Here is a 144179-nt window from a genome sequence, read left to right as displayed (position 1 = left end):
TTCACTGACAAACGAAGCAAACGACCATTCCAATGCGAATTGGATTCGGATATAGCACTGCCAGCTATCTACTTAAAAACCACTGAAATAATCTTGCACTCGGTCTCTAGAGGTAATTCTCAATTGCCGAAGGTCGAACTCTTGGGTAGGGTAAAGCTGTTCCAGACTGTTGAAGTACAAGGTTTTCCAATAAGATGTTTCATTTTGAATAGCCCGGTCTCTGAGTTGCTGTCACTTTGGGAGCTGTCATCTTTTGATATTTGACAAGTGAAAACTACGCCATTACTAACAATAGAACTATACATACTAAAATAACGCATTGAAAATTTTAAAATATAATACAAAATAGTGAGGTTGGTAAAACTAAAACACTTTTGGGCTTCCTGAAGCACCTTATCGGCCGGCAGTAGTGACTGGAAAATTTTGAGCTGTTAGGAAAAGTTAGTGATGTGAAGAATCGAAACTGTGTCTCAATTACTCGTCAATCTTGAGGATTAGGTATTTCACTCCACAAATGATATTACACCGTATGAAAACTTAGGTCATAAGGCTTCTGAAGTTCAGTTAAAATTAAAATTTAATTAAGGGGGTTCCGTTCCACTGCGCCCTAATGGTCTACTATGACCACCACCAGAGCTATTCTCGCCATAGCGTGATCTACTCGTATAGCTATAGCTCGCCTTCCAGTTCTAGAATTCCAGTATATGGCATGGCTTCAAGGAGGCTACTTCCCCACTTCTTTAAGTTTCTTGTCCAAAGCAGATTTTGCGTTGGCTAGTGATGGCGAGGCCTTCCGTCACCAGGTGATCCGGAGTTTCTTCCTCCTTCCCACAGAATCTGCATTCGTCATTTTCTGCTAGACCCATTCTCACCCCTCATGAGGTGTTTCCCTGTGAGAAATGCAGTGAGGAGATGTAGTTTATTCTTGCTAAGATCCAGATACAGTTAACACAGGAACTCAAGCCGGGTCCTTGAAATGCATCAAAATGATTCGAAAAACCAACTTCTGTGATGAAGCCCATTTTTACCTTGGAGGCTATATCAATAAGCAGAATTATCACATTTTGGGCTCGGAAATTGAATGATTGTTGAAAAGCCTATTCATCCTCAAAGTTTCACAGTTTCGTACAGTTTTTGGGCAGGTGTTGTGATTAGACGTTTCTTATTCGAAAATGAGGCTGATGCAACTTTTACTATGAATGGACTGCGCTACCGATTTGGTTAATAATCTTTGAAGCCCGGAAGTGAAATAAATTGATGTGCATGACGTTTATTTTCAATAAGACGGTACACAACAACTATGAAACAATTGCAATTTTTCAATAAAAGTTTCTTGGGCCTGTTATTTCTCGAAGAGGTGATCACAATTGGCCACCGAGATCTTATGATTTGATACCTCAAGATTGTTTTGTTTGAAGCAACGTGAATGATAAAGTCTATGCCAATGCCCCACAAACGATTCATGATCTTAAAGATGGAAGTCGTGGACATAAAATCTCAAATATGCGAAATCTTGGAAAATATCATGAAAAGGATATAGGGCTGCAATTTTCCATCGTTAATGGCATAACTCTCTCTCTACAATGAAATAAAATGATTTCCCTATTATTATCATTATTATGTGTAAGTCAATTGTAGGTGATTGTTCCAAGATCTATTGACGGAGTAAGTATTCATCTCCCACATTCACTTGCACCAATGCAGAAATCTCTCCAAATGAAAATGTAATTGCCAGTTTCGTTAGTGTTGCTGATGGGAGAAATTTGAAACCTGAAAGAAATCCAAATCGTAAAAATCAAAAGGATTCATGAAAAACCAAAAGTGCAAGTACCCTAGCACAACTTCGCTAAAAATGTTCAAGATGCCGCCTCACGAAACACATTGCAAGACTTTCAATTTAATGACAATTACAAATGATCAAAAAGGAACAAAGTTACCAATATCAACTTTGTAGCCGATACTGGCTGAATCTCCCTTCAGAGCAGAGGAGATTTGCTGGATAGTGTGATAGTGATTTTGTTGCCTTCAATATTCCATAGAAAAATAGAACTAATAATAAAAATAAAACATTATATGAGCAAAACAGCAAGGTGGATACTACGCTTTTCTCCTAGTAATGTAACTCATTAATAATAATAAATAACTTTTAAAAATTAAAAAAAAACAAACCTTAACTTTCAATGGTGGAATGAAGAATAGCACTTTTAGCTTCAATGTAGCGAAAACATTATTGAATAGTTATTTATAATACAAGTGCAGAAGGCATTGATATTCTTCCACGAGTTCAAAATTTGAAAACGAGCCACGAAGTGGCGAGTTTTCGAATGAACGAGTGGTAGAATGAGCCTTCTGTACGAGTATTATACATTATTTTCTCTAATTCGTTGCATTTTTATTGAAATTAATGAATTATTTCCATAAATATCATTTAGTAATTTTTGCATTGAAAACTGTTGGTTGGCAGAACTGATTTATTTAAGGCCAATTGATGAATTGACAGATAAAGCCGTGGCGGAAAGTTCGGAGTACCAACATATAATAATGAAATATAACCATGAAAACTGTGCGCTTCTGATATATTCTCGCACGATTTTGTTCTACAAGATGTGGAAGAATGAACGGAATAACCACAGAATTAGAGAAATATGTTTCTTGGTTCAGAAGCTATTGCCCGCCACTCACTAGGCATTTTCTCGAGCATCTGGAACCCAGGCACCGAAGAGATTCCAGTCGGGCAATGAAATTCATTCTCTGATTCACATTTGTGCGGCCGTGTCCCGAGCTGCCCGACTGTAAAATGATCTGAACGCTCGAACATGGGTGCCTCGTGAGTGGCCGCCTTATGATTTTGTAGCTTTTATCGCTATGTCTACTTTGAACACCTTGTAACTTGGGAACTAGCGTTGGCCAAAGTCTTGTGATCAGTTTTTCTTATTGATGCCATAAAGGTCTTAAAAAACAATACTAACATTTGAAATTATCCGGTGACCCCTTTTCATCCAATGAGTTACCTATTCCTTTGCATTTAACCCCTGTACAATATAAGAGCAAGTAGTTTATATCCCCCGATATCCTTCTCCATATACAATAAACATGTAACGTGCTGCACCAACCACGATGCCATTTATTGGCGAAATGAACTATCTCTCGTATGCAGCTTCTGCAGCCCCGTTTTCCAATTGCCGTAAAAGCAGGAAAACAGAACAAAACACTGCCCGTGACAGACCAACTCACTTGCGCGGTTTCCACCGCTTGGTTAACTGGTATTTATCGGGACGCAAATTTAATAAACGTGAAACACTGCACAAATGCAGCGCCAAGTTTCAAGTGTGGGGCCACTACGGAAAAATTCGGATTTATGAGGTGTTTCCCAAATTGATACATTATCGTGTGTCAGGACCAAAATGTGGCGTGGAGTGGCGTGAAGAGAGACTGTTTTGGGCATATTCATATCAAGGATTCGGACTGTGACACCGGAAAAAAAAAATAACGGCCGCTTTAACGGGCGCAGAATGAATTGATCCGGCTATTAGGCTATGAGCTCGTGTTCGTTCCCAGTTCCGAATGCTTTGAATTTGATTAAAACTAGCTTTTAGCCTCGGCTCTGACCATCTGCTTATTATTGCTTGTGTTGAATCAAATCAATCGGTATAGTGTTGGTCGATGTTGTCTATGTCTGATACGTCTGTTAGTTGCTTTGTTCTGGTTCATTATGAATACGTTTAGCTACAAAAACTATTAGCTTTTCTTTTAGAAGTTATCACCACCTTGAATTGAGTAGGTACCTGCTATTTAAATAAAAACAGTTCAAATAAACCATTAGTTCATAGAAATTTTTCGTAAGCAATAACTTAGGGACATCTAATTCTTCCGGAATAAATTGGAAAAACACATTGCTAAGTAAGAACGTGGGTGGCAACACCTGCACGAATGCCTTTTGTTGAAAGAATATTACTTTGCATTGTGGTTTTAGAATTTTTTTCACAGGAAAAAATAGATGCCCGAATGTTATTTGAGGAGACTATTCAATAAATAACAGATTATTCTGCATACACATAGCTGAAATTCACTTCAAAATCATTGTCAATTTCATGTCCGATTTCTTGAAGGTGGTTGGCATAGGTAGAATTTGATTTATTTTTAACAAATGTTCTACCGAACAGGTAAAACATTCAAAAATAGGATTGAAGTGAAAATACGTAGTCCTATTTTCTGAGGGTTGGGACCGTGGAATAACTTGTACCTTTTACTTTAACTATACTATTTGATATAACACTTTATATACAATAATAGACAATATACACTTGTACTCATTGACATTGACTTGTCTTCAATTGATCAATATGAGTCAAATTAGATGATTATGCATTACAGATGATTCCCTCACTATAAAACGCCTTATGATTCCTCATTTTGTGACGTCACTCGTCCTCTGTTGTCGTTCCTCACTGTGTCTCTTGTCTTTGTGTTTTTTCTATGTTTTTAACCTTTGACATTATTCGTTCATATGTCTTTTAAGATTTGACTAGTTGTTTGATTCTGTTGTTAAGATTGAGAAAAGTATAGTTATTCCTTACAAGTTACATATTATATTTGAAATAATTTTAACATTTAAGACTCACATTGATGTTAGTTCTGTTGTATTGATTTCTGTGTGTTTTTTACAACTTTATGTAATTTTCAGTAGCCCTGAAGAAGGACAAGTTATTGTACGAAAGCTTGGCTGAAGCAATAAAGAGCTAAAATTGTTCAAGTTTGACTACATACCCGATAACCTTTCTGTTTCAAATTATAAACTGTTAGTCGAGATTTACAAGTAATTGACTTCTCTTACTAACTACGCATTATTCCTATATATTGCATCTGCGCGGCGGGCACGAGACAGAGACGAATTCCAGTTGATGGTCGCCAACCTCCGTTGAGGAGACGGCACTTGAAGAAGAAGAAGCGGCGGGCATGCGCTGTTACCATTAATTCTAAATATAAATTGACTATAATCCAACAAAAACACCATCCAAATTCATTTGTTAAAAATAAATCAAATTCTAACTATGCCAACCACTTTCAAAAAACTGGACATGATTTTGACAATAAGTGCTTCATATAGAAATTAAAGGCAATAGACTGAACCTTCTAGAAGCACTAGAAATAAACCGAAATCATAAAAAACACAATTTGCTTAACGACCAGACAGACTAAACAGATCGCCGTTGTCCAACCTTTTTTAGTAAATTTAGGGAATTTCCAAAACAAACCTTCTTTTGGTCATGTTACTTTTTTTATTTTTTGTTGTTCAATTTGTATTTAGCGAGACCGATATTGTAAGAGTAGTTAGTTACCATACTCACCTGAAGGAGTCAAATTGTAACTTGACGAAACAGTTATTGTGTAATCAATAAATATAAGCGGAAATAAAGTGTTTTACCTTTTAATCATATTAAGATAAATTTCCGTCAACCGAAAACAATCAAGTATAAAGAAAGTTCCGACGGAATTTAGATTTCGCAAGTGAAATTGAAATAATTTTGTCAAGCTTCATTTTGTGCTATTTGTGTTATCCAATGTTTTTGTGAAAACAGATCAGTTGTAATTTTTCTTTAATATGTAAGATAACAATTTCAAGTTCGATGCAATATTTATAATAATCCAAGTAGGTACCAAAACTACCAGCATTGAAAATTCCAATTGAAATTTCCGCAATCACAGATCTGACAAAGTAGAAATTGAAGTGAATTATCAATTTTCAACACTTTCTTCAAATAATGTACTTTTCCTACTGATAATGGTGCTTATCTTTCTATCCTTTAAAATCCTAATAGGCGGGATCTTTTCTACAGCTACAGCATATCTCAAGGTTTTTCTTACGGAATAAGAAAAAATTCAGTTCAACGGCTAGTCGTGCATTAGAATTCAATTTCTGTTCCCGACATAGATACCTCCAATGTGTCCAGTCATCAAGCCGGAACAAAATATTCCATTGCATCAACCTGCGGCATTAATAAGAATAATAACTTTAACTGTACCAACAATCGATGTTAATTTATCCTTAAATGAATTTCTATTGTATAATAACGTTCGTATAGAAATGAATTAATTCATCTTTGTTAAAATGTCTTAAATTGGTGGCCGTTGCTAGTCGCATGTAATATGCTCCTTACAGTAAAACTTAAAAAAAAATGTTTTATAACATTGTTGTAGAATATAGGTTTCTGAGAGAGTGTTTCTGTTACAAGTTACAAGAGGTGCAGGTTAACAACACTTATCTCAACAATTGAAACGAAAAACCTAAATAGGGGAACCCGGTGCAACATAGGCCCCTCAGGTAACGACTGTACAAAATTTGGCAGAAAAATCATAACTTACATTATAACTTCAATTCTGCAAATCAAAAGACAGACGAATACTGGCTCAACTGGCTGAAACTTTTTCATATCTTTTTACTTCTCAGCAAACTCGGCAAAATGGGCAGAATGCAAATTTTTGCAAGTATAACAGTATCTCATTTTCGTGTTATATTTTTGGTCTTTTTCTCTATAATTTTCGTTAAATAAATAATTTCTCAATTACAACGTATGATTATTTCAATATTAATCACATTTGTCCTATTCAAATTTCAATCTTCTCTTAGGGTGTCATTATGCCCCGGGTTACAAAACTGGTGTAAGTTTTTCAATGAAAGTTCAATAAACTTGCATCGAAATTCGTTGAAACACTGTTTTGTATGAGCAAAAGAATTTCAAATTCTGAGAGTTAATTAAAAATACTTAGGCGTACAACTTCGCTTCCGCTGTTTTTTCCGAAGTTCGAGGTTTTATTGTGAAAAATTGGTAACACATTTATGATTCAGAGTATTATCGATCGCTGGCCACTACTTTCTTCCATCTTTCGGGCAGCGTAGGAATCCTGCGTTGAAAAAACTAGTCATCTTTTGAAAAGATCCACAAATCGATCCAATTTTTTAATTCTTGATAAGACCGCAAGTGCTGGTTAGTCAGGATGTGTGGCATTGATCGAAACAAGTGATAGTCCGGGGGAGCAACGTTTGGAGAATACGGCGGGTCGGGTAGAACTCCCCATATCAACGTTTTCAAGTATGTCTCGATCACTTTCCCAACATGGAGTCGAGAATTGTCATGCTTCAAAATCAAACTAATTGCGTTCGGGAACGACCGCCTTTGATTGTTTCAGTCGGCTTTAACAACTCATAATACACTACGCCGAACTGGCCCTACCAAATACTGAGCATGACCTTGGAACCGTGAATATTCGGTTTGGCCGTCGACGTGGAAGCATGACCGGGATATCTCCATGATTTTTTGCGCTTGAAATAATCGTAATGAATCCATTTTTCGTCTGCAGTCTCAATGCAACTTTCCTTCAAGTCTTTGCCTTGCTGTTCACAAGCAAACAAACGCTGATCAACATCTTTCGGGTTCATCCCTTACAGCACCTAATTTACTTGTTTCTGAATCATTCCCATGACTTGAGGCGTTTTGAAATGGCTTGTTGCGTCACTTCGAATGAACCTGCCAATTCTTGTTGGGTTTGACCAATTCTTCATCAACTAATGCCTCCAATTCTGCATCTTCGAAAATCTTATCTTTTCAGCTTTTCAGCTATTGTGAAGTTAACAAAAAGGATTCCTGATAAAGCATTCAACAATTTTCGAGAGGGGTAATTTGAGAATTCGTTATATGGAGGACACCATTGTTCCAAGTGAATGTACCAAATTCCTGGGTGTCTACATAGACCGAAATCTAAGTTGGACTACCCATGTTGATTATCTCTGCAAAAAACTCAACACCACTTTTTTGCAATACAATGAGTTAAAAATGTACTACCTGTTGGTTCACTATTAGACATTTATTATAGCCTGGTTTATTGCCATTTAACGTACAATATTATTTTGTGGGGCAGCTGTGTGGATATCTCAAGAATCTTCATCGCACAGAAAAGAATAATAAGAAAAATATTTAATTTGAGTTCTCGAACAAGTTGTCGGCCAGTTTTTAATGCAAATAGGTTATTGCCCTTACCTTGCATTTATATTTTGAAATGTCTTGTGTATGCAAAGGAAAATGAAAAAAACTGGACTATCCAGCAACCATGAATACAAGACCAGGAATTCACAGATTCTTTTAGTGCCTAAGCACCGAACTCACAAATTTGAATGCTCTCCACTTTATCAGAGCATTAAGTTATTCAATCATTTACCATCTTCTGTGAAATCACTGGACTTACGTAAATTCAAACTTGAAGTAAAGGAAATTTTGTTGAAGAAATGTTATTATTCAGTTGGGGAATATTGTATTGATATTTTGTCTTAGATTTAAGCTTCTATGTAAATATAAATTTTTTTTTTCATGTGGACTTATCCTATACACCTTTTGTATGGTGTCTTAATGGATGAATAAACTTATTATTATTATTATAAATCAAATCAGGATTCTCCACGCCCATGCAATCGGCTAGCTCGATTGTGATTGGTGACACTAAACTTCCATCTCTCTTGTATTCGGGATCGAGCACAAATGTTTACTTTCCGTTCCTTCTATTTATATTCTGAGGGTAAGACGCTTATTACGATGGGATGTCTGATGTCATTTCCAAACATCAAAATGGTATAAAACAAATTGATACCGCTACATTCCTTAACCAGGCAGCATAAGCTTTCATCGATCACGCTGAGCGCCAACACATTACTTTCTAACCGCAACGGAATCAATTGCCTCTATCGATCCATTTGGAATAATGGCATTTTGGTCTGATTATAGCATACGAACAATCTGCCATGTCCTTCTGAAATTCCGCCGAATTCCAGAAACTGCAAGTTCGACTGCCAGGCCGTTAATCGATGAACATTTCAACTTTGATTCCTTGTGTGCCTCGAAGATTTTCATTTAAATCGACTGGCATCCAGTGCGCTCTGAAAACCTTCCACCAGCATATTCCATTTCTCGTTCGAAAGCAATATTTGGGGCGAATTTCATTTCGGCGATGGCTTCGGTTGGTGGGGAAACGATTTTACCAGGTTCGGGAAGAGCAGGAACCGAATGCAGGACTGCCTTTGCGGAAAATTACTGAAAGGGTGATGTAAGTAGAACAGGTTGGGATTGAACTGAGCAAGTGAGGTTAGGGAGCTACTTGCTCGATTCAAGTTTCGAAGCGATTTGAATAGCTATCTTAATTTATAATTATAATATAATTAAAATGCACACGATTGTTACTCGTCATTTTTCGAAGTCTTCCATCCTTGCATAACTTTCAATATCACTAGACTGAACTGAAACAAATGATGATACCTACCGCCTTTACCTAAAATGAAAATATTATATACACAGTAACACACTTGATCACTATAGAAGTCTGAAAAGTTTTTATATTTATTGTAAAATTAAATTTTAATAACATTTTAAAACGTTCAAATGAAATAAAATTGTCAAAAAAACATATTTTCAAAAATTGGTTTAGTTTAGTTTGGTTCAGCTGGGGGCCCCCTTGGGCCGGGGCCCTCGGCGATCGCAGACCTGCCGACCTGGCCAGACCGGGCCTGAATATAATCCCATAGAGTAAACATAGATAGCGGGAGTATATGCAATTTTTATATGTCGGTGCTTCTTTGAAATGTTATTTTGTGATAATTCACCATTTCAAATGATTTTATATTATACAGGTAAGTAAAATACATTCGGAAATATGGATATTCAAAGTTATTCCAGACAAAACTCATGATCCAGAGGAAAAGTGCAACAATCAAATCATCTGCGTGATACGAGTGTTCTCTTTCAAAGGCGAAGTGGGGATAGGCACACTTGCGGCCCAGTTGCCGGAAAAGGACGTAAGTATCTAAAGCCCGCCACTCACGAAGCGTTTTTTCGAGACTTTGAACGTCAGGCGTCCAAGAGATTCCAGTCGGGCAGTCAAATTCATTCTCTGATTCACAGTCGTGCGGCCGTGTCCCGAGCTGCCCGACTGTAAAATTATCCGAACGCTCGAACATGGGTGCCTCGTGAGTGGCCGCTTTAAGTTTTAGTAGGGACTGCTGACGATTCAATAATAATAAAAGCTTCGTTATTTGCGAGAAATATTATACATAAAATAGATCCGATTTAACCCTCAAATAATAAAATTTCGTTGAATTAAAAAAAAACAAAAACAATAGCAATAACCATAAATCAACAAGGATAAAATAGTGAACAAATCATCTGTTCCTTCAATAACCTTTTCTTCAAAGTTTTTCTCAATGACTCAACGCTAAAGACCACCCAACATCAAATAAAATGAACATTATAAGTGAAGGAGCGCTGAAACATAGTTGAACCGAATCTAGGCAACATAAGCCTATGAAAACCTCATTCAAATCGATGGTCTCTAGCGTAAAACATTACTTACTAACTTATTTTTGAACTGACGTCTGAAATGGGGTATAGACCCCTCTTAAATAAACTTTTCCTCCACATTGCTCTTTTCACATTATTTCTTTGAACAATAATCTACATTGTAGCATTTCGATATTTTTGATATGCGGATGAAAAAAATATAAAATTTTGGTAACTGTTTGTTTTTTGCAAAAGAATGGATGATATTTCTACCAAGCACTGATGTATTTTGAAAATATTCGTTATTAAAATTATATAAAAAATTATCACAAAGGAGAACAAACTCTTATTTTGTCAAAATTTATAGCATGGCTGGTAAAGTATTTTCTTTCGACAAAAATTGGAATTATTGTAATATTCCTTACTTCTTCTGATCATTCAATCCTTCTGGCAACACCAGACATTATTGTTGTCCCTATTTCTCTGGGAAAATATTGACAGATCACGAGAATATCACGTGGTGGTGTTCCCTCTTGAGTTCTTCAATTGGGAAAATCTAACTGCGGCTAACCGTTTGAAATTTTGTTTTTCTATTCATTTCAAAACTGCAGATCCGGTGAATAGAATAAAATTCCGTTTTTAGATATAGAATAATACTTTGAATCTTTATGCAACATTTCATATCAGTCGCATAACCAGACCCGGAGAAAATGCTAGAAAATATGGAAAAAAATACCCAATATTTTTGTGGCCCCGAAACAGACGGTTGAAAATGTTCTATGAAATAACAATTCCAAGTTTCAATTGCGCCCTTAGTGCCGGTTTACCAACTACCAAATTCCTCAATAGAAATACGGAATTTGGAAGTTGATGCACAGTTCAACCGTCGGTTATCCTTCATAATACCGGCCCTTAGTACCCAAAAAAATTCTAGAAGAATATCGAAAAAAATACCCAATATTTTCGTAATTTCCAAACAGACGGAGTTGAAATGTTTCTATGAAGTAACAACTCCAAGCTTCAATTGCGCCTTTAGGGCCGGTATTATGAAGGATAACCGAAGGTTGAACCCTCGGTTCAACCTTTGCGTCAACTACCAAATTCCTCACTAGAAATACGGAATTTGGTAGTTGTCAAAAGGTTTAACCGTCGGTTATCTTTCATGATACCGACCCTTAGTGACATACCTATTACAGATCTGCGGCGCATGAGTAAACAAGCGCTCAAAAGCTCCTGACTTTCCTCGGTTTTTTTTTCGTCTCAACATTTCTGAACAAAAGTTATTGCTAATATAATATGCTATTCATTCAAGTGATGAATAGTGATGAAAAATATTTTCCGAACAAGCATATATTCGACATAAAAATAACTTTGGCGTCGACAGGCAACCCGTATATTCAAATTTTAAATGGAGCCACTCCGACACTGTTTCCATCTATTCCGATGCAGTCCCCAGTTCGGTGGCACGTCTTTCTCAGCTTCCCGATCCCGCAGCCTCCACCGGTCCAAAACGACAAGGTCTTAAGGACCATAATCGCCCGATGGCGGGTTCTTTATCGCACGCTAGGCCAATAATTTGTAACGTCAGATCTGTTGTTAGGTGGCTCGTTCCAGTTTATCAGGGAATCCACGGGCCCACAAGATAAATAGGACTTGCTCATATTGAAAATCATCTGTTGATGAAGGATGGACGCTCACGATCTGAACCGGACGATTAGGTTCCATTGAATTAGCCTTGTCGGATTAATTCGTGAAACTCGGATGGGCATATTATACACATAAATGATGAATGGATATGAATCTGCGAATGTCTGTGGTGTAGAGGAATGAATACGTTATGTTCGTAGGTCTATTCTGACGCACAATCGCAAAAACTTCTCGGAGTTATGGTTGATTATTAGAGCTCTGTGGTTGTGATCATTCACACCTCAACTTCCGGATTATGGCCCCACCTAGATTATCTGCAGTAAAGATCAACTTTTATATACACACCGGCATAATTAGGTAAACGGACAAAATCTCAACGAAGTTTGTACTTCATTTTCTCTCGAATCCTTTTGCCGATTTTAGCAATATTTTTTTGCAATAAAACTTGATTCCTTGGGAAAATAACTTTTCAGTGATGGGATCCTACTAATTTACTATCAATCGATACGTAAACGATCGGTATCCCTACCCCTCACCATAGTTACTCTGGTGAGGGACAGGGAGGAATACCGATCGTTAACGTATCGATTGATAATACATTTTTAGGATCCAGGCTATGTAGTAGGATTCTATTAATTTATTATCGATTGATACGTTAACGATCCGTACTTCACCTCCCTTCCCCTCACCAGAGTAACTATGGGGAGGGGTAGGGAGGAATACCGATCGTTAACGTATCGATTGATAATACATTTTTAGGATCCAGGCTTTGTAGTAGGATTCTACTAATTTATTATCGATTGATACGTTAACGATCCGTACTTCACCTCCTTTCCCCTCACTAGAGTAACTATGGAGAAGGGTAGGGAGGAATACCGATCGTTAACGTATCGATTGATAATACATTTTTGGGATCCAGGCCATGTAGTAGGATTCTACTAATTTATTATCGATTGATACGTTAACGATCTGTACTTCACCTCCCTTCCCCTCACCAGAGTAACTATGGAGAGGGGTAGGGAGGAATACCGATCGTTAACGTATCGATTGATAATACATTTTTAGAATCCAGGCTATGTAGTAGGATTCTACTAATTTATTATCGATTGATACGTTAATGATCCGTACTTCACCTCCCTTCCCCTCACCAAAGTAACTATGGAGAGGGGTAGGGAGGAATACCGATCGTTAACGTATCGATTGATAATACATTTTTAGGATCCAGGCCATGTAGTAGGATTTTACTAGTTTTTTATCGATTGATACGTTGACGATCCGTTCCCCTCACCAGAGGAACTATGGTGAGAGGTAGGGAGGGATACCGCTTGTTAACATACCACTCGATAATAAATAAGTAGGATTATCGATTGATAACTTAATAATCGGTACCCCTCCCTACCACTCAATTCTTCTTCTTCTCAATATTTACGTATCAATCGATAATAAATTATGTTAGTAGGATCCCACCACTGAATTTATGTTCCCAAGGAATCAAGTTTCATTGCGAAAATATAATTGCTAGAATCAGCGAAAGGATCAATAGAAAATTAACTACAAACTTCGTTATGATTTCATCCGTTTCCCTTATTTTGCTGGTGTGTATATAAAAGACCACCCTGTGGACTGTGGAGTGAATCTTTGACAGTCGAGAATGATTATGAACGCTCAGATGTTGCCTTATATTTTCTGGACATTTCCTCCTTTATGTTGCGATATCTTAATTTCCAGAGAAATTACAGTATTATAGAACTGTTTTTGACGGGAAATTAATGTTTTGAATCGCAAAGCTCTCAAAGTTAATTTCAACTGATACATTGAAGCAAAAGTCTACATAAATGGCAATAATAGTAATCAATACATTATTTTTGCTTCAGTATAATAATACTGAATCAAAATTGTACATAAATTCCATGAAAAATTTAATTGTATTGATGAATTCATTCACTTTCCAAAAGATTTACAGATATATTAATACAATGAATTCATCATACCGATCAATTGTTTCCATTGCATCAAGGAAGAACAACGTTCATTAAACCAATGAAATGTTCATTAATTCATTATAACTATGTTCGGTTCATTATTCGATCGGTTGTCCCAATCAGTTGATGTAAGACTTTATACATCTAATGAATAAAGTTCTGCAATCCAATGAATATTTCATCGAAAGAATCGAAACAACGACTTCAGAATTGTGATATGTATTTATGAACGAGGATTCATAATATCAGTGAGTAGGGGTATACGTTAAGGGATTAAATTTCATTATATTGATGAAATCAAGTGGATGATTTCCATTTTTTAATACAATCAATGATTTTTTTCAATGTACCGAAACAATTCGATCATCATTTGAGATACATAAAATTATAAATTGAACTTAAGAAAAGAGAAAAAAAAAAAATAGGGGATAAACGATGAAGAATGGTAAATTCCTACGATTTTGCATTCGAAACTAGTTAGTGTTATGCCAAATGTTTTCAGTGGAACACATATTTGTAATCCTAATTAGTTTTCAAAGCAATACTGAAACTTTACATGCCCTACCGCCCTTTGTATTTTACGGTGTGATAAGTAATCATTCTTAGATCGCACGCAGTGTCATGTGGATGGAAAAATCAGATATAGAACGCATTATTCATAGTAGGGCTGGGACTTTTTCGCCTTTTGTATTCGAATATTCATCCATAAATTTATTCGATTATTCGAATAATTCATTCAAACAAATATTCATGCTTGATTATTCATGAGTAGTCATGAATATTCAACTAATCGTTGATTATTCAGTGATTATTCAATGATTATTCAATGAATATTCAGTCAATATTCAGTGATTAAACTCATGTTTTAATGAGCCAATGAAATCCGAGCGTTTGGATGAGTGAATATACCCTTTGCGACGTGGTATAATCGTTTTGGTGTTTTGCCACTCGCCATATACACTCTATTAGTGTGACGTCATACACCGCCATTTTTGGTTCTCCTGTCAGTGTTCGGAATCCAAACAAATAAATTGTCATTCAATTTAGTATGGTCTCGTTGAAGGAATTGGCTTATTTTCATAAATAAGAGTATTTGAGGAACGATTTCAGTATTAATTGATAGACAGAAGGAAAGAGGTTAATACCAGTAACTTTGAATCCTGTATCATTCCCCAGATTTTGTAAAAAGCCGTGTTTATTAGTTGAACCTCGAGTTCGAACTTATGGCATTAATCTCGTTCCTTCTATAAATTTATAGTACAATCGTTCCTCAAATAATATAATTTATCAAAATAAGCCAATTTCTTCAACGACAACGTACTAATTTAAATGACAATTTGTTTGTTTGGATTCCGAACACTGACAGGAGTTTATTTATAATTTTAATTCAATTGTATCTATCAATTTCAATATTATGTAATTTCCAGTAATTTTAATATTAATAAAACGATTTGTCCGTAGTGAATCACAAAACCTTGTTTTGATCATTCCTGAATAGTGAATCAAGTGATCATTCAAACTTTCATTCGTAACTTCAAAAATATCCAACTACTCACTGAATAGAAAACAATTCACTGAATAATCAGTGAATACTCAACTATTCACTGATTATTCATGAATAGAAAAGTAGTCATTGATTATTCAACTATTCAGTGAATATTCATGATTATTCGACTAATGCAAAATGCAATTATTCGAATAATTATTCAATGATTATTCAAATATTCAAATCATTCATTCATGATTCCCAGCCCTAATTCATAGGCAGCATTAGGGGCGCCTAAAAATCCTTTGCTGTTTATAACAAAAAATGTACCTGAATCAGAATCATCTGAATAGTTATAGGCTGAAGGAAACTTATTATATTTACAAAAATTGCTTAAATCAGCCCAATGAACTAGAAAATTTCTTTCAGATTATGTCCGTTTCCCTAATTTTGCCGGTGTGTGAATTTTTATTTCTCAATTGTGTCAGGGGTTGAATTGTTCAGAAATTTCACACAATATCTTCCTTTCCACGTAATACGTCCAATTCATTAATAAAAGTCATAGAACTTGGACCAGAAAGGCTTTGGCCTTCAAATTCAAAATTTTCAACTAGCAAAACGTATTTTAGAGTATTTCGATTATTATGGACTTCGTATATGTTGATATGTGTTTAACTCCTAATGTCGATATAATAATAAATGTGAAAATACCAATATTCCGAACAAATTTTTTATTTTTAATATTTTCTATAGAAAATAATGAGTGTCGATTTCAAATCGAAAATTTCTATACACCTAATAGAACGAACCGTGTATAAAAACATGGAAACTGGGAAGCAACAAAAACAACAACAGATGAAAACTCTTCAAAGTCGTCAGACCTTTGGAACTTAGTAGAGCACGGTGTAGAGTAGGGCAACAAATAACAAAATAAGAGGAGATCTTTATAGGCTCAGGAATTTATTTCGGTCATCAATAAAAGGCGGCCACAATAGATCATCAGGTCGTAACGTACTAGGAACCTCTAATTTTTAATAAAATAATGATAATGTCATTGGTTGGATATGTATACGAAATGTCGTGAAAGATTAATGGTTCTTTCATGAGGTAAGAGGTTTCTGATAAAATTCGAGAAAAGCTCTGCCTTGGCGTCAGGAGCTTTTGAATGCTCGTCATCACATACACAATGATGTCATTGTTGTCGGTTAGTTTATATAGATGAAGGGTTCTGATGATACAATCCTCCTGGAATTAGGCTTAAACATCCGAGAAATTATCACATTGAATCTGACTATCAACCTAGTTGGATATGTTTTTACGGAATTATTTTATAATTTTTTTCGATAGGTATTGATTGAATTTTCTATAGTTCTGGTGACGCGATTCATACGTTTTGCACGTCAATTTAAATTGTTACTTCATATATCATACAATTTAAATTAACGTTCAAAATTTCATGTGAATCGCGTCACCAGTACCATAGAAAATTCAATCATATACATTGCAAGAGCACACATAAAACATAGCATTTTGTACATCTTATAATATTGACCTTATCCAGTTATTCAAATCGTCCTCTTTTCAATAGGCCCTTATCACCGACCGAGGCTATTCCTTTAAGCAAGCCTCTGGGCTTAGAAATCCCTGAGAATGTATAGTAATTTAGGTAACAATAAGTTCCAGCTACGGGGGTTTATATAGGTAACAATAGATTTTTCTGCCGCAGAAAACATCTGGTTAGGTGCACAAGGGAGAGTTGTGCGAAATTACGATTCTCTCTCAGAGTTCGCCCTCATATCTGATGTAAGAATTCATCATTTTACCATTATGATACAGTGAGAGAAATCCTACCTCCATCAACATCAATCCGAATATTCACTGTTACATTTATGAATCTAGATCTGTAATAAAATAGCAGAATCCGTTTTCTGACATTTCAAAATTCTTGAAAAAATTAGAGTGGGTAGTAAGAAAAGAGTAATACAACACAACCATATATTTTTAGAATTTGTGTCTGTCTTTCTGTATGCTCATTCTAATCACCGAAACTAATGAACTGATTCTAATGCGGTTTTCACAGTTGGTTTGAGATAAGCTGATGAAAGTGAAGAAAGATAATCTTCTACACGTCTTCAAACTATAGTTGCTAAATATAAGCTCGCACAATGAATCAATGTACACCCATGTTTCACTCACAAATTTCAATGACTGGAAAATCGGTATATTTGAATGCATGAACACAATATAATTATAATTGTGATTCATGGATCATTTCAATGTTGATCAACATCAAGTTTCTTTTATTATGATAAATAATAGAAGAAATAAAGAATAAATTTCTCTTCTTATGTTGAAGAGTACTCGTTCCCCAATTAGAGCATTATTCATTTTGTCCCAATTTCTGTGAGTTTCAAATTTTGAATCTGGAATGATCTCAAACGGTATGGTTCGACTCACTGATGACTTGGAATTCATCAAGTCGAATAGCTTTGAAATTTTCCAACTATCTACTTGACTCGAAAATCAAGCTCGTGACAAATTACATACTTGACCTTGACTTGATTTGAGATATTTTTTTATTGATTGACTTGATATCAAGCTATGTAATTGATATTATCTGAGCTTGATGCGCACGAGTCGCAAGGTATATATTTCTGCAAGCTCATGAGCACTTTGACAAAATAATCTTCTTCAAAGGATAAATACAGGTATTTGGACGTCGATCTCCTATGTTTATTTAAGAAATCTCCTGTGAATTGAGCAAATGAAATTGCTTTAAATGAAATGGACAAATTCCTGACTGAACCACCTGCTGACAGTTATGAAGTTATTTTAAATTATTCGAAGAAGCACGAAAACGTTGTTCTAAATTTGGCCAAAGATTTTTGTACGTCACCATCTTCAGCTCCTGTCGAAAGTCAATTTTCCAGAGCTACTCTGACTGTTAGAAAATCCCGTAATAGATTAAGTGAAAAATCCATTAGATGCCTTATGTGTCATGATGATCAAACAAAGGTTTCTCAATATTAAGAAATTATTTTTTTTTATATTTTCATTTTATTATGTTTTATAGTTAATTAAATTGATTCCAATAAAAAAATTGGTATTTTTTTTCTTTTATAGAATAGGTTTCATAAATGAAAGCAAGGTTCAATCTGATTCAAAATTTTTTTATTGATGTGCACAATACGCAATAAAACAATCAAAATTCAAGTAGCTTGATAGAATGTACTTGATAAATAAAATTGGAAAACTACTAGATACTTGGCTTGATTTCAAGTCAAGCAATGTCATTTTCAGTAAGCAAATTTTGTCCCAACATGAACTATCAAATTTGACAAGAAGCGCGCGGAAATGAAAACATATCAGTGATACGATATTTCAGTCAATTCGCGAGTTTCTCCACGAAGAAAGCACTTCTTATGTCCCATAGTGAATCAACGTTTCATATTAACTCAAAATATATTGAAATAAATACCTAAATATATCAGAAATACAGAAAACAAACTTCAAGCGCGCCAAACGACGTAAAACAACCGATGACACTAGGAGAGCAAAAGTTGCCAAACCTTGGATTTCAGCAGGTAGATACAGAAAGTAATAAATATTCTGTTTATTTTAAATTCGGCAATTAGGAAAAATATCGGATTCCAAATATTCAAATTTGCATATTTAATCGGAAATCACTCAAATAAATATATTTCATTCAATATAATATACATTCATAACGATATAGTGAAATTGTGGATTTGAAAATATATCACAATCCGACAACGTAATCTAACCATGTTGGGGACATGTAAAAATTGCGTATAGGGGATATGCAGACAAAACGACATATGCAGACAAAATGAACTTTTAATTTTTTTCAAAAGTGGTGCCGTATAGCTCGGGGTTTCACAGTGATTCAGTTTCTGCTAGTGATGATGACAATCCTGCGAAGAAATTGACATCGTACTGTCTGTTTCACTGGTGCAATAGCTACAAATGTGTTTACGTCGGTTGAATTTTTTTTGTTCACTTGGTTTCTGAATTGCTTCTGGAGAGTGTCATTACGATATTCGTTGTTTTTTAATGTATTCTTGTTGGTAATGTTATGACGTAAGTATATGCATAAGTTTTAAGATGGATATTAGTTTTGTTTTGAAATTATGCTTCAATATCATAAAAAGTATGTATCGGACAAAAGGATATACTATCCTGATGGACAAAACGACATTGTTTGTCATTTTGTCCGATACATGTCAAGAAAATATATTTTTGGAAATAATATGGAATTTGATTGGATTGACTTTCTCGTGGAACTAATGCGCTCATTTTCATGTTGTTTTGAACTCATTTTGCACGTACCATACGAGATATAACGTGAAATTCTGTATCTGTATCTTGTAAAAAATACGATATCCTTTCCTAATGAAATTCTTCCACCATTTCCTCAGTGACAAGGCATAAGAAATCCAGAAGCTCGCAAATGCACGTTAACGCCTTATTTTGACAAAACCAAGGCTAAATCTGTTGCGACCATTCCACCCAAGAAGAAGAAACAAGAAATTACTGAAACATTATTCAATGATAAAAAAAACACTGTGTTTAAAGAAACAAGGCCGTTGAAAAATAAAAAAGTAGTTGACGATGAAGAATTCGACACTGAACCGTTTCAAATTAACAATAATATGCCCCTGCATTTATTGCAATGACGTTTTTTTCGTTTCATACCTGGTGAGCAGTGGCTGCGTTGCATGCAGTGTTTTCATTGGACTTATACATCGTATGCTACTGTCTCGAGAACCAAAATCATCATATTATCGAACTTTGCATTCAAATATGATGTTTGTCTATTACTAGTATGTCATTTTGTCCTTAGTATACGGACAAAATGGATTTTGTTAGAAGCCAATATAATTTCTTATATCTTTTATTTCTGTAGTTTAATTCAATTAAGCTTATAATTTTTAAAAACATTCAGCCAAAGTATTCAGCACCAAAATGGGAGTTTTTTTGCAATAACTAAAAATATATGATTGAAAAACAAAAGAGTATGTCATTTTGTCCGCATTTCCCCTACTTCTATCTATCTTTGTTTATTACTCTATGTTTGGAAAACGAACATACTCAGTCATTGGGGATCAATAAAGTAATGAGTATGTCACAAATTAAACCATTGAAGTGTGGAAATATGTGAACCAATATCTAATTACGAATCAGCAACATCATTAGGTGCTCAATCAATTGGTTTCAAATAATCCCATGTCTTCTATTAAGCACTCATAGGACTTCGCTAAGATTAAGTATGCAATCCAGACTCGCTGAACGGTCCAGATGACAACCCTCAAGTTAATTTGAACCCCTTACAGAACCCTGAAACATTACACCGCAGTGGCGAAGACCGAGTCGAGGATATATGTGAGCTTCCTACCCCAAGTTAAGGGTGACTTTCATTGGACAATCAACAAAACCTACGGGTATATAAGCGTAATCAATACTTTGTGGCATGTGTGCGAAATAAACAGTGATTGGGAACTCTCCAGAATGGAGAAATTGGATCGTGAAAGGGCTTATGGGTTTCCAGGCGCTTGATAAAAATTGAATTCGTTCAATTAACCGAAATGAACTGTTTGCCTCTTTTTCATTCACTGTTTTTATTGATTAGCAGATATTTATTCACTATGTTTACCGATTATGTTTCTTCAGAATCATTCATAGAAAATAATTGAAAATATGTTTTCATTTCATTATCGTAACAAATTTTATATCTTAATTTGATGATAATAATAAAGTTTTATTAATCCATCATTCACAAATTACATTGTATTTGGACATGTCAAACGTAAAAGGATATTACAAACTGAAACAATAATCCATTTGAAGAGAAATATAAGTACAAAAAGAAAAACTCATACAAATCCCAAAAGCCTTCAAAATTTAATTAATTATATCAAATAAATTCATTATAATATGTCTGTGAAAAAAAAATTTGAATTTTGAAAAGAGATCATAAAAAACCTCTGACCTAAGTATATTGATCAGTTTTCTTCTAAAAACACAGAAATTAGTGGAATTTCTTAATTCAAGAGGCACTAAATTAAGAAAATAACAACCTGCATATTCAGGATTAATTTTTATATGTTTGGTAAGTGAATCTACTCCATTTCAGTTGATTGCCCGCTGTGGTGTTATATTCATGTCTATCACCAACTTTTTTGAACTCATTCTTATTTTTATGGAGGTTCAATGAGTCTGCTTACATATTCAATATAAATATTAAAGAATTGACAACTTTGTGTCATGGTGTCTATTCCTCCACAATAATATATCTTTATGATATATTTGGTTTATTTTTGTCTTGGAATATAATTCCAATTCGAAAAATGACAAAATTAATAACAAAACAAAAGAATATTCAAAATAACTGAAACTGTACAAATTGAAACGGTTAACAAATTAAATAACTAAATTACCATAAATACAGACGTACGTTTCGGAATTTTTGAATTTAATAATACAATTTTACCTCATCAGTGCCTTATAGTTCAACAAAATTACTGAATTTACTAACTCACCATTTATATATCAACTTCACAAAAATTGCAATAGAGGAACTTCAAACTAACTAAACGTACCCGTTTCTTTTGTAAGGATTCACAGATAAAACACAGATATAGTAAGATTAGATTTAGATTATACATTCTTATTTTTGTACGTACTGACAAATATGAATCTTTTAGATATTTATATGATCTCCTGAAATTATGGATTTATATTTTATTTTTTAAGTTGAATCAGTCAAAAATCTCGTAAAGAAAGCATATTATGGAAACATGTTACCACTAAAAGGTTGGTGGTTTTGGGGGTGAAGTCCACTCATACCAGAACCTCTTCGATATAATTGCCCCCAGTTCAAATTTGGAAATTCAAATGGGAAGTAATCGAATTTAAATTTTTATTTGGTTTTTCTAAAGACCTTCAATTTATGAAAAATCTAAATATCCCAAAAACGGTAAGTTTTAAGCATATGAACGAACTTTGATTCTTTTATTTCATGCAAACTGAAAATTCTATAAGGAAAAATAAAGTTTGTTCATTCAGGTTTGTTCATTCACACTTTTTTGGTAAACCATGTGTATATCCAAATAATTTGAGAATGTAGTTCTGATGGCGCTTCATGATACTCGTAGTATATCGAAAGAAAAGACGAAAATTTCAGCGCTCAACTATAAAATAGAGCGTAGCGTCAATAGTGGAACATTCTATATGTATATGGGAAATGAATAAAAAAATTTAATTAGCGGCCACTGAGTAATGTGTCCTAACGATGTGTTTATTCTGAGAGCGTTTATTGAATGATATGGATGTTATAGAGGTTTATTAATAGAAATAGACCTTTATTCAAAATCACCCTTTATCTCAGAAACAAAATAACGTAGCGATATACGACTTACAGTTATTTTTGTTGTTAAAAAACGGAGTATATGACATGTATTCTTTTACTTTTTTTATGTAATAAAGATAAGATAATAATAAGAAGGTATTTATTTATTTATTCAACATGAACTGGAATCCTTGCTAGAATAACTCAATTACAAGAAATTTAGAGTTGATAATGAATATAAACTCTTAGATATCAATAAAAAAATATATATCAACAATATCAAAAAAATAAAATTATTTAGTAATTTCTACAAAGGTACAAGTGTGTACATTTTTTTCCTGAAAACAACTTGGGTTATGTTGAAAATATTAATAAGAAAGATTTTCCAGTTATAAAACCGTGTGATTTGAAAAAAAAATGAATTTATAGTACAATGATGTGCGTGCTCTTGGGATATAAAAAAGTTCTCTTCGACGAGCAGTAAATGAACGAGTGTTTGAATAAATTTCACTGATGAGGGGAAAATCGAAGTGACCATTCATTATTCGATAGAAGAAAGTTTGATCGAATATAACCCTTCTTTGATATAAATATGAATAATTGAAACCTGACCGCTCTGTATAAACCAACAATCAGTAATCACCAATTTGGATACCGCAGTATGAAGGATTTTTATTACCGACGTCTGTCGGTGCCTTTTCGCATGCAAACAGGAGTTACTCGTGAGGGAGTAAGAGGGGTCCTTAATTAATTTAAATTTATTTCGAACTGCAAAAGCCGGCGGAGAGTATTTCCAAATTAGCTGGAAAATTGTATGTGGAAACATGATTCATCGTTATACAGCAGTTCGGTGGATGGAAAAACGTTCAACAAATGGTCACTCTTTCTTAGATTGGGCATCCAGCGACGGACACTGGGTGGTTTGTCTTTGACGTATCCTATTCTCGGAAGTATCCCGAGCCATTTGTCTGTTTATGCGGAGATATATGGGATTAAAAAAAAAGGTTGAGCGAGTTGAATCCCAGATCCGAATGAATCACTAGTAGTGGGTTTCATAAAACTTTTATCGTGGTGATTTGCTCGATCAAATCATTTCTATGTTAAATTTCAGTTCATTTTTGGTACTTCCATAGATCATTTCGTCAAAATGTCTGAAATTTTTTTATTCTGAGTCTGGATTAGTCTCAAATATAAGGTTGAAGTCACTGATGATCGTAAACACCATATTTTTCGAACGAATAGACCTAAAATTTTCAGTATCACGAATGAAGCGATTAAATTTTTTAAAAGGCATAATCTGTCCAAGTGTTCCGTAAATACAATTTCAATACCCTCAATCTCAATAACAAGTATCTCCATATGAACCATATGTACCTACTTATCTCCATATGAAATATGCTGAAATACTGTACTGTATCTATTCCTTATGTAATCATATACAGGTTGATTCATCGGGATGGCCTATTAGACGTTATAACTCTCAAAGTATTCATTTTAGGTATAGGGTTGGCTTATGTAACCCCCACTATTTTTGTACGTAGAATCAACTGAAATAATAAAAAATATAGGTTCTAATATGAAAATCTTGAGTTTTGATGAATTTGAGTTGTCCACGTTCATGATCTTCTTATAAACTCCCCGTACATTTTTGGCCCAAACCGCAAACAGTCTTTTAATACAACGTATTTGCAGAATCAAAAAAGAAAAAAGTTTTCTCAAAAATAATAATTTACGTAACAAGTCCGGAAAATAGGGTTTTTTGGACGAATGGACAAAAGTCTGTGAGTCCAAAAAACCATTTTCGGGCGTGTGCGTTTTTCGGCACTTCCATAGATTTAAAACTAACCTGCGTTGATTCAAATTCGTAGTAAAAAGTGCTGTGGAGAAATAAGAGTTGATTTTCTATGATTACAAGTAGCGCATAGCTTGTACCATATCACTAACATTTATTTACTTCGAATCTGGGAACTGTACAGGGTGTTTCCTAATTGAATGTCAATATTTATTGGGTTGATTTTTTAAGAAAAAACTTCATATGAACATATGTCCTAAACGTCTTACCTGTTGAGATACAGGGTGGTAAAGTTTTCAAAAATTAAAAAAAGAATGAAATCTATATTCAGTTATGAGCAAATTTGATCTCTAGAATTTTTTCAGTCCAATGTACGGGTTTCATCTAAAAAAATTAAATCTACGTATGTCTCTGCATGGTGATATTGTCATATGTATGAATTAACGATATTGTTATGATCATGCAGAGAAACGGTTTTTATTTTCTCAAGCGAAAACCTTGCATCGGATTGAAAAAAGTCAAGTGATCAACTTTGGTAAAAAATGATTGGGAATTTCAAAAATGATTTTTATTTCAGGAAAAATCTGTGGCGTACCATCAATGTCTGCCAAAATAGGCATGTCAAATCACGTACGAACGCCACTAGTGGAAATTAAAAATAAAGTGATACATTAAAAATGCCTCTTGATTCATAGTTTATGTATGACAAATTTCATTAAAATATCTGTGCTATTGTAGATATTGATTATAAATGATTTATTTTTGAAAACTTTACCATCCTGTATCTCAAAAGATAAGACGTTTAGGACTTATGTTCATATGAAGTTTTTTTCTTTTAATGGGCCCAAAAATCACCCCCATAAATATTGACTTTCAATTAGGAAACATTCTGTGTATGGTACAAGCTAAGCGCTACTTGTAATCACAGAAAATCAACTCTTATTTCTTCAAAGCACTCTTGATCACGAATTTTACAATCGTTACAATCAACGCTCGTTACAATCAACGAGTTGAGCTGTTGAGCAGTCAATCAAATTTTTTTGAAACCCGACTCAAATGTTTTATTTTTCTCAATAGTTCCATCACAAGAAAATTGACGGAGTTGAAATTTTTATTCGAATAAAACAACAAATTTCAAAGCAATTTCAAGCTGATCGTATCAAAAGAACCATAGAATATTCAAGAAAAATATTGGAAAAGAAATACAAAGTATTGAATATTTCCGTGATTTCAGATTCTATTGAGTTTAGATTTGAAGTTGAAATAAATTCCAATCGAGTTTAGCACTTAACTTCAGGTATCATCATATTCACTCTATTTTTATTTGGATTAGAGAAAAAATAATCTAAAAGAACAATCGACATCACTCCGGTTGCAGAGAAAGTTCCATAATCTCTCTTCAATTCAACTATCAGATAAACTAAACTTCAAACTGAATGGACTGACGTTGAGGTATCGTATCAGTAACTTGTAAATGAAACTCTTTATTACAAAGCAAATGTTTGTCTAATGGTTTAAGTTTAACAACCTTTCACGGTCATGCATTAGATTTCCGGCCACCAAATAAAAACAATTAATTTTGTTACAGAACGTACTGAAGAAGAGAAGACAATTGTTGTTTTAACTATCATGCACTATGCATCATTGGAAATGTTTCAAAATGAATCATTCTATCGTTTTAAATTAATGTTGACCTTCTTTCAAGAAGTGATAATTGCAAGAGTTTTGGTTCTAATGGTAGGTATACAAATAATGATTTTTTCAAAATTTGAATCGGTTTGAAAACCGATATCATTAATTCCTGATTATTTCAAAGGTCTGAATTCGTTAGAGATGAGATTTTGAAACAAGATGTAAAATAACAGTATCAAGCCTCATGCATAATTTCATGTTCATGTTGTCAGAACAGTGATAATAGATAAGTTTAAATAAACAATAATTTTAGCTTTAGATTGAATTTCATAGAAAAAATCAAATTAAATAAATGCCATCCCAATTTGAAATTTATTATTACCAATTTGAATGAGTTTAGTGTTTAGTCCCAATTTGAGTTTGATTATTTCCAATTTGAATTTGCTAATTCCCAATTTGATTTTGTTAAGTCTCAATTTGAAGTTGAAAAGGTATAGATAAACTAACCAACAACAATGTAATCAGTTCTGTCGTTCTGTTCTCTTCAACTGTGCATGAATGAACGAGTGCTAAAAGCTCATGATGCCAAATCAGAGCTTTTTTCTAGTTATTCATACCAACTGCGATATCCTTTCAGCGGAATGCTAAAATTCTAAACCGAAAATATTAATTTTTTTTAATCCGAAACGAAAAGTGAGTTGTCTGTTAAAACAGCCAGATCATTTCGTCGTTCGTTCTATCCCAGGCGAGTTGTAATTTCCTGACCGGCATCAGCTGATGTGCCGGACAACTCCGCCAACGGGACGGCATCCTGGTGTTTCAGTAACAGGTATTGTTAGTGTGGGTTGTTCCAGTTGGGGCAACTGCCAGCGATCTTTACATTTTACCTGTTTAACAATGTCGGATTGAATGCAACGTACCTGGATCGCTTTTATGTTGATAATTCGCTTGATATGGGAATTGAACGAGTTGCACCAGAGATAGTCGATAATTGTTCATGTCGGAAGTTTAATCGATTCGTTTCTGGTTTGACAAAAAATCTAATGCGCATTATGTCCAAAACATAGAGTAATAAACATAGATAGAGGGAGTATACACAATTTTTACATGTCCCCAACATGGTTAGGTTAGGTTGTCGGATTGTGATATATTTTCAAATTTTACTATATCATTATGAATGTATAATATATTGAATATTTGGAATCCAATATTTTTCCTAATTGTCGAATTTATAATAAGCAGAATATTTTTATTTTCTGTATCTACCTGCTGAAATCCAAGGTTTGGCAACTTTTGCTCTCCTAGTGTCATCCGTTCTTTAACGTCGTTTGACGCGCTTGAAGCTTGTTTTCTGAATTTCTGATATATTGAGGTATTTATTTCAATATATTTTGAGTAAATATGAAACTTTGATACACTATGGGACATAAGAAGTGCGATATTTGTGAAGAAACTCGCGAATTGAGTGAAATATTACCACTGATTTCTTTTCGTTTCCGCTCGCTCTATGTCAAATATTATAGTTCATGTTGGGGACAAAATCAGCTTACTGAAAATGGCATATACTCCCTCTATCTATGTTTATTACTGTGAGGTCCAAAACATTGCATGATTGAATGTTGGCCTAATCTTTCAATTTTGATATTGAAGGACTTTAAGTTCAGCTTTATTTATTCAAAAATGAGTTGACTGTTATATGAATTTTGAAATGTTATTCTGGGTGATTTTCTCAAGTTAAATCAGTCAAAAACCTCGAAAAAGAAATATCTCACTGAAAAATATCCCAAGTAAAAGGTTAACGCTTTTGAAGTTATCTGAAGGAGAAATTGAAGAATTTATCATAACATTGAAAAATAGAAAAGCACCCGGAATAGACAGAATACAAAATCAAGCAATTAAAAGCTTACCAGGAGAAAATCATGATGAAATAGTTGAAATAGTCAGATTCATAGTAAAAACAGGATATTATGCAAACAAATGGAAAACAGCAGATACAATCTCAATTTGGAAGTAAGGAAAAGATAAAAAAGACTCCACGAACTATCGACCCATAAGCCTATTATAGGCAATTAGTAAAGCAATAAAGAAATCAATTCACAGAAGATTAACAGATTTCGTAGAAGAATGGTATATTCTAAAACAAGTTGCAGAATGGGCTCTTATTAACTCTCTTGCGTTCGAAAACGAGTATTAGACGATATTTTCTCTATTTCAGTCGAGTTTGGTGAAATATTGTCAAAATTCAACGAAAACTTCAGATTATACATTCTAATGACTTTTGTATTGTCTCTTAGCAGTTGGTGTGACTGTTACGAAAATTAAAAGAATTCGGAATTTGAATCGTACGTTTCGAATTTTGAAATAATTTATACCATTATCAAGAAAAATTGCGAATAACGTTGCAAATGTTTCCACTTTATCCAAATTATATCATATTGACAATTGACAATTAATGAATATAATAATACATGTGTATTCATTTTTGATACTGTTTTCTGTTTCAAAAGTTTTGGTATAAATTTTTTTTTTGACTATTAATTCTTACCTTTGGCTTTGTAACTATTTGTGAAATTTGATTTGATTTGAAATGTCTTGAAATTAAATAGGATCGGAAGTCAGTTCAGACAACCACAAAACGAGAAAAATAACTGAAAATAATGCTTTAATGAGTTCATTACAGCACTGTTTTTAGTACTGTAATAGAGAAATTATTTTTATTCCAAAACAGTACTCAACAAGCTTCCATTAGCTTCGGTAGACTCGGAAGCAGTAAAAAGACCTTGGTCTTTTCTCCTTTTCATTAGAAGAGGTTCGACACGGCCGCCCCAAGAGTTCGGAGACCCGTTTATGGCAGTTGAACAGTCGATGTCAAGTTGCATATAATAATATAGGTTGATGTCAGTTTGGCAGACTTTATCTTGACTGTCCATCATATCATTACTTATGGTTGGACCTAAAATGTTATTGTGTATTCGAAAAGAATAAGTTCTATAATTTTTGATATGCAATTCTGTGATTTAATAAAGGCAATTTATTATTTTTATATTTGAAAGATTCAGAGGTCAAATGCTTCAGAATTTAATATGAGTTTGAAATATCATGTGTAAGCACGTGTGTTTGTTCAAAAATATAAATGTACCTAATTGTGGCAGTGGCGTACCCAAAGGGGGATATATCTCCCCCAGAAGGGATATCCATTATATGTAACAACCTTATATATCACAATCATATTATGAGTAAGCAAACTTCTTTGGAAAACTTCTTCAAAAGAAGGAAAATTTGAACATTTTTTTCTTTATCCCCCCCACAAGGCTTATGTCTGGGTACGCCACTGAATTGTGGTAATCTATTGAAATTAAATTTGTGTCCTAATGAAGACATGAATTATACAGGAACATTCTGAATAATAACAGGCTGTTACCCAAAGAAATGCTAATATATCGGCAAATATTTAATTTTATATTGATAATTAATTTAATATTCCCCTCATTTTAAGAAAAAAAGTCTATACACGAATTTCCGTTATAAGTACCACCCCCATGAAGATGGCATGATGATTTTTTTTCAACAAACTCATGATGGAAATTCGCCCCCCTCTCACAACAAAAGTTGATCTGTTTCTTTAAAATCTTCGTTTGGGGTTTGGGCCAAATTTTCGTTGGGACACTCTGTATGGAGAATGTTGTGAATCTCCAAACTTTTAAGATACAGAGTGATAATGTTTCCAGAATAATTTTTCTTATAACCATTGAGCTACTATGGTTGATACCACTATGACATAATTTTTTTCACATCTTCAATACAGGGTGATATTTTTTTTTCAAGTCTCTGTATCTTAAAAATTATTTTTTTTTGAGGAATTCTTCTCGATAAAGGAGATGATTTTCACCATTGTGTGAAATATGTCACTTTTGTTGACTTCATTTTTCTATGAGAATAAATAATTTTAATTGTATGTATATTTTTGATGTGTTCTTCATATATAAATAGTTCTTCGAGTATATATTGGAATGAATATAAGGTAAAGTATCATCAACTTTTTTTTTAACCAGCTTCTTCCCAAAAAAATGCTCCACCATGTGGCTTTTCGCGTATCAGTAACTTTGGTATACCCATTCCTTTTTCCTCTGACGCCCCTGCGATAACCAAATTTTGTACGATGTACGAAATTGTACATTCACTTCAGCTTCTTTCTTTTTTCGAAGCGAACAAGTAGAAGGCAGAACTGTACGATGGTCGATTATTTTTTTCACGAAATTATGATTTTACCTCTTTTATAATCATTTTTGGTAGGGTGTTTTTCACGAATATTTTAAAAATTATTCAGTGCTCTATACAAAGTACATATCAAATTTTTTTTTGCGGAAAATGAAAAAAATTGTTTCATTCTCGAATTAAAAATGTTTACATTCTTCCGTGTAGATTATTGTTTAAGGAAATTATGTTTAAACGCTATAAAACTCTGTGATTTGTAGGTAGAAATATCTCTAATTCCGTTTTGAACTGATCAGCAACGTGATGGTGTTCCCTCTTATGGGTTTCTACAATATTCCACTTTGAATAAATGTAATATTGAATAAAACTTTTCAACAATAACACACCTGTTGCAGTAATAACCATCATCTGTAAAATACCACGCGCAGGTGATTGTTTTTATGGCCAATTGTAATTCAAACCCCAAATCTGCTATAATAACTTAAAAAATCCAATCACCGACACACAAATATATGTTCATTAATTCCGTGCTATAAAAATAGCATATCAGATATGTGAAAAATGAAAGTGGAGAAAGCTGAGCATGAGCGTGTAGTTCAACGAATATTCGATTCGATAAAACAGAGAATTGATGAGAATCTAGGTTGAAGAACATACGAGATATTCCTCAAGGGTTTTATCGCTTGCAAAAGGGATCCTGGAGGCTGCAAAGAATCCTTGTATAAAAGGGGAAAATGAAAATTGTTGAAAATGAAACAACGTTGATTAGGCGCGGTTTATCTTTCGGTTTCTTTCAATATAAGAGAAAAATAACCTTTATAAGTAACACTGTCTAGTTTAGGTATTACTCGAATGGAAAAAGAAATTGTACAGTTTTATTCCTCAGCATAGATATTTCAAATGATGAAAATGCTGTTCTCCAAAATAAAAAATAGTGAGAAATCAATCCTCTCAAATTCTTAGTATAATTTTATTATTTCCACCTTTGCATATATTGAGTTGGAGCTGATGAAGCAATTTTTGAAAGTTTCGAACGAGATAGAAATCGTTTTGGGTCCTTGTCAGGTAAATTGCCTGGGATTTGCATGGAAAAACTGACAGCCTACATATTTGATGGTCTTCAAACAGGACAACTTGGTAAAGAGATTTACAATTCGCCACGCTTGGTGTTTATTTGTTGAAGTAGTACAAACCTATTGAAGATCGATACCAAGGACGATGGGATATCCACATGATGCTTGCAACTTATATTAGGTGTACAAATTTGCTTCCGCCGTTTTGCAATAGATGGCTGTAGCGATAAGTGCTAGTCGAAATAAATAGATCCTACTTAGATGGCATTAGCTTAGGTATTTGTTAACATAACGCCATAGAAATGTTAGTAGATTTGTGTCTGCATCATGAAGTTATTCTCGATTAAACATGTCAGATTACGAGGCAAATTCTCGTCATTTGCAGGAGGTTTTAATTTTCTGCTTTAATATGATTAAATATGCAGCTGAGGCTCATTGACTGCTCTCAAATACCTAAGGTGAGGCCGCTATTAGTGAATTATTAGTGACTATTTATTATTATATTTAATGATGTTTTCACATTCATTTGACAAACAATGTATTTTTTGATGGTAATAATTTGTTCAATTTTTATATTTACTGTATCATGTACAAATAAAATGTAAATGTAATGTAAAAACGTGCCGAGAGGGGTTTCAACGCTAAAATAACGGTATTTTTGACGTCGAAGGTCAGCATGTTGGAAGAGAGAAAGTTTTCGAAGATGCAGAGTTGGAGGCTTTACTTGATCAAGACTGGTGTCAGACGCAACAACAACTGACAGGATTATTGGTAGTGACGCAAAAAGCCATTTCAAAACGCCTGGAAGTCATGGAAATGACTTTTGAAATTGGGTGCCGTACGACTTGAAGCCAGAGATGTTGAAAGGCATTTGTTTGCTTGTGAACAGCTGCTTGCAAGGCAAAGATGGAAGAGATTTATGCATCGCAATCTGACTGAAGAAGAAAAATGGGATCATTACGATAATCCAAAGCGCAGAAAATCATGGGGTTATCTCGGCCTTGCTTCCACGTCGACGACCAAACCGAATGCTCAGTATTTGGTGGGACCGGATTGCATAACGAGTTGTTGAATTGAAACCGACGTTCGTTATAGAACGAAATTAATGCGTTTGAGCCGAGCATTGAAAGACAAACGGTCGCAATACAACGAGAGACATGGTGAAGTGATTTTACAGCATGACAATGCTCGACCCCATGTCGCGAAGTGGTCAAGTAATACTTGGAAACGTTGAGATGGGAAGTCCTACCCTATCTGCCGTATTCTCCAGACGTTGGTCCTTCGGATTATCACTTGTTACTATCAATGGCACACGGCCTGGCTGACCAGCACTTTCAGTCTTATAAAAAAATAAACAATTGGATCGATTCGTGGATCGTTTCAAAAGATGACCAGTTTTTTCAACGCAGGATTCGTACACAGCCCGAAAGGTGGGAGAAAGTAGTGGCCAGCGATGGACAATACTTTGCATGATAAATGTATAACCAGTTTTTTCGCAATAAAGCCAGAAATTTCGGAAAAAACGGCGGAAGCAAAATTGTCCGGCTGTGTATAAAAGGAAATTTTTGAATGATAAGTGACTAATGTATGCAAACTTTGAAATAAATACTTGATTCCTTTTGTTTTTTTTTAAAAAAGCAATGGTAATACTTACAATGAAATGAGTATATACAAAATTATGATAAAAAAGAAAATGCTAAATGTAGGATATCTGAGAATATCTGATAGATAAAATTGATGGCAATTCCGGACTCTGTAACAGAATTATTGGAAATAATAGAACACATTTTTCATTAGAATATGTTCCATTCTTAGAGAAATTTAAAAATGAGTATTTTCACGCTAGTTTCAAAAACGAGAAACATAGTCGTTAGTTTTTTCGAAGCTGCAAAATTGTTGTTGGAGAATATCAAAAATGTGTAATTATATGGTATGCCTGAAGATATTTTTTCTGATTGAGTTCCCTGATTTTAAAGTAGCTATTTAGTGCGGTACAGCAAATGGTTCTTTGTGAAAAATCAAATACATTGACTCTCAGCAGTTCACAGTAACTCCCTCATATCACACTCTTTATCACATCTTCGAAAACACCCACTCTTTATTTAAAGCGACTTGAATATACCACCCGAAAAATCATCCAACCCATAAATCAAAAAATGACAATCGCATCTCGAACGAAACTGACGTCGAAGTTCGCAGGCATTACAAATAAAATTCACCATAAACATGATAATCTGCACAAAAATCTCTCTCAAATGGAGTTTTCCACTTAATACTGTTGAAGCGGATGTAAAGATTGGCTTAGCCCCCGTTCACACTTGGGCCAGAGCTTGCACTCCTTCGAATTAGTGCTCAATCTTTATTTCCACGATGCGGGAAGAAAGTTTCGACAAACCCTACCTCAAAAGCTCCATGTTTCGCAGCTGGAGGGATCCAACCTTATCTCCATTTAAAGCTATACTGGAATGGAACGCGCAGCTCTCGTAGACCATAGAGAATAAACCGAATACGGTACATCATGGGACACCGATGGACAGTACCAAATTTGATTCCAGCGCGTGAGGTTGATAAACGGCCACCGTATTATTTTGCGCGCTGTATATACATCTAGTTGGACGGCAGTTCAAATTCATACAGCTATTTAACCTACATGTAGTGCTTAATCTGTCGCCTTTTTTATTTTTGTTTACTTGACTAGGACTTTTTACGAGTTTGTGCTACTTTTTCGTAGTTTTAGAAAGTGATTACACCTTAACTGGATTAAATGGTGAAATGATAAAAATTAATTGCAGTGTTGGATAATTGAAAGCGACCATTTGTAAATTATCGCCTTAATTGGAGGTGGACACTTTTAAGGATTAACGAGGTCGAGTCGGAAAAAGGTAGACATTCCTTGATATATGTAATCTAGTGATTAGCCGTTAATATTTTCTTTAATCTTTTTTGTCTCATTTACTTCTTAATCCACGAAATCGCTACCTCAATTGAAATGTATCTAGATTCTTCATTTCAACATATTTTTTAACTCAAATTTGAATATATTCAAATATGATTGTTTCTAACCGATTTCAAATTTTGTAAGTTTCCGTTTTCATACGATATTCGCTGTTTTTCACAATTTCACCTCGAGCGACGGAAGTGAATTCTAATCTAGATAAATTATATTATCCGCTGATGAAATATGGAAAACTAGGTTTTAATCTTGGAAAACGCCGTAATCGACGCCATCCTAATTTATTCATGTCAATCGAGTTTCCATCATTTTCAATCTACTTAACTTGATTGCAAAACGGAAGGGAGGACATTACTGCCTATCCGCATTACCGTTAATTTCTTAAAACTTTTTTTTCTCGACCCGTCATCTTGCCACAAATCATATAATCACTAAACAGTTGTATCTGTTGGAGAGAATCTTGATGGTTAGTTCGATACCTTAATTAATGGAGTCCATTAAACGAAGATTAAAATAAAATTGCTCGGCTGGGTAATAGAGCCTGTGCATTTTACTATGGAACGTCGCTGGCTCTTTCAGATCTTCACTACTGCAAGTGCACAGCCATTCCGTGATTTAATTGTCGGTTCAACCTTCTCTCAGCGACGTTTGAATCGATCCGCATCGGAATATCGCAAAATCGGAGGTAATTACAGCAGAGGTACATAGGTGGCCGTTTGACGATGACCGCGAAACAGCTGGATCGATTACATGGAATTCATTAGCTGAATTATTCACATCTCTGTTTTAATTCCTTCCATTCGTTCCACGGCAATGGAATCTGAAGTATTTCGAAAATTTTCACAGTTTAACTGTTAAATTGTACGCGATTAGGACGTGAACGTGTGAAATAGTTTTGGGTTGCTAATTACCGCTCAATGTTCATTTTGGTCCATTGTTTTCAATGGTGCTGCTTCTGATATTGATCCGGGGATAAACATTTCAGACCCCACAAAGATTTATGATGTATCATTATTCTCTCAATTTGATTTTGCACCATTGCCTTATAAAGAGTGTGGTCCGACGGGAGTCGAACCTGTTATAATCGATTTTGACTAACTAACTTATTGTTATTAATTAGTTTATGTTACAGTCAATAACAATTAATTATGAAATTGTTTATACAAATTTAAACCATACTGGAAATTGTTAATTAGAGTATTGTCGTTTGACATGTTCTTTGTGATCAAAGTGATGCATTAGAACGATTATTGAACCATTCAAAAACAAACACTTACTATACAAACATGGTGGAAATATGTGAGTGCAAAGTTTGCAATAATTTGCACCTAAATGATTTGAGACATACAATATCATTTCAGGTTTTTAGAATTTGAAAGTTATCACCTACTTGTTTTCAATCTTGCTGCTTTTTAAATTAATCAAGAAGAAGAAAAAAACCAATGAAAATTGATGATTGACTTATTTTTGACTTTGCACTCTTTCCCTTAAAAAGATTCAGATCCGTCGGCAATCGAACCTGCTTTATCTGCTCAGCTATTCTCCTATATCTTAATTTGAAAAACTAACGTATTGTAATTAATTATTTTATGTTACAATTAATTAATTAATTGTTCACCTGCACTAGGCGATAATTAAAATAGTTAATTACAATCGGACCGTTTAATACGAGGTTCAATATGTCCCTAATAATCAAATATCTACTGATCTGCTTCTAAAAAAAAAAGCTGAGATAATAATAGGTAATTAAAACAAAATAAGGTATTATAATTATTCAACAATTCAAAAAGGGATAATCTGGAAACATGGTAGCCATATTTTAAAGCAAAATTTACAATAAATTGTACCTAGTTCATATGGGACATAGGTACATATAATATCATTTCAACCTTAAGAAATAAAACCTGAATTCAAAAGTAATCACCTATTTGTTTTCAATCTTCTGCCTCCTAAATTGATCAAGAAGAAGAAGAAACACCAACGAAAATTCAGGATATATCTACATTGTCTTATTTTTGATTTTGCACTCTTTGCTTTAAAAAAATTCCGATCCGACGGGAAATGAACCTATTTCATCTACTCAACTATTCTACCTATATCTTAATTTCAAAATCTAACGTACTGATATATTAATTATTCTATGTTGCAACTGATTAATTATGTAATTGTTTACCCCTTCTTAGGCGCTAATTAAAGTAGTTAATTACAATCGGACCGTTCAATATGTATCGAATAATTAAAATTCTTGTGATCTGCTTCTACAAGATGAGATAATAATTGAAATCGAAATGAGGTATTATCGAGGGTATTATTATTATTAAACAATTCGAAAATATATAATCTGGGAACACGATAGCCATATTTGAATTCAAAATTCTCAATGAATTGTAAATAATACAGAATTCACGAAATTATTTCAGCTTCAGGAATTAAAACACAGAATTCAAAAGTAATGGTTCCGGAGAATTTCAATATCTGAATAATTTATTAACAGCTTGAAGGTTCACTTGTGTTGTTCAAGGTTTATAATATGGGAATACTGAGAAGTTAACCTTTATTGAAATCAACATATAATGTGTTCACCTAAATAATATATGTTTTTTATGATTTTCATTATTTACATACGTTGCTAAAAGCTTAAAAAAGTACAAAAAATCTTCAGGAATTGCATGAAATTGAGAATGTTCGAGGTTATATTATATGAACAGTGAAAATAAGTTCGATTAACGGCAATGCAATGAACCAATAAGGCTAAAAACATCAAACTGAATAACATTCGCATTATTTACAGTTACAGCATATTCAAAGTCTTTACTCTTGAAATATTGATAGATAACACACGAAGTTCTCGATTATTCGTGAAATTTTATATTCTGGTTCCAACGATGTTTGAGTTGATAACAGATTATCTCTGAATAATTACCAACCACTTGAACGGTTGATTTGAATTTTAAATGAGAGAGCTATTCGTTCTCTGAAATGAAATTAACTGAAAGAAGTCATTGTTAGATTTATATTGCAATTGTGTTGAGTTTTTATTGAAGTCAAGTTTCATCGTTCGAAGTCAAAACTGACTTTGTCTATTTATTAGTAGAACATACTGCATTTCATTCTGTGTTTTTATTGCAAGATCCTATTTTCAGAACATGAATTTCCACATCTAAAATTTGTATTTTTATTGTGTTTTCAAAATGGCCTTTAATTTTTCATTTTCACCATTCTTAAAATATAACATTCTGAATATTGTAATATCTCATTAAAAAAAGGACGCAGTTATGGGTTCTTTCTTGAAAAGTGCAGTCGAAACGCTAATATTTGTTGATTCGATTGATTTCGATCAATTAACTCAAAAAATGTTCTTATTTTCAACCGAATCCATTGTTGAGCCAGAGCAACCTGAAACTCGATCTAACCTATTTCAATTCATTATCTACATTTCAAGCAACTGAATAATTTCGGGCTATAATAGAACCAACACAAGGCTGTTTACAGTGAATCAGTTGCTTATCTTTCATTTCTATGAGCAAATGTTTATTCAGTTCGAATATCTTTCACTTCATTATGATTTAACTGCCATAGCCATAAATACCAGACATAAAGTTCTTAAGTTGTTACAAAATAAAGTGAGCAGGTAGTAAGATCGAAATGTCACGCCTTGTGCTTGGCTTTGCAACAAAATATTTGTGGTCGATTGACATGGATGTTTGTTTGTATTGGAATCTGGTCTGTCAACGAATTTTTTCGGAAGAATGCTTGGTTTTCAAAATTATTGAGAATTATTACAATGCTAAGCACAGAGTAATAAACATAGATAGAGGGATCATATGTCATTTGCAGTATGCAAATTTTGTCCCCAACATGAACTATCAAATTTGACATGAAGCGCGCGGAAAAAAAACATGTCAGTGATATGATATTTCACTCAATTCGCGAGTTTCCCCAAAAAGAACGCACTTCTTATGTCCCATAGTGAATCAATGTTTCATATCAGAATATATTGAAATAAATACCTAAATATATCTGAAATTCAGAAAACAAACTTCGAGCGCGCCGAACGACGTGAAACAACCGATGACACTAGGAGAGCAAAAGTTGTCAAACCTTGGATTTCAGCAGATAGATACAGAAAACAATAAATTTTCTGCTTATTATAAAATCGAAAATTCCGAATATTCAAATTTGCATATTTAAACAGGAATCACTGAAATAAATATATTTCGTTCAATATACATTAATAACAATATCGTAAAATTGTGGATTTGAAAATATATCACAATTCGACAACGTAATCTAACAATGTTGGGGACATGTGAAAATTGCGTATACTCCCTCTATCTTTGTTTATCCCAGGGAAAATTGAGGTCGCCTAGATTCGATTGCGGTGCTTTACTCCACGATAAAAAAAATCCACATTTTCACAATTAACTATCATTTTATTATTTTCCTTGATAACATATTTTCATCAATGAATTGTTTGAGGAATTTCTTCTGGTTAATATTTTCTCAAAATGTTCAAATTCAAATGCCTTTGAATTGTACCCTCGGGAAAAATTTTTTGAAAGAACCTGTAATTATTGAAGTTAATCCTCCGAGTCCCTATTTCTTTTTTTAAAGAAGTGTTATTGTTGAAATTGCTCATCATTTTCAATGATTGTTGTTTAACTACCTTGAAATATTCAATTAAATAGCAGAATAACAAAAATCCAGACGTCGGAAGAATAACCACAGAATTAAACTATGCCGTTAGATTTTTGAATTTTTTATATTGATTAATATCAATATTTATGATAATGCACCTACTACATATAATTTTTTAACGACGTCATTTCGGTTTCAGATATTTTGTGATGATATAAAGATCAATGAACCGTAGCATACAGTTTGCAGTTTTTTGTAATTATTTCATTAAGACGTGCATCTTTCAAAAAAAAATATGCAAATTTCATTCAATCCGTTTCTTCTTAGCTAAGTTCACTTAAAACTCACAATGCTCCATAATTTACGATAATTCAACAGACATCAAAATTGAAATATAGTCTGTAAAAAGTCACAGAATATCAAGAATATGCGTTAGGTCCACAGATAAACACATAGAGGTCTTCAATTTTCTGTTTTATAATAATTGGTTTGCAGGTATAAAACGGAATGTCAGAATGGCCGTAATGTCGGCTTTCTGGTTCTAAATAATACAGATGGAGATTTGTGTGAGTTGAACGGATTCTATATAAGTTTAGTCACGCAAATCTTCTGACCCACTTTATTTATAACACTGAAGAGATAAAACCTCGCACTGTAGAAATTCGCTCAACCGTCAACTGCCATTTCTGTTCACTTCATTCTCATTTCGTGATCATTTTTCGTTGAGGAAGAAACCACGAAATTTATACTATCTAATTACTTATTGAGCTGAACTTGAGTAATCCAATGATGAAAAATTGTATCCCAGACAGAATTGGTATTTCTTCTCTTCCTTTAGTAATTTATTCATCCTTGAATGCAAATTCCACGAACAGTGATTAATTATTATCAGGGTATGTTCTCCTTGAATCTGTGGTGCACTAAAACATATCTGGCAAGTTACTGAACCCAATTTCCTGCTTTTATATACAGCAACTCTCAGAGGACCCTTTCAAATTAGAAACCTATTTAATACTCTGAACTTAGGGTCAGTATAATTCAATTAGTATTCCAAATTAGAGCTCTATTCCAAGGATTCCGAAGGAATCATACATGAATACAATTAAAGGAGGATTCTCTGATATGTTTAGCAGTATCCATATTTTGCAAAAATCCTAATTGACCCTAAATTTTCACATTTTCATAAAATACAAACTCAACACTTGAAAAGTACATTCATATGTGACTAGAAGAATTCAACATATGCATTTTGAGAGATGAAATAGGGAAATCAAGCATTTAAAAAATCTTTCATCGGAAAATATAGCTGTAACAATCAAATTCAAAGCCAAATTCAAAGCAAGTACGAAGGTACGAGAATGTTTGAACGAACAACTCATATTTCAAATTCTATAACCATTAGAATTGACCTAGGAATAGATTCAGTAGTAACAAATGTCCGGCATGGCTTTCTTTATAATGGGTGTTTTTTTAGAGCTATAGAACTTTAAATTGCAATAAAACAACGATGGATTATTCGATTGACATGAATTTTATTTATCCGCAAGATAATCTTGTGACATTACATTTTAAATATGATTTCTGGCATATGACCGCCAAGGCTGGCTCGGATGTAGTCCAATCTGGACGTCCAATTTTCGATGACTTTTTCCAACATTTGTGGCCGAATATCGGCAATAACACGGCGAATGTTGTCTTCCAAATGGTCAAGGGTTTGTGGCTTATCCGCATAGACCAATGACTTTACATAGACCCACAGAAAGTAGTCTAGCGGTGTTAAATCACAAGATCTTGGAGGCCAATTCACAGGTCAAAACGTGAAATTAGGCGGTCACCAAACGTGTCTTTCAATAAATCGATTGTGGCACGAGCGGTGTGACATGTTGCACCGTCTTGTTGAAACCACAGCTCCTGGACATCATGGTTGTTCTATTCAGGAATGAAAAAGTTAGTAATCATGGCTCTATACCGATCACCATTGACTGTAACGTTCTGGCCATCATCGTTTTTGAAGAAGTACGGACCAATGATTCCACCAGCCCATAAAGCGCACCAAACAGTCAGTTTTTCTGGATGTAACGGTGTTTCGACATACACTTGAGGATTAGCTTCACTCCAAATGCGGCAGTTTTGTTTGTTGACGTAGCCATTCAACCAGAAGTGCGCTTCATCGCTAAACAAAATAAAATGGACGTAGTGCGCGATACGTATTCCGCACAGAACCATTATTTTCGAGATGAAATTACACTATTTGCAAGCGTTGTTCAGGCGTGAGTCTATTCATGATGAATGAACCCAAACTGAGAACAAATCACTTGACAGCTGTTAAATCGGTCCCCATCTTGAACAGTAATGCCAACTTAAAGTTATATACCTCGAAAAAAAACACCCGTTAGTTCCCAAGATTTTTTTTGGAATTTGATTATTTTTTTTAACCTTGTAATTTCATTGATCGGATTTCCGAGATGCTCAGTAAAAGTGAATGATTTTTGTACCAAATTAAGTTTATCAATCAAATCGAAACGTTCATTATTCAAAACAATAAACCAGATCGAGATCCTTCCGATACCTACTCCAAATACGTTCAAATTATACTATAATCCAACAATCTCCTGACTCTCACCTAAAGCCTCCAAAGTTTTGAATCAGTTAATTCCGAATTGGGAGCATCAAACAGATCCCGTCAGTTCCATTGTCTCTTTCCTCCGGACATTCATCGAAGTTTTCAGTGGAATTTCTTTGAACGTTTTCCACGTCGTCATCGCTGTGAAGTGGGTAGGGTTCTCTCCTCGGTTATTTTGTTGCGATTCACGCGCATACGGTTAAAGCGGGGCAAAAACATTCCAGAAGTTTTGAAATTTAATTACATTTAATCAATGCCACTGACAGAGATGTCGGGGTGGTTTATTAAACGCCCTATTTTGTAGCATAAAATGAAAGAAGAATTTTGAACGACGTAATTTCATTTCAAGGGATCCGATTGAAAAGTTTCTGCGTGAAATTTTGTACAGTTTAAGGAGAAATTGAATTGATGAAACAGTGCCCGAAGAAGAACGATTAAAACCATTTAGTTTGAGCATAAAACATTCATCATAACGAAATAATTTGCATGAAACCGACAATGAGAATTGAGTACTGGAGTAATTTAGATTTAAATTGAGTGTATCTACATAGTTCTTTTGTTACTCCATCTGTAGAAATTCACCATTTACTATATGAAAACGCTTTTTTCACTGAATTATTGTTGATCCGATGATAATACAATCTTCTCTATTTCACTATCGTTATGAATTCATACAGTACTAAAAACAGTGCTGTAATGAACTCATTACAGCATTGTCTTCAGTTATATTTTTCCTTTTGTGGTTGTCTACACTGACTTCCAATCCTATCAAGATTCAACAAACGTCAATTGTCAATATAAAATAATTTGGATATAGTGAAATGATTCGTAACATTATTCGCAATTTCTCTTAATTCTGGTGGTGTTAAATCCTTTTCGTCAGACGCAATTCACGAATTCAAAGCGTAATTATAAATTATTTCAGAATTTGAAACGTACGATTCAAATTCAAATTCCGTAATCTGTCAATTTTCGTAATAGTCAAACCAACTGTCCAGATACACTAAAGTCACTAGGATATAAAATCTGAATATTTCATTGAATTTCGATAATATTTCACGAAACTTGACTGAAATACAGAAAATATCGTCTAATACTCGTTGCAGAAGACAGTTTAAAACAAGTTGCAGAATGGGCTCCTATGAAAATGAAAAAATCAGATTATATATCCTAGTGAATTTTGTATTGTATATTGGGCAGTTGGTGTGACTGTTACGAAAATTGACATATTACGGAATTTGAATTTGAATCGTCGCGTCGTTTAGAATCTTGAAATAATTTATAATAACGCATTAAATTCGTGAATTATGTCTGACGAAATTGATTTAACACCATCAGAATGAAGAGATATTGCGAATAATGTTGCAAATCACATTTCACTATATCCAAATTATATTATATTGACAATTGACGTGTGATGAAATTTGATAGGATCGGAAGTCAGTGTAGACAACCACAAAACGAAAAATATAACTGTTTTTAGTTCTGTAATGAACTCATTACGATACTGAAATACTGAAAGAAAAGCTGTTATTATTATATATATTTGTCGATCAATTGCTACTACGTGAAAACTTGGAAACATCGCACATAAAGGAATCATGATAAAAACCTACGCGTCAGGATTGTTTCCAAGCTGTGAGTCCAGGCAAAGCAAAATGGCAGTCCATTTATTCAAGTCCGTAAATTGGTCGAGGAAACAGCTCTTACATTAATGTAAATCTGAAGACCCAGGTTATACAGCCAGCGCATAGGTATACATTTTGCACGGTTGAACGTGGTCTCATGCATGTGACAGTGGCGTCCTTTTTGTGCGAGTTTTATGGCTTGCGATATGAGTTAATTCGATTTTTTCGAGGGTTTTGGGTTTGATCTCAAAACATACAAGCCTTCGAGGGTAACGGAGAGGGTTAATCTAAATGGATTTACTCATTAAAAATGTGTTCTCGGGCTATAATTTGCAGCCAGAGAGATTTAAGCGCTGAAAGGAAAACTCTTCGATCGAAATAAGTCGAATTGAGAGGGGCTTATACCACGCGGCATTCTCATGATCTGCCAAAGTTTAACTATTCCTCTCCGCTCAGACTTTGAGATCCCATAACTTTTCAGGATGAGTGAACCAATCTCAATCGTTCCTCTGATTCACAGTTATATCATGCAATTATTTATTCGTCAATGAAAAATTCCAAATAAAATTAATGAATAAGGACTTTCCGCGCAATAAAAAACTCTAAAATGAATAATAGTGAAAACTTCAAATGGATCGATGATATTTAGCGTAAAATATAGCGTTCTCATTTTTGAACTGACCGTTAAAATATCAGTTGAAGAATTGGCAGTACCTACCCCGGAAATTTTTACACCTAAAGAAAAAGTTCTCAACAGACTCAAAATCCTGTGAAATAACAGGTATAACTTCCAAATAGGTCTCACAAACAAACAGATGTGAACATATCTTTCTTGTTCAACATTTTAAGTTAGTTTGTAAATGCCAGCGGCAAACTCAAATAAACCTGGTTACTCTTTTATTACGCCCTTTTTCTTCTTCTCTCTGACAAAATAAATGTATACCTACGTCCTCCAAGAAATTTCCACAGTGACAAAGCTATTATTGAGTATTTTCTGAAATTGAAGTTCATCATTATCATATTCAAATTTGAATAGTATTGATCAGTTATGTTTATCATTATTTTCTACAAAATTCATAAATGTTTCAAAAATATTAATTTTGTTAATATTAGTATTGATAGTTGAGTTATGGTATTATTAATCAAATAGTGATCATTTTTTTTTGCGAGATCTCAGATGATTTTTATGTGTATTGCATAAATAGTAAATTGATGAATTTTATGATGAGGTATTTGTTATAAAAAATTGTTTCATCGTTTATTTTCAATTTGGATCATTCGATCATTGATATTCACTTGAACGCTGAACTGAGCACAATCTTGTCCACGAAGTGTGGTTACTTCAGCTTTCAAGTAGGTATAGTACCTACTTACAGAACTCGAATTATTTTATAATGATATTCACATATGTTGAATCATTTAAGTGAATAACCTTTTTATTGAGCTGAAATAGTCCAGATATTGAAAATGTTAAAATTTGTTCAAATTTCACACAAATTTAATTTCCAAGTATTTTAACCACCAAATTCCAACTATCGTATTTTCTTAAACGTGTAGAATGAAAATTTTAGGGGTTGTAATTTTTCTATTGATGATTTTTGAAAATAATAATTTTCAACTTAATTTCTTTCGAAAAAGGTCATCTACAGCCGTCCGTCTGAAGATCTTGGACATCATATGAGCCTGAATTAATACCTTCAAACTTAGTCGGATTCATAAAAGTTAAAGGTTACACCTAAGGTGAAAGAAAAATTCAAATTATAATTAATATAAACATGAGGATATAAAAAATGAAAATTAAGTCAGTTTTCGTTAAAGATCCTAACTTCCTGATGAATTAGCAGCTGGGATGGATAATCTACGCCCATGTTCGACCAATATTCTCCAACGACATGCTGCACCGTAGCACTATCCAGCTATTAATTGACATAGTCATATGGTGTGTATAATTCATCGATTTGAATTCTAAATTCGCACCAAATGGGGTTGATGAAGCTAATATGAGGAAGCGTATTTAGAGTTTGTTCTGTTGATGATATGTGAATAAGTTCACATTAGATAATTATAGGTTGTCTGATAAATTTACTAAACGTAGATCTTTGAAAGAGGTTTCTCTTTCAATATTGCAAGATTCTTCAATAGTCACCCTGAATCTTTGATGAAACTATCTAGAGCAGCTTTCAGGAAATGTTATAAGGAAATTATTGTCAATGCAAACATAACTTAATTGCGATGAATGCCTCTCTATCCCGGATACAGAAGGAATGTTTTGGTTGTACATGGATAAGAATGTGATATTAATTTTTTTTTTTTTTTCTCTTTATCCTTCTCTTTTTGTTAATTTTTTCCTATTATTCAGAATGAAGCACTGTCGATTCAATGGTTGAGTGGATCAGGGAGTCTCCTAGGGGACTCATCTGGACTTCGCCATATTTCTTGCTCAACACGTATATCAATTGTATTTTTGTTTGTTTTTCTCTAATTGATGTAAGTTTAGTTGGAAATAAAGACAATATACATACATACATACATATGACGGAGAAACAATAGTTATATTCACTGAATGACCCTTATTCAGATTACGATAAAGCTTGTTTGCTTCTTTTGATACTTTTTGAGGAGTGCTTAGTAGGCAATTACACATTTTTTTTTCATTTATGATTACAATTTTTTGCAATATTGAAAAACTGTTGACGCCTGAGTTGTACCTAAGTTTCTGGGTAGCTGATTCTCGAATGGATTTGAATATTCCTGAAATTAAATGGATAATCATGCCATACAATTTTTTTAGGCATGTTACCATGTATATTTTATTCCTCTCTCATTTTATATCTTAATTTCTCACATTGGGGGTGCTAGTATTAAATCCATGAGATTTTTAGTTAGTACCAACCTTCAAACGATACTTTGTCAAAATTTGACAGCAGTCCGACCATTAGTTTGTGAGATATTCCGTTGTGAGTGTTGCTACTTTTGTTATTTGAAAAATATGGAACAAAAGAATTTCGTGTGCTGACAAAATAGTGCTTTCTGAGAGAAAATACAGTTGAAGCAAAATCTTGGCTTGATGAAGAGTTTCCGGGGTCTGCACCAGGAAAATCAATCATCATTGATTGGTATGCTAAGTTTAAACGTGGTGAAATGAAGACGGCGAACGCGGTGGACGCTCAAAAGAGGCTGTCACCGACGAAAAAATCAAAACAGTTCACAAAATAATTTTGATTCACCGTAAAGTAAAATTGATCGATATAGCAGACATTGTGAAGATATCATCTGAACGTGTACATCATATCATTCACGAATATTTGTACATGAGAAAGCTGTGTGCAGAATGGGTGCCGCGCGAGCTCACAACCGAATAAAACCAACAACCTGTTAATGATTCTGAGCATTGTTTGAAGCTGTTTAAGTGCAATAAACCTGAATTTTTGCGTCGATATGTGACAATGGATGAAACATGGCTCCATCATTTCACTCCGGAGTCCAATCGACAGTGAGCTGAGTGGAGTGAACACGATAAACCGAATCCAAAGCAAGGAAAACACAACAGTCAGCTGACAAGGTTATGGCATCAGTATTCTGGGATGCGCAAGGTATAATATTCATTGATTACCTCCAAAAGGGTCAGAATCATCAACAGCGATTATTATATAGCGTTATTGGATCGTTTAAAGGATGAAATCGTTAAAAAACGACCCCATTTGAAGAAAAAAAGGTCCTGTTTCATCAAGACAATGCGCCGTGTCACAAATCAATGAAAACAATGGCAAAATTGCATGAATTGGGCTTCGAATTGCTTCTGCATCCACCGTATTCGCCAGATCTGGCCCCAACGACTTTTTCCTGTTCTCAGACCTCAAAAGAATGCTCGCTGGAAAGAAATTGGCCTGCTAAAAGTGCGACAATTTTTTTTTCACTACTACCTCTCGACAATTCTTGGAACATATTTAATTGATTTTTGAGCAAGTGCCCTCTGCTTATAGGGGTTATAAACAAACCAAGCTACATTCGAATTTCGATCAACTACTTTGTTCAATCAAATATCAAGTATATTAATCAGAGTGGTTTGTGAATAAAATTATACATTTATATATTTTTTGGAGGATCTAGACAAAGTTCGAAAAATAAACAGTAATTTCTAGAGTAATTCCTTTATAGTATCGCTCAAACTCATCGAAGTTCCTATTAGGGCATCGCACCGTAGAACTTCATGGCTCTCTCGTCTCGAGAAAAATAAAACAATTCGACACGTTAAATATCCAATTAACCAATGAAGATCCTCTGCAGCGAATATTCCGAGAACAAAGCTAAAAGGAAATATGAATGAATAACACCCTGGGCCTGGGGAAAACGCCCCGTAAAATGAGGAAAGGAAGGAAAATTCCGAGGACAATATTTTCCTTCGGATTTTTATGTCCCCATTTGGGTTTTTCCACGCTTGATTTTCTGTTGTCTCTGCCTTATTATCTGGATACTTGTTGACACTTAAATTTCGTGGAAAATTGGTTTCGGGGTTGAGTAAATTGTTTTAGGAATTCATTATCGTTTACGATTTTCGGTCGATTCTAGGTCGAAGAATGATAAGGAATAGCTCTCGGAATAGCCCTTGACCGACTTGGCGAAACGCTCTTGGAAATATTGGTAACTATTGGTATTAAAACGAATCTTTATGTAGGTCATTTCATCACTGATATTGATGAAGGTTGGAAAGATTTTTTATTCTCATAACATTTATATCTAGCCATATTTTAGTACATTAATTCCAGTACCTAATACCAAAGATTTTGGAATCGTTCGAAAAACACAATTTTTTAAACGTCCTAAGGTTTTCACAGTTAGCATTTCAAAATGTTTAGAATCCGCCTCAGAGTATTAAACATAGATAGAGAGAACATATGTCATTTGCAGTAAGCAAATTTTTTTCCCCAACATGAACTATCAAATTTGACATGAAGCGAGCGGAAATGAAAACATATCAGTGATACGATATTTCACTCAATTCGCGAGTTTCTCCACAAAGAACGCACTTCTTATGTCCTATAGTAAATCAACGTTTCATATTAAATCAAAATATATTGAAATAAATACCTAATTATATCAGAAATTCAGAAAACAAACTTCAAGCGCGCCAAACGACGTGAACAACCGATGACACTAGGAGAGCGAAAGTTGCCGAACCTTGGATTTCAGCTGGTAGATACAGAAAATAATAAATATTCTGCTCGTTCCTAATTCGAAAATTAGGTTAATATTCCAAATATTCAAATTTGCACATGTAAGCGATAATCACTGAAATAAATATATTTCATTCAATATGATATATGTACATTCACAATAATATAGTAAAATTGTGTATTTGAAAATATATCACATTCCGACAACGTAATCTAACCATGTTGGGGACATGTAAAAATTGCGTATACTTCCTCTATCTATGTTTATTACTCTATGGGATCCGCCAATACAAAAGAAAATCTGTCCGTCCGCTGTCCAAAGCTTTTCTCGTAAAATATTAGTTCCAAACCTCGAAGCATGAATTTTTGAGGATTAACTTCAAGGAATGAAGTTTAAAAAATAGTTGTTTGGTCTAAATAGTTTCAATAACCTATGAGATTCAAAACAATAGTCGTTACCTCAATAGTTTCATAGTTAAAAAACCTTGCATGAAAAAAAAAATATGTCTTTGTATTTACAATGAAATAAACATTCATTGATTCCTCTTAAAATACGCTCGTTTTTTTCATATCAAAATGAAACCTCTTATTTGAAATCCCTTGACATGATTTCGTAAATACGAATTTATATACCTATCTTGTGATATATGAGGAAATGTTGATGAAGTTCAGTTAAAATTCGTAGTATTTATCAGAATAAGAATTGATTATTTTATACCAGATTTCAATTGATTCCCGTGCATTTTGATGAATTATTACTAAATTCGGCTGTTCTGAATGTCCGTTCTATACATTTATTTCTATTTCACTTAAACACTTTTATCCAATAAACTACAGGTACCTATTCCAGACTTTTCTTATTATGTATATATCAGATTTCTTAGACCCCGTCCTATCGATTTCGTCGTGTACTACTTATCAGATCAAAAAGAGAGTAAAACTATCTCATGCAACAATCTCAGACGCCAATTACTTTTACGACTTCGTGTAATATTGCAATCTTCCATTCCAGCAATGAGCCAGTCGCTTCAGTGGTTTCGTTAAATAAACTTTGTAAGTGTTCGAACTCAAATATTCCATTGAACACTCGGATTGGTTCAATTTATTTCTTTATCAACTTCTACAGTAAAGTTATGGGAGATTTCTTCACACCATGATTTGTTATTCGATACGTCCTGATATGAATATGTAAACGCTTCGTTTTCCTATCGACGAACCTCGAAAGGAATTATAACAGTATTCTAACTTGAAATTACGACCGAGATAAAGGAAAACAAAATAAGACTTTCTACGTAGCGCATAATATGGCGATTATACACTAACTGACAAAGAAACTGCAACACGCAGAAGTAGCTCTTTAAATGTTGAATTTTATTTGGTAAAATATAGATAGTACAGCAAGAAGTAGATGATTGAATTTGGAGGAGAAAATCGTGCTTTCACTTGTGAACAGTTTTTGTTACTATAGTCGTTTTTTACAAGTTTTTTAAATTTTCACAACAAACCAGCTGTTCGAAGAGATCCAAAGTCGGTGATTAGTTGTTGTTAAAATGCCTAGAGCACGTGTACGCGGAATTTATCGCCAGCTAAGTAAATTTGAAAGAGGTCGAATTATTGGTCTACGGGAGGCGGGGTTGTCATTTCGAAAAATCGCTAACCGTACGAACGGAAATCCAACTACTGTTATGAGATGTTGTCAAGCGTGGTTTGATAATGCCCAAAATCGAAGAAGAGTAGGCACTGGACGTCGAAAGGGCACAAATGAAGTTCAAGATCGACGTCTAAGACTTTATGGCCATTAGAGAACGATTTGCGACAACTCAATCTTTGGCTGATGGGTGGTTAGGAGAATAAGGCCATCCTGTAACTGTCCGAAAGATTTACCGCCGGATGAGGTCTTTTGGACTGCAGCTATATCGACCCCATCTTGTGTTACCTCTGACGGTTGAGCATCGCCGGCAACGATTACAGTGGTGCAGAGAACGTCAACATTTGAATGTGGAATGGCATCAAGTAGTCTTTTCTGATGAATCTCGATTCTCCTTGGGTGCATATGATGGCAGAAGAAGGGTTAGACGACGTCGGGGTGAAAGACGTGAACCTCAGTTTGATGTTGAGCGTCATGTACACCGGACAGTAGGTGTTATGATATGGGGTGCTATTACACATGCAAGTAGGTCACCTTTAGTCTTTATTAGAGGTAACATGACAGCGCTGCGTTACCTTCAAGAAATAGTGGAGCCATATGTTCTCCCTTATTTTAACCGGCTCGAGAATCCAATATTTCAGCAAGACAATGCCCGACCTCATGTTGCCAGAGTAAGTTTGAAATTTTTCGAAGCAACCCATGTGAATCTTTTGCCATGGCCGCCCAGATCCCCCGATATTTCACTAATAGATCATGTTTGGGACATTATGAGTAGAAGGATTGGAAATTTACCCCAGCCCCCACGGACTTTGGCGGCTCTGAGACATGAAGAACAAGTAGCTTGGGATAGCATCCCTCAAGAAGAAATAGACAATCTTATTGCGTCAATGCCGAGACGTGTTGGGGAGTGTATAGATAATCGCGGTGGACAAACACATTATTAACAAATGTATTAAAAAAAATTGTACACCCTGCGTTTTTTTCTCTAAATTTCAATCATTCACTTCTTGCTATACTATCTATGTTTTACCAAAAAAAATTTGAAATTTAAACAACTCCTTCTGGGTGTAGCAGTTTCTTTGTCATTTAGTATACTACAAGTTTGTAGTTTTCGCTGGAGAGGCGCGTTTCTATTTTATGCAGAGCATGGTTCCGTAGATGCAAGTCGATAAACAATTGTAGGAAAACGAGCAAAAGTGTACACCAGACATAAACGTTCAACACTGTGGTCTTTTGAATAAATCCCTGTTCTGTATGCATCACATCTAATTCCCAATTTATCGCAGGTCACACAATATCCATGTTGAGAACGTAAACCTGTTTTCTACTCCCACAAACCGTTGAAAGTAAAACGCACCGAGTGCCCAACTGTTTACATTAACGACAATGATAGAGCGCACTCAAAATCCAAATGTTTATGATAAATCAAGAGGAAAAGGGACTCGCTGCTTAACCGTTTAACGGTTCAGTCGGAGGGGCTTAAAATATGAAACAAACTAAACTTCATTAGATCGGTAAACACGTGCAGGCTTGGGGTACATGGAAGTAGAAGGGAGGAGACCAACTGAATATGTTCACAGGGACGTTGCAGGGGATATTTGCACTAGGGAATGGACTGATTGTCCTGAAATCAAATCTGTTTCTGGACTAATCTCCCTATTGTGAGATTATGTGGTCGTTATAAATTATTGAAAATTCAAGGAGTATTAATTTTATTCATTGGCCTTAATTTATAAGAAAAATGTCCACGTTTCGCCCTTTTAATATAAGGCACTCTCAAGATAAGTCTTACTTAGAATGTCGTCCTAAGAAATTATAACAATTAAGGAACACAGAACGTAAACATTTTGGAAAAATATTGAATAATTTGAAAGAATTCTGTTATGAAAACTCACCCAACACTGGACGCGTTTTTACAATTGTGGGACGCAATATTACTCATATTGAATTATAGGGTGAGTTCTCGTAACAATTTTTTTTTAATTATTCAATATTTTTCAAAATTTTTACTTTTTGTGTTCTTAATTGTTTTTATTTTTAAAATTGAAATTTAATTTTCATTGAAGGGCGAAACGTCGACGTTTATAATAAACATCGAGGTAAATAAAAAGAGAAAATCATCACTCCTTGAACATAACTAGGTAGTTAATCTGGCACAACATGAAAAATACCTACTTCAAATCTTATGGTGGAATTTTGGAGAATTAGTTTGAACTAGCGACGTCGGCCTACTTGAAATGACAATAAATTTTTTATTTCCATTCGATTTTTACAAAATGAATCCCGGTGGTTGCTCTAAGCTCATTTAAATCCAACTGTAAACACCGCAATAAAAAGAGTTCCGAAGTTTCGAATATGTGTGTCGAACAAGCAGATGGACAAGAAGCCATTTGAGGACAAAAAAATAAAAAAATGTATTTTGCGCTTTATTACTCTCCTCTTATCATTCACATGAAATTTATGAATTGTATTTGCATTGGTTTTTACTGCATCGTATCATGCATGAAAAGAATGTAAGTTTGAATGCTATTACTCTATAAAATTAATGAAAAATACTTTTACTAAGTGAAAATTTTTTTTTCGATATTATTCTTGAATTTTCTATGGACGATAGTGTGACAAATTTTGCAATTGTTTAGGTGATTGAATATTCTTCATATTGTATATACAAAATCTTCAAGTGATCTCCTATTACGATAATTTCGGTATTTCTTTTCCTATATTCTTCTCTCGATTCTTCTTTAATTTTCTATGGTTTTTGATTATGTATTCGGCTTGAAATTTAAGCTTGAAATTATCTCTTTATATTTACACTATTCTCTTCTTGCGTCTTCAAGTCGAGGCGCAAGTGTTGATTGATTTTTCTTCTGTTCAGAATTCAAAAGTGACATATATTGTGACAGAGCGATAGAGCGATTTGTTCCGGGAACGAGCGTTAAAAAAAAATAATTAATTATATAAAAATAATAGTAATAATTCTGAAGCTTATGAAATTTTCATCTACTTCAATTATTTAATGGAATCAGTCTTTATTTGTCAGAAATTCATTATGAATAAAATAAAACCAAAACTACTTCCACAAATATTGGTGGAGGTTGTTTTGTTCTCATTTTACTTTATTTATTTTATTTTTAAGCTCTCCTGAATGTTGTTTGAAAGGTTATCGGTTTGGATAAGTGACCTTTTAGTTCAACTCTTTCCTGTTATAACTGAATGAAAGGAAAACAATGCTTATTTATGATAGATATTCGAATCAGGTTTCTGTATCAAGATTAATGTCACTTCTGTTTCAGTCTACGATTTTTTAAGAGACTTTGACTGATTGCCGGTTCGGACATTATATAATCATTTCCAAATAGAAATTCTGCATTTCCGTTTAAACATTGCCATTGAACATACTATGCATGATATTCAATTCCACCCGAAGATAAACTTCATTCCTACCGTAAAAGTGAAAGTGAGACATTAAATGAATACCTCTTTATCTACAACTTCCGCATAACTGTTTCAGCCGACTAATTCGTGTTTTTATGGGGGAATTGGAACGATACCGCAACAAGAAAATCTCTAAAGATTTTGTAATATTACGACAAAATTGAAATTGTGGTAAATGAATAAGCTTTCATCAATTAAGCTCTACAAATATTTTGATGTGCTCAATTTCTATCTATTCAATCTATTTGGGGAATTTTCACATATGAGTGCAACGAGTTCACCACTAGATCAACGACTCCTCCACGTATCACGTGCTCAGAAACGTCCTCTTTGTGTTGAAACCTGCTTCGGTGCATATGGATTACAAGATAGCAAGGTCGTTCACGTCCTCCTCTATTCGTCACACTCAAATTGTTCATCGTTGATTTCGTTATTTGTCCGAACGTGTTAGTAGACAAATCGCTGATTAAGTTCTGGAGCTTATCGATTTTCATTCGGAAAAACGGTGGAGTTATGAATGCAATCGGGTGCTCATTTAGTGTCAGCTGCCAACGCGTGGGAGCTTGTTTTGTTGGCCAATCACCTACTTTCAGACGATACGGGATTTTCGGAACATTAGAACGAAGCCTCGAATAATTGTCGATGTAGTGAAGTAAGTAGTTCATTTGGAATTGTTATTACTGAATATACCATTCATGCTGTCAAGAGAGCACTCATAATGGGCTAGTTTTCATTTTTTTGCTAAGGATTAATTCTAAAAATTTAAGTAAAATGAAACAAAAATCAGGAAGAATCATTGAAATATCTCTAGAAATGAAAAAGTTATGGGACTTTGAAGTTGCGCTTGGAAGAATAATTTCATAGTACGTGTAAGTGTCGTGACGTCACACACTAGACGACTGGTATTGGCAGAGTGCTTACGAATTCATTGGTGTACAATCACTTGTGTCGTTCGTGTCGTGTTTTGTTCGTTACACGAAGGCTGAAATAACTTACTATATACATACATATAAATTACTTTTTTCTCTTTTTACTTTTACTCCTCACATAAATATGTTTTGCCATTGATAGACTTCAACAACCAGTACTCAACTACAAACTGTTTATGAAACGTTTTTTAAATAAATCATCGTTATAAGTTGAACCATGATGTAGCAAACTCAAAAAGATACTTACTTGAAAAGTTTAACTCCTTCTATTTCTGCACTGACATAAGATGGATTTGAAGAAAAAACTCAATCACTGCGAATATATCTATTTTAGGCAAATTGTCACTTTGTCCTTTCACGAAGCCTTCTTCCATTATGGTGACATAAAAACAAAACTCGAGTTAAAACTACACTGTACAACTACAAACGGCGCGATAGCCTTGGCGCGGCTATTTAAACGTAATTTATGGTGTAGCGATCACAGGCAAGTGGCGTGACGTCACAGACCAAAGACGTTCCGCGCTAAAATACGTAAATTTAAATAATCTATTTCTCAGTCAATTATTGATGGATTTTCAAAATTTTTTCACTGATTTATCAGTTTGCTCTATATTTCAATTCTATCGTGTCAAATATAGTATTATCAACATCACCAAACTAGTCCATTGATATTTTAACTCAAGAATATCACTTGCTTCGTGTTAGGAGTTTTTAAGCGTTCGTTCATTCATGCGCCAATTGGAGACCATAGAAATGTTGTAATATGTGAGATTTTTTTGAAGTTATTCTTGTCGATTATTTTTCTAGAGGAGAGGAGTTCTGAAATGCAGCATGAGTATTTGAGTTACGGATTTTTTTTCTATAATCCATTTGTATATTCTATGGTTCTGATGAAGAGATCAAACGAAAGTTAAATTGTTATTTGATATCTAAACATGATCAAATCTGTGTCACTCAGATATTGAATATTTTTTCCAAGATTATTCTTGATTTTTTTTTTTTGATTCTAGTGACGCGATAAACATGAACTTTAGCACGAAACTTATAATTGCAATTAAAAAAAATATTCGATGATTCAATTATGTGTTTGCATTATTTAAATATTTGGGAAAAATTCTACTTCGAAGAAAATAGGAACCTACTATACATCTTTATGAATAGTCTTTTTTAACAACTATAAAAAAATGTTTAGTACCTATTTCCTTCGAAGTAGAATCTCGAGAACAGCCAAATCATTTAAATGTTCTTCACCCCTTTACTAATACTGGTGGAAGGAATAATATTCAAAAACGACAAAAATAAACTGTTTAATATCCATTCTTATTCATATTTTGTGAATTTTGTTCTCAAACCCGCGATAAAGTTATTGAAATTTTTCAAAGGCCACTTCGATGTTGCAACCATTTAGGAACATACAGGGTGTATATGAATATAGGGGGCGATATCTTGTCCAAAAATAGGGTGGGTTTTTCATAAAACTTTTTTTTAAGCCCCTTTCTGCTTAGCTACAGCGCCCGAAAAGTAGTTTTCAAATTGCAAAAAGTTCATAATTGTTTTTTTTTTTGTTACATTTATTTTATATTTGTACCAGTTCTCAATAAAAATATCGTTTGGACATCCGCCTATTGAATAAATTCAAGGTCGAATATAATTCCAGCCTTCACAACTTAGTCATATTATTGTGTTGATGATTTTTCCCCAAAAACAGTGAATTTTATCAAAAACCCAATTTGCTAAGAATTGATCAGTCTATCCAAAATTAATTTTCTTATTGTAACATGAATATTGACAATTTATTGTGAAACACGATTGAGAGGTGGCTTTTTCTACCCCTGGGAATCATTGACGAACACCACCAAAAATCAGCTTGATTTCATTTTCCTGAATTCCTTGGTTTTAAATAAAGCAGGGGGCTCAAAAAAAAGTTCACCTTTTTTGGACAAGGAATCACTACCAAAAATTTTCGCAACTGTTCATATAGGTAAACCCTATATATTTTATTTCATTTAATAATTTCTGTTAATTATTTGTAACATTAAAAGTTGATTTTAAATACGAGTCATAATTTTCACTATTGAATTGTTCCAGAAAATTTCAACTACAATTTTTCCGAAGAAATTAAAAATGCATAAGTACTCAGAAGGACTATCTTATCCTTCCGCTTCATACCATTTTGAGTTATCAATCTTGCAAAATCAATGCTATTCGCCAAAATAATATCGAAAAGGATTTTATCGAAGCTATGAAGCTTTCCGTAAAGACCTAAACCCCAACCATTTCTGAAGAAAAACATCAAATATCTTCAAGTCGCTTCCCGCAAACGAAACTGTAATAACTGTAGCATATTTCCGAAGAGTATTCACTTAGATAGCCAGAAATGTAGATTCGTAATCTATTAGCATTACAACTTTAACCAATATCTGCAATGTCTCCAAAACTACCCAGGGTATTTCCGGTGGTGTTATTTCCTTATTGGTCCTCATTTTATTTTGTTTTTCTATACTACGGACAAACCGTCAGGGGTGCCGAAGAATGTGCCATAAGGCTCGTATCGAGATCAATAGAGACTGCAATAGGACATGTTCCAAGCCCTGAATTCAACAGATCCAACTTTGCGACGAACTTTAGAGTAGAAACTCTCTCCCCCTTCGAGAATATCGAACCCTGCCAGCGCCAGAAGGTCAGGTGGGGGGCCCCCCAGATGAGCATGATATAGCGCATGAAAGGAATCAGTCAATTTTGAGAGATTAGCTCGGCTTTATATGATACTTATCGATAATTTGATCAAGATTTAGGTGTTCCACGAGTTCCTTAACTCAAGTGAACGTCGACGGAATGAATTTCCGCTTTAATTGATTATTTAAACTGTTTTGATTCCCGTTTATGAATCCAATTAAATGTTCTCCGATTATCCTGGATTTATCGAGGGTTTTCCATTCTTGATATAGAAAACAAACCAGTATATTCCAATGAAAATCAATGCATGTTTGTTTATTGTGAAAAGGAATATATGCCATTAACGATGGAAAGTTTTTCATGACCAATTCGCATATTTGCGGCTGCATGTCCTCGTTAATTTCACGATTCCATCTTCAAGGTCTGGAAGCAATTGCGGAGCATCATCATATACCTTATCTTTCACGCGGTTCAAAAAAAAAAGTCTAAAGTTGTTAAATCACGAGATCTCGGTGGTCAATTGTGATCACCGGATTTTCAGTCTTTTTGTAAAATATTTTTTTCGGCAACCGTCCGGGAAGTGCTCACTTCCCGGACGCTTTTTCTCTGAGAAAGTAGCATTTCCCGGCCTAGTCCGGAAAGTACGTACTTCCCGGACTAGGCCGGAAAAGTATCATAGAATCCATAGCAACCGAGATAACGGCTGACAGTTCATATGAAATTAGTTGTCAAAAATTTGCATGTTTTTTGATCGCAATCGCAATAAAACATGGAAAGCAGCAGCGATAGTGTTATTTTACATGGTTGCCGAAAAAATATTGTACGCAACACGCCCGAAAATGGTTTTTTTGGACTCACAGACTTCCAGGACGAGCGTAAGCGAGTCCTGGAATTTTGTCTATTCGTCCAAAAAAACCCTATTTTCCGGACTTGTTACGTAAATTACTATTATGTTGAAATTCATACCAAAAGAAATGTTTGTTCCAAAAACTATATCATCCATATATTTATTCTTCAATAAAAAAGTCATCTTATTATTTTCCCACAAAAATTAATATATAAAGGCTTTCCGCAGTGGTGAACTCATTAAAATGATTTATACTGAAAATAATAGTGAAATATCGGCCTACTTGTTTTTGAACAGACTGCTGAAACTGTATAGTCCCCTCTCAGTTCTTTTCATACAATGCTTGTTTCGCTTTTTACATTCAAACAAGATTTCGTTGGGTTTCTATGTACAATTGAGCGAAAAATTGGGTTCCGATCTTATCTCGTCATATTTAATCGCCCTTTAATTAAACAAAAGTTCCCACACGCACCGATAATAAACTCCATATCATGATATAATCTTTTGTTTGAACAACATAATTCAGGATTCGAATGTTATGCTTGTTGCTACCTCATTTCTTACTATAAATAAAATTAACCCAGTGTTTTTGGCCACTCCTACCTCATTTTATTATGCAATTGCACTAGCGCAGCTAGGGGGGCTTTGGTAACAGCCCCCCAAATATAATAAACCAACAACTCAGAGAAAGTTTGACAATGGAAAGAATATTATGTCTCTAATGGATTTTCGTTTATTATCATATTATATCATTTATTGCTTCGATCAACAACTTCAATATATAAACAATTTCTTGGGGGTTGCATCTCAAAGATAACCATAAAATTGGAATTTCAAGGCCACCAGGTAGTGATTTAGTAGTTAAACAACATCATGGTCATCATGGTTGAACACGTCCTAGAAAAATGCTTCCTAAAGCCGATGAAGTTGTCGACAGATCCTGAGATTGCTCATAAACTACATAAAAAATATGCAGTTATACTACTCGGAAAAGTTCCTAATTCAGAATTTCCGAATGAGTAACAGAGTTTTCAAACTTCAATCTGTGTTATCATCATGGACGTATTTGACTATTCGTAGTAATGACTTTTCGACTGTTTTTAAGAAATTTTAATTGAAAATGAAATTAAAAACCAAATTTGAAACTTATATGAAATGGATTTAGAAACAGCCAACAAAATAACCCTTGAAGCTGAATTGAAGATGTTCAAAAAGCAATTATCGAGAATTCCTAATTTAAAATTGCAATACCAGTACTCCAAATATGTGCAATTATTTATATTACGCAAAATATTTTGTATTTTACCAGTATATTATCTTTATAATTTACTCCGACCTAAAATTCAATCTACGAATTATAGAATAGATTTTTCATATTAATTTTCTTTTATACATTCGACAATCTATAGCCAACAATAAGCAACTAATTCGTTCGAAATAAAATTCTGGCTGCGCCACATCACACAATTGTGATTATTTTTTATAGCTGATCATACCTACCAATTCTTCGATATAAAGCAATGTCAACTCTTGAAAAAGTTGCATTGTTAACTGACGAGCACTGTAGCTTAACGGTTCAATTTGATCAACTGTTTTCGTAGCTAGTCACGCTCAGATTTGGGGAAAGCTCCTTCCGTACGAAGATCTACCTGTTACGATGTCCGTGGAATGCATATTTAACGTGGATCAAAAATAGAAATACCTACTACATGCGAAATCGTGTGTTCTTTAGTCATTCAGGTTTCAGTTTATCTTCGAAATGGAAAATCTGAATAGGAATCCTCAAATTTTCACTCACTTAGAATGTCGGGAATATAATTGAAAATAGTCTACGCGTCTACCTTCCAGGATCCTTTTTACGTGTTTGTATGAAAAAGAACGCTCTAAATTAGCGGAAGTTTCCGAAAATGTGAATTTCCAAAAAACCATTAACTTATTTCTTGACTTCACACATGTATTCAATACTGCTTTCAATACTGGAATACGAAGAAAGACCATAATGCATGGTAATTAGATTGAATAAATAGAACATATTATACATACATTGTGACTTAATAATACATTTTTCCAGTACACCCGGCTCCAATATTGCCTTCAAACAGGCTAATGTATTCTTCATTCAAAACAATGCTAAAACGTTGCAGAAAATAGTGTTGGAATTGCTTATAAAAAATTTATGGTTGAATTTAATATTTCCTTCTTCCCATCCGTATAAAAGATAACTTTCGAGAGAAAATATCCAGTGACTTGAAATTTTCTGAGGAAGTTCTAGATTCGAATACTCCGATTAAGTTATACATACTCTGCCGAATTGTTTCAATCAATTAAAATGAAGATTCATACAAATAAAAATGTCATGAAGCTCATGTTTGGATTTGAGCTATTAAAGCGTTAATTTCGTTTTTGAAAATTTAATGCCTTGAAAATATTCGACAAAGGTCGTCAAAATTGATTGTGGGACAAAACTTCAGAAGAAGATAGTACTCATATAAATGAAACAAAGTTTCCAAAAAAAAAATTCTCATCATTCGCGTGAGGTTTCAATTTTTTGCTTCAATATGAAGAAATCTGCGACTGAGGCTCTTCGAATGCTCTCAAATACATATGATGAAGCCGTCATTGGTGAAAGAACGTGCCAAGAGTGGTTTCAACGTTTCAGTAACGGTGAATTTGAAGTCGAAGACCAGGATGGAGGTTAAAGAGAGAAGGTTTTCGAAGATGCAGAATTGAAGGTATAACTTGTTTGAAACTTAGTCAAACATAACAAGGAATGGCAGGAACATGGGGAGTGACACAACAAGCCATTTCAAAACGCCTGAAAGGCATGAGAATGATTCAGAAACGAAGAAATTGGGTGCCATACGGGTTGAAGCCGAGAGATGTATGCTTGTGATCAGCTCCTTGCAGGGCATAGACGGAAGGGATTTATGCATTACATTGTGACTGGAGACGAAAAATGGGTTCATTACGATAATCATAAGCGCAGAAAAACATGGGGATATTCCGGCAAAGCTTCTTTGCCGACGGCCAAACCGAATATTCACGATTGCAAGTTTATGATCAGTATTTGGTGGGACCAGGTCGGCGTAGTGTATTGTGAGTTGTTAAAAACCGACTGAAACAATCACAGTCGATCGTTATCGAACGGAATAAATGCGTTTGAGCCGAGTATTGAAATACAAACGGCCGCAATATAACGAGAATCATGATGAAGTGATTTTACAGCATGACAATGCTCGACCCCATGTTTCGAAAGTGCTCAAGACATACTTGGAAACGTTGAAATGGGCAGTCAGTCCTACCCCACCCGCCGTATTCTCCAGACATTGCTCCCTCGGACTATCATTTGTTCCGAAAATGGCACAATGCCTGGCTGACCAGCACTTCCGGTCTTATGAAGAAGTAAAAAACTGCTTCGATTCGTGGATCGCTTCAAAAGATGACCAGTTTCTTCAACGCGGGATTCGTACGCTACCCGAAAGATGGGTGAAAGTAGTGGCCAGCGATGGTCAATACTTTGAACCATAAATATATAACCATTTTTTTACAATAAAGCCTCGAATTTTGGATAAAAACGGCGGAAGCAAAGTTGTACGCCAAATGTACTTACTATTTTTCCTTATAAAAATTCGATAAATTTTACGTGAAATATGTATCTTGCGTTCTTTCGATGAAATGAGCCGTTCTCGAAATGTGTTTTTTCTTATTTTGATGAGTACCTGAAGTTTTGCCCCACAATTATAAAACACCTATTATAAAGCGGATTAATAAAATGATCTATCAAACACGTCTAAATAATGAACCAAGTTCCAAGTTCCCTTTTTGTCTTGAAAAAAACTGTTGAATGATGGTAGGTAAATGAGCATATTAAAATAGAGTTCTCATTGTGTTAAATCGTTTCCCGGTAAACTGGAACGAGTCCAACTGGCTTATAGTTCATTTGATGCTAAATAGCTGATTATTTCGCGGTAAAAACGAGAGATTGAATGGTTTTATCGTGCGAAGCAAGGTGTAAATTCCTCGTAACATTATATCCAGTGGCCATCGCGTTATGGCGAACGCATTGTTCAGTATTTGTATTCACTCGAACCGCAGTCAGGCACATAAAAATTCATCTCAACAAATCGATGTTGAATTGCCACTTGAAACCTTTCGATTTCTGGTTGTTGGAATGGTACTGGAGGATGAAAGGTTGAAATGAATACCCAATAGAAATTTCATATACGTATGCAATATATACAATAGCGTATTGATGAAATAAATGCGCACAATATACACAAAATACAGAAATAGAATAATTTTCTCGAAAAAAAGACAGTGATGTAGATTTTCGAAAGGAAAATATCTACGCCACTGGATTATTTTGGAAGTTGACATTTACCTAATCCGAAACATTACATCATCTAGATTTCAATACCTAACAATTAAAATAATGAATATAATAATACTGATAGTAACACTCTGTATTTCGAAAACGAAGCTTGATAGAATATAAAAGGGTGTTTTTTTAGAGCTATAGAACTTTAAATTGCAATAAAACACCGATGGATTATTCGATTGACATGAATTTTATTTATCCGCAAGATAATCTTGTGGCATTACATTTTAAATATGATTTCTGGCATATAACCGCCACGGCTGGCTCGGATGGACGTCCAATCTGGACGTCCAAATTTCGATGACTTTTTCCAACATTTGTGGCCGTATATCTGCAATAACACGGCGAATGTTGTCTTCCAAATGGTCAAGGGTTTGTGGCTTATCCGCATAGACCAATGACTTTACATAGCCCCACAGAAAGTAGTCTAGCGGTGTTAAATCACAAGATCTTGGAGGCCAATTCACAGGTCCAAAAGGTGAAATTAGGCGGTCACCAAACTTGTCTTTCAAAAAATCGATTGTGGCATGAGCTGTGTGACATGTTGCGCCTTCTTGTTGGACATCACAGCTCCTGGACATCATGGTTGTTCAATTCAGGAATGAAAAAGTCAGTAATCATGGCTCTATACCAATCACCATTGACTGTAACGTTCTGGCCATCATCGTTTTTGAAGAAGTACGGACCAATGATTCCACCAGCCCATAAAGCGCACCAAACAGTCAGTTTTTCTAGATGTAACGGTGTTTCGACATACACTTGAGGATTAACTTCACTCCAAATGCGGCAGTTTTGTTTGTTGACGTAAACATTCAACCAGAAGTGCGCTTCATCGCTAAACAAAATAAAATGGACGTAGTGCGCGATACGTATTCCGCACAGAACCATTATTTCCGAAATAAAATTGCACTATTTGCAAGCGTTGTTCAGGCGTGAGTCTATTCATGATGAATTGCCAAACCAAACTGAGAATAAATCCCTTTACAGCTGTTAAATTGGTAGTCAGTAATGCCAAATTAAAGTTATATACCTCGAAAAAAAAAACACCCTATATTTGTAGTTGTTAAGGTTGATGAGGATCTCAAATTTCTACAGTATCTCAAGTGGGCTATCCTCAAAGCCATTCAACTAAGCAAACCCATATTTCTTAAAATACATATTCTACAGAAAATTGAAATGGACGAAATAAATGAAAAGTCGGCCGTAAGGAAAAAAAAAATTATTTCCAGGTAAAAATGTTGTCATATCTCGGAAAATTTTATCCTTTGAGTGTTCATCCAAGTTCTCATCATATACGTATAACATTCGAGAGTTGAAGATGTCCAACAACGCTTTATTCGATCAGTTGATGGGAGAGTTAAAAAATCGATTTAGTGGTGTCGAATTCAAACTTCCAACAATACCACTTATCAAAGGTTTAACTACGCATTATAAAGGTATTAAGGGGCATTCTCTTTCAACAACAGCTCCCCATCGTAACTGCATAGGTCACTGTAATCACTCATTTTAACGGCATTACTCAGCTGTTTGAATGCTTTTACACATCTATTTACTCTACTCTTCACGTGTTCCGGTTTTAATTGATCCTATTAATTAACAACAGAGAAAAATATGATTCAACTCTTGCAAGTGAGTGAATTCATATTCAAGTAAATTTTTTTTGTCATTCTGCTCTAAATACAAGCGTTCTTTGGGAGTTTTCCTGGTTAGAAGTACCTATTCGAAATTGCTTCAACATACTTTCGAACTCGTCAAAAATATGCCTACAATTTTATTTCAGAATCATTGTCGAAAAACACAATGATTTCAGAAGAATATAGATCCTAGAATCCTAGAAGAATACCAAGCAATTTGGAATCAAGTACTGCTTGGACATGAAAGGATCACAAGAAGGGACATAACCTTTTTTCAAGAGGTCAAATCAAAATAGGAAGAATGATTATCTTCACTACAATTCATAATGATATACAGGGTGTTTCCAAATTAGATGTGAACCTTGAAGGTGTTATTATCACTCCTTCACTGTCGATTGAGCCATAATGATTATTATTGATAACAGAAAATCAACAGTTTCCGAGATATTTGAGTTAGTGTTTTTTTAAATTTCTTACCTTACTTCATTATTCGTCAATTTTTTCACGTTGACCAAGTTTGATTCAAATTTTGGATTATTTTCATCGGAAAAGAATATGACATGTATGAAAAAAGCAAAACTATGCTGAATTGAATAAGAATTAGTATGATTTGAAAGTTGGTACATGAAGAAAAGAATGGAAACGTTATAATATAAATTTGGCTGCAACCTTTAAATTCCATAATTTATGTATGAAAACATTATATTTAAACTTTTCAAATTCCTTATTTATTTCCTGGAAAATTTTTCGTTAGAATGCAGTCACTAGTTATGTTTCAGCATATTTTGATTTGAAGAAAGCAGCAAAGAGAGAAAAGTGATGAATTAAATACTTTTTCATTGCAATTAAACTCAAAGTTTCAGTAGAAAATGTATTCATAAATAATGTTTGTTCACGTCTAATTTGGAAACATTCTATATGTATATTATTTGAAAATATAACGATCACGTTGTGCCTTTCTGCTACTGTTATTTTTTTTTATTGTCAGATGTATCAAATACATTGATGAACGACGATGCTACTTTCAGTACATTCCTTCACGTCATAACAATGTTTCCAATTTGATAGAACCGAAAAAACTCATCTTACCGAAGACCGCACTCTATTTATGTTACCTACATACTACACAAGTAGATTATTCAAACCGTTATTCCCATAACAGTCGATGAAAAAACCGGAAAACAAGGCTCTGCTATTCACAAACCGTACTTTCCACCCGTTTTTACGCCATCGACGAACAATCACGAATAGGTTTGCGGATATGAGGACGAATGTGACCAAGAAGAATCGCAGATGCTACTGAATTAAACATCAATATTTACGTGAAGATTGTCGATGATGTATTCCTAAGCTCACCAGGCCATATCGTAAAGAAAAAGTAGAAACTTACGAGATGTTCTATGGTCCTTCTGATATAAATGCGTTCAGGAAATTATTGTTTGTTTCCGAGTTGATTTATATCGACGCAACGTTGAACTTCTGTGTGACAAATAGCATCGAACTTTGTCGATAACTGGATTCACATATTCTCTCAGAGTAATGAACATAGATAGAGGGAGCATATGTCATTTTCAGTAAGCAAATTTTGTCCCCAACATGTACTTGCAAATTTGACATGAAGCGCGCGGAAATGATAACATATTAGTGATACGATATTACACTCAATTCGCGAGTTTCTCCACAAAAAACGCACTTCTTATGTCCCATAGTGAATCAATATTTCATATCAACTCGAAATATATTGAGATGTATACCTGAATATATATGAAATTCAGAAAACAAACTTCAAGCGCGCAAAACGACGTGAAACAACGGATGACAACAAGAGAGCAAAAGTTGCCAAACCTTGGATTTCAGCAGGTAGATACAGAAAATAATAAATATTCTGCATACTATAAATTCGACAATTAGGAAAAATATCGGATTCCAAATATTCAAATTTGCATATTTAATCGAGAATCACTCAAATAAATATATTTCATTCAATATAATATACATTCGTAACGATATAGTAAAATTGTGGATTTGAAAATATTTCACAATCCGACAACGTAATCTAACCATGTTGTCTTCATTCCTTGGGTTTCAGCTCCTAAAATTCATAGATCGCTTTGAAAATCAATGCGGTTCAGTATATGTATGATCGAGATAGAAACAATAAACTAATTAAATTGGTTTTTTATCACGTGGATAATTTAAGGAAAGCATTTCAAAATTATTAACTTTAAAAAAAACCTAAAAATAGAAATTTTATCGTTTGGAGAATTCAAGAAAAAAATCAAGAATCCATTCTGTTCCTAAAAATGAGCAAACAAAAAGAAACAAACATGATAATGATAGGATAGCTTAGTCGAGAAAAATCCACAATGAATTCCGTTGCATATTTTATCATTTATCGCATTCAGACACGATTCCCTATTTTGCTTTATATTATGCATAGATATCCACTATTATTGCAATGGCGCCATGCTTTTATACAATTTCCAATAATCATACAGTGTCGCGTTGAAATTTAAACCTATCCAACCGAATGGAATTACAAAAGCATAAATAAGAGGAGCAAATATAAACATTTTCGTCGTTCAATTCCGATTAGAGTGGCGGTAGAGAAACACACGTATTTTGTGACTAATCTCTGAAAGCTATTGTTTTAATTTCGTTAGGTTGGCGGCCTGCCAGGATAGTAATGTCAGGCAGAAGTTCAGACTTTCATACCGAACAAATTAGTGGCTTTCTTGCTTTGCCTTCCCCCCATTTAAATATTCAGAAAGTTTTTCGTAGCTCTGTCGGCTATATCTGAGAATTTGTTAGCGGACTTATTTCCTACATAATTAGGAATAAATCCGGAGGAGGTTATTGGATGCAGCCTGTTTGCGTGCTTGCTGTTGCCACTTATTTTGGTCTCTATTGTGTTCTCGAGTATGACAAGAAGGGTATGCGGCATATTCGCTGTTATGACCGACGTCGTTTTACGATTGTGTATCGTATGAATGTACGTAAACAGCGTCGTACGTTTAAGACGCAGACAGTTATATCTCTATTTGAAATGTAAGGACGGAGATCCCTATTTTAGCTGTAATTGCAGTCGAGTGAATTCCGACTTTTATTTCTACTTCTTAATGGGTTGCATAGAAATTCTTCTTTGACAGACTTTCAACACTGCTTTAAGCGCTCTTATGTTGTTTAAACTACTAGCACAATGTGAATTTAAAATGGAAGTACGTTATTTATTTCATTCCATTGCTTCAATTTCAGGGAATATCTCAATTGAATCCGACTTGGAATCAGGAGCTATTGAGCGCTCGTCATCATTGCGCCTTTTAAAACCACATGATTTCATTGTTATCGATAAATTTATTTAGATTAGGGGTTTTATTGATATGACATTTTCTATATACAAACAAAATTTCAACCTTATCAAATCTATTGTTGAGGAAATATTGGGAATGTTTTTCCAAGTGTATTGCTTGAATTTTCACTGGCTTTACTGACATGAAATTTTGTAGTATACACAACAACATTTCATCTCTAGGTATGATATTTCTGTCTTGATCATTATTTTTCTGTTAAAATTTCTCGAGCATTCAAAGAAAATGAAAATATTCGGTTGCCTCAATTTTCTATCGTAATGTACTTTGAATGAAGACAAGGCAGGTTGTCTAGTTAATAATGTACACAGAGTGAGTATGGAACTCCTCAGTTATGTCGGAAACTAATTGATTCATTGATGAAAATTTGTATTGCATGTGTTGAAGTTATTATTGCTATTGAATCACTATTAATTTCACATGTTTGTACAACTAGATAAATAGACGAAAAACATATTCAAAAAACATATTTCATTCTCAAAGAAAAAGATCGAAATGACTTGAGAATCTGCATTGAGTAATAAACATAGATAAAGGGAGTATACGTAATTTTTACATGTCCCCAACATGGTTAGATTACGTTGTCGGATTGTGATATATTTCCAAATCCACAATTTTACTATATCATTATGAATGTAAATCATATTGAAGGAAATATATTTATTTGAGTGATTCCGGATTAAATAGGAAAATTTTAATATTAGGAAATCGATTTTTTCCTAATTGTCGAATTTATAATAAGCAGAATATTTAGTATTTTCTGTATCATCCTGCTGAAATCCCAGGTTTGACAACATTTGCTCTCCTAGTGTCATCGATTGTTTCACGTCGTTTGGCGCGCTTGAAGTTTGTTTTCTGAATTTCTGATATATTCAAATATTTATTTCGATATATTTCGAATTAATATGGACGTTGATTCACTTTGGCACATAAAAATGCGTTCTTTGTGGAGAAACTCGCGAATTAAGTGAAATATCGTATCACTGATATGTTTTCATTTCCGCTCGCTTCCTGTCAAATTTGATAGTTCATGTTGGGGACAAAATTTGCTTATTGAAAATGACATATGCTCCCCCATCTATGTTTATTACTCTGAGATTCCATTCGAATTCATATTCTGTGCGACGAAAGAATATAATACCTGCAGATTTTAATGAAGGAAATAGAACTTCTCTGGAATTAGGTGAGTAGAAAATTGGAAACATGTCTTTCCCTATTCAGATGCAGGAGGATTCAAATATAATTTCCGTAATGATTGTCACGTCGTGTATGAAACATGCATCATGCAATCCACCCACTATCAGAAACTCTATGAACCGGAAACTATTCGAGCAGATGAATCCATTCAGCTTCCTAGCATCCCACATGAGAACCTTTTCAATCTTTTTATGACGGCATTAGCTTTTCATCTTGTGACGTAAATAAACAGCTCTATCGGTTATCGATCCTAGAAACATAGCCAATTAACAAATTGATCAGACATTATTGTTTTCGTGTTGAAAAGCTCTCAACGTTTCAATATTTTCTATCTTACGTGTTCCATAGTGTTTAGATAAACTAAGAAAATTAAGCCAAATTTACTTGAGTATTTATTATTTCCTCTTTTTAAATAACATTGTGTCATATCATCAGATTTGAACCTGAAATAATTTTGTTCGGAAACTTGGCCATTGTGGTGCCATCTATGGATCTTCCGCTCTACGATGCTTGATGTAGGTCGCTGCTAATGTGTTCCAAATATCGCTCAATTATGAGTAGAACTTAGCAATATATTCGATGTGATTCATTATAATATATCTGGATTTTTTGGGAACGATTTCTTTTGATTGGATTTTTTGATTTCCTAGCTTTAAATTCTCCAACTAGGAACAATATGTATAATAAGCAATTTAATAATAATCGTATTTATTATTATTATTATTAAATAACTCATTATTTTCAATAATTCAACTGAAGTTCTCATTTTACATTTTGATCGAAATTGATTCCTTGCTTATCACTTGGTGAAACATAATTTCTCGTTGATATGCATGATTTCATCCCATTCTCAAAACTGAATATAAAATGAGCTGTAAAATATTCAATCGATTCTTACCACTAAAAAACCTTGATCTTAAATTATTCTTATTGGTACATATAACATCTATATCATTTTTGCCAGTTCTTTCATAAAGTTTATCACTAAGCGTTGGAATATATTTGATGTATACAAATTTCTTCATTTGATTTTTTTAACATTAGTCTGTTTATTATGTCAGGAGAGTAGCCACGGTACTTGGCTAATACTTTTTAGATTCGAACTTCTATTTTTTTCAACTTTGAAAAAGAAGTTTGAATCTTAGAAGTATTAGCCAAGCAATGGCTACTTTCATGTCATAATAAACAGATTAATATTCAAGAAACAACAGAATATGTAGATTGTCAACTTTATTCTAATCTAAATTCAATTTGAAAATTGAATGAAAAAATTTGTATACATCAATTATACATATAAACGATATAAATGATCAACTTTGTGAAAAAAGTAGACAAAATTCTGTAAGCTACAGGGTATAAACATATAGTCACAGAGGCGTGAGCCTGTACGTCATATTGATGTTATATGTAACAATAAGAAAAGTTAAGATAAATGTTTTTCGTGGTGAGAATCGACTATCTGAATATTTCACAGTTGAGTGGTGTTTATAAGCTGTTTTGTGACGAATGTTCTTCATTTAATATAGGTCAGAACTGAGGTCAAACCGGTCGATCTTACGGAATTAGAATTGAAGAACATAAAAGATTGTTTCTTTGAAATAAGTCAACAACTGGTTTTTCCAATCACTGTATCATTTCCAATCAATTTATAGATTTCAATAAAACTAAAATCTTACACAAAGGTGATAAAGATAATTTTTAAGTACCTCTTGGAGTTTTTGGGGATGTTTGAAAAAACAACCTTCCAATTGTGAATGATCAATTAGATTTCCGCCTGCCTCCGGTTTTAACATCTGTTACTTAATCATTTATATGTGTTCATATATGTTCTTATTAAAATTGTGAAACGTATAGTCGAAAGTTTTATATCATTTATTAATATTACATTTTGAAATGTGTTGAATCCAAAAATCTGAAATATAAAATAATACACCAAAATAACTGAATAAAACCCATCAATATTCAAAACACTTCTTGAAAAATTGAAGTTATTTGAATGAAATTCAGTGTAAACATCGGATACGATGCCGCATTGCTGTTTTCTCATGATGAAATAATATTCGTATGACCAAAGTCTGAAAGAAATTAACTACACCATATATTGGATTTATTACAAGCTCAGCGGACGTAATTGACAAGATTGATGAACTAATTACAGCTAATATTGTTTTATTAGTGAAACGGGATTATAGAGATTACCTCTTGCGAATTTGAAATTTCTTGTTCATCATTGCCGTTGTCCGAGTTACTTCCTATAGTTTCAGAAGTCTTCCGCTAACCATGCCGATTAACGGTTTCGGAGTTAATTGCTGCAAAAGAATTTTTATTGGAATTGCTGAAACAACTTCCGCTATAAAAGTATTATAGTTATTGACTTTAATGATTCATTAATACCGAGTTGATTGTGGGAGCTCTTCATTTACTCTATACAGTCGTTGTTTTAATTCGTTAACTCTTATATTTAGGGGTTGAAAGTATCGAATCATATCGAAACCGAATTCCACCATGATAATGGATCTTGACTGATAGGAATACGTTTTTCTGAATTGTATTCATCTTATAGTCCTTTCATAGAACTTTGACCAAAACCGCATGTTCGTCTAATGTGGTATTATCATCATACATCAATATATCAGATTATCATCATTGTCATTCAACAATATATCCGATAAAACTGTTTGGACCCTAATATTAATATTGCTAGATTGACCAGCTACTGGTTTTGCTGCAGGAGTGTCAATATTTTCAGTCTCACTTGCAGATTCATTCCCATAATCAGGTAAACCTGTTCTTCATTCTCTTCGATGTAAAAGTATTATACTCTGTTTCCAGATATGTAGCTATTGCTAATAATGTTCAAAGTGAGGTCTCCCAATCTTGAATTCAGTTGGTCGATGGTAGAGATTCAAATATTTCATTTCTGTCTAATTTATCATTTTCTATTTGTAATGTTAACTTCAGTGTGTGTATTAATGGAAGTACTGATGAAATTAGCAAGTATTGCTATCGATCAGATTTCGGGTAATCTCTTCAAAGGTATGTTTCATGGAGCAAGTATTCCTCTGCTTTTCCACTTTGCCAATCGATCTAGATCTTAATTCAGTGTCTTAACTTCCGATTCAAAAGTGTGGGAATCAAAAGTCCAATTTCAATCGGAAGTTCCAACTTATCAGAATCGGAATCGAAGCTCTCTAACATCCGTAATATGCAATACTTGTGAAAAGGATGTTCTTAAATTCCACTTCGAATTCCATCTAAAAATGCTCTGCATCTCCGTTGAAGAATTGGCGAAACCAAACTACGCAGACTCGAGAGGGATCTGAAGGCAAAACGAATAAACACTTGTGGTTGAATTTGTCGGACCAAATGGTCCTGACAAAAGATTTCTCCGGGTCTAATGAATAGATCGGAACCCTCATTCATAAACCGGCTCTACGCCCCCTTTGGGTGGTGGTTCAATACTCTCTCGAGGGGTGTCTAATTCAAATCGAACATAAATGTGTTAGTTAGTGTTCATAATAGGGGGTTGCTTGCGAAAAATCAATTATGATGGCGACATATCTCCAGGGTCTGCAACTGCATATGCAAACATTTATTGAATCCATATCTGCAGAATAATAATTTGATTGATGTGTAAATGGTAATATGCGCCATCGAGAACATTTTGCTGGGATCTGTAAACATCGTTACAAAATTACATGAATGTTGTAACCTTCAAATGAAAGTTGATTATAATAGGAACATTCTGAATGCATCAAATTTTGCTATTTAATGCGTTTTATATATGATTGAAACGATCAATAAAATTAATCTTGAATTTGAATATTCACTCAAATACAATTGTATGGAAATTTTAGGTGATAAACTAATAAAATATTATTGTTTCAGGTAAATGGAGTTTTGAATATCCACCTAAGAGTTTGCATTCTGATAAAAAATGCATATGGTACAGTAAGTAGTTAACTTTGTAAACTCGAGCCATCTCATTAAAATAAATAATGAAACTTGTTTATCTAAATCATAGAGGGTTTTTCTGAAGTACAAATGAAAATGACAGATTCCTCGGATCATTTTGAGAAAGAAAGTCCCATAAACATGAGCCCACAAACTATTTGTTTTCGAGATACAGGGTGTTATATTTTGTTTTATTTCTCGCCTTCCCTTCTCAAGATATTCGACTTAAATTTGTATAGATATTTCAATTTGAAGTTTTCATCATGCAATATGCTAATTTTGAATGTAAATCAGGTGATATTTTTTCCGGAACTTTTTCCCCTCAGAACTTTTTTTTGGTGGACAACTGGTAGTTTAGAAGAATGTAAAAATAAACTTTGGGGTCCAGTAGTTTTCAATTTCATGTAGTTTTGTGTTATCTGCTACCGATTTCGAATGAAAAAATTCAAACAATTCTTAAGCATTCTTCGGAAAAATCAAAGACACAGTTAATAAGCTGTAATAAATAAATTAATCATTAGTTTGGTACTTATTTACCCAATCTGAAGCGAAGATTAATAAAGATTCGATAAAATGGTATGTTTAATCATAACAATAAAGTAAGACTATTAGAAACACCATGTATGCGTTTGCGAGCTCTTGTTTATAGAACTTTTATTCTGAAAATTAGCCAATGAATCTCACCCTGTATAAATGCGCACAATCAAAATGTCTTGATAAACTTGATATGTATTCATTTCCAAAAAAAAATACCTCAGCTCAGCAACACAAATTGAAGCAACAATAAAATTTCTGAAAGAAAACCAATTGTACAATCATTTATGATCAATGTACTTCTAAGTTTTCTTTTCTGTTTTTTTAATATTTTGTAAACATCATTTCCTGTAATAATCAGAGGAATAGAACATTGTACCATATGTCAATGGGCTAGTTTATGAGACAAGTTGATTAAAAAAAAATACGAAGGAAATATAAAAATAAAAAGTAGGAACTCCATCAAATCTCAATACGTGGTGTATGGAATAAATATAAATAAAAAACTGCAACAGAAAACGGTGGAAACAGAAGGACGAACAATCAATTCAGTGCGGAAGAATAAAAAAATCTTTCAGAGAATAAATACAAACATACCTAGCCATATCATGGAACCTCTTGTTTCCCGCAAAAGATTTAAAAGGATTCTAAAATGTTTTATGTGGCAGGATGCGGGAGTTCGATATTTTCCCGGGACATATTCACCCTTTTAAGATTCCCTTATAACTGGGAAGTGTGGGGTTGTTTATGGTGAAATTTATCGGTTGGTAGTTCCGAAGAGAAAATAAAAATGGTCGGAATTGTTTGAAAAACGGAACAGTTGATTAACTCGAGAAGGGGGAGGCTATAAAACGTGGCATACACATCCGCTAGTGTTGTACAAAATCCATTTATCCGATGACCAGGAGGAATCAATACTGGTGGATATTGAAAGCAAGTTCCGCTCAATTAAAAAAACTTTTCATATTGAAAAATTAATCTTTGAGCAATCGCTGTAGGTTTTATTTATGAAGGGGGACACCGAAATCATGAAACTCTACCACGTACTTTCTTCTTATTTTTTACTTATTTCTTTTCTATTCAACTATATTGGTAATGATTAAATTGAAAAAAGCAATCATCGGCAAAAAGTATCCATTAAAAAGTAGTTTTGTTTTCTTTTACATTCAAATAGAAACATAGATTCACCTGATTGTTGAAATGAGAGATAAAAATATACACTCTTTTCAGGAAGAGCAATACAAATGCAAGAGTACAGATAAAAACCTCAGCAAAAACTCCGTTTCCCCGTATAGTTGTAGTGATTGGTTTGTGTATTTGTTTACAGAATAAGCTGACATATTTATATTAAAGAGCTTCTTCTTCATCCAAACAAAATCTTTTCCATCCTTCCTTTTTTCCAAGTCCAAGTTGACGACGTATATACTATAATTAAATCTGAAGACAAAAAAAAAGAACCAGAAAGGAGTAATGAATATTAGTTTCCGTTATATTGATTTGAAGTTAGCGTACCCATTCTAAAAAAGGAACTGAAACTGAATGGATAGCTTGGAAACCACCATGAAATAGATAAATTCAACAACTATTCACCAAGTGGTTAAAAGTTTCTTCTACAACACACTCACATAATGGGCTTTCAATAGAATGTCATTTAAAGAGCATATTATTGCAACGACTTCGATCTTAGTCGATTTGAAATACATCAAATTTTTCTAGGAAGAAACCTAGAACATTCTCTAAAGGATCAACGATGATTAGACTTTTGTTGAAGATATTACATGAATTTTATTCCGAACGCCAAATTTTCTTGTCATTTTCATTAGGTGGAAGGAAAGTATTAATCCATAAAAGTTTGCGTGACATTAATCTGATCTCTAAGTGCTTATCTGAGAGGTAAGTCACAAATGGAGAGTAAAGAGTTAAAGAAAAACGATGTACAAATTTTGCACTAAGCTTTATTATTCCCTCAATCGCCGGAAAAAATCTCAACACGTCTGGGAAAAAAATATAATAAATAACAATAAAAACTTCCTTAAAACACAGATGAAAAATTTAAACCCTGAGTCGTTTGGTCAAAAATTCTCAACTGGTTCAGTTAGGTTATATGTTTACACGGCTTATGAAAGGTGATATGGCGAAATGTCAGGTTTAAAAAGCTTATATACCCAGACGACATGTCGGAAAAAAAACGATGTAAAAAAAGTGACATAATTAATGCCAGATAGCATTAATTTTCTACTCAATTGATCAGCTATCGCTCCGAGGTGCTGTGTTCTTTACATAATCTCTGCACTTCGTTACACTCCGATACGGTCGCTACTCGCTAAAGCCACTTTCACTGAGCGCGCATGCTCATCTGCACCGTTAGCGTTAAGAAGGTCGCAACCGTATTTACGCTGTTGCCGCTTCGTTCTTGAATAATCCCACCATTTCCTTTATGTTGCTTCATAATTGATGGATATGGAGAAATTGAAAGAAATCGAAAACATTTCGGCAAAGGACTGAATTGGAGTTTGAAGATTTTTAATATGTCCAACTTTTCTCGAAGAATATCAATTTACTTATGTACATACCTGAATTGGCAGCTACTTGAAGAAAATTATTTGAAAAAAAAATTATTATCGCCCGAATATTATCAGAAATGGGGGTAATGGGGGTAATTACCCCCTCCAATAAATATCGAAACCCTGAAAAAAGTTACGGAACTTGGTGCACATAAAATATATATCATGCAATAATTTCAAATTACTAATTTCCCAAATATTACAATCAATGACAACTTCCTAAATACGTTATAAGCAAAAACCTTTCAGCACAAATCAAACTGAAAAAACGGGAAGCCTATAGCTATTGTAGTTTTCGAAATATCGCTCGATCAGCCAGAAAACGGACCAAGTGAATACGTAATCTGTATTTTGTTGCAAAAATGGTTCTATTAGGACGTTCTGGTTTCACCGACGACCTCTCGGATTGCTCTGAATCGTTTGTTTTTGTTTATTACGTCCAGATGAAGGAGAATAAATAAATATTCGTCGGACTCTTTGAGGGCTGGATATTTCAGTGTCACAGATGGATAATTGCACACACTTGCCGAATCTTATCGTATAATCCGTATAAATGTTCGGCACCAGCAAGTTGTAGGGAACATTTTTTTTTCAGTTTCTTCTCGTACCTCGTACAGTAATTAAGCATATTTAGATTCGAACGCGCATACGAATGAAATCAGTTGCTTACCCACCCCCCCCCTCATGAAAAAGAGCTATATCCGCCCTTGCATCAGACGTATCAATTTTTAAACAACACTATTTGAGTTTTAATCCGATCGGATAAGTTCTTTTCAAATTATTCGGAGAAAAAAAAATCTCTACTCATATTCGGGGAGATGCCTTTTTTGCTGAGATTTTAGAATTTTTTTTGGGCTTCGCCCATGTTTGGAAAATCTCTAAATATCTAATTTCATGACATTCCAAATCAATCAAAACTGAACGTAAGTTTTGTCGCTCTTTTAAACATATCCGTTTTCTTTAACAATAATAATAACAATAAAGTCCCTCAAGAGGGATTACCACCACGTGACTTTCCGCGTATCAGTCAATCTTTGTTACCCATTCGTTTCCCCTCTGACTGTCCTGCGATGACCGAACTTTGTACGGTGTACTAAGTTCACTTTATTTTCTTTCTCTTTTCGAGGCAGATAAGTAGGGGGCAGCACTGTACAACGATCGATTATTTTTTTCACAAAATTATAGTTTTACTCCTTTTATAATGATTTCTGGTAGGTTTTCTTACGAACATTCATAAATATACAAGTGCTTTGTATATCGTCCATAACATCAATTCTTTTGCGAAAAACGAAAAGTTACCAAAATTTTTTTTCATTCGAAAATTGAAAATATTGACTTTCCGCAATGTAGATTATTGTTTAAAGAAATTATGTGAAACCCCTATAAAAACCGGTGATTCTAAGAGGAAAAAATCCATTATTTCGTTTTGAACTGAGCAGTCACTTGCTGGTATTCCCTCTTAAGCGACTTGATTATGTTCCAGTTGTAAAAACAAATAATATACTTCGATCTGAAACGCATCCAAAGCGACTCATTAAACGCTATATTTATTGATCGCATCACTCTCAACCGGTAAAGACCTCGTCGATACGCTTTCATTAAATCCCCAAAGTGCTTCGTTATCGTCATTACCGATTAAAACAAATATCAATCGCCTGCTCGAATAAATCTCTAACGTTATTATTTATAATGTTCAGTTACCGTCTGCATATCGAAGATTGATGTTACCTAATCCACGTTCTACTGACCCACTTGCTCCTTCGTCCCAAGCCCCCTCGTCCTGAATGCGGATAATTTAACCATGTCAACAGGGATAGGCGATTCATTTCATGGAAATGAAAAGGGGATTTCTCGGGAGGAAAAGCTTCCTCGAACAGCAAAGAAAATATGCTTCTTGGTAATTGAGGTCACCGCGATACGGGGAAGAGTTTAACTTGAATTGATAGAGACGCTCTGTGGAGTTTCCTCCTTTTTGTACGGTTTGTGATAGGGTTCTCTGTTGGCCGCGTGCGGTAAGGCCAAATTAGTTTTTTTTCTGAACTAATGGAACTCTGGTTGTGAATTTATGATTACGTATTCGAGTGGGGAAAGAGTGTCGATAGTGGAATTGAGAGCGTCGTAACGATATATCGGGTTTCAAAGAAGCATATCCATAGAGTTTGCGGATATTGGTAGGACTCAATAATATATAGAATATAATAAACAGATTCTTCAAAAGCGTGAAGTTATATGGTTTTATATTCCCCTCTATATAGGGTTTTCCAATAAAAGGTTTAATGTTGATATTTAGAAAACGAGTATATTTTATGAGAAATCAATGGCATTACAAATATGCTTCTTGGTAATTGAGGTCTCCGCGATACGGGGAAGAGTTTAACTTGAATTGATAGAGACGCTCTGTGGAGTTTCCTCCTTTTTGTACGGTTTGTGATAGGGTTCTCTGTTGGCCGCGTGCGGTAAGGCCAAATTAGTTTTTTTTTCTGAACTAATGGAACTCTGGTTGTAAATTTATGATTACGTATTCGAGTGGGGAAAGAGTGTCGATAGTGGAATTGAGAGCGTCGTATGGATATATCGGGTTTCAAAGAAGCATATCCATAGAGTTTGCGGATATTGGTAGGACTCAATAATATACAGAATATAATAACGAGATTCTTCAAAACCGTGAAGTTATATACTTTTATATTCCCCTTCTATATAGAGTTTTCCAATAAAAGGTTTAATTTTGATATTTAGAAAACGAGTATATTTTATGAGAAATCAATGGCATTACAAATATGCTTCTTGGTAATTGAGGTCACCGCGATACGGGGAAAAGTTTAACATGAATTGATAGAGACGCTCTGTGGAGTTTCCTCCTTTTTGTACGTTTTGTGATATGTAGTTGCAAATCCTCATCTGGGTTTTCGTCAACACTACTAGATCTTGGTGGCCAATTGTGATCATCTCTTCGAGAAATAACACTGCCAGGAAACTTTTCTTGCAAAATTGCGATTGTTTTCTTGCTTGTAAGGCACGAAGCGCCGTCTTGTTGAAAATAGACGTTGCCCACATCAATATCTTCGAATTCCAGCCATAAGCAATCATTAATCATAGCTCGGTAGCGCATCCATTCACCGTTAAAGTTGGACCAGCCTACAAGGCTACAAAGTTCTCAGTTGTTTTTGAATGACACACACTGTTTTGATTCTTCACATCATTTACTTGTCCCAACATCACAAATTTTAAGACCAGTTTCACTATTGGCGGCCGAGAAGTTGCTTCACGATGACCCAATAGTGCTTTTAATTTTGCAAACCATTTTTAGTAATGGCGTGGTTTCGACTTGTCAAATGTCAAAAGATGACAGCTTCAAAAGTGACAGATTTCCAGAAAGCGAGCTATTCAAAATGAAACTTCTTATTGGAAAATAATCCCGCAAAATCTCTGGACGGATTTTTTCATTACTGGAAACATAAATGATGAATAAGTAGAATTTGTTTTTGTCTGAACGATTGAAAATAATTATTCAAAACAAGGCTCCCAAATCCGTAAATTTTTCGACATACTAACACTAAAGATTGCTTGAAATTCAAACAAAAATCGCCATACCGTATTCGTTTCCGAAAAACTGCAACCACACGTATGTAATGCATCTATTTATACCTATATAAGTCTAAGTGAACGCATGAGAACACCCCCTAACATAGATACACTCACCAAATGAATTTCCTATTCATGTAAAAGTCATATCATTACAATGCCATCCGTATAAAAATTGGTATATAGGGGCGCTAACGACAGCTTATGAAAGGTAAATTTATATTTAAAGAAGGGACGCTCTCACCCTGTTGAATTATCTGATTTGCATAGAATGCGGGTTATTGTAGACACTAAAAGAACCCTAATAGCGTGTGAAAGCCAGCCGAAGCAAACAGAAAATAATATTCCAATCAAGAGTATAAAGATTAATCCGAATCTACAGAATCGAAAATTATATTATTTATTTCAGAGTATCACCCCGTGAAAGTTCCTCATTTTATATTCTCCGCTTCGCAATTAAAACGCTTCATTGGACCTTGGAACAATTCGAAAATAATCTTGGCGAATTTAACCAACATAAAGTTCATAAACTTTTTATTTCTTCGTCCGGATCCTAACTTGAAGGAACGATTTATGAGACATTGCAGATGTCCTTGCACGAGAGAGTCGAGTTGAATGCTGTTTTCTCAAACAGATTGTAATTAAGTTTGAGGGTTTAGATCATGTAACCAGAATTAGGAGCTTAATTAGTAAGCCCATAGATCTACCTTGTAGGTAGATCAATAAAGCGCATAGATCTACCTTGTTGGTAGATCAATGTTGCCCATAGATCTGCCTTGTAGGTAGATCAAAGTTGCCCATAGATCTACCGCAATTGCCGGTAGATCTACATTTTCCATTGATCTACATTATCGGTAGATCCGCAATACCCATAGAGACACTTTATCCATAGATACACATTGCCCATAGAGAAACTCTATCCACAGATACACATTGCCCATAGATCCACATTGCCGGTAGATCCAGTGCCCATAAATAATCTTATAATCCAAATTTTCAGATGTCAAATCTGTCTTCTCATTTTATATTCTCCGCTTCGCAATTGAAACGCTTCATTGGACCTTGGAACAATTCGAAAATAATCTTGGCGAATTTAACCAACGTAAAGATCATAAACTTTTTATTTCTTCGTCTTCTAACTGGAAGGAACGATTTATGAGACATTGCAGAGATCCTTGCACGAGAGAGTCGATTCGAAAGCTGTTTTCTCAAACAGATTTTAATTAATTCTGGGAGTTTAGATCATGTAACCAGAATTAGGAACTTAACTAGTAAGCCCATAGATCTACCTTGTAGGAAGATCAATAAATCTCATAGATCCACCTTGTAGGTAGATCAATGTTTCCCATAAATCTGCCTTATAGGTAGATCGAAGTTGCCCATAAATCTACCTTAGAGGTTTTTCCGCATTGCCGGTAGATCTACGTTTTCCATTGATCTACATTGTCGGTAGATCCGCAATGCCCATAGAACCACATTGTCCAGAGAAACACTTTATCCATAGATACACATTGCCCATAGTTCCACATTGCCGGTAGATCCAGTGCCCATAAATAATATTATAATACAAATTTTCAGATGTCAAATCTGTCTTCTCATTTTATATTCTCCGCTTCGCAATTGGACCTTGGAACAATTCGAAAATAATCTTGGCGAATTTTAGCCAACGTAAAGATCATAAACTTTTTATTTCTTCGTCTCCTAACTTGAAAGAACGATTTATGAGACATTGGCGAGATCCTTGCACGAGAGAGTCGATTCGAAAGCTGTTTTCTCAAACAGATTGTAATTAAGTTTGAGGGTTTAGATCATGTAACCAGAATTAGGAGCTTAATAAAGGTAAATTGGAAGTTATTCTGTCCGTGAGCCGTCCGATTTGAATACCGACCTCAGAAATATTACGGTGTAAAGCCAATTATCGATTTTCCCGACGTTACGTGTTCATCATTCTCTCCACCTCAAGGTTTCCTCGAGATGACTGTTGCATCCTCGGATTCATGATCTCAGAATTCGTCTAATTCTACGTGATACGAATCGAATCGGCTCTATAGTCGGCACAGAAAATGCATAAATTCCGTTCGAATATCATCTCCGACCTTCGATTTCCCATTCCACTTAGAAACAATCGTCTCGGAGTCTGCTAAACACGCAGTGTTTTATAGAGATCATGTAGGTAGTAGTAATCGCGACTCGGGTATGATGGGTAATCATCTGGAGCCTTGGCATAATCCCGAGAAGGTCAGGGCACATCTTCACGTCACGAGTAATCTGTTGGTACTTCTGAGTATGATACGCCGGTGTCAAACGTTCAAATCAACTATAATTCTATATAATGTGCGTTCGATCAAGAATTATTAGTACAATCCGTTTTTATAAAGGGTTATTCATTTGGTGATTTCGAAAGTAAACTTAAATAAAACACTTTCATTTTAGAATATCGATCGCACTTTTATTTCAATATACTGCTTGGAAATTGCCATTATGTATGGAATACAATAATTAAATGTCTTCCGCGTGATGTCTTACAGGACTCGACCCTTTTGAGACAAAAAATCCAAAGGTGATGTATCACAAGATCTTGTTGGCCAAGTCATAGAGAAATTACGCGTCCTAGGAGTTTTTCTTGCAATAAAGCCAAAACGAGCCATGTTTTGTGGCTTGTTGCACCATCTTTCTGGAACAACATCTCTCCATCAGGCCAAATTGCATATACAGCACCTTTTTGTGGATGTAATAGTCTTTCAGTAGTTACATGAGAATTTTCACTGGCTCCATATGCTATATTTTGCTTGTTTACTTAGCCATCGATTGTACCGGGGCATTGTAGTATTGAAGGAAATGAAAAAGATGATGATCAAGGTTGATACCTGTAGGTCCTGAGCCCTACTGTGGGCTTGGAAAATACCAATGCAAGACAGCGGTCAACAATGGGAGATGGACAATAGGAAAACCCTCTGGAGGAATACTCTAGGTCTTGCCAAGGCAAATAAATTTGTGGTGCTTTCATCGACCTATATACCAGAAAGCTCCTGAAGGTACCACGAGATGAGCTTCGGGTAATAGTGGGACTGCTGACAGTGAGACTGTCGGTGCGAATACTTTTTGTACCGCTTGAGTTAGTCAGCAGATGAAATCTGCAGACTATGTGGAAAGGGAGCAGAAACAGCCGAACAATAATGTTCCCAGAGGTGACTGGCCACTCATATGGGAAAGTCAGCTCTGGATACTCACGAAGTAATAGCCAAGGCTCCTAAGGTTGTCATCGGTTTCATTAAGAACATAGACAAACCGACAGAGGCCGGGTTTGTATGGATAGGTTTGAGAACAAAAGATCAACTTGGTCGCAGTTCCCGGCAGGCTAACAGAGCCGTAACGACCACGATTCAGTGAAATACTAATAATAATAGCCATCGATTGAAACATGTGCTTCGTCGCTGAAGAAAATTCTATGCGAAAATTCATCACCCAACCGTTGTTGATCGAGCATTCAATCGGCATATTATGTTCTACGCATTCCATGGTTAGCCTAACCTTATCAGGATGGAGATGCGAATCGAGATCCCTTAGCGTGCCGTAAGAGAGCCCAAATGTTTTGCGCGCCGAGGAATCTTCTTCAACACTTTCACTAAAAAATTACAGCAGCAATATTTTCGGTCGAACGTGCATCTCGATGATGTACGGGTCTTAATCTATCAGTAACACTCCAAGTATAATGAAACGAAATTGAAAATATTGGATTAAAAAATGAGTTAAAACCAACAAGTCAATTCCCAAAAACACATCTTCCCCGTTGATCATGTCTAAACTAAATGCAAACTCCACCTACAAGCTCCAATACATTTTAAAATTTTTTTCATCATATACAAAACAATTAATAATTTATACTAATGAGGCGACAGAATTGCGTATTATGAACTTCTCCACGTATTTATATCAGGTAAACACTAGCTCTCACCTTCAAAATTCGTAAATGTATATTAATGATGTTGCTTCAAGCAAATTCAACTACAATACCTTGAAAAAAATTGGGAGAGCGCTGTCGTGAAGTTAGGAGTTTTTGAGCTCTCCTTCCTTTATGCGCCTTTTGCACCCTTGGGACCACATATACAACAATACACAGTTATGTGGTTTTCAAAGATGCAACTGTTGCATGAATGAAAGAGCGCTCAAGGACTCCTGAATTCTCATCCGTGCTTTGTTCTTTTTTAATTAATTTATTGAATGTACAGATACACGTTTAGGTTTACTGCTTCATTATTTGTTTAGATATCTATTTTCAATTTCAGAATGTCGCAGTCGTCGAGCATGTTATCGTAGATAAATGTTTTCTGCATTATATCTCGACCTAGAACACATCAACTGTTGGTTGTAGGTAATGGTAGAACGGAATCTTGATTAGACGGTCCTATTCATGGAATTAATTGAATGTTTCAACTGAATAGGCTACGTTCCATAGTCAATTGGCGGTCATGATTTGGTGCTGATGGTATAACGAACAGAAGATACGGAAAATCTTATGCATTATACTCGTTTATTTCACTTCTATTATGGGAATGTCTTACTCCCAAAATAGATCGAGGGATGAGAGAACTTAGCAATCTGCAGAAAAGATTGATTTCATGAATAACTTCCACTTCAGTAAGGTAGAAATATTATCGAATTTAAAAATCATAGAAATGGAGTCAGTGCTATATTTAAACCAACTATAACTGTTTCAATATTTTACGAACACTTTTGATACCCAAATGCTAAAAGTTCAAGTTGTAAGTGATACCTGGAAATCAGAGTGAAACAGAAAATAATTATATAGATTTTATGTGTAAAGTACCATTTGAATTAGAAAAAATTAGTAACTAAAGGTTTTTCCAATGGTAAAAATTTTCCAATCACAATTCTCAAAAATAAAACACTTTTGGGACGTCATGGTGAAAATATTTAAGCTGTTGGGACAAGTAAGTGATGTGAAAGGTTGTAGTGTTGTCGAAAACTCTGATTCGTCTATGTATGTACATTTATATGAAATTTGTAAACACATGTACTCCGTTTAGTTAATATTTGTTCGTTTTCTTTATAAACATCATTTTGAGATGTGTCAATTAAATATATGCATCAAAACGATCTGAAATTTGAAATGAGCGAATTTAATTGGATTAAAATATTCTACATTTCTTTATCAGACAATAAAAATTTTATGGGAGCCAAAATGACTATCCGAAAGTGGAGCAATAACATTATAATCCGTTGTGATTTTTATCGAAGTCATGAAGCACCGCAGAAACATAATATCGTTTGTTTTTCTTCAAACAGCCCAGGTTTATGATCGCGATCTTAGTTCAAGTTCCGGATCAAACAGTAATGTACCCGACTATGACGCTAGCAAAGTTGTGCAGGATTGGATTATGAAGGTTACATCAATAGTATTCTCACCTGAATAACGCTGTGAGGAGGTCGGTTCGCAATCAGATATACAGTTTATTGCAAGGTTTCTTCGAGACACGAGGTAGTGAAAGTTTCCTAGTGCTGCGGAGCTACGTCAAAGCTACAAGGTGTACGTTCACTTGTTTTCGTTTCTCCTTGGCGATCTTGAAAATGAGGGCAAAGTGGTTGTGAGTTGTTCTACGATCTTTTTGTCCTAACTTGGATTTATTTTGTCAACGGAATACAGAAATTAAATGGTAAGTGTCGTTGAATTTCCAAAACGTCATTTGATATTGAAGATGAGTTAAAGTTGTGAAACCTATTTATTATTTAGGTGATGAAAATAGCCATCTACTCGATTATCTTTAAGGCCATTCGATATTCTATTTACGTTGTTTTCATAAAACTGATTTGAAATAAGGAAACAAAAACAACCTTATCAAAACATAGATTATATTTAATCTATTCGGTTTTACTGAATTGATCAAACAAAGAAGTAACAATGCATTGCATTGCAACGATTATTTTACAAATTTTTAATTTTCCACAAGAAAATCCTTACCATTCAAAAAAAAAATATTTATTTTGCATTCTAGTAGAGAGTTTAACAAAATGTGAGGCAGATTTTGAGTTGATGATATTTTACTTATCCTGTAGCCTTTATAGATTTCATGATGTGATAGACTAGTTACGATCCTTGAATATGTATTTTAATATGTTGAATTCAATAAATAGAGGGTTTCAAAATAAAATATTTCATTTTGATATTAAAAAAATTGTGTTGCTATATTTTGAGAGAAATCAATTGATGTTTATTCAATTTTAAAAAGAAAATAATATCATATCATTGTCATGAAAATTCGCACAAATTTCATTTTCAAGGTCTTGAATCAATTCGTCGTCCACATCAATATTTTTCAATTTCGGCCATATCCATTCACCGTAACTGTTGCACAAGCCTAGTTTTTGAATAAGTAAGGTCCAATCCATAGAGTAATAAACATAGATAGAGGAAGTATGCACAAATTTTACATGTCCCCTACATGTTTTGATTACGTTGTCAGATTGTCATTTATTTTAAATTCCACAATTTTACTATATCGTTATGAATGTAGATATATTATATTGAATGAATATACATTTGAGTGATTCCTTATTGAAGACAAATTTGGAATCCGATATTTTTCCTAATAGTCGGATTTATAATAAGCAGAATATTTATTTTTTCTCTATCTACCTGCTGAAATCCAAGTTTTGGCATTTTTTGCTCTCTTTGTGTCATCGGTTGTTTCTCGTCGTTTGGCAGGCTTGAGGTTTGTTTACTGAATTTCTGGTATATTAAGGTGTTCATTTCAATATATTTTGACTTAATATGAAACGTTGATTCACTATGGGACATAAGAAGTGCGTTCTTTGTGGAAAAACTCCCGAATTGAATGAATTATCGTATCACTGATGTTTTCATTTCCGCTCGTTTCATGTCAAATTTGATAGTTCATATTGGGGACAAAATTTACTTGTTGAAAATGACCAATGCACCCTGTATCTATGTTTATCGCTCTGAGGTCCAGATAGTGGGATATTCAAAAGGAAAACTCTTATTGGAAAACCATTCACAAAACTTACGTAACTGAAAGAATCATGTAAATATAATGCAACTTTATAAATATCGTCAACGATTTCATTCGAATATATTACCCCAAACGGAATAAACAATTGAACTTTTTGATTTATCACTAATATTTAATTAGCTACCAGCACATTTAGCTATAAATCGACAATATAATGAAGGAAGTTAGTTCACCACGAAACTGGTTACACTCATGCAATATTCAAACCTGTAACGATTTTTGTTACCGTTTATTACTTTATTAATGCAATTATTTAGTCATGTTTATACGCGATATCCCCTTTTGCTATCAACGTTGAATTGAAAACGTTTGTTGGCAGTTGAGAATTCCAAATGAATTGAAATGTTGTTATCGTCCGTTTATCCCAATTTATTTCGAGATTCAGCAGCTATATCAAATATTTGATTATTTTCATTTAAGTTTATTTGTAAATGAAAATTTGGTCATGGGTTGATGAATCCCCGCTTAAAAATAACTATTCTCGGCCGTAAATAAACAACAGATCACGAATAAGAGCGACTGATGCACCTTGAACAAAAAATAACCTCAATGCGAGTGGATTCCTCTTTTCACCAGGTTATAAATAAAACGAAACATGTAATAAACGTCCTAGGAATCTGTTGCACTTCGCAACAAAGGTGAACGTGGCGAAAAATTGTTAATTAAATTTTCGGAAGATTAATAAACTATCATGCCGCTAGAAGAAACCCTCTTGAATTGTAATTTGTCGACAACTTAAGGTTTTATGAACGCTGAGATAATAGATTAAATGCAACGTCAGCTAGGTGTTTATAACGAACAGAGGTTCAACAAACGGCGCAAAATTATCCGAATCAACAGTTTGAGCATTAGAAGATTGATTACATTATTTGAATATACATAGTTTCTTCCGTAATATTGGGTTGACCTTTTATTATTTCATTTATGAAAGTGGTCTGAATATTCATAGATAGTGCTTTTGGTTGATTTATTAACATGATTAGCTTAGCAGTAGCCAACTAGTAATATTTGAATTTCTCCATGAAATAATGGATATCCATACTGTAGATACCGTGTGAATTTGGAGAAAATAAAAACTTTATAATATCAAGACAAGGAAATATGTTGCTTTAATATTTATACTCTGTAACTCAACGTTTATTTTATAATTGGCACATTTTGGTCAAAATGATCACGCTATTAATGTGTCGTTTTTTTCCAAACGACAACTTCATATTTAACAGTACATTTTGAAACAACATACTTTTTTCTATATGTATGTATATGATATCTGAAATCATGATGTAAGAATTTTTTCGAAAAAGTTATTTTTACTTATAATAATTTCAAATTCGTTTAAAATGGAAATTTATATTTTGATATTAAATACAATTTCGTGCTCTATGCTAAATTCAATATCGAATACACCACCAGAATGAACGAAAATTCAAGGAGAATATCGAAAAAATCAATATTTCAGTTACAATGGATCAAAGCTAAAACTACGTGTAATTATAAAATAACAATTGCAAGCTTTGTGTTAATATTTCCGTAAAAACGAATGCTACTCGATTTGAATTCAGTTTATATATGTCAAAAACACTCGTTGTTTTCTCAAATTTTCAAATCCATTGATTGGCAATATCAAACGATAATCAAATAGTCACCTTCTGAAAATTTTGTTCTAATCATTTATAATCTAGTTATGCATGGTTTATTTTTCAGTAAAAATCAAATGACGTGAACTTTACAAAACTTGAATTAAGAACACTGAAATGAGTTTGTTTGAGCTGAATATAGTAAAATAACTATCATTAATTCTCTGTAAATTATTTTTATGTGACATTACAAGAATTTATGATGGGATTAATATAAAAAAAATATTCTTCCGGATGGCATAACCAAATTTAACAGTTACCATTAAGAAAGTACACTACCTTTCTCATTAGGTTCTTCAGTGGAGATTCACTTTGATTCTATGCGGACTACAAATACATTTTTTTTACCTTGCATAAATAAGCTATCAATTATTTGGAAAACTTTTTTGGAGTTTGTTTTAATACCAAAGAATTCATTATCAATTTGACGTAAAAACAATTGAAATCGATGAAAAATTACGAAAGTTCTTGAACAACAAACTTTAGCAAAATTTTAAGTGGTTGAGGTTTTTGTCGGTGAGTGTATTAAATTACTTGAATTTAATTAATGTACTTGCTCCTCAGAATAATAAACTTAGATAGAGGGAGCATATTATGTCATTTTCAGTAAGCAAATTTTGTGCCCATCAGGAACTGTCAAATTTGACATGAAGCGCGCGAAAATGAAAACATATCAGTGATACGATATTTCCTCAATTCGCGAGTTTCTCCACAGAGAAGGCATTACTTATGTCCCATAGTGAATCAACGTTTCATATCAACTTAAAATATATTGAAATAAATACCTTCAATATATCAGAAATCCAGAAAACAAACTTCAAGCGCGCCAAACGACGTGAAACAACCGATGACACTAGGAGAGCAACAGTTGACAAACCTTGGATTTCAGCAGGTAGATACAGAAAATAGTAAATATTCTGCTCATTATAAATTAGATTATTAGAAAAAATAACGGATTCCAAATATTCAAATTTGCATATTTAATCGGGAATCACTCAAATAAATATATTTCATTCAACATAATATACCTACATTCAACATGATATAGTGAAATTGCAGATTTGAAAATATATCACAATCCGACAATTTAATCTAACCATGTTGGAGACATGTAAAAATTGCGTATACTCCCTCAATCTACAGGGTGTTTCCTAAACATGCGGCAAAAATTCAGGGGGTTGTTCCTTGGACTATTCTAAGAATATTTTGTCCTTTGATGATTTTTGAAAAACCTATTTGTTTCGAAGATATAGGGGAAACAAAATTTCAGATAATAACATTTTATTATGAAAAATTACATGAAAATTCAACTCAACCTACAAAAACTGTTGAAAATGACCACCTCTAGCCAGCATACAAGCATCCAATCTTCTCCTCATTGACTGCCCTTTCAAAAATGTTAATTGCTAATACATCACAAAACGAATTCAAATGAAAACCGTGTTTAATCTGTATTCCTTTACCATCAGCACTTATCAATTTTTAGTCAAAAAACTGGCCGTTTTTAGTAATTGGAATGTTGTTAAACACATTTAAAAATAAATTGTACCTACTTAGTAAACACAGTGCGGTACGCATTCTTATTTAAACTATTATTAATTTTAAAAATATGAAAAATGTTGTTCGCCCTGTATCTTCGAAACAAAGAGGTTTTTCAAAAATCATCCAAGGACAAAACATGCTTAAAATAGTCCAAGGAACAACCCCCTGAATTTTTGCCGCATGTTTAGGAAACACCCTGTATCTTAATTACTCTATGACTTACTCCTTATACGTATACGCACACAATATAATTACGTTTTCGTTGAATCGAATCCCAAAAGAAATTAATCGTTCAGTGATTTTAAACGAATTCCATAGAATCACCTTGAATTTCAATATCGGAAGTCGATAAGGTAAAAACCTATCCATTAGACAGCTCAAAAACACAAATAAAAGTTTCCAGAGGCGCCGACTACATGTAATAACATACTTTCCTCTCTTCCCGAACTTTCAATATTAGAAAATTCCCATTTCACGTCATGGTGGCAACATCAAAGCATTCTCGAGGGCTATTTCGATCCTTTTCGCACGACTCCATCGTCTGCTTTACGATTACGGCGTTTAATTTGTTTTGCCGGTGCAGAACACGCTTATTTTATTCAGTAGATTCCCTCGTTTTCTTTTCCCTCTGTAAGGATAGTAGAAACTTTTACAATAATTAAGTTTTTGAGACGGCCAATTACGCAAAGGATTTATCGGTCGAATATTTTTGCCGTTTGGGGTCCTTTCCACTAGAATGGTATAATGGAAAACATCCAGGGATCTCGATTGAGTAGGATCGGTTCGGTATTTGTTGGGGTTACTTTGATAGCTTTGCTGTTTTTCGAACATTGCTGGATTTTATACTGACATTATGTTTTTTTTCAGGGAACGGACGTCGAGTGGATTTGAATGTAAGTATAACTATTTTTTGATAATTTTTCATCTAAACAAAGTATTAGTGGGGCTTAAAATCATGTCTTTTGATACATAATAAGAGGTAATCCTTTAGTTTCAATGGCATCCCCACAAATTCTGTATAGGTCCAATTCTACTGTAATTTCTCCGATTTCCTGCAGTTGTCTATTTGGGAGACTTTTCTCCCTACTGCATGTCATTTTTTTCTTCTATTTGGTTTTTTGAATGAAGTATTTCCTCTTATCTGTCTTTCTTATTTTTATTTGTAGTGTCTTTCTTAATTCCTTATTCTCATGCTCTTCAGTGTCTCTATTGTCTTCTTTCTTTGTTTGTCAACTATTTCCCTAATAGTTTCAATTTTCAATTCTTCTCTGATTTGCTGGTTGTGTATATATCATGGGGCGCCAACCGCTGTTCTGATTACTATATTTAGTGTACTGCAGCTGGTCTCTATTATTGTCTTTCGTATTATACCTTGTTACTCCTGCATACGTAATGCTTGGCATTAGCACTATTTTTATTACCTTCATCTTGTTTTTTAAGGAAAGTATACTTTTTGGATTGAGCAGCGGGTACAGTCTCTTGTGCAATTGCCTTCCTTTTTTCTGTTTTCTTTAATCTGTTTGTTAATGTTCATTGTTTTATCTCAAATTACTCCCAGATATTTTGCTTCTTTTTTCCATTCCATCGTCTGATTTTCTATTTTGACGTTTCCTGCTTTTTTTTTCTATACTTTTGTTCCTCCGAACTAGATTGCACCTGTCTAGGTCTATCTGTAATTGCCTAGTAATTGTTTTCCACATTTTACTGTGATAGTATATAACGGTGTCATCTGAAAACTGCGCTATCTTGCATCTATTCATTTTCGGTATGTCTGCCATGTATAAGTTGAACAGTGCGGTCCTATCACCGATCCTTGGGGAACTCCGGCTTCAATTTCTCTGGTAATCTGGTACTATCGATAACCACTGTAAATTTTCTATTTGCCCAGCACGATTGTTTTAAGCTGAAGTAAATTTGTTGGTCTCCCTTATAATCTTTGTATAAGACTTTTGAAGAGATAACAAAAGTTAAGATTGTAGACCCTACAGTAGAAAAAATACTAACTTCATTATGATGGACAGGTACACCTAGCCTTGAATTATAGCTTAAAGGCTGTTTTAAAGGTAGATACTATTCTACTGGCTTACTGGCTTGCGCCTCAGCGATTAATGTTTATACTGATTTTTCAGAATAAACTATTATTATTATTATTAGTAAGGGGCCGGAAGTATTTCTGAAGCTTCTTATGTTATCTCTAGGAAAAAGAAGTATCTAACGATTAACAACTTTATGCAACTGAAATAATTGAAAGCATCTACTGCTTTGTGATAAACCAACTTCAGACATGTGTAAAACATTTTTCCGTAGGAAGCAACTTTAAATTTTGAGTCTTTCCTTAACTAAACGGTATAGTCAAAATATTTTATCATCCAGAATTTTTTTATACAGTTTCGCTCTTAAAGTACCAATTGCAACTCATAACATTTCTGAACTTCAAGCTAATAAACTAATAAACATAACACCATCAGATCAGCTTCCATCTCAACTCACTTTCGATGAAAATAACTTTTTTTATGGCGTCGAAATGATATAATTACTCAGCACAGATTAACGAATCCGCAGCGTTTCGAACGTCCTTCTGTAACTTTCTCCAGATGACTTTCACCCTTGAACGAGTGGCTATTACAACACCGGAGAACGTCCATTGATCGAATCTACTAAGGAATTTGCAGACGAGGTCTTCATTTAGAAATATCACGTCGGAGCTTTGCCTTTTTGTTAGATTGTCGAGTGTGTTAGTTCATGTAACTTTGATCGACAAGTTAACGAAATTGAATTTATATGAATTGATTATCATGCGTATGAATTATTTTGAAACAATCAAGTTATTCGTTTGATAGAGAAAGATGGAAACAAAACAAAAAATTTTTTTCAACACAAAAAACACAAAACCTTTTTTTTTATCGGATAAATTTCTCTTTGCAACGGAAAACTTTTGCCAATCACTAATTTTACGAGAAAAACTGACATGACATGACATGAAAAACGCGACAGTTTTTCGAGCAAATTTAGTGATTGGCAAAACTTTGAGTCAAAGAGAAATTTATCTGATAAAAGAAAAGCTCGAGTGTTTTTTGGCAAGATAAATAACGACAGAATATATGAATGAGAAACTCGCGAATGGACTAGTTTTCATTTTTTTGTTAAGGATTAATTCTAAAAATTTAAGTAAAATGAAACAAAAATGTGGAAGAATCATTGAAATATCTCTAGAAATGAAAAAGTTATGGGACTTTGAAGTTGCGCTTGGAAGAATAATTTCATAGTACGTGTAAGTGGCGTGACGTCACACACTAGACGACTGGTATTCGCAGAGTGCTTACATGCATTGGTGTACAATCACTTGTGCCGTTCGTGTCGTGTTTTGTTCTTTACACGATGGCTGAAATAACTTACTATATACATACATATAAATTACTTTTTTCTTTCTTTACTCCTCACATAAATATGTTTTGCCATTGATTGACTTCAACAACCAGTACTCAACTACAAACTGTTTATGGAACGTTTTTTAAATAAATCATCGTTATAAGTTGAACCATGATGAAGCAAACTCAAAAGTAGATACTTACTTAAAAAGTTTAACTCCTTTTATTTCAGCACTGACATAAGATGGATTTGAAGAAAAAACTCCATCAATGCGAATATATCTATTTTAGGCAAATTGTCACTTTGTCCTTTCACGAAGCCTTTTTCCATTATGGTGACATAAAAACAAAACTCGAGTTAAAACTACACTGTACAACTACAAACGGCGCAAGAGCCTTGGCGCGGCTAAGTATTTAAACGTACTTTATGGTGTAGCGATCACAGGCAAGTGCGTGACGTCACAGACCAAAGACGTTCCGCGCTAAAATCCGTAAATTTAAATAATTTATTTCTCAGTCATTTATTGATGGATTTTCAAAATTTTTTCACTGATTTATCAGTTTTGCTCTATATTTTAATCGTGTCAAATATAGAATTATCAACATCACTAAACTAGTCAATTGAGTGAAATATCGAAGGTATCATGATGATATGTTTTCATTTCCGCGCGCTTCATGTCAAGTTTGATAGTTAAGGTTGGGGACAAAATTTGCTTACTGAAAATGACATATTCTCCCTCTATATATGTTTATTTCTCTAAGAAAAAAATCTATTTATACATATAGGTTACAAAGATTGAATATAAATCTGATTGTAAAGCTGATTGTAAAAGCTTCTGGACAGATAAAAGACCATAGAAAAATTATTTTCCTTTGATATTGAATAATCTCTTTATGCCCAGGACATGTCTATTAAATTCACCTCTGTGTTGAAAGAGAAAAGAAACTTTTATCGGTCTCGAGTATCAATCAAGCACGTCATTTGTTTCTTTATATATCGCAATTACGAATTCTTCTATCGTCCCGTAACACTTAATGGAAGCTCGTAATCCACACAACGCATCTCCATCCTCGAATAGCAATCGAGGTAACTAGATATTGTCGCCCATGACCACTTCGATTTGTGATGAACCGTCTGAAAGTCAAATGAAGTTATGGAACTGATTAGATTTCTGACTCCATTCTTGCAATATCGATTTTGGTATCAGCTTTCCCTCACGGAGTAACTAGGACGCATCGGACAGAGAGAGAGAGAGAGGAAGAGTTTACTTGGTCAGGAGTGATGGCGACAGTCAAGTTTGCCGATAGGAATTAGATGGAATTCCGTGAGACTGATGCTTTAGTGGAATGCTCCAAGTTTGAGTGAAAAACACTGCAAATTTCACGACGGAAAAGTTTGTCGCTTCCTCTATCTGGCGCGTTTTCGAATTCGTAAATCTACATCAATATTTCCGAATTCAAAATTACATATTTTGAAATTCATATCAACAAAACTAAAAGGTCAAAAATATTCCATTAAGTAATGGGTTATCCATTTTTTGGATCCGGAAGTGAACGTAAATAAAACACATTTTTATTCAGAATATCAATCAAATTTTAATGTTAATATAATGCTTGGACCTCAACATTATGTGTGGAATCATTCAAATGTCCTCCGCGTGATCTCTTACAGGACTCGATCCTTTTGAGCTAATTTTCCATGACTCTCCGGCATATTTAGAGTATTATCTCACCAATAACGGATGTTGGTTTTCAGATCGTCAAAAGTCTTAAGATTATGGGGTTATTTTCATAACCCCACAAAAAAAACCAAAGGTGATAAATCACAAGATCTTGATGGCCATTCCATATCACCGGAACGAGGTGTTTTCTAGCAATAAAGCCAAACCGGGTCATATTGTGTGGCTTGTTGCGCCATATTCCTGGAACAAAATCTCTTCCAATACGATATTATTGGAATATCATGAGAATTGACGTAACATTTTCATCATTTTCAAAGGAGTACGGGTCAATCAGCCACATCAGGCCACATTGCACACCATACATTGACTTTTTGTGGATGTTATAGCCTCTCAGCAGTTACATGAGGATTTTCATATGCGTCCATTTTACTTGATTACATAGTCACTGATGAAAATATGAAGAAAATTCGATGCGAAAAATCATCATCTACATGTTGTTATTTAAGAACACAATCGGCATGTGTTCTTCGCATTCTATGGTCAGCTGGCTTCAGTTCTTCTGGCAACTGAGACTTATGGGGATGTAGATGCAAAATAAGCCATAGCATGCCGTAAGAGTGGCCCAAATTTTGTGCGCGCCGAGGTGGATAAATTTGGATTTTCTTTCTCTAATCTTACAGAAAAGATTTTTTACTTGACACCTCTTGATTTTTCAGTGATGGGTTCAATTTTTTCATCACAGATTCGATAGTTCATCAATGAATTTGATGAAACAAGAAACCAATGGAAAAAAGTCCATATTTTCTCTTCCCCTTCAATATAAAAGCATCCATGCATACCCTTTTCTAACAAACCATATGTTGCTCAAAACAAATAGGTTAATATTAGAATAATGAACCGAACACCTTCAGCTAGACTAAAGTTCCTTTCTGGAATATCCCTGCGCTCATTTGATATAATTCCAGTAGTGCAGTTATTTAGAACGAAATAACGGTTTATTCCCAGAGCGTGCTGCTCCCTGATTATGGGCTCCAGGAAGTTATTCAATTAACGTTCTCTTACACTCATCAACATATGCAAGACTTACGATGAGTTTGAATCTGAAATTGATATACGTATTAGAACATCCTATAAGTATAGGTTATAATTGTTCATCTCAGAAGGGTTACTTCCAATGTGTCATATCCAAATTATATAATTATACCATTTAATTATTATAAATACCAGAAGTCAAAGTTAATTCAATAAAAAGTTCATTTGAAAAAATTGATTTTCACCGTTTTAAATCCCTTATCTGAATCATCGAAACCTGTTAAACCTTGGGGAGAGAAGACTAAACGCACATACTCGGAAACATAAAAACACCCCTACACTTTCACCCTCTTTTGCTTGCACAGTTGTTGATAGGGATCATTTGCAGGCGGTAACTAAGTTAAACAACTATGAACGCCTGTTCCAGTTCTACACAATCATTAAATTAACCGATATTCTATCCACTCAAACTACTCATTTAGTGCTGTTGGAGTTCTATTACGAAATCCAGTTGATCTTACTTTTGAAAAATACTACTTGATATATTATTTATTGTAAATACTCAAATTGTATTGATATTTTCACCGTTATCTGTCATTAAGTTTATTAACAGTGCTTCAATTTGTTCGGTCTTCTCGAATAATCGTTTAATTAGTGAAGTAAAGTCTCGAAATTGCCATTCTTGATAATGTTTAGTGTAACGAATCGCTGAAAATGTTTCATTTGATATAAACCAAATTTAAGAAAAACTAATTGACTAATTTCCGATATTTTTTTGAAATATGCAATCGTATGATGGAATTCAACATTCATTCTGAAATTATTTCAATTTTTTGTACATTGAATAAGACCTATTCAGTGTACAAAAAATTGAAATAATTTCAATTGCGACGGCAATGACATTTCGTAGTTATTTAACAAGATGCTGCTGTCAGGTACAGATCCGAGTTATCTGAAAGTATCTCGGAATGGAGAGAAGAAAGAAGTGAAGAGGAAATAATGTTATTTGAGCTTTTTTATTGAAGGCAAGAAGCTTAAATGAAAAAATTAATAATTCTATGCCCCGAAAGTACAGAAGGACTATACTAATTATTCCAATGTATAATTTGTTATTCCTTTATTCTTTTAAGAACTGAACATGACCTTGCAATTTTAAATGGTTATTTTCGCTTATATCCACACTCTTTCTATTCAAAACCCCCAAAGAAATGGATTTCAAAGATATAAATACTTGTCCATTCAATATATATTTCCATTCATGACATCAATCTTATGAAAGTTGGTAGAAAATATATTTTTTATTTTGTTTCTTGAGTTTGTGCTCAAAGGTTTCAAAGTCAATTTTTTTTAACTATAGAAGGAACTGGTTGTGGAAAATGCAAGCTTTCAACTCTCATGAACAGAATAAGAATCTCGAAGAGGTAATAATTATAATCGTGCCTTTTGTTTAACGAAGAAAACAGATAAATATATAATATTAGATATTAGGATTAGGTATATTGTCTTCAAGCGATTAAGACTAGTTCAAGAAAAATTCCAAACCCCGCAGAATATTCCTAGTGTTTACTCAAATAAATTTCGAAAAATCCAAGAATCTACGCCATTTCAAAAACCAATTTGAAGAAAACTGTAGAAAACTTTTACCATCACTATTTTCTATTAGTTAATGACTAGTAATACAAGTTTTAAATTTTTGAAAATGCAATAAGCAAGTTCTTTTCAAATGATATATTGTCCGACGTTAGAGGAAATAATAAACTGTCGAATATTGAAGTCATCCAACCATAACTAATTAGAAGTTGTGAAGAAGAAAGTTCGAAAGCCGTGTAAACTTAATTCAGTAGTAAATATGTAATGACGAATATTTTTGTCGTCAACAATGAAATATTATGTAATTTTCTGATGGCTTTTTCTTATGAAATATGTTATTTCATTCATACGCTAATTGTGCCTTTATAGACTACATATGCACAACTGAGATCTCCAATTTGGCGCATAAATGAATGAGCGCTCGAAAGCACCTCACTTGACACCAGTGCTTTCCTCTTATTTGTTATTTTAGATCAAAATCCAAAATCTCAATTCCGTTGGTTTTGTGCTCACGGGCATAGGTATTTGATAAAATTTCATTTTGATTTTAATTTTTTATGGTTAGAGTTAAGCGATCAACTTGAAATTTTCATCACTGTCAAATCTGTAGGTTATAAATAATTAACAGTAGCACAACATTTCGAACGACCATATTTATAGAACCCCTAGTCGTATGGTGCACACTAACGAACTCAATTGCTGCACATGAGATGAAATTCTTCCTTAGCAAATTTCAAATATCTAATTCTAATTTGTTGGAAAGTTATCTTTTATATGGCCGAATGGACGGTCAGAATCGACAATTACAATATTCATTATAACGAAAAGTGTTAGTAATAAAAACAGAAAAAAGAAAATGACTGCAATGAATTTGATACAATGGAAGAGTGAAAATCCTGAATGGTATTCATTCGCAAAACGCAATAAATTCTTGGGAAAACCCAGAGAAAATTCCCGTCGCCCCATCATGAAAGAGTCTATTATGAAACTTCGATTTTCCCGATGAAATTCAAACGGTCCTCGAATCTCGGCATTTCCCATTGTGGTTTCGATTTTTCGCCATGTCAGTAAACATATTGAAAATTCTATATGGAAATTTCGAATTAATGATGGGAAATGATCCCGCCACCCTTCCTCTAACAAACGGCATCCCCTTGGAAGATAAAATCATGTGTGAAATGAAAATGGGTCGGCAGAGCTGTTCAAGAGAGGGAAATATCGTTGTTCTCCCCCAACTCCATTAAGGGAGGGGTTAGAGAACCGAGCAGCGCAAAGAGGTGCGAGGCCATATTTACCCTCTTGATTTATATTTTTATATTTGTTAATTTAAAACGTGACTGCGGTACAAATGAGGAACCGCTCCTTCTCATCGAGTTTCCTTTGCGATTTTTTTTTTGTTTTGGCGCTGCGATTCGGTTAAATTATCCGAACAGAATAAAGTTATTCGTTTATTTAATCAGAAGCAGTTAAGCTGTATTTTTTTAGAGAGCTCTTGTTTGAACCTTCACTGAGCAGAATGTGAATTAATTTTTTTATGGTATTGAATTAAGAATTCTTATTTCGGATCGGATTTCTTTCCATTCAGGGTATCCCAGCATTAGTGGTCAAGAATTCACCTCTGTATAGTGCGATCGAAAATATTGGAGGAAGTTCAAATAATTTTTTCTCCGATTGAGAGCAAATATTGATTTGATATCAATCAGCGAAGCAATTCTTCTCCTGTTTAGGCAGCAAAGTGATTATTTTCAATGCGAATAAAATTCCACATTTTCTGCCAATCAATATTTTTGGCCACCTTCTTTATTTCTGGAGGAGTAAGTACCACTAAGATCGCTATCACTGCCCATAATATGAATATATCTGATATTTTTCCAAAAAAACTGTCAGATATTCCATAAGAAGTCAAATTATAATTATTATGGACATAAACATTTCCATAGCAACCAACAATTGCGATTTCTACCAAATTTCATTTCAATTTATCACTACAGGAAAGACTTAAAGATTGTGGGAATTGTAATAATTTGCAAATACAATATCCTACATGTATCATTATAAACAATCAAAGAAAAAATTATTTGTTTCACTCGGCAGCAAAGTAGATTGGCTGCCTTGGCTGAATTCCTAGCCTCACTAGCTCGGCAGTCAATCTACTACTTTGCTGCCTAGTAAAACAAATAACTATTTTCAGGATCTTCAGTCTTCCAATCATATCAATCACATGTTGTGCAATCAATAATGGCTTGACACAAGAACTTCTTTAGTCATTGGTGGTGTTTTATACCTGTGCGCCAGTTTATTATGGCCGTGTGCACCGAAGAATGAAATCCAAGATTATTTTTAAACCCGAGTTACATATTTCAGTTCTGTTGCGCCGCAAATTAAATTTACTAGTACCAGATTAAAATAATACCGCAAAATAGATTGTTTACTTGCCGCTTAAAGATATAACTCTACTTTCATAACCTATAATATATTTGTTTTCTGTCAGTTCTATGTATATAACCATAAGATCGCGCTACAAGTAAAAAACTAAAAAAAAAGGTCAAATATTGCTCTTTAGTCCAATGAATTTGAATTTCTATCCCTTCTTAATATCCAGAGTTGTTTCCATTTTCAATTCAAAAAGGATTACAGATTATATAATGGTTATGTCACAGTAAAAGATACTGTGATAATAGTTGCGACAAGAATACTAACAAGAGATCTAACGATAATCCCTAGTTCTGTACAGTGCTGCCATATGTACAGTACTTCTATATGGAATGCTTGGTGCACATGGAATAAAATTAATCTCAGAATAATATTCAACCTGGTATTACTTGACCCGGTATTAGTAGTTAGTTATGATTACTATATTTAGATACTGCTTGTGTCTATTTCCACTTTTTAAAACTTCCTACTGAGCTTTTTAAAATTTCACTTCTAAGTGTTGAATGTGTTTCAAGTTTCATGTCACTCGAGTTATTTACCAATGAATCTTTCTTCAGTTAATTACACTGATCTAACCTCTATTTCATTACACATTTCCTTATTACGATTATCCAATTTTTCATATTATAAAAAAAACACTATGAAGAAATTTCAAACAAGAATCTCGCCTTATCCTTGACATTAGTTGCTAGAAATAATTCAGTTCTAGGATCGACGACATGAAATTAATGTAACGGTTCATATTCTCGCATGTATAGTATGCGAATACGTCACTATAATACGTAATTGTAGGTTTTTAATGACAACAAATTGTTGGTTTAGTTTCATTTCCGTATGGTTTTGGGAACATTGATCGGATAGATATCTTTATGAGGATTTGCTTTTCGACTTCTCTGAGAAATAAAATAGAGGGGTTTTCTAATAAGAAGTTTCATTTTGAATAGCTCGTTATTCGGACAGCTGTCACTTTTGAAGCTGTCATCTCTTGACATTTGAGATGTAAAACTACGCCATTACTGAAAATGAAGGAATATACGTTTTAACCATCCATTCAAATTGTTGAAATTCACTACAAAAATGCTAGTTCAAACTATCATATTATCTCGAAACCTGAACTTAAGAAAGGACATTTATGAATATCCATAGAGTAATAAAACAATGTTTGCATGTCCCCAACATAGTTAGATTGTGTTGTCGGATTTTGATATATTTTCAAATCCACAATTTTACTACATCGTTAGGAATCTATATTTTTTTAATTATATTGAATGAAATATATCTATTTGAGTGATTTCCGATTAAATGAGCAATTTTGAATATCTGGAATCCGATTTTTTCCTAATTGTCGAATTTATAATAAGCAGAATATTTATTATTTTCTGTGTTTACCTGCTGAAGTCCAAGGTTTGGCAACTTTTGCTCTATTAGTGTCATCCGTTGTTTCACGTCGTTTGCGCGCTTGCAGTTTCTTTTGTGAATTTTTGTTATATTTAGGTATTTATTTGAATATATTTTGATTTAATATTAAACATTGATTCACTATGGGACATAAGAAGTGCGTTCTTTGTGGAGAAACTCGCGAATTGAGTGAAATATCGTATAACTGATATGTTTTCATTTCCGCGCGCTTCATGTCAAATTTAATAGTTCATGTTGGGGACAAAATTTGCTTACTGAAAATAACATATGCTCCCTCTATCTATTTTTATTACTTTGAGTGAATATGTAATTATTTTAACATGATGGATAGATCACAAGAAACAAAAAATTTCCATTGCAATTTTATTCGTTTGTTGAACATACTTATTTCAAATGAATTAACGTTCGAGAAAAAGTCCACGTATATGATTTTTAAACTCACTCACAACAATATTGCCTCATAATTGTACAGTTTGCATATGATCAACAATACCGCCATTGTACGATAATATTTTCTTGAAAGACATCAATATCATCTCAGATTAATAGGCCGTATGCAAGGATTTAAAAAAATTCACTAACCGCAATCACACAGAGACAAAGCGAACTTATCGCGGGTCTTGAGCCTCTCTCGCTTTCTGAATAAATTATGGTGATTAGCCTGCTGCGAATTTGTTCAAGCCCTGTTTGGAGTACCTAATATAATAATTTAATGCCCAGATGATTTTGAATATCGAATAAGTTCTTGTTTTGGGGCCCTGGGCACTGTGCCAGACAGGCTGCGGTAAATACGGGCAGAAGTGTACCTACCAACTTTATCATCGAATGCTGTCTCGAAAGAACTCCGCTTTTTATTGCTGCCATAATGGTTCTTGAGGATACTCGCCTGAAATATAAATGTATATGAATGCTTTCGTACTATCAGGTATTCATCTAAACCTGTGTTATATCTTTCCCACTGAGATATCATGAAGGCCTTTTTTGGACGTTGTTTTTTCATATTTTTCATTAGCAAAAATGTTATGGACATTATTTTAATACCTTGGAAAAGCTCCAACTTTATAAAAAGATGCCTATTTTATTTCAAAAGTACATACTTAAGATTTATGCCTTTTTGACCAAACATTCTCTCAAGAAAATAGGTATTGACTTCAAAGTACTGCTTGAATATATTATCGAATTTCTATTTGATAATTTGTGTATTTTTTCGGTAGAAGGAGCAGTTCTCGAGACATATGCTCATGAATTTATTATGCTTAAGGAGACTACCACGGTTATTGACCTATATTAAGGTGATATTGACTTCTTTAGTGAATTAAAAAATGGCATTATTTTTTTCAGAAACACATTTTTCGAGAACGACTCATCCTACGTATTATTTATCAGATTTTTAGAAAAAACTATCGAAATTATACTCGGTTGTCAGAAAAAAATGGTAAACGGGAGTTTAAGGCATTACGCCATCACTTTTTTGAGAATACCACCACTAAAACATTTTCTCTATTTCAGTATAGTACATTTCTAAAAACAGTTCTGTAATGAACTCATTACAGCATCGTTTTCAGTTATATTTTTCGTTTTTTAGTTGTCTATACTGACTTCAAATTTCAACAAACGTCAATAATTTTCAATATAATATAAGTTGAATATAGTGAAATGATTTGCAACATTATTCGCAATTTCTCTTAATTCTGGTAGTGTTAAATCGATTTCGTCAGACATCATTCACGGATTTAATGCGTAATTGTAAATTATTTCAAAATTCGAAACGTACGATTCATATTCAAATTCCGTAATCTGTAAATTTTCGTAACATTCATACCAACTGCCAAGATACAATGCAAAAGTCACTAGGATATATAATCTGAATTTTTCATCTAATTTCGACAATATTTCACAAAACTCTACTGAAATAGAGAAAATATCGTCTAATACTCGTTGCAGAAGGCAATTCCAACACTCCTGCGTTCCAAAACTCGCTCGTTTTCGAATTTCGCATTCGTGTTTGAATAGGAGCCCATTCTGCAACTTGTTTTAGAATATACTATTTTGTGAGCAAAATATAACCGGCATAAGATTTGCCGTGAAGCAAATTTCCATTAAATTCTCAGAAAATGTAAGATTAGAATCAAGACTTCGGATGGCCGTAATTCGAAGTGGAAGCATTTTTGGACTTATATTTATAGAAACTTTTTTTCTTATTTTGATGAGTATAAGCATCTCCCGTACCCCGCCTATTTTTCCAATTTTTATAGGTCTTGAATTCTAGGCTAAACTAACCTGTTATTCTTCAAGGCCTTCAAAAATCCTTGATGACGACCTTTACGAGATGTCTTGAAATGATGACCCTGATTAGAATAAATTGGAATCCATGATTTGTACCAATTAAAAGCCTGATTGATAGCGAGGCTGCTGAACATTACGTTAACGAACATTTCGTATACGACCTTGGCTGCGTTTTTTAACTCTCCGACAAGCCAGTCATCAAGCGAAATCCGTTAGGAAAGAGAGCAGCGACTGCCCAGGCAGGCCTCAAGCTAATATTGCCTAACTGTAAAGGTGGTTTTTAAACACAGCTATATTCGCTGCATTGTGAACACGCTGATGAAAAACATCGTGAAAGAGAAATAATAACGCAAAAAGGGTTCTTCGCCGGTTTCGATAGATGATATCAACGCCGGGATTCATACTGTGAAAGGATGAGAAAATGGAGGCATCTCATCATGTTCTGAAAATACGAAATGTACCGTTTTCGACAATGTCGGATATTTTCCATTTCGATATTGGCTCTAGGTGGGCTTTAGGGGAATAAAATATTGAATGGATGAACAAATAACCTGTTACTAATACGATTATTCTTCATAAGCGGTTAAAAATGGTTATTAGGACTAGTGCAGGGTGTCCCAAATTCGATATTCACTAAGAGCATTTCCAGAACAATAATACTTAAAGAAGGCCCGACTAATTTTTTCCAAAATGATAATATATCAGAAATCAGATCGTAAATAATGTATATTTATAATAATAATATATATTTATCCTTTAAACCACATATTTACAATTGAATACATATGTCACCAGAAAAAAATATCTTGCATCGTTTCTGAAAAATGACTGTTTTAAATATTTCGCTATACCTTGGTTTTTTGTTCGAGATATTTTAAAAATTCCAAAATGTCTTTTTCTGTAATTCTTAAGATTTATATTATACTCATAACAGATCTTATAAATTAATTACTGTTTTAGAGATAAAGATTGATTGCTTTTTAAATGGGACATCATTTTTCAACGCAGTTTTTTAGTCACAGATTTGTCTAAAAGCAACCTGTTGTCAGTTGTTCAAAAATGTCATGCGTTCCAAAAAATATTGAGGTTCCCAATTTCATTCTTGAAATTTGTTATCTAAATCTTATAGTTCTCGAGATGTGCTCTCAGTGAGCATCGAATTTGGGACACTCTGTACTTATTTTATATCCAGAGTAACTATAACCGTTGCTGACAATCATCATTCCTAACGAACGATTGATACAATCGATTTTTTTTTTGGAAACATGAAAAATCAAACTTCTTATGGCAAATTCTTAGTCAAGTCTTTAACACTTCAAATTCCAAGATTTTCAAAGTAGCAGTCATAAGACTACAATAAACTAAACGGTTTTGTAAATGTGGAAAATTTCAGGAAATTTGTAATGTATGAGTATCATTAATTCTCTTTGATGTTTTTCATCAGCTGAGAAAGGTTGACAAGAGTCATCTCGAACTTTAAAAAATTGTAGCCAAATTGGAGAATACAGGTGAATCTCAATTATTAATGTGATTCTTGCCAAGAAATTTTATCTCTTAATTGCAGTTCAAAGGTCAGATATAATATTCTTTATTCTCTGTCCTATATTCTAGAAGGAATACCGAGTCTACAGCACTAAAATAATCAACAAAAACTGTCAATGTTACTTTCACGATCGATCGAATTTGACCTGCTTTTTTCGATTCGTACTCATTTTGACTCTTAAACCTTCACCTTCCGACGCTTCCATGCTTAAACAATCGTTTGAAATTGAAGGAATTAAATACATTTTAGTGGCTATTTTATCAGACTCTAACAAAGATTTTCAATTACCATATATTCCACTCCAACGAAAGCCATAGAGGTATACATTATTTGAGTGAGTTTTCATTGTAAATCAAAACACTGAGGAAAACCCAAAATGACCTTAAATCTCATGTGGATGTACTTTTTTGTTAGAATGTATAAATAGATATTTATTCCATATTAAATGAAAATTGAGTGTTTATAATCTGAGGTATATAAAATAACAATTACAAGCTGAATGTACACTTTCATGTCGATCACATAAAAACTAGAAAAATTGTAAGCGAAATATTGAATATTTTCAGAACCATAGATCCGACTAAGTTGAAATTTAGTTTGTACAGTAGGGTTGATTATTTCTTTTTGCTGTAAAAACTTTTCTCTACATTTTCATATATAAGCCCACAGGCAGTTTCACTCGAAATGAAACACTGAAACATATTGAACATGGAAGCAATGAAGACGAATCAAACTTCGACAAGTCTGCACACGTTTCGATTTCTAAGAGTACATTATAAACAAAGCTACTCTGACGATTGCATAAAGATCTCGTTAAAAAGGAGCACTTTAATTAGATCCGTATGAAATGTGTTCCTAATATCTGAACACTCATTATAACTGAACCCGTTATATCCGACTTGGAATAACATTGAATTCAATGTATGTCGATTCGTACCTACATAGAGAAATTGTTCGCTAAAACGCAGTTTTCGTTATACACTAAACTGTAGATGTAAAATAACCGTTCGAATACTGAATTTTAAGAGGATCGTATAATCTGAATCCAAATAAAATAACCTATAACATCATAACATAATACATTGATTAATTTGTGATTTCTCTTGAAAAATCAGAAAGTAATCAATGTTTCAATTTTTAATCAATGTTTAGGCAAATGGTGCAACTGACCATTGGAATCCTATATTTTTCTTAATTGAATCAGAATCGGAAATGAATGAATTAAAATCAAATCATCAAAGTAAGTGCTCTAAAACATTGCCCCCTTGAGTCTCACAATACCTGAGACGATCATCACAACTTTGTAAGTTTCAATTTATATGAGAGGGAAATATGGCAGAGGTATAGGAAGACAACCTTCTTTTATCTAATTGGACATTATTTATGGAAGGGAAGAGGTGAAAACGTTGTCGTTCTCCTGTCAACTTTCGGCATTCTTTATGCATTTCTTTTTAACACATTGATATTGAATCGTAAGGTACAGACTTGCCAACACTGTAGAAAAGTATGAACTGTTAAGCAGGGTGTTCCTCAGAGTTCTTCAACGGAGGCATTTAATGAATTATTCAAAATATTGTGAAATTTGGAGCATACTACATCACTTGTCCGTGAAGTGAGAATGATTTCTCAAATCCCATCTTCCACCGCTTGGGAAACACAGCTGACGAAAACAATACGTATAATAATGATACGAGAAGTTAACATTGTAGAATAGTAAAACCAAGGTCGTAAAACCTCGGTTTCACTTTTGCTGGATTTCATATCAATTCTATTTTGACAGTGAACGGCTGACAGCCTTGGGAAATGTTGTTTTTTAAATGTTCGACTCACTTCAGAACCTCCTCCTCCTCCGAGCAGGACGTGGCATTCTGAACGTTCCATAGCGGTGTTCGAATATTTTGCGTGTCTGATTTTGAGGAACTTGAAGTTATTGAGGTCGCGTAACACTTGGCGACTGACTACTTTCGTTTTATCCAACAATCACGTTGATTTTACATTGTCTGTGAAGGAAAGGAATCGGAGAATGTTCGATTTCATAATACGGCAATGTCGGTTTTTGTCTTCGATAGGCTCTTACACAACTGATGAAGGTTTCGTTTTATAAGTTTTTTTTTACCGGCGGATTAAACAGATGGGGAAGACTGGGGACGGTTTATACAAAATTGTAAATAATAAAAAAATTGTATTCAACATTCACCAATCCATTTATGTCAGAGTGAAATTTAAGGACTCCGCTTAAACGTTTAGCAATATTTAATAACTGAAAATGGAAATTTCAACCTTGATTATGAGTTCTTGAAATTGTCGGTGCAAAGTGTCTCAAACCTCCCTATACATGGGGGCTTGATACACTTAAAGGGAGGTTTAATACAATAAGAAATAGGGTACAAGCAATAATAAAAAATCAATCTTTTATTATCATAACACTTCCTAATTCTTACATAATTCGCAAGTAAACATTTTTATTTTACTGCACAGTCTGAATGGCACTCCATTTTCTGACGGAGATGACGATCCAGCTTGCATCTACTGCAATTATTTCGGCGTTCATCAGAAAACGGATCTTTTTCATTTTCTTCCTCAGGATCCAAGTCATCAAACACACTTTTTTTTGTTTTTGCATTTTGGTTTGAAATTTTTCTTTTGAGGTGAGGCTAACTATATCAAACCTCCCTAGAAGACAAAATTAGAAAATATAGGACTTGATCACATTATGTTGTTCGATTGAAGATCTTTACTACTGGCGTCTTTGTTCTAAATGAAATGCGTATCAAAAATAAAGTAATGAATTTCCTTAGTTTTTGTCGATAAAGAGATGAAGACTTACGTTTGTTATGCAAATTCTTACATCGAATACACTGCACGCGATTACGCCTTTTTTTGAAAAACCGAGACGGGAAATTTGAACGTGTATCAAACCTCCCCTTGTATCAACCCTCCCAGTCTCCCCTACTCTAATTTCTCGAAGAAATTTGAAAGGAAATGACGATTTTTTTATCGGTCCGACAAATTTCATGAATTTCCACATCTCAAAAACGAAGAATTTTCGAAAATTTAAAAAAAAACGATCAACTTAGGTTTTTAGGATGACGAATTTCTATCATGGGTTTTTTCAGAGTGATAAACATAAATAGAGGTAACATATGTCATTTTCAGTAAACAAATTTTGTCTCCAATATAAACTATCAAATTTGACATGAAGCGCGCGGAAATGAAAACATCAGTGATACGATATTTCACTCAATTCACGAGTTTCTCCACAATCAATGCACTTCTTATGTCCCATAGTGAATCACTGCTCATATCAACTCAAAATATATTGAAATAAATACCTAAATATATCATAAATTCAGAAAACAACTTCAAGCGCGCCAAACGACGTGAAACAACCGATTACTCTAGGAGAGCAAAAGTTGCCAAATCTTGGATTCCAGCAGGTAGATACAGAAAATAATAAATATTCTGCTCATTCTCAATTCGAAAATTAGGAAAAATATCGGCTTCCAAATATTCAAATTTGCATATTTAATCGGGAATCACTCAAATAAATATATTTCATTCAATATAATATACATTCATAATGGTATAGTAAAATTGTGGATTTGAAAAATCACAATCCGACAACGTAATCTAACCATGTTGGGGACATGTAAAAATTGCGTTTACTCCCTCTATCTACGTTTATTACTATATGGGCCTGATAGATTTGTATAAAGAACAAATTTATTCAACAGAAGAATACCTACTCTAGTGACTCAATAAAATAGGCCTCACATATCGAATAAACCCTAAAAATCAAATAAACGAAGAATGTTAACAAAAAGCCGCCATATTTAGGCTCAGAAACCGGCAACCAATCACAAACGAAACCACTCGTGTCGCCACTGTGTTTTATTAAGTCACTGTAACCTGAACCAATTCAGTACGCCATCTATGTTTAATCCACTCAACGAAGCTCTTAAATCAGAAGACTCCTCCTTCAAATATAACATAAATGAACAGTAATTCTAATAATAACAGGTGAATATCAAACCTCCGATGCGGGATTTTCATCTTTGTAATCGGGATTCCTGATTATCCCCGTCATTGCTATTTCCCCACCAATCTCTCAGAGCTATCGATAACTAAACGGAATACCTGTGTGAGGTAGACCGACGATTCCTATTCTATACATAATTCGATCCCCGTCATCGCAAAAAAACCCCAAACGATTATAATTGACTCGGAACGGGGATATCGAAAAAGTGATTGGAGTCAATTTGCGTGTTGTTTTTCATTCAGCCTTGTCAGGCGGTCTGTCAAGGTATTTCAGTTGAGCGTGTCTAGGTTAATAGATATCTGCAGGCGGATTGTTTACCCAAACTAAATCAATATCTAATATAGAGAGAAGTCGCAACGGGAGAATATACGTAGCGACGCCCCTTCGTAAGCCACCCTCCGGCCCTAAACTATATCGAAAACTAATCAAATAGTGATTGAGATTTATAGATGTAATGCGTCACGATTTATTCTCATCATAGCATCAGTCGAATTTTATTTAAACCTCTGTTGATAACGGGCAGCTTATTGATTTTGTGACGTTATAAAAGGAGGAATTCATCGCTAAGTAAGCGCGGAGAATCCTCAGTTATCATTCTGAAAAACCAATTACTCAATCTGATGGGTAAAAAGTTCTCAATTGGAAAAGGAGGTGGTTGGATTACTTAGTAACGAATTCGAAACGCATTGAATTAGATAGTCGAACTGGAAAATACTTCAAATTATGTACTATTGTTTATTATTTCCTCCTACATCCAAATTGATGGAAAAATGACAGTATTTATAATAGTAATTTACGTAACAAGTCCGGAAAATAGGGTTTTTTTGGACGAATAGACAGTCTGTGGAAGTCTGTGAGTCCAAAAAAACCATTTTCGGGCGTGTTGCGTACAATATTTTTTCGGCAACCATGTAAAATAACACTATCGCTGCTGCTTTCCATATTTTATTGCGATTGCGATCAAAAAACATGCAAATTTTTGACAACTAATTTCATATGAACTGTCAGCCGTTATCTCGGTTGCTATGGATTCTATGATTCTTTTCCGGCCTAGTCCGGGAAGTACGTACTTTCCGGACTAGGCCGGGAAATGCTACTTTCTCAGAGAAAAAGCGTCCGGGAAGTGAGCACTTCCCGGACAGTTGACGAAAAAATATATTTTCATTGGGCACTGATCGTGAAGGTACAGTAACTTTCTGTATTTCTGATACAATGCTTTAACCTACGCTCATCTACGGAGAGCGGTAACACTGTCACATACTATATTTGGCCTGAAAAATTTGTAGGCTAACATTGAAAATTTTCCTTTTCCATGAAATTTTAATTTATTATTCAATATAGTAGCCTCCAAGAGAGTCACAATGGTTATAGCGATCATACAATTTTTCAATACCATTTTTATAGTACGACGTGTCTTCAAAACAAGCCTCAGTTTCGGCGATAAATTCCTCTTGAGATGTGTAAACAGAAAAAAGTCGCTGGAGCTATATCTGGAGAATACGGTGGATGCGGAATCAATTTGAGGCCCAATTCATGCAGTTTTTCCATGGTTTTCATTGATTTGTGACGCGGTGCAGTGTCCTGATGGAATAGCACTTTCTTCTCCTTAAAATGGATTTGTTTCTCCGCGATTTCGCCCTTCAAACGCCTCAATAACGGTATGTAATAGTTGCTGTTGATGTTTTTCCTTTTTCAAGATAGTCGATAAATATTTTACCATGCTCATCCCAAAATACCGATGCCATAACTTTGCCAGCTGACTCTTGCGCCTTTTCACGCTTTGTCTGTTCATCACGTACAGTTCACTCGGCTGAGGGTCATTTGGACTGGAGCTAAGATTTATCCATTGCTACATATCGTCGCAAAAATTTGGGTCTTTTACAATAATATATACAAAAACTGCTCAGAATCATCATCAATTCGGAAGCAATGTTTTATTAACACACGAAATTCTTTTTATCCATTTTTTTTCAAACTAACATAAGTTGCTCTACTTGAAATGCTATATATATCTCACAAGCTGCTCGTAAATGTTCTACAGCTATCAAATTTATACAAATATTCTTTGAATTGAAGATTAGGGCTAACTGAGAATCATATGGATTTAATACTAGTAGCGTCATATATGTGTCAGTCTGAGCACTTTTGGGCCCACTCAATATATATTCATATTTTAAAATTCATAACTCCAATAGTCCAATACTTTAGGGGTGGAGAATTGACAGTGAAAAATAATGTATACAATTCAATAGTGAATACATACATTTCGTTTCTGAAGTCAATTTTTAAGGATATGAATATTATCAGACTAGATTCTCATCATTGTCATTTGTTTAACATCAAAATAGATTACATGTCAGGTGAAAAATAAATAGTTCACAAAATATAATAGAATAAAATACACAAGTAATTGAACCAAAACTAGTAAAATCATATACAAAAAAAAATAAAAACTAGTTTACAAAATGTACACTCATTCATTCAGTCTTGTCGTTAAATATCAAAAATCGTGTTCTTGAGCAAGGAGGATTAGATTTTTTGTACCGAGTAAGTTTCATGCTAATAGCTCTCATATTTTCCGTGAAAACGGATTTTTCATTCGATATTCCTAAAGTTGAACTGAACTTGAAATTTTTAGAGGAGTTCAATTTTTTTTCCCAAAAACATTCTGAAAATTTCAGTAAGAAGGCAACTCGCCAATTAATATTATGTGTTTTTCATTCGAACATAGACAATTCATTTTATATGGAAAACATTTCGAAAGGTCTTGATTCGATAGTGAAAGCTAGTCGACGCAAAATGGCGAATGCGTCGGTTCTGTTTTTCAGTAAATGCTAAAATCTCAAGGGGTTTCTATTCTGGCATTTTACCATGCTATAAACCTTCGCAAGAGGGTATTCAACTATTTCTCAGAGTTTCATGACGATCAGATTAAAGGTATAGTAATGCATGAAGGACAAATATAAGTATATAATAAAGCAATAGAAAACGACGTGTTTAACTTAACAGCTACAGCTCACGATGTATTTAATTTTCGAATTTTGAGCTGCAAATGGTCTCAAACGATAGGGTTTGACTCACTGATGACGAATCCGTCCTCAAATTAAATTTTATTCCCATTTATTATTAATTATTTTATTATTTAAACGATCATATGGTCGCATATAGATGCATGAATGAAAAAACTCTCAAAAACTCTTAACTTCAAGTAAGTGCTTTCCTCTTTTTATATATCTTGAACAAAGATAAATTTAACAGAAAAAAACTTATTTTCATTTGGAGTCAGACCGAAAACCATCCCCCGCGTACATCGCGCAACTGCGCAACATTCGTTTCGCCCGAAATGCTCACAATTAAATCCCAATTAAAAATCGAGAGATCAAAGATCCTTTCAACGTTCTGCCTCCCCATTTCAATTATAACCGACGATCAGTTTGGATGAATTGAATATACACATATATGTTATTGGATAACTTTGTTATTCAGGATTCAATCCCCTGTAATCGGTGGATTAAAATTCACTGCTTCAGTGCCGGATTTCTAATAACTTCATTAACGTCGAGGCAACGTGTCGACGCCTAATTATATTAATGAAAATACTGACATTGTTTCGTTCGCTGATCATTATAAATCGTTTTTGAGAGCACTTACTTAATTCGCTTAGGTCCGTAAGGAATAAGGATGGATTAGAAATAAAGCTAACTACATACGTTGTTATACCGGATGCTGATCAACTGATTGATTGAAAAAATCCAATCGAGATAGTTTGATGACCTTGCTTTAGTTTATAAATGAATTTCGACAAAACTCCACTGAAGAATATTGGAAATACAAAGAATTACAAAGAGGCGAAAAACTATATATTAACTTAATCGGAATCGAACAGACAATATATTTCGATTATACGAACCTCTTCACTCGACTTAGTTCTCGAAACATCACGAGAGCGCAGCTCGAATGATGTTTCGCGAACTAAGTCGAGTGAATAGGTTCGTATAATCGTTTATTGTCTATGCTCTTGTAATATTAGGTATAACTAAGATGCATAGAATACCTGCATCTTAGGTATAACTGAGTTGTTTTTTCACATGTCAAAATCTGACTTCTTGGTGATTTACACTAATAGAAATGCATTATTCTAGCCAATCATTCGGGATTATACTGATAAAACTGCTTAATCATCGATAATACCTTGTTTACTTTGAAACGTCATAATTTACTTTGAATTTGTTGTTCTTCATCAAATGGGGCCAAGCTTTTGGCCATTCACATGACCATATTCAGGGCACTTAACATTTTTTATTATAGACGACCCTTAAAACTTATCAGTAATCTAAATCAGGATTCACTTTTTGATATTTGACGTATTGGTTTGTAAATTGTATTGCTCAATTTCGGATATTTGTTGTTTTGTTTTGTGATAGTGTTTACCTATCTTTAAATTTAATACCAAAAGATTTTTTATCTAGATACAGATGTGACTCTTTTGATTATGTTTAGTGCCCTGATGGTAGCCATGCGAATGGTCGAAAGCTTGGCGACATTTAATGAAGAACTTGACTAAGATTCCATAGCTGCTATACAAACTGCTTGCGGCAGGTTTCCCACTCTCCATGGTCCAACTTTTAGCTTCTTACCTGCAAGTTTAGAGCCAGAGAGGTTTTGTTTCAGCCGGAGTTCCGCAAGGATCTCTGTTGTCTCCAATATTGTTCACAATATATGTATCCGACATGCCACAAACGGAGAAAACCTCCATGGCACTGTACGCTGACGACACCGCCTTCTTGCCAGTTCTAGGTGTCCCAAAATGGCAACGAAGTACCTACAAGAAGCCATCTACAGACTTCAATCTTGGTTTGCTCTATGGAGAACTGAAGTAAACCTTGAGAAAAGTGAAGCCGTTCTTTTCAGCTGAAAGAAAAAAGATCCCCAAGCACACGTCGTAATGTTCGGTAGGAGGATCGAATGGAAAAACGAGACCAAGTATCTAGGAGTGATACTTGACTAGATGCTCACTTGGAATCAACATGTCATATCAGCTGTGACGAAGGAAAAGACAGCAGTGGCAGCGTTGCAACCGCTACTCTGCGAAAGCAGCAAAATGTCTCTTTGCAACAAACTTTCTCAATATAAGTCCACCATTCGGCTGGTCATATCTTACACATGCCCGACTTGTGGATACGCCGCAAAGATCCATCTGCAGAGACTTCAAGTCGTGCAGAATACGATCCTGTGACGAGCCGTAAATGCACCATGGTTTGTCAGCAACGTACGGATACATGAAGACCTGCAAATACCATTCCTAGACGACAATCTGAAAGATCTGAGCGTGAAGACCTTCAGTAAAATGGAAAATCACGCAAACCCTCTTATAAGGAAGTCTTGCGACTATGATGAAGAAGCCCCTAGGAAACACAAAAGACCGAAGATGGTACTTCCTTAGGAAGTGTATGTTAAAGCCAAACTCTTACTGGCACAGATATTGTGTAATGATTACACAAACCTTCTGAGTGGCATATTGCCACCTGCTAGAGCAGATCAAATAGCTCACCAGAGGTGAAATATATTGAGATTGAGCAGTAAAAGACTAATAGCCTAACTGCAAAAAAAATAGTATATTGTGCAACAAGTGGGGAAAGTCCAAATTTTCTCGCGAGTGTGGAAGTTTGTGGCACGAGCCTGAAAGGCGAGTGCCGCAAACACACGAGCAAGAAAAGGACTTTCTCCACATGTTGCACACTATACTTTTCCTACAACTGCACAAATTTCAATAATTCAAGTAATGGACTTGATTCAAATCAAAATGGCCTTCGTTGACAGTATGTGCCAATTTATTGCGTTTCCATAGAAAGGACTCAAAAGCCCAATTTCATTGGTCTACCAGGCGAGGTGTGGGAAAGTGCCGTGAGAATAGTTATTCATAATACAAGTGCAGAAGGCATTGATATTCTTCCACGAGTTTAAAATTCAAAAACGAGCCACGAAGTGGCGAGTTTTGGAATGAAGGAGTGGTAGAATGAGACTTCTGTACGAGTATTATACATTCTTTTCTCTAATTCATTGCATTTTCATTGAAATTAATGAAATATTTCCATAAATATATTTTAGTGATTTTTGCATTGAAAAATGTTGGTTGGCAGAACTGATTTCTTCAAGGCAAATTGATGAATTGACAGATAAAGCCGTGGCGGAAAGTTCGGAATACCAACATAGAATAATAAAATATAACCATGAAAACTGTGCGTTTCTGATATATTTTCGCACGATTTTGTTCTACAAGATGTGGAAGAATGAACGGAATAACCACAGAATTAGAGAAAAGAACTTTCTCCATATGTTGCACACTATACTTTTCCTACAACTGCACAAATTTCAATAATTCAAGTAATGGACTTGATTCAAATCAAAATGGCCTTCGTTGACAGTATGTGCCAATTTATTGCGTTTCCATAGAAACGACTCAAAAGCCCAATTTCATTGGTCTACCAGGCGAGGTGTGAGCAAAGTGCCGTGAGAAATAATATTTCCCACAGTATGAGCAATACATAGTTTTGAAATTAAGTAAGCTATGAAGAATACGCTACTTTTCTTAGCAGTTGTAGGAAAAAGAAGTTCCAAGATTCCAAAGTGTCTGTATTTCTGCCTGATCCCTAATTTCTTCAGTTCTGCTTATAAAACAGTCGATATTTCTCCCCCTACAAATGTTAACTTTCTGAAATACCTAGAACCTGAATCCCCAATTCACCACACCCTGGCACCGCTTCTGCTTCCACCCCAATTGGGGGGGCCGTTCTGTAAGAACAACTCGTCGGATAGATCACATAGTCGCCATCTCCGTTTCCTCAGTTCAAATTGAGCGACGCCTTCTAGCCAGAAATTTGATTGAAACCTTCATGAATAATTTCGACGGTGTGTTCGCACAGAAGGAGAAGCGACGCAACTTGCCGGAGTCGATAAAGTGCTTACTGGAAGGTTTATGGAATGCCGAGCACACAGGAACTGATCGTTACCTTTCCACAAAACATGTCTTTGCGATAAAACAGTATACGAAAGCCCTGGCTCGACCACTTTGGATGTTATCTGCTTGGTCCCCTGAGAAAACCAACAAGCATATTAAGTATTGAAGTAAAAGAGATATTTAGTGATCAAGGTATAATCTTCTTCACAATAGTGTTGTGGTTTATTATTTCTCTAATTCTGAGGCAAATCCGTTCATTCGGGCATACCTTGAAGAACAAAATCGTGTATAAATGTATCAGTTTCACAAAGATATATTTCATTATCATATGTTTACTTTAATTTTGAACCCGTGAAAGAATATCGATGCATTTTGCACTTGTGATATATACTGGGTGTTTTTAATTTATGGAATGCTGAGCACGCAGGAACTGATCGTTACCTTTCCACAAAACATGTCTTTGCGATAAAACAGTATACGAAAGCCATGGCTCGACCACTTTGGATGTTATCTGTTTGGTCCCCTGAGAAAACTAACAAGCATATTAAATTTTGAAGTAAAAGAGATATTTAGTGATCAACATCCTTTAAAACAGTGTTGTGGTTTATTATTTCACAAATTCTGAGGCAAATCTGTTCATTCTGCCTTACATTGTAGAACAAAATCGTATTGGAATATGTCAGTTTCACACAGATATAATTCATAATTGTATGTTGGTACTTGGAACTCTCCAATTTATCTATTACCTGTGATTGTGATACAGAAAACTCTACCAATATTTTTCAACAAAAAATTACTGAACGATTTTCATGGAAATATTCTATTAATTTGAATAGAAATTCATTGAATTATGGACAATAATAATTAATACTCGTAAAGAAGGCATATTCTAACACATGTTCATTAAAAACAGAAAAACTTCAATTTTGAACTCGTAGAAGAATATCAGTGCATTTTGCACTCTGCTCTTATATACAGGTTGTTTCGAAAATCAACAGTTAACGAGATATTTGAGTTCTTATGGTTTTCAAAATATTTCTCACCTTACCTCATTTTTCGTCAGTTTTTTCTACGTTGACCAAATTTGATTATAATTTTGGATTATTTTCGTGGCCAGCGAGAAGTCCGGATCTAACACCGTTAGAATAGACGAAGCAGCGGAAATATCTAGAGTAAATTTCAGGCGGAAAGTAACAACGGAAGAAATAAGAAAGAGGGCACCTACTTGTACAGGGTCCGGCAAAAAAACCTCCCTGATTTCAATAGGCATTTGCAAAAAGAATAAGAAACATATAGAACAATTACTTATATTTGTAAATAGCCTATATGATGCCATTTTGCATCACTTAGTACACTTTACTTGGTTTTGAAAATTATGTCTGATAAATGATGTCCCCCATTGTTAAGACACTCACGAAGTCTTTCCCTGAAGTTGTCCATAGTTCTTCGTGTAACTTCCCTTGGAATGGCTGCCACTTCCTGCCTAATGGCATCTTTTAGTTCTTGCAGAGTTCTGGGACGATGTTTGTACACTTCAGCCTTTAGGTACCCCCACAGAAAGAAATCACAAGGTGATAAGTCGGGTGACCTTGGGGGCCAGGAAATGTCATGAATGTCTTAACAATGGAGGACATCATTTATCAGACATAATTTTCAAAACCAAGTAAAGTGTACTAAGTGATGTAAAATGGCATCATATAGGCTATTCACAAATATAAGTAATTGTTCTATATGTTTCTTATTCTTTTTGCAAATGGCTATTGAAATCAGGGAGGTTTTTTTGCCGGACCCTGTATAAGGAATGGTAGAGGTCATTTCAAACATAATTTATGAATAAGTACGTTTTCTAATGAAATTTTGAGTTTAATTGCAATAAAAAATATATTTAATTCATTACTTTCTTTTCTTTGCTTCTTTTCCCTTTCGAATCAAATATACTGAAACAAAACTAGTGCCTGACTTCTAACGAAAACTTTTTTAGGAAATGATGAAAAAATTTGGAAGGTTTCAAAATAATTTTGTCATACATAAATTGGGGAATTCGAAGGTTGCAGGCAAATTTATATTAGAAATAAACTATTTTTTTCTTCATATACCAACTTTCAAATCATTCTAATTCTTATTCAACATCTAGTACAGCATAGTTTTGCTTTTGTCATACATATCATATCCTTTCCTGATGAAAATAATCCAAAATTCAAATTGTTCAAGTAGAAAAAATTGACGAAAAATTAAGTAAGGTGAGAAATTCTCTTTAAAAAAACCCAAGAACTCAAATATCTCGGAAACTGTTGATTTTCAGTTATCAATAAATATAGCTCAATAGACAGTAAATGAATAATACTCACACCTCCTTCAAGGTTCACGTCTAATTCGGAAACACCTTGTATAAATAACTATTTCAATTATATCCCTTTGGAATCGTTCAACGAAAAAAAAAATGGCACACCCTTGAATTATCACGTTTTGAAATGTGTAGGATCCAAAAAAAAAAACAGAAACAAAAAACATTCCATCCGCCATACAAAACTTTCCCCTGCAACTAAGTTGCTATTTGCGTGATATTTTGGTACACAAATCAGTTAAGTTAAAACCTTTTTCGCATTTTTCAAATTACTATCAATGTAATTTTTGCAATGAATTTCTCAACCTTCATCAACGAGTCGAACTCAATCACACATTTGGCAATATTTGCCTGGCCAATAACCAGTGCACCATGTGATTAGCAAACTATGGTAAACTCTTTTATAGAATTTCTTTTATGTACAAATATGCGACAGCGAATGGTCCATATAACAAAGTTTAAAAAAAAGCTACAGTCAAAGATCAGAACTTACTCTGACCAGTATAGTTTTATAGGAGACTTAATGACCAATAAAATAGGATATCGTTTTTCCAAAATCTTTTTCGGAAATATAACTTACATATTTTATTTATGCAATCGACGATTTAACTCTTATTTTCGAACCGTTGGTGTTCAATAGAGCGGAAAACCTTTATTTCAGTTAGACGATCGGTTTTGATGAGATCAATAGTGGAATACTCTCTGACTGTTCAACTTTGTGTTTCAGAATGCCTCTATCCAGATTAAAAAGTGGATTATCTGACGTAGGATTGTTTCAACGTATGAAAGCGGGTTAGATTATGGAACTGGATGTTCAGTTTATTTCACTCATTATCTTGAATAACGAACATTCAGAATTAATTTCAAGTGATCGTTGTTGTAACTGATTCGATAATCTATTCTATTTTTTCATATTTGCATGAACCGATTAATTTTCATTGTGTTCATTGACATTCGTCGAATGAAGTTTCAATCAATTAAATCAACGCTAAAATATCATTCGCAAGACTATCAAACTCGCCTCTTTAACGTCTATATTTCTATTATATTCAACGAAAACTAAAGCACTTTCTCATTATTTTTCCATGTTGAGATTCATAGAAATATCGTCTTTTAAAATGATAAGTTCTTGCACGGCTACCAATTGTAATCATAAATGCCATTCTTGATAAGGATCCATCTGTTGTGTTGTTGTAGACCGAAGGAATAAGAGCTTATTATGAATAAATCACCAGTCAGTACACATACCATTATTATTATTATATCTTCCTCGAGTATACTTGATGACAACACATGAAACACGTAATAGATGATCAGAAATTCAGAACTCAGTATAAATAATATCATGGAACATAAGTGATGACGCAAAATAAATCTTGGTAATACACTACTCGTAATTGAAGACAGGTCTGGATTAGCGACGTTGGCTTTGAAATCGAAATTATTTGTGGAAATATCGAAAGAAAGTTGATGATGTTGATCGATACATTCGACTTGATATTCAGGGTGTTTTGATTAATGCAAGGATTAAGAGTGAACCATGTTCATTTATACAAAAATATTAGACATATAGGTATTTAATATTAGTATTCAATAAGTTAGTTTTTTCATATTACCCAAAGAATTAAGAATCAGTATGTTATCTTATCATCATCAGAAAATAAAAGTTGCTAACAAAATTTACAGAAATATCTTCCATGGGGTTCTAAAATACCCCCACTACTTAGTTATCACCATTACTCGATAAGTTTCTACTCGGACTAACTTTCTTTTTTCACACTAATAATCGTAAAGAGTGAGTTACTAATGGGTGTCAAAATTAAGCAAACTATATTTTCTTTCGAACATTTCGATACTTACATTTTATTTGAATATTTCAGCAGTTTCAACTCACTTTATTATACAGCTTGTCAAGTTTTCAGAATATAATCTGTCAAACCGGATTTATAACTATGATTATTCTTTATGTGACTCATGTGTTAGAATATTAGACGATGTTTGTCCTAAATACATTTTGTTTCTAAACTGCTAATTTCATGGATTCCCTAATTGAAATTGTCCGGAGTTTTGTCAAATGTGTTTCTTAACATTTGTTTAATTTTCGTTGTACTTTTGAAAGGAAGTTTTACGTTAACTTCTTGAAAATGTTTCAAATTTTTTGAATCGTTATCCATCTTGGTGTTTTTCATCAGTACAAATATATCGAATACTTGAAAATATTGGTGTGAATCAAATTGTTTTAACAAACTAAGTGCCACAATTTAAAATGTATTGTGTACTTCATTGTGTATTTTCCAAATCATAAATGAATTCAACTGAATAAATCCTTGCGAATATTTCATAGAAATGATAAGGGTAGTATTTGTCTGAGATAATGGAAAAAAGATACGAACTTCTTAAATATCTGGCACTGATACTGCTAGGGAATGAACAAAAGCATTTGATTCTAATGAGCAACACTGTGCGTCATAATCAATGCCTGCTACGCTAAGAGGCAAGTCCATTACTGATTCAGGAGAGTATTCTAATAAATGCGTTAATAAGTTGAGCTCAACGTATCGCTTTATTTTTAGCCATGTGTTATATCTTTGAGAGACACTTCATTTTCTGAAAATCCTTCCCTACAATCGCATTGTTTTGCTTTGTTCCATTTAAACGGACATTCGTAGTTAGAAAACCAGTTATAAGTGTGTATGTTAATTTAGTTGAGCCATTAGAAGTTTTTGAGTTGTACTGCCTTTCATTAATTCACTAGTTTGAGGATTGTTGTGAGGTAAAGGTGCAATAGGTTGGCTACTTTCTAAATTTTTGTGCGTTGTCGTGGATTCAAACTGATCTCCGATGTGTGTTATGGGTGAGTGTTGATGAATTTTCACAAGTAATCGCAACTTAAAATTTGATTGAAATGTACTTGAAGTCAATATTCCATTTCCGAAACAAATTTATAATATGTTCTTATTCTAAAGCTTGTGTTGAACGATAAAGTAAAGAGAAACCTTTGTAACTAACTATACCTGCATTGAACCATTTAGGGTCGTACTGTCAGCGGAAATGAGTGTAATACACGTTTTACCCACTTCCGTTTTTCTTAGATAATACCTAAAATACGGTTGTTTATGAATATTTGAATAGTCCAAGGTCCAACCAGTACTCATTATATTCGTTTTTCAAAATCTTTTTTAATCAGGGATTGCAAATTGTTAAATCATGTTCATATTTGAGCATAAATATTCATTTGAACTGTTATTGTTGATAAAACAAAGTAATTTCCACGTATCTACCTACATTGTTTTATAATTTTATTTACAATGAATTTCCACCAAGTAAGATCGAATCCATAAAATGTGTCATTTTAGGATTGCTATTTTCCTTTATTATGATTAAACTGCAGTATCGTAATTGCTTTGATGTATAATGGAAAGGAAACAAAGAATTGAATTATTACAGATTCAAACAAGATATATTATATTTTTGATAGAATTCTGTCTTCTGTACCTGTACTATTTCTTGTATACTTCCAGTGTTTTATTCATATAAATGCCTGATTCTAGAGAAAATCATTCATGATGATTCAATTCCGTCATCCAGTTCCATTCAGTTTCAAACCAAAACAATATTTGACGATATTTTCAATAATTGATGTTGAAAATATTTACTTTTCATCTTATACTGTTTGTTCAACTCATCTCGTATGTCACGATCTCTGGTGAAATATTAGCATATATTAGAATCGCCCAATGTTTTGGCAAAATCATCAACTTGTTTTCAAAAAATCCTCAGTTCATATTGATTGTTTTGAACTTTATCAGTATTCGAGATAAATAAAAGCAAGGTTGGGTATTTCAAGGTTTTCGAATGTTTTTGTTCGAAATACTCCAGAATTGAAACTTTGGTTTATTATTTTTCATAAAAAACCTTTGGAACTGATCAAGAAAAAAAATTTTTAACCCTCTAAGACTTTTTGTTAACGTTTCGGGATATGTAAAATCCAAATAAAAAATAATAAGTCAGAAACTTGGCGACGTATAACCATTAAATTGAAACTATCACTGCTGTATTGATACTGAATACCTATCCTGACCTTACTTAACCATAAAATTGAAAACTAACAAGGCTGTAATGATACTGAATACAATATTTTTTTACCATTGCATCCTTGTGTGTATAATTTTTCCATTAAGAATATTATTATAAAACAGGGAATTATGAACCGAAGTGTTTTTGAATAATAAATTTCTTAGAATTGTCGAAAAAATTTGTCACATTGTTACTGAGGGATTCACTTGTGAAAATAGAAACATTAATTGCACTATTTTGCCCGATAAGTCAGGACAAATACTCACAGTCCACGATATTCGAATACCCAATTAATTCTCCATAAACTTTTTCTCATAATTTGCCATTCCGGTTTATTCATTCTATTTTATCAGTTCAAACTTCATTGCAATCGATCGTTAAATAGGTGATAGGAAATGTAGTGAAATATTCGCGAAACTTTGCTTCCTGATGGCAAAAAACTCCGTAGTCTATTCTCTATTCTTATATCTTGTCCTCGAACCAATCGTTCTCTCTTTTCGTCACAATTTCACAAAAAAATTCAAGAAAAGCAATGGAAATAATATTTCATATACTACATTTAGTTTCGTTATCACAGATTCGAGATTTCGCCTGCATACAGAGATTAACTATTTCAAGCTTCGTATTGATAACGTAATCAGAACTATAAAAGCAAGCAGAATAACCAAAAATATCATTCAATTAATCCCTAACAAAAATCCAAATTTTGCAGGTATATAAAACAATAATTTTAAGCTTTATACAAAATTTCGTGTTGACCACGTCATCAAAATTAGAAAAATTCAAAATAAAGTACCAATATGAACTACCTATAATAAGTCCAGTTATGTGATCTCCAATGGTGCACTTGACGCATAAATGGACGAGTGACTAAAAGCTCCTTACATCACGCCACTGCGTTTCTCTTGATTATGTTCACGACTATCGTTTACTTTATGGCATGAGTTGACTGTTTGCAAGTCAGTCCAATTAACCTGTCAGGACATTGTGAACTTGAAATACACCTTTCAGAAACAGAAAATATCCTGTTCAATCTGATGGAAATACAGCAATTAATACCCATTCAGAATGAACGGGGAAAACTGAAATTTATTTCCACAGGTTTCACAATGAATGAATGAATCTGTCGTTGATTTGTTCCAGATTACGATAAGATGAATTTGTCCTACATATTTTTTATATATCTGTTTCGACGAATATGAGAGTTTGCTTAGAACCACGTGACCTATTTGACTGTGAATTGTTTACCTAATCAAGCATTATTCAATGGTCGCCCAAAATCGTAATATTTCTTGCCATGAATCGACAAATATTTGACTGAAAATATATTCGTCTCGAGTCTGAATTACAACAATTATGCCGAAGCTACATATACAGGGTGTTTCCAAATTCGACTTGAATCTTGAAGGAGGTGTTAGTATCATTCATTTGCTGTGGATTGAGCCATATTTATTGTTAACCAAAAATCAACAGTTTTCGAGATATTTGAGTTCTCGTGTTTTTTTTTTTAAATTTCACCTCACTTCATTTTTCGGAAATTTTTTCTACGTTGACTGAAATTGATTTAAATTCTGGACTATTTTCATCAGAAAAGGATATGATATGTAGGAAAAAAGCAAAACCATTCTGTATTAGATGTTGAATGAGAATTGGTATGATTTGAAAGTTGGTATATGAAGAAGAGAATAGTAAATTTCTAATATAAATTTGTCTGCTACGTTCGAACTCCACAATTTATGTATGACAAAATAATTTTAAAAACTTTCCAAATTCCTTCTTCATTTCCTAAAAAAGTTTTCCCGTACCATCTTTCTTACTTTCCGCCTGAATTTTACTGTCAATCTTCTCGCTGCTTCGTCGATTCTAACGGTGTTAGTTCCGGACTTCTCGCTGGCCATGAAAATAATCCAGAATTATAATCAAATTTGGTCAACGTAGAAAAAATTGACAAAAAATGAGTGAGAAATATTTTGAAAACCACAAGAACTCAAATATCTCGTAAACTGTTGATTTTTGGTTATCACTAAATAAGGCTCAAACGACAGCAATGAGTGATGCTAACACGTCCTCCAAGGTTCACGTCTAATTTGGAAACACCCTGTATAATTCAAAAAAATGTGTTATTGTTTGTTATCATGATGTAAAATCCTTCATAAAAATAACTATCAACATCACCTTCATTTTGATCGATTTATAGTCGCAGAAACAGGTATCAAATCATTATTCATGCGCACTAGCCTAAAATGCTACCCTGTTAAACGCATAAACGTGCATTTTTGGTTTAGGCTCTTCAAAATGAAATATTTTGAAGCCTGATGAAAATTGACTGGTTCTGCAAAGGCATATAACTTCCGGCAGCCAATTGTACAACATTTCAATGACTATATATTTCTCAGATGACGATATTCGATCACTATTTTCATTATCTGTCTAAGCGAAGTTCAGAAAATGGCGAATCATTCACCTTATCTCAAATTTAGGTACCGAATATCGTATCCAAAATATGTACATGTTTTCTATTGAGTTAATTCATCGTGATCCTCATGCAATATTGCGACTGCTTCTACAGTGCAAAATTTAACAAATTTCCTCTTTGATATTTCTTTTCTATCCATTGTATAATGAACTGAACTGATAAAATCCAACACTGTGAAATGTGTATCAATTGATGATTTTTGGTCTTTGACTTTCAACCTTCAAAATGTATAGATCTGATTCGCAATTGAAAAAGTTTCATGCGGTAAAGTAACCGATTGTTATTCCTGGATTCTATACAAATACCTCTCATAGGTAATAGGAAAACGCTCGGGTTTTCCCATCCAATTCTTGGGTTTTACACATCCCCAACTTCTAATACAATTTTCCCGTTTCGGAAGACGTAGTAAAAATAACACCATTGTAATTTCTGCAACATTGTTATTTTCTATTTTACACGGTATGAAGCTACGTGACTCAAAAAAACCACTCCTAGCAAATTATAAAACTCAAATCATCTTACCAACATGGCCCAAGTTCAAGGGCATTAATTTATTCCTCAAGCAGTGTACATCCCCCTGAAGTGATTGATGTCGTTTTTTCTCAGAGTTCTTATGTTTTGATATTCGAAGTTAACCGACGCGTGTATAGCTTGTGACATCACGGCATTTGATGTGGCACATTTTGACAGGCGGTGTTTCAGAGCTTTCCGAACTAAATGATAAAATATGATAAGTAAAAAACGTTGTGCCTTTCTTTCTACAAAAGGAGAAACAATAAAAATTGATTGGACTGGTTGATTCATTGAAAAAAAGAATAGAATCTGACAAAAAATTGAAAGATTCAGATTAGCGTTTCATAAAACTGGTTTTATATCAGGGGATTATTCGGTTTTAGATTTGTTGATGAATTTCTACAGAAAGAAAAAAAAACCATTACCTAGCAGCATTTTCCTAATTTCTATAAAAAATAATACAAATTTGAGAATTGAATTAACAATAAATATAATCTCTCACATTAACCTAAGCGAATTAGTTTGAGATCTCCCAATTTCATTATCCTTTTTTCAATATTCTACGTTTACTGATAATACAGGATATTCCCAAATCTCATGGGAATCCACTCAATAGTATTCCCCGAAATAATTTCCAAGAATAAATATGCGTAGCTACCTAACATTTTTTCTGTAAACATTCTCTAAGCTGCATTGTGGTACTTTCCGGCTCTCTCTTTCTATCCCTCTCTTTCTCTCTCCTTACCGAAGTCTCAAACAAACAACTTGTTTGTAATCACGTCTTATCTATTTTTAATTGCTATTTTACATGTACAGCTGATACTAAAATATCGAACATTATCGTCATTATCGTGGTCTCAGTTCAAATCGTGACTGCTATCTCCTCTCAGTAGGTTCATTGTTTCTATTATTTTCATGTAGTGCATGATTTTGTTTGCCATTTTTGGATATTTACCTACCTTCCATTCACCTGTGAGTATTGAATTCGAAATTATCTATTTCAAGACTAAATTGAATTAAATGTCATTCTCGAATACGGTGAATACCGGAAAATTTAAATAATTAGAAATTAATCTCTAGAAATGTTTATCAAGGCTGACCATCAAATCTTTCACTTTATCGTATCAACTGAATTTAAGCTATCCCATTTAAGAATTATAGAAGAATCTATTCTAGAGTGTTTAGTTTAGAGAGTGTAGGTGAGATTTAACACAATTTTATTGGTTTTAACTGATCAAATCAAAGCTCACTTCCTCTTTATTATAATACACTCGAAATGAGGAACGTCAAACGTTATCTGTCGAATAAAACAAACAGCTCTTATCAGTGATATCACTACATTCTACCAAAGAAACTTTACTTTATATGGATTATATTTCCGTAGCATGAATTATTCAATGACTGATTCATTTTATTTCGTTCTTTCGATGTATATACCTTCGGAATGGGTTCAACGAAAATAATCGAAAGCATTTGATTGAATCGATCTGTACCCTGTAAATTCAGCTAATACAAAGTTGTGGAAATTGTAGAATCTGAAAATTGATTTGTAAAACGTGTTCTGTTTTCTTGAGTTTTTAACTGTCCAATTGTTAAACAAGAGGAAAATCTGATAAAATCAGGTAGAGTTAAACAACAGGAATTTAGAATTGTCTGCTTGTTGAAATTTGAATAATCAATTTGGATTTTATAGTCTCTAACTTAATATCACTTTGCTTATCAAATTTATTGAATCAATATATTTCTCACTTGAAGAATTAACAAATGAAGCTTATATATTATAATATATAATATATATTATAAGAAATATATATGAATATATGAATTGAATATTAAATTATTTCATTCAAATGATATACCGTTTCAAATTTTCTCTTTCGCTTTAATCAAGTGTTAACCCATATTGATTTCATGTATTTCTCCAAACTCATATTTATTTTTACTTTCAGATCTTGAGGGGTCCATCATGAAGTCTCTCCAACCGATTCCAGATGACAACGACGATATCTTCGGCCCTCCAAGAACCTACCCCAATGGCTTCACACCTCCAAAAAACCGCCCATCAATGATATCAGCCAAATATCGCCAGAAGGAAGAACGTCGGAAGGTTCTGAAAATCAGCATGAGCAAACTGAAGAAGATCGAAGACCCGGAAGCTAGCCTGCGTAGATCGGTCCTCATCAACAATACCATGAAGAGGTTGCAACAAGAAGCCAAGGAAGAGAAGATTCAGAAGCAGCAGCTGAACTACCCTAGGATTTGTGAAAGTGAGAATTTGGTCAACCTGAAAAACGAGTTCATAAAAAACGAAGTCAAGTCTAGCGAACACAAAGTGTCGAATAAAGTGATCGAGTTTCTCGAGAATGACTTCGATAAAAAGTTGGCGGAAGAAATAGAGACAGTGAAAGCGAACAGCATTGGAGTGCTCCAGAATCTTGAGGAAAGCATGAAGGATCTCGACAGTCCCATTTCTAGTTCCACAGATGATGTTATGAACGATCGTTTCGCCAGTAGGAAGAGATCGTTTGATGAAATCGACGACTGCGATGTACAAGATGTTTTGTCACAATTCTACATACCACCTACCCCTAGAATGTTGACTTGCATAGACGATGACGATGAAATTTGTGTCGTTAACGATGAACCAAGTGCAAAACGCCCAAAATCGGACAGTGACCAAAGCTCTAGTTATTCCAAAGACGCTTATAGTGAAGTAAATGTGGAGTTCAAACCGTGTCAAGACTATGCATCGAGTAGTTTCAACAATAATAATGACTCCAGGTTAAGGTTCAACAATCAAAACGACGACCATAGTTTTAGTTGTGGACAAGCCTCTATGTTTAACGAATTGCAGAACAATGTTTATCACAATTTGATTGCCTCTTTGGAGACATAGCATGAAGTTTTTTGGCAATAAGAGATAACCAAGAACTCCAGTTTGTGATAATCGCTTTCTTCCCGTGGAAAAAGAAAGAACTACCGAATTTAGGTTACGATCACTAAAGTCTTGTAAATTATTTTGTGTTATATTTTTCACTGAGCATTATGTACATTAATTTTTTATGATTTATTTAGATCGTTGAGGTGAAATGCTTTCACCTCACCGACACCATGGATCTTCTAAGTGTAAACGGGTCCTTGAGAGTGCAACATGTGTCATTTCCTTCATTATCTACAGATTTTGTTGATGTCCTTATCGCAAAAAATTAGTTATTGAATTTTCGCTTTTGTTGTATCTATTTGTTGGTTAGCCAATTGTTTAAATTTATTTAGTCATGTACAAAGATGATTTATTTCAATTACAGTTTTGTTTCTGTATTTTATTGAAACTAAATAATACAAATCAAAGTCTAGGATTGTTCGAAAAATGATATAGGTAATATCATGTTGAAGTACCGAAAATGCTTAAATGAAATTTGATTTGTTCTGATAATATTATTTCCATGCGTTTCTTCTCAATAAGTCAACTCTCCTTGGTCAATTTTTTCTAGTTGAGTGAAATAATGTTAGATCTCATGTTAGATTATATTGACCAAAATAGAGAAATATCTTAAATCAAACTTGTCCAAGGAGAGACCAATTTAGCTGTGATATTAAATAAATGGACATATTTAAACATAGATCAATTCATTATATAGGAAAGCCTATTGTAGAGTGAGGAGCACTTATTAGTTGTACAAAATGATATTCATTCCAATAAATCTTCTCATTCTGTAACTGAAATGTTTTGGAAGTAATAAATGACTGTAACATCACTGTATGTGACATTGAGAAATTTTATACCATTATTCGATTATAAAAGTAAATAAACGTTGTTCAGTATATTTAAATTTTGTTCTTATTTTTTTCCTTGATGTACTCAATGGAGCTTCAAATTGAACTGTAAAAAATCATTATGAAAGCTGTAAATTTTCCCTTGATAGCTGGTTTACACACTCAAACCATTTGTGATAATTGAACTTGTGTCTGTGTTCACACTTTCAATTCTGCTTACGCAAGCCAGTTTGCTCAGAAGGTTTCAGCTTGTAAGCTGGTTCATACGATTCCCTTCATTTTCAAAGCTTCACCCTTCGTAATACTGTTTTATAACGAAGTTCTACTCCAGAAGTTATGGAGCAATTCTAGTTTATCATATCCAATATTAAATTTGTAAATTAAACAGTCAACTTCTAAGCTCTTGAAATGTTCATAGTTTCCACATTCAAAAAGAATAGAGTAGTGTCAGCACTCTCTGGTACGATAAGCGGCTGGTGGTAGATGTAAATAAAGTAAATGTAAACAAATAAAGCTAAGGCATAGCCCATTGGCAGATTCCATTGATTTCAAGTAGACAAATTAGAAACCAATATCAGTTATGTGAAGCGTCGAATGTCCCGCTAGAAGCTGTTTATGTCACTTCAGCTGACACTGATCTATAGAAAAAAATCCGTCTGTGCGCTCACCGTCCAGGGCTGTATAAATTTATGATAAAAATTAATTGTCAATATGTCTTACTCTTTCAAAGACATCCTGAAATCAGATTCAATAAAACGGATTCCTTGAAAGAACTTTTACCATTCTGATGAATTCAATACACTGGTTGTTTTCAAATTAGGCCTGAACCTTGAAGGAGGTGTTAGTATTCCTCATTTGCTGTGGATTGAGCCATATTTATTGAAATCAACACTTTACGAGATATTTGAGTTCACGTGTTTTCAAAAAATTTCTCACCTTACTTCATTTTTCGTCAATTTTTTCTACGTTGACCAAGTTTGATTTGAATTTCATCTAATTTGGAACACCCTTTATATATCCACCAAAAGTCGTAGCCTCAATAGTTTCAAAATTTTGACATTTGGATTTGGGAATGATCAGATTTATACGCCAAAGGGTAAATATTCCCTATGGAGTAAGGAGCACCATATTAGACTCACTATTCGTCTTATTGTAGCCTGTATTGGTATTATGTAAAGTAAAAAAAATTCACTTTCAAATTGATCTACGATACGATGAATAGTGAGTCGTTTAACTGAATAATGTCATCCATGAATTCTTCATAAATTTCTCTCAGTATTCACAAATGAGCAATGATTTTGATAAAATAATTCCTAAAGATGTTGAAGCGGTGCTTCTTCCCATGATTGAATGATAGAACCTACTGAACACAAATGATATAAGAAAAATGATACAAAGTGTTTTCATTATTTTGATTCTTATCATTTTCATTTCTTATTGGAAAAAAACCTTGTATACCAGATTACCAGGACATCGAGTACTCCATTCGATTCCAAAAGCTCATCATGACAAAATGGCGAATGCGTCGGGTTTGAACGTTTTCATTTTTGGCATTTTGTTGTATCAAAGACCCAACCTCCCCAGGAGGCATCAATCAAATGAATGATTTAGCAATGCATGAAGGCCAAGAAGGTACACAACGGTACTAAAGACTCTCACTGCCGGATTGTTCGACAAAGTTGAAAATTATTTTCCTTGATCTACTTGATTTCACATCTACGGCAGATATCTTTAGATATTTCCTCTGATATCGTTTTTCATTGTTAAAGATATACCTTCCTAGTAACAATGAAATAAACATCCAGTGATTTTTCTCTAAATAAACTGTTTTTTTTTTTCAAATGGAATCGCTTATTGTAAAACTTTTTATGTAATGGATTTATTCCTTACTTGATGGAAATTCATTATAAGTATTTATATTTATTATAGAATAATAAAACAAATTTTAATGGTAATTGGTTTTTTTCCTTTTTATCAAAAAAAAAACTAATAATTCATCGACAAAATTTTGTATTTAGATGAATAATAACAATTTCAAGCTTTACGCAATTTCATGTTAACCACGTTAGCAAAACCATAGCAAAATATAGGAAAAAATGACAAATAACAACAATTCGGAATAGATTGAGATTTAGTTTTTATATTTAAAGTGATTACTCGAATGATCTTATCGAATTTCAGGAGAATCGTATCATCAGAATCCTTCACATAGATAAAATAACCGACAATGATAACATCATAATAAATATATGATGTCCAATATGCGCCTAAATGAACGAGCTGTCGTAAGCTCCCAACAGCTCAATTTTTTCTCACTGAATATCAACATTCTTTGACTGTGACTTCCACCACAATGCTTGACAGTACCGCGATATTGTATACAGGCGCGGATCCAGGGGCGAACTGGGGAAACGTTTTTTAGTATTTTGAGTATCTAAAAGTTCCCTCCCCAAATGTGGGGCCTGGATCCGCGCCTGATTGTATATCGGCAGGTTAGAGTCCTGAGGCAGAACATTTTTTTTTAAGTTTTCTGTTTTAATGTTTGGATGTTTATGGAATAGAATGATAACTCAGGTCTGGTCAAAGACTGGAATTGTTTTTCCTACGCCTCTACTAATTTTTCCGATTTCCTACTGTTGTCTAATAGGGAGACTTTTCTCCCTACTGCATGTCACTTTTTTTCTTCTATTTGGTTCTTTGAAAGAGGTATTTCCTCTTACCTTTCATTCTTATTTTGAATTGTAGTTATATTTCTTTATTCCTTACGCTCATTTCCTCATGTTCTTTCAGCGTCTCTATTGTCTTCTTTCTTTGTTTGTTAACTATTCATCATTGTCTTTCGTATTATACCAGGTTACTGCTGCATATTTTATGCTTGGCATTAGCACTTTTTTTATTATCTTAATTTTGTTTTCTAAGGAAAGTCTACTTTTTGGTTTGAGCAGCGGGTACAGTCTCCCGTACAATTGCTTTGCCTTTTTTCTGTTTTCTTCTATCTGTTTTTTAAAGTTCATTCTTTTCTAGAATTAATCCCAGCTTTCTCTTTCTTTATTGTTGTTCCTCCGAAGTAGATTGCAACTGTTTTTGCCGTATTCACTTCGAATCCCCATTTCTTGAGGTTCATATAGCATCTAGGTCTATCTGTAACTGCCTAGTAATTGTTTTCCGCATTCTACTGTGGTAGTAAATATCGGTTTCATCTGCAAACTGAGCTATCTTGCATCTATTCATTTTTAGTATGTCTGTCATGTATAAGTTGAACAACAGCGGTCCTATCACCGATCTTTGGGGATCTCCTGCTTCAATTTCTCTAATCGTCAACCTAGTACTATCGATATTCACTCTAAATTTTCTATTTGCCAGGTACGATTGTATTAATCTCGTAAGTTTCGTTGTAAACTTCATTTTGTATATCAGACCTTGATGCCACATTTTATCGAATGCTTTTTCTATATCCAAGAATATTGCTCCAATATCTGTAGAGAGTCGTACCAGTTGGTTGATCGTGGAATGCTTTTTGTGCAGGGCCGGCGTTAGGGGTAAAACAGTGAAGCGACTGTTTCAGGCGCCTCTTTTCGATGGGCGGCAATTTAGCCCAGTTTGTGGCCGCCCTTTCATATTTCTGAAAAAATATAGTCTTGATTCATAAAAACAACATGAGGTTGGTCCGCTTTGCTGCGTTTATCAACATTCCCTGCAGAAAAATCTCCAAACCGTCTTTACTAAACCGCCTTTTCAATAAAAAAGCATGGCAACCCAACCAATATAAGCAGCATTGCCTATTACCCTAATTGAATGAGGGATGGAATGTATTTCACAAAGACAAAAAACAACACTTCGAATTACGTGGAAGTTGTTTACACATTCAACATATGAAAAATTCCTACGATTCTGAGTTCGAAACTAGTGACTAATAAATGCTAAATGTTTTCAGCGGATCATATGTTTTTAATCCCATTTAGTTTTCGATGCTTTGCCTGCCTTTCCGCCCTTTGTATCTTGTGGTGTGATAGGGTAATCTTTCATCGATCGTATGTGATCGATTGTGAATGTGAGAATATGTGAGATATATTACTTACGCATTGTCCATCGGCGTCGAAGAAATCCAGGAATTTATTGTAGGTAAAAATGTCCGAAAAATAAGAAACCCAGTGGAAACGACTTTAGAAAGGAAACGATTAGCAAAATCTTGGGGTTTATTGATACTTTTTCAGCAGGGGCGCCAAAAAATTCTTTACTTCAGGCGCCAAAATTGCTCGCGTCGGCCCTGTCTGCGAAATCCAATCTGGAAATTATTTTCTTTTCCTCTACGAAATCTATTAGTCCTCTGTGAATCAATTTCTCTATGACTTTACTTATATCCGATAGTAGGCTTATGGATCGTTGGGTCTTTTCCTTGCTTCCAAATCAAGGATAGAATTATATAGCATAGTGTAATATTTATGGGAAGGCATGTTGAAACAGCATATTAAACACTTCTCAAATTAATACAACCATTCGAAAGTTCATAAGGATTTTTAATCAATCCGAAAGTGGCAACAGGAATGAAAAAGAGCGAGAAGGCCCATTCAGACGGATTGTAACAGGGATGTTGAAAACGTTGACGGCTTAGCGGTATGAATTTATTGGTAACCTGTAGCCGGGAGTGCGAGTGAATGAACTGTCACTCTCTCCAGTTTTCCGACCTGCTTCCATTGTGTTCCACAATATCGTTCCATCATTCTTTCATTCTCCAGACTCGTCGTTTTTCTCTGACGGTCGTCCTTTACGATCTACTTACCTCGAGGCAAATACCAGTTCTCTCGTTCGTATCTGGATCAGGCGTTTGAATAAACATATTACCCCGGTAATGTTGCGATTTTTTATGCGGGATGGGAGTGATGAGACTTTTACACGTTCGTCTTTTTGCTACGAGAATGGATGATTTGATACAAGTTTTGAGAGAGGTACTATAATAGGGAATGTTGACGTGGATCAAGGATATCGTATGTGTTTTGGGCCAAAAATATCTCAGAGTTATGTCTATGATGATATACAATGTGTCGCGCCGATAACTGTCAATGTTATAAATCAAGATGAGTTTTTGTTAGTTTCTTTTCACGCCTAAACGACTAATCTGATTGTTATAAAATTTTACACAATAGTGAGTGTCCTCCCTATGAAAGAAGTTTATTTTTTTGGTTGATCAAAAAGGACAAGAATTAGCGTTTGATTACTCAAATTGAATTATTAGTCCAGTAGACAAATAACGGGTGTTGTTTTTCGAGGTATATAACTTTAAGTTGACATTACTGTTCAAGATGGCAACCGATTCAACAGCTGTCAAGTGATTTATTCTCAGTTTGGTTTGGCAATTCATCATGAATAGACTCACGCCTGAACAACGCTTGCAAATAGTGCAAATGGGCCCAAAATTAGATTGACGTTGTTCCCGATTTTCATAAACGAATTTTTTTTAGCAATGAAGCGCACTTCTGGTTGAATGGCTACGTCAACAAACAAAACTGCCGCATTTGGAGTGAAGCTAATCCTCAAGTGTATGTCGAAACACCGTTACATTCAGAAAAACTGACGGTTTGGTGCGCTTTATGGGCTGGTGGAATCATTGGTCCGTACTTCTTCAAAAACGATGATGGCCAGAACGTTACAGTCAATGGTGATCGGTATAGAGCCATGATTACTAACTTTTTCATTCCTGAATTGAACAACCATAATGCCCAGGAGCTGTGGTTCCAACAAGACGGCGCAACATGTCACACAGCTCGTGCCACGATTGATTTATTGAAAGACACGTTTGGCGACCGCCTAATTTCACGTTTTGGACCTGTGAATTGGCCTCCAAGATCTTGTGATTTAACACCACTAGACTACTTTCTGTGGGGCTATGTAAAGTAATTGGTCTATGCGGATAAGCCACAAACCCTTGACCATTTGGAAGACAACATTCGCCGTGTTATTGCCGATATACGGCCACAAATGTTGGAAAAAGTCATCGAAAATTGGACGTCCAGATTGGACTACATCCGAGCCAGCCGTGGCGGTCATATGCCAAAAATCCTATTTAAAATGTAATGCCACAAGATTATTTTGCGTATAAATAAAATTCATGTCAATCGAATAATCCATCGTTTTATTGCAATTTAAAGTTCTATAGCTCTAAAAAAAACACCCTTTACAAATAATATGGGTCTGCTGGAAAAAATTCCGAACTTAATGAAACTTCTACAAGTTGTTCGGGGTGTTGTGGGATGACTCTGCCAATTTATCCAACACGAGGACACTGTGCTAACTTGAGGAGGGCCGAAGAACCTCAACATTTCCGGACTTTTTTCAGTTTTTTGCTCATAACTTCTGAACTAAGCAATTTTCAACCGAAACTTTCATTTTTGAAGTTAAAGAGCATCAAATTCTCTACAAATTTGTATGTGAAATCTTTTTTGTAAACCTAATATCAATTGAGATACAGTCGATCAAAATTTCAAATTCCGGACGAGTGGAGTTATCTAACACGTGAACCCTGTGCTAACTCGAGGAGGCCCGAAGAACCTTAACATTTTCGGACTTTTTTCGCTTATATAAAATATTTTTTTTCAATTAATTCTTATTTATTATTTATTGGTTTTACCTAGTTGATCTGATTATTCATGTTCAAAATAATTATGGGTTGATGGAATTTACAGTAAGGTGATAATAACATGCCATGATAACATTGAAATATCTACTCTTCACTCTAAGTCGAAGCTACCTCCCCCCTCCACCTCCCTATGTTTCAATATGTCGATATTGATGAATAATTACTATACTTACCATAAACCAGATGGTAATTGATAGTTAGAGGATCAAAACCTTTGTTTTTTGTCAAAAAGTTGTCATTCTTCGGCCTTCCTCAAGTTAGCACAGGGTCCTTGTGTTGGATAACATAACAGAGTCATATCCCATAACACCCCCGAACAACCTGTAGTAGTTCCATCATGTAAGGAAATTTTTCCAGCAGACCCCACTTTTTCTGCTTTCTCTACTGGACTATTATTTTGATCGACTGTATCTCAATTGATATTGGGATTAACGAAAAAGTTTGTAAATACCACATGGAGGAGAATTTGATTCCCTACAACTATAAAATGAAGGTTTTGGAAGAAAATTCATTAGGTTAGAAGTTATAAGCAAAAAACCGAAAAAAGTTCGAAAATGTTGAGGTTCTTCGGCCCTCCTCAAGTTAGCACAGGGTCTTCGTATTGGATAACTTGACAGAGTAATCCCACAGCAACCTTAAAACAACCTCTAGAAGTTTCATTGAGTTTGGAATTTTTTTCCAGGTAAAATGAACATATCTACTGGACTATATGGGAAGTTTTTTTCATTGAGTTTAGATCCCAACCTCCTCCAAATTTTGCATATTTTCATTTACTCACATTAGTTCCTATTAAGAACCATCGCCGCAACAAGCTGATATTAGGTTTACTAAAAAGAAATCCATTATTTTTCCAATAGAAGGCTTCAGTTATATGTATCTCGCGTAGTTCAAGTTTGATCAGGTTCCACTAGAATAACAAGATGGTGTTAGAATGATGACATTTCGTACAAAAAAAAACTTTTCTGACAGTTTTGTGATTAGTTGATTCAGTTAAGTATGAGCGCGCGTCAACGATGAACACTAGCAAAGAGAAAATACGCTATATTTCAAAGTTTTTCTTCATTGAAGGCGAAGATGCAAGCCAGGTGGCTTAAAATGTTAATAGTGTTTATATAATCCTGATACTGTAACAGCCAATCACGCGCAATTTTGGTTTCGTCGATTCCGTTCCCGTAATTTCGTTGTCAAAGATGCACCACGTACTGAAAGGCCAATTGTCGAAAATGCCGTTAAAATCATGGACATTGTCAAGTCCGACCGTCATGTAATGTAAGCACTGTTTCGATTACCCAAGAGCTGAAATTGCACAAAAAACCGTTTGGAATCATTTGGATAAGGATGGTCTCAAGAAGAAGCGCGATGTATAGGTATACTAATAATAATAGTAATAATGAAAGTCTTTTTTCAAGTTATTTCATGAAAAATAATGACAAACTCTTACAGTTATAGAAATAATTGAAAAGACGAGATCCAGCACACTGCATTGAGTCTAACCTGATTCATCGATTAAAAAATAGAAAAATTCATCATAATAACCAAGCTCTTTTCAAACACTCAAATAAATTCAAACTACCCAAAATATGTTATAACTCAAAGATATTAAATTACAATTGTATGCAAAATGAAAATACATTATCACTGAATCACACGAGTTAAGCCAAAAAAACTCATGGACTGAATTCCTATCAGCGAATCACAACAAAATCGACCCATTTTTGAAGCGTTTGGTGACACTGGGGATGAAAAGTGGATCACTTACGACAACGTCAAGCAAAAACGGTCGTGGTCGAAATGCGGTGAACCAGCGGAAACGGCCAAGATAAGATTGACGGATTTTGTGATTGGCAAATAATTATCTACTATGAGCTGCCCCTACGGCAAAACTGTTAACTTTGAACTTTATAATTGGACCACAATTGGACCATCTGAAGGAAGCAATCGCCCTGAAGCGGCCAGTTTTTGCCAATAGGAGAGTAATCGTGTTCCATCAGGACAACGCCAGACCACACACACCGATATTGATTCGCCAGAAGCTCCGAGAGCTTGGTTATGAGGTTCTTATGCATCCACCTTACCATCTGGAACTGACACCAAATGATTACCATCTGTTTCTGTCCATGGCGCTTCAACGGAGACTTGTGAAAATCGACTGTCTCAATTTTTTGCCAATAGGAACGAAGACTTCTATGAGAGAGGCATAATGGCAACAAGTTATCGAACAAAACAGTGCATAATTTACCTAAATCGTATAACGTGGTGGTAATCCCTCTTAAGTTCGAATCGAGGTATCGGGATAGGTTAAGTGAAACTACTTTTCTTGTACTTTGAAAATGGATACAACGAATTTAGTGTATTGACAAAATATTGCTTTTTGATAATGTGCAAAGCAATGGCTGGATAAGTGTCATGCAGGCTCTACTTCATCGACAACCATTGAAAAGTGTTCCAGGAAAGTGATTGCCAGATTTTAATTTCTAGTGTAAAGATTATCTTCCAAAAGAGAGGGGAATTCTCGAAAAACGAAAATTTGCTTATCTCATTCTCTTAGTTTAGCATGCAAGTTAATTAAGATTTTGCGAGGCAAATCTGTCGACAAAAAAAGAGCACAATCTTTCTTAGTTGACATTACATCTTTTCTGAAAGAAAAAGAGGCCGATGTAGGGGAATTGCGGACAAAACGACATATGCGGACAAAATGAACTTTTAGTCACAGTGATTCAGTTTCTGCTAGTGATGATGGCAATCCTGCGAAGAAATCGATATCCTACTGTCTGTTTCACTGGTGCAATAGCTACAAATGTGTTTACGTCGGTTGAATTTTTGTTTTCACTTGGTTTCTGAATTGCTTCTAGAGAGTGTCATTACGATATTCGTTGTTTTTTTAATGTATTCTTGTTGGTAATGTTATGACGTAATAATATGTATAAGTTTCAAGATGAATATCAGTTTTGGTTTGAAATTATGCTTCAATATCATAAAAAGTATGTATCGGACAAAATTACGTACTATCCTGATGGACAAAACGACATAGTATATCATTTTGTCCGATACATGTCAAGAAAATATATTTTTTCGGCAACCGTCCGGGAAGTGCTCACTTCCCGGACGCTTTTTCTTTGAGAAAGTAGCATTTCCCGGCCTAGTCCGGAAAGTACTTACTTCCCGGACTAGGCCGGAAAAGAATCATAGAATCCATAGAAACCGAGATAACGGCTGACAGTTCATATGAAATTAGTTGTCAAAAATTTGCATGTTTTTTGATCGCAATCGCAATAAAATATGGAAAGCAGCAGCGATAGTGTTATTTTACATGGTTGCCGAAAAACTATTGTACGCAACACGCCCGAAAATGGTTTTTTTGGACTCACAGACTTCCAGGACTCGCTTACGCTCGTCCTGGAATTTTGTCTATTCGTCCAAAAAAACCCTATTTTCCGGACTTGTTACGTAAATTACTATTTCGAAATAATATAGAATTTTGTTGATTGATTTTCAAGTGAAACTAATGAGCTCATTTTGATGTTGCTTTGTACTCATTTTTCTCGGACCATACGCTATATAACGTGAAATTCTGTTTCTTGTACTTATGGTATGTATAAAATACAATATCCTTTCCTAATGAAATTCTTTCACCACTTTCTCAGTGACAAGGCATAAGGAAGCCAAAAGCTCGCAAATGCACGTTAACGCCTTATATTGAGAAAACCAAGGCTAAATCTGCTGCGACCAGTCCACCGAAGAAGAAGAAACAGGAAATTACTGAAACATTATTCAATGATAAAAAACCCTGTGGCAAAAAAAACAAGGCCGTTGAAAAATTAAAATCGTTGACGATGAAGAATTCGACACTGAACCGTTTCAAATTAATAATAAAAATGAAGATGTCGATGACTGCCCTTGCATTTATTACAATGACGTTTTTTTTCGTTTCATACCTGGTGAGCAGTGGCTGCGTTGCATGCGATGTTTTCACTGGGCTGAAATATCGTATGCTACTGTCTCGAGAACCTTCATATTTTCAAACTTTGCATTCAAATATTATGTATTTCATTATGTCTATTACTAGTATGTCATTTTGTCCTTAGTAAACGGAGAAAATGGATTTTGTTAGAAGTCAAAATAATTTCTTATATCTTTTATTTTTGTAGTTCAATTCAATTTTCAACTTATAATACTTAAAAACAATTAACCAAAGTTAGTATTTAACACCAAAATGGGAATATTATTGCAATAACTGAAAATATATGATTGAAAAACAAAAAAGTATGTCATTCTGTCCGCATTTCCCCTTATTATTTTCAAATTACTTCATTTAAAAATTAAGTTATCTAAATCTAGTCAAGACCAGAACTACTACCTAATATTCAAATCAACCGAGTTAACAGTCCAGCTGTTTCAATTGAAGATTATTTCATTCCATTGTTGGATATTGTAGTGGCAGATCTCTAATTCCGTTTCCATAATGATGTGTTCAAGTTCAAAGTATTCGATATAAATAATTCAATTCTCTTATTCAGTCATTGAATTAGGAAGGGAATATGAATCTGGTTTTAGGCAGAATTCAACGGAATTCACATCGAACTTCCAAAAAAAATAATTATATTTAGTATCGTTTGCATTAGTGCAAACATCCAGTATAAGGTAAGGAAAATTGGTAAAAAACAATATTTCGATTAATTTGGTTCAACCTTCGTTATCAAACTTCTTTTTCTCACATTGCAGATATGAGTAAACGTTGTCGTCAAAAAATTTTGTTCCGATTACCCCCCTCCAAGAAAAAAAAAGATCTTCGCCCTTGATTATTGTGGTAATTACCTACACACCTTCATATAGTCTCGCAATAACATGTTAATAATTATTCAGCACGGACACTCTACCGCAAAGTTTAGAGGGATTCTATGTAACAGCCATAGCTATCAGTCTTTCTCCTTTTACAGCAGACTAAGGTGGATTTCAAAGGGCCAAACTTCGAAACGGATACCGAACTTCATTATAAATGTTTCTATAACAACGGAAATCCTTTGAGATTGAAGTCGAGTTAAAATTCGAGCAGAAATCGCTTCGGGGAAATAACATGTTCTGGAATTATTTATTAGCATCCCGCCTATGGGTATAGGCCGGATTGGTTGCTTTTTTTTCACAAGATTTTCCACCACACAGACGAAGAATAAACGCTTATGGTACAAAAAAAGCATAGTTTTTTCCAAAGGTTTAATTTTAAATAGCCCGCTATCTGGATAACTATCACTTTTGAAGCTGTCATATTTTGACATTCGACAAAAATTACGATTTACTAAAAATGGAACGATACACGCTTCGACAACGCATTGAAATTTCTTGAAACTATATATATATAGTTCTTCACTGTTCAACCATTTGCCTTCCCATTTGAAATCTTTGAACAATCATTCAAAAAAATTAATTAAGGAATTATTGCTGCAAAAGTGCTTCGATTGGGTTAAGGAATTTCTCTCTGGTTCGTTGATCACTCAATAGAATAGTAATTGTTGTAAATAATAGAGTAATAATCATAATGTGGCCCCACGTTGGGCGCCACAAACTGTTTGCGCCTTTGGATATACTAATAAATGAAATATACTTGGTTTTAAAATATTTATTTTACATATGTGTTACAGTCGATGTCGTACAGCACAATTGAATTCAATACCTATATGTTCTCTTCCGCACAGAAAGTCATCTAACACATGTCTGTCTTATAAAGGCGGTCACATGTACAAACCGCGTACAGGGTGTCATAAACTGAACAGTAATGATTAAATTGTGTTCATTACTACCATGAGAAGGTTTACCTATACAACAAAATATTTTCGAAAAAGTCTTCCATGATGACCATCATTCATTTGTATCCGTTTGTCGCATTATTCTCGGGACCCTTGTAAAATCGGTGACAGTCCGATCCTATATTCCTTTTGTAATGTAATACCTAAGATCGTGTGAATGATTCAATTTATCCCGTTTTTGTGAGTATATCATATGTACCTTGGGAAAATCTTTGGTCATGTTGGGTAAAGCTGATCCGTCTGTAATTTTCGATTAAAAGGAGAATAAAAAAACACCAACATTTGTAGCTGTGGCACTCAGAACAATGACTAAGATATAGATTTTGACGATTTTCATAAAATCTTCGAAAACTAAGAGTAAGACACTTTCACTAAAATCAAATTTGGATATTCTAGTCGGGCATGTCCTAAGCTATCAGCATGCGCCGGGTTGACGTTGGTTTACGGGACACCCTGTATAAACCTTCTTTTGAGACGCCTTGTATTATAAGTCGAAAATAAACCGGCAGCACGAGTTCTACACAGTTTATAGTCTATACCTAGCAAAAAAATTTTAATTATAATTAATGAATTGAATTTATTGAAACAAGGATAAAAAATTGGAAAATACCAAGGGAGTAGAAATGGGAGGGTGCTGGGGGTAATTACCCCCAAGATTTTGAAAATATGAAATTTCAGAAATGTCGCAAAGACGAATAACGAAAATTTCCCCATAAAATGAACCAATAATAATCATTTTACTTTCCTTTGAAATCGACGTCATTAAAAAATCGGACCCCTTTACGGTTTATGAATTTATTATCACTTTCAAGACGAGTACTTTTATTGCACTACGAGCTCGTCTTTGTCCGAAGTTTATTATTTTCCTTTATCTATCCGCTTTCTCGGCATCGCCCCTTATTTGCCATCTGTGATTTTTGCATTCGTCATCGGTATACACTTACCTGTTGTTTTCGGTTCTTTGTATCATTCTCGTCACAAAATTTCAATATGTAGTTATCAAAGAACTGAACTGAGGAGTAATTCGAAAAATTGTCCGGGCTGTGTTTTACAATTTATTGTGTTTCATTCAAATTGCAATTTATTTATGAAGACATCAGTTTTGTATTCACTATATCTACAGGGTGTTCATAAATTGACGGTACAAATGAAAATTACAGATTTCTCGGATCATTTCAAGCAAAGAAGTCCTATAAAATGAGTCCGCAAACGCTTTGTTTTTGAGATACAGGTGTTAAAGTTCAAGTTTTTCTCTCAAAGCACCTTCCCTTCACAAGATAGTTAACTTGAATTGGCATAGATATTCCAATTTAAAGTTCTCATCATGTGATATCCTAATTTTGATTGCAAATCTACAAAGTGAATTTTTTCTGGAAGGGTGCCCACTTCTTTCTTCCAGAATTATTTTTTTGTGAACCACTGGTAGTTTAGAAAAATTTAAAAAGAAACTCTGGTTCAGTACAGCACTTTTTGGTTTGTTGTAGTTTTGTCGTATATATCTGCAATCGATTTGGAGAAAAAATTCAAAAAGCTCTCTATAGTAATTCCCAGGAAAATCCAAATCATTATAAAGATCCAGTTAGGTATCTATGATAAATGAATTAATAATAAGTTTTGGTACTCATTTACCAACTCTGTAGCGAAGATTAATAAAAATTCGATAAACTGGTTAAGCATCACAAAAAAGTAGGACTACAAGAAACACCCTGTATCTCGAAAACAAAGCGTTTGCGGGCTCAAGTTAATGGGCCATTTTATTTTTATAATCATCCAAGGAATCTCTCATTTTCCTTCGTAACTCCAATTCAGGAACACCCAGTATAAGATAAGATGAACAATCGAATTGGTTATAAAAAATAGTATATTGTGCAACAAGTAGGGAAAGTCCAACTTTTCTCGCGAGTGTGGAAGTTTGTGGCACGAGCCTGAAAGGCGAGTGCCGCAATCACACGAGCGACAAAAGGACTTTCTCCACGTGTTGCACACTATACTTTTCCTACAACTGCATAAATTTCAATAATTCAGTAATGGACTTGATTCACATTGATCACTGTGATTATATGTTTATACCCTGTAGCTTACAGAATAAACCATATTATTATTATTATCAAAATGGCCTTCGTTGACAGTATGTGCTAATTTATTGAATTTCATTGGTCTACCACACGAGGTGTGGGCAAAGTGACGTGAGAAATAATATTTCCCACAGTATGAGCAATACATAGTTTTGAAATTGAGTAAGCTATGAAGAATATGCTACTTTTCATAGCAGTTGTAGGAAAAAAAATTTCGAGTACCTAATTTGGTTCAGACTTCGTTATCAAACCTCTTTTTCTCACATTATAGATATAGAATAAATCGTCTCTGGTATATATCCCAGCTCTTCACAGGGCCCTTGGCGCGGGTTATCAGCTTCAGCTTTCAAAAGCGGTGTAGAAAAAATACTAACAAAATGCGTTAGCGAAAAGACAAAAGTGATGAATAATGCGGGTGTTTCAAAAGCGTGAAAATTCAAGAAAATAAAGCGGAAAGTCAAAAGAATATTGAGAAAAGTCAACCACAATTTTAGTGGACTAAGTAGGAATCAACCATCAAATCTATATTGAATCCATGTGTATCTTGCGTTATGGACGGAGCCATCAGTGTCGACATTGTTTACGCGCAAGCTTATGATATTTCGCGATCGCTCGAATTCCATAATTTTC

At 34.2% G+C, this 144179-nt stretch overlaps 1 protein-coding gene across 5 annotated transcripts; it reads left to right on the top strand.

Annotated features, from left to right (window-relative positions):
- Positions 1-34058: 34058 nt before the first annotated feature.
- Positions 34059-129095, top strand: LOC123684729. 5 transcript variants are annotated; one of them, XM_045624121.1, is made up of 3 exons: positions 34059-34397; positions 90373-90398; positions 127215-129095. In XM_045624121.1, exon 3 carries the CDS (start codon positions 127232-127234, stop codon positions 128159-128161), a length of 930 nt encoding a protein of 309 aa, XP_045480077.1. In that variant the 5' UTR covers positions 34059-34397; positions 90373-90398; positions 127215-127231; the 3' UTR covers positions 128162-129095. The 5 variants fall into 5 exon arrangements, with proteins under 5 accessions (XP_045480077.1, XP_045480076.1, XP_045480074.1 ...); XM_045624120.1 differs by lacking the exon at positions 34059-34397 and adding an exon at positions 84709-84952; XM_045624118.1 differs by lacking the exons at positions 34059-34397; positions 90373-90398 and adding an exon at positions 120818-121053.
- Positions 129096-144179: the final 15084 nt, after the last annotated feature.

Source organism: Harmonia axyridis, chromosome 7 (genome assembly GCF_914767665.1).
Source record: "Harmonia axyridis chromosome 7, icHarAxyr1.1, whole genome shotgun sequence".
NCBI lineage: Eukaryota > Metazoa > Arthropoda > Insecta > Coleoptera > Coccinellidae > Harmonia > Harmonia axyridis.
This window is presented reverse-complemented; position numbering and strand designations above follow the sequence as displayed.